The sequence below is a fragment of the Topomyia yanbarensis genome, chromosome 2 (assembly GCF_030247195.1).
Source record: "Topomyia yanbarensis strain Yona2022 chromosome 2, ASM3024719v1, whole genome shotgun sequence".
Lineage (NCBI taxonomy): Eukaryota > Metazoa > Arthropoda > Insecta > Diptera > Culicidae > Topomyia > Topomyia yanbarensis.
The window spans coordinates 307,349,295-307,493,473 of NC_080671.1; the positions used below are offsets into that span (position 1 = coordinate 307,349,295).

Here is a 144,179-nt window from a genome sequence, read left to right on the forward strand (position 1 = left end):
AGTCTGCCTTCTCTCGCGTTCTCGTTCCCGTCCATGTCATCATCGGTACTGCTTTCTTGCTGTTCACGATAAGAGGTTCTTATTTGTTTCTTGTTTTTACGGGTCGCTGTTGTAAATCCGTCTTCATCGATATTTTCTTCTTTATTGGTGGTGTTAGTCGTTGGTTTGGGAGCGGTTGTCGTGGTCGTTGTACCTGCATTACTGGTTAATTGGATCGTTGTTTTTACTTTATCTGAAGGTGTCGGTGGCTGCTTGTTAGAATTGGCTGTAGTAGACGACTTTTGACTAGTTGCTTCGGCGCATGTTTTCCGTATTGGGCTGTATGGTTACAGAATTAGCATGTCTGCCCGGGATATGTGATTGGCGTTGTTTGCTTATAGGTCACTCCATCCTTCGGAGATTTGCATTTGATAGTCATGTAAGAAGGTATTGGTTTAGTCACTCGCATCCTCACAATATGAACGCCGTTGGGAATGCCAATGAAAAAATTTCTCCAGGTGTCATTCGTCATAGATTCTACCTCTCCATATTGCGACATGATTTGTTTGATGTAATCTTTCTTAGTGCGCGGAGCCAAATCATGTATACGCACGTCCACCATGTCGTTTTCCATATGCACCGGTAATACTTGATTCTGGTGTTATTAAACTCGACCTCGTGTTGCATGTTGTTCTTTTCAATGAAGTTTTCTGCTAATCTTCTAAACGTGATCAAAACACAGTTTTTAACGTGATGTAGCTGAATGTACGTAACTTCAGCTAGATTAAGCTCCATTTTAACTTTAACTAATTGCTCCACTTCCTGAACTGTGGGTCTAACACGAGTTTTACTAAAGTTGATCGAAATCGTGTTATCCCGTAGCACGGGCACTTTTGTTTCATTTGGCAAACTCATTTCACTCCGCAGCCGGTTGAAACAATACAATATTGTTTGTGCACTGATATATGGACTGCTTGTGCGATGGGCACCGATCGGCTTGTAGGTAGAATTGACTGTTTCACTTGTGCGGGACGATTTTTAGCTTCTGCTCAGGGCGAGATGTGAAGACAAACTGATCGTGAACTGGTTCATGATGGCTAGTATAATAGTAACGACTTACCATTCGTGCTCGTAATGTAGGTCACGAAACATAAAATATTGTTAATGTATACGTAAATTGCTTCATGATGCCTGGAACATCATCCACGACAGACCACTCGTGCTCGTGAAAATGTTCACAAGATCATGAAATATTATTCATGGATCCGGAAACTGGTTCATGATTTACGATCCATCTTGTGTGTTGTGATACTTTGAAGATATCCCTAATCATTTCCAATTTCATGGTAGTGAAATTTTCACGAATTATCCTATATGTCTACGAGTAGCAGAACATTATTAGAACCTCGAACATCTATATTCATTTGATAGGGTTCGGAGTGGTGTCTGGACAGAAAACATAAACTGTGCTGAGCACTAAAACAAAAGAAAACTGCTGAATGTACATCACATCTTTCCATGTGTTATATTCGAAAGAAAGCTGAAGAATAAATGATCACGATAACGTGCATGTAAATAACGAAAATCGTGAGTAAAACCCTGAAATCAAGAACATAAATCACACTACTTGACAAAAATATCAAAAATCGTTGATAAGATCCTGAAACCATGAACATGAATTACTGTACTCATGACTAAAATGACGTGAATAGGAATTACGGAAAACATAATTGAGATCCAGAACATAAATCACATTCCTCATGATTGATATTTCAAAAATCGCGACTAAGACCCTGACATCTTCAACATAAATCATGCTACTCGAATAAAAAAAATCCGACAGTAAACTCATGACGATAACGTGATGAGAAATTACAAAAATTGCGAGTAAGCTCCTGAAATCATGAGCATCGTTTAATTGTTGACTGTATTCCCAAATTATGAACCAGGATCATAACAAAGACTAAACATGTTCAGAGAACAACCACAGTGACTTAGCCAAACATTCGCATGTAACGCCATGTATATATTTGGGGCGAACGAGTTTTTTGGGAAGCACAAATAGTTTCAATAACACCTTCAAACTCATGTTGTTTGTGGACAACAACGTTTTTAAACAGCTATACTGCCCATGATCGCATATTTGACCCGTTTTCTGTCTTTATGAGAATGATTTGCGATCATGGTCAGTATAACTTTTAATTGAGGCAAGTATTGCTCACTAAAACAAGCAAGGCTAATAAATGTGACTATTGCCTTTGATTTGAGTATTAACAGTTACAAGGATCAGCTCTCGAACGGAAGTTATTGCAAATAGTCTGATTGGATTCCGATGAAGCAGTGCTGCCGGGTACATTCCATTTAAGACGAAAAGTGAATTTTTCATTTTTCAATCATGCTATATTCCATTGAAACATTATTTCCTGGCATTATTACGATTTGATGTACTTTCATTCCATTTATATACTTTAAATGAACTCCTTCACCACATCTTATTAAAATTTCAAACATAGTTCATTCTACAAACCTTCGATGCTTCGACGAGAAACTTTCAATAAACGATTATGCAACGTGACATTACAACAAGAGCTTTTATGTTGGAAACCTGTAAGTTTATGCAATGTTATGGATTTTAAATATTTGAAGTATTATGATGGTACCGGTTCATATGGAACTCTCCTATGCGACCGTATTAACCAACCTATAACTTCGGAACCTACAGTCAGATCGGAATGAAATACAATAGCAGTCAATAGGAGTATTATTTGTTTGTTCCTTTGTTTACATACATTAAGATTAAACTAATTATCTACGAAGTGGAATAAAATCATCATGTCTTTGCTTTTTTAGGCTTATTAGGCTTTACACCAACCGACATAACCCTACAAAATGAGCCGGGTGAACTGCGTTTGACAATTCACGGTGGTTTGTTTACATCGAGTTACGAGAGTTCGAATGTAATAGATGAGCACCAAGGGGTGAGTCGCTTAGCACAAATCGAATTGTGCTCACAAACCAACGGCGTGGTAGCTCGTGCCGCTATGTGCCGTGATGTGCCACGGTGTTCAGTAAAACAAAAGCAATGGTTGCTATGATTATTTAACTATACTTTGTTGACAGATTTGAGCCTCATTGAGCCACACATTGTGGTAACGAGTGAAATGATCGTGTATTACTGTGAATCTTAATCTTATTATAAGGCATGGGAAAATTCGTTCACTCGCGCGACTGCTGCTAACTGTGGATCACAAAGTAGTCAAAATTTTGTGCTCAATAACACTAGTTTACAAATTTTAGGTCAATTGCATGAAGTTAAGAAAAAAGGTGTTTTCTTAGTCAATTTTGGGTCGCTGAGCACGAAAATCATATCCATTTTCTTTTTCAAAGAGCCGTTTTTGTGATTTTTTTGAAAAAGGTGTTTTTGAGCACTTTTTGCAGTTTTTGGTCAATATCTCAGGAACAAATCTTCCGATTAACACAAACGACTCACCATTCGAAAGGTATTGATGTGCTCATTCAAAAAATATATAACATGTTAGGATAAAATACCAACAATTTAGGGTTAAGAGCAACCAAAGTCAAAAAAAATAGAGCTTGGTAAAATTACTAATTTTTACTTGATTTTTCATAAAAAAATAAACCAGCAAAAAAAATCTTTTAAAATTTTATGTGACAGACAAACTTCTCACGTGAATTTTAAGCCTAAGATCACGAAAATCCGACAAAAACTGGTGATGTTATTAAGCACCGAGTGAAAATTGTTCTGTTTTTCACATGTCTCTTTTGGTCTTAAATAAGATTACACTAGTTTACAAGAAAAAGTGTTTTCTAGATTAATTTTGGGTCGCTGAATACGAAAATAATACTATATTTCACTTTTAAAGAAGTTCGAGTTAAAAAAGAACGTTTTTCGTTTGCTTCAGATTTTTTATTTTTGCTCTATTTTTTATTACAGAAAAATAATTTTTCATATTTTCAGAATCTAATGTGACAGATTTTAACAATTTTAAGGTAACCGCGATAAGCTAAGAAGAAAAGTGTTTCCTCAGTTAATTTTGGATCGCTGAATACGAAAACCAAGTCCATTTTTTTTTTCAAAGAAGCATTTTTATGATTTCTTTGAAAATGGTGTTTTTGGACACCATTTGGATTTTAGTTATTTGTCAATATCTTGTTCAAATAGGATTCGATCGAAACAGTTCGAAAGGTATTGATGTGCCGTTTCCGAAAATGTATAATATGCGTAGATCAAATCTTGACAAACATATCATAACGGCTTAAAAGCCAACTGTCAAAATTCTCTTTGAAAGGAAATTTCAGACAAACTGTTACCCGCCAATCACAGATGTTTACAGTAAACAAAAGAAAAAAGTTTTCTCTTGCATTAACTGCTATGAACTGCATTTAGCCAGTAACGGTTTGTCCGGAAATTCTTTTCAAAGAGAATTTTGACAGTTGGCTTTCAAGCCGTAATCGTATGTTTGTCGAGAAATGTACATTTATTATGATTACAATCGACCAAAGTAAAAAAGTCTAATGTTCGACCTTTTTTAAAAAAATTAATATTTCTAGTAAATTTTTTATAATAAATCAAGGACAGAAGAAAATTCTTTTAGAATCTAATGAGATAAATAATCTTTTTGCATAAATTTTAATCCAATGGTCACAAATTTTGGATGAAAAATGTAGATGGTATGAAGCACTGAGTGAAAATTGTAACTTTTTATTTTTCGCACAATTACACTTTAGGCTGAAATAATCTTCTATACTTGATAGTTATTGTTTGTGTTAGGTACTGTTCTCTCGAGCTTGCATCCATCCATCCTGCAGCATTTGAATGGTTTAGGATATTTCATTGTTCACTAAGTGCTCTTTTGAAAATGTGGAAATATCGTTGGAAAATGTTTGGTTTTGTCTTTGGTGAGTACATATTTTACGAATTAAAAGAATTTTCGCCTTCTGCTTCAACAGGCTTCACAGCAGATTCTCAGTTCACAGAATATTACGTGGCTAGTGCTACGATCCCACTGAGACTCGAATATTTGACGACTGGCTTATGAGACCAGTGCTACACCCTCTAAACCGTCGCACCAAGGCAGGGTACGCAAAAATCATAAAATTTCCATTTCGCTCAATGTGCTATAGCATCAACATTTTTCATCCGATGTTAGTGATATTAGGCTGAAAATTAACGTGAACATATTATTTGTCATCTTAGATTCTAAAAGTTTCCAAAAAATTAAAGGGTTGTGTACAGGACACGACCACGGTGACATTAAAAATGTAGCTTTTTTCAAGAGCGTGGAAATGAATATTATCTATCACACATATCGACTCACGTTCTTGTTCACTCGCCTGTTTTCATATGTCATTTGCTATATACCCTCCCCATCAAAACATAATTTATTGAAGGTCTTTTAACGGTAATCTATTAATTATTCAAGTATCTCACTAGGTGATTGGCATTATTTGGCTGATCCATCTAGTAAAAATAGGCTGGTCTGTCCAGAAAATATATTCAAAAGAAAAGTTCCATATTGAGAGCTGTGATGAGGAAGCCCACGCCCGCCAACGGAAATATACAGATTCTCCATGAAATATGAAATTTCATTTTCCTTTTAAATTTTCAATAATGTACTAATGAACTTAAGTAAACAATCTTAAGTTTAAGTATTTCTTGATCGATTAGTGGTGGAAAAAATGAAATTATTTGATAAATTACATTGTTATGCAACGTTCGCACTACCAGTTAAAACGGGTTTTTATGCTATCTTGGTGACATTTTTCTTGTTGCTAATTATTAAAACGTGTTATAACTCTGTAGTGTAAACATTGTATTATTAAACCAATTCTGCAGCGTTTTATGTTATATAGGTGTTTTATGTGGTAATAGGACTGACATAATTATATCTTCAGTACAGCGGTTTGTTTCATAATTTAAAACAGATTTATTTTAAAATTTAAATTAGTATACCCAACCGTTCTATTTGTTGTATACTTTAAAACGCAATTAGAACTGTGTTTTAAATACATAGGGTAGAACAGATATTCTGACTGGATAAACTGGGAAAACAATTTTAAGTCCAGTAACGCTTAAGACATGGCTTGAATTTGAATCGAAAAAGAACACACGCTTAAACTGCTGCTGGGACGGTAAGTTCTGTTTTAAAATTTTCCGTTGTGTGCAGTACGAAACAAAAGTGTTTGAAATTAGAAAACAAAAAGTTCTGCTGGGAATGTGATTGTTTCCGATGCAATTACACTCAGATTTTTCACGCAGGGGATACAGGCCGTGTAAATGAAAATCGCGTAAATTTAAAAAAAAACGCGTTAATGAAAACCGCGTAAATTTCAAAATCCGCGTAAAAAAACCTGAGTGTACTCTCCTATATAAAATACTACGCTGCTGAACAGTGCAATAACTACAGAAGCATGTTGTCAGATGCCTTACTGATAAAAAACATACAACCGAAATATGAAACATGAAAACCAATAGGCTCTTTACCCTACGCAGCTACAAAGCGCCGTAAACATGGATTAACAAGTTACAACGCACACGCATGCATAAAAATAAATATATTTTTTCAAACGCAACACTCGTAAGCAGCACACACCGTATTGAATTAAATCCAAACCACCCCGCCCACCCACTTTGCAAATCATTCTGTGACACCGTGCTGGTACCCGAAAAATCCGCACACGGCCACCGCTGCCGAAAATGCATAGCGTGTACCGCTTATTGTAGTGCCCAGACGCTGCAGCCATGATCTTACCCGTTCGACATAAGAACAAAAATTGATTCAAACGGGTACGCGTCACTTCTATTTATAAACTAACCGTATATGATTTAGTCACTTAGGTGCGAGTGTGTGCAAATGCCAACGTTGCCGAAAATCGACAGCGCTTATTGCATCGCCCGGAGACGATGGGATAAGAGCAACAACTGATTTAAACGGACATGCGTTGCTTCTATTTATGACTTTTCGTGTTTCATTGAGCAACTAAGCTGCCCTCTCTTGACGGCTGTGTCTGAGAAATCTGCCTCACGAATGTTAATTTTCCCGTTTTTTCGTGAACTTTTTAATTTTACCAATTTCCAAAAGTCTACTTTTATTGGGGAGATATTAAATTATTACCAATATTTAAGTTAGGTGTTTCTGAATCGGTTGGTGTATGAATGATTAAAACCCAGCTAGTAATATCGGAGTTATAAGCGTGCAAACCTTACATAGTTTCGTTACATGGGAGATAGTTTAGATTTTAGAATGACACCTAGCCCCAGATAGTGGAGTAAGACATTTTTAATGTCAAAATATTTGTTTTTCGGTAAAAAAATCATTTAAAAACAAGTAATTTTTAAAAATGGTCAAAAATGCACTTTTTTTAAATTTTGGTCGCTTGCAGCACTAAAAATTTTACATATGATCGACACATATTATATGTTTTTGGAAAAGGCATCTTGGCACCTTTCAATCTGCATACTGACTAAATTAATTGAATGATTTTGACACGAAATATTGACTAAAAACTACAAAAACTGCTGAAAAACGAGTTTTTTGAGAAAATCACAAAATTGCTTCTTTGAACAAAAAAATGAATATTGTTTTCGTGTTCAGCGACCCAAAGATAGTCTAAAAAATACTTTTTGCTGAAGCTTCATTTTTCTTGTAAACTAGTGTAATTAACCATAATCAACGCACGAAGGGAGAAGTCTAATAACTTCAGAGCAAGTCACTAGATGGGCAAACTGCTAATCAGAAGTGAAGCTTAAAAAATTTAAGAGCAGCGTCAATTCATCGCTCGTGAATGTTTGTTACGTAGCTTCGCGAAGCTCACAAAGGTTTCTTCATGCATGATTAAAACATAGTACCTATTTTTGCACTGGATTTTTTGCTGACAGATCGAGTTATGGGTAGTTTTGTGATACACTACTAGCAATTTGATCTACTGAAGTTCCTTGCGGCCTATTTGTTGGCAGTGCATTGTTGCAAATTTTTAAAACCAATGATTATCAGCTAGTTTTAAAATGGTATATGGTTTTCCAAGTATTAATTATATTGTGCGAATATGAAAATGAAATAAAACTGTGTAATGAAAATCTTATGCAAACCGCGAACCGCTCGAGAAGAGCTTCGCGAACGAAGCCATCCGCGTTGGGGAAGGAAAGAATTAAAACACACTGATCACAATCGTCTGAACTCTCGATCGAAGCAGATCGTTTTCTTGTGCTGTGCATAGAGTGGATCAATATAAATATATACATTGTGAAGGCCAGTCATTGTTTGCGGCAGGCTTTGTTTGCCGGTGCCTAGGTTGGTGAAGTGAATAGTTCAATAACCGGACAAGCCGCTATATAAGCTAAGTATCTTTTTTTTCTCATTTCCCTTTCCCCCGATCTGTCGCTACTTCTTAGATCCCTTTCCCCTGAATATAAGTTTCATCTCTCGTTTACACCACGTGCTATCCTCGTGCCTAAATGGCCGAGGGCGAAGTACCATTGGATGGGAATGATATTCCCATGGATATACCGGATAAACCCGAAATTACTCCCTCCCCTGATTCCCCCAGTCCTCCTCGTATTAAAACATACCCACCCAGTTCAACTGGGCCCTGGGTGGTCTATTTCCGGCCCATTACGAAATCGCTTAATATTTTAGAGATCTCACGGGAGCTGACTGCTAACTACCCGGCCGTAGGTCAGATAACACGTGTTAGAGCTAATAAGATACGCATATTAGTGAATGACCTCGACCAGGCAAACCAGATTGCTCGCAGCGAGCGCTTTACAAAGCAATTTAAGGTGTATATACCTTGTTTGGCAGTGGAGATCGACGGGGTCGTTGCCGAACCGGGTTTGAAGTGCGAAGACGTGTTGAAGTATGGAGTTGGTTGCTTTAAGGACCCCTCACTTGAACATGTGAAGATTCTGGAATGCAAGCAATTGTATTCAGCAAAAACTGAGAATAATAAGACAACTTATTCATTGTCAGACTCGATTCGGGTGACTTTCTCCGGGTCTTCCCTCCCCAACTATGTCCTCCTGGATAAGGTTCGTCTACCGGTTCGCCTGTTTGTACCGCGGGTAATGAACTGCAGCAATTGCAAGCAGCTGGGCCACACAGCCACCTATTGTGGCAATAAGAAAAGGTGCGGCAAATGCGAGGGAGAACATGAGGATGCCGCTTGCAGTGGAGAAACTGAGAAGTGTATTTACTGCGGGGGCCTTCCGCATGATCTTAAATCATGCCCCGCGTACAAACAGCGCGGGGATAAAATTAAGCGCTCCCTTAAGGAACGCTCGAAGCGCTCTTATGCAGAAATTCTTAAGAATGCTTCGCCATCTGTCCCTTCCGAAAATTCCTTTGCTCTTTTGGCTGGCGTTGAGCAAGAATCTGACGACCCACAAGAGGGAACATCTTTGGTTAACCCAGGGGAGTCCAGGAAGAGGAAAAATCAAGCTTCCCCTAGATTGCCTCGTAAGGGTGCCAAGGTGTCGTCCACTCAGAGTGCGCCAACTACAATCAATAAATCCAACGGAAGTGATGCACTAAAGCCGAAGCAATTTGCTCCAGGACTTGGAAATTTTAATTCTAACAAGGAGTATCCACCACTTCCAGGGACGCCAAAAACCCCAAGTGTTCCCTTTTTTCAAACAAATACTCAGTCCAGTAGCGGACTAATGAAATTTTCTGACATAGTGGACTTAATTTTCACAGCTTTCAATGTTACTGATCCTCTTAAAAGCATTCTGTTACATTTTCTCCCTATGGTGCAAACATTTTTGAAACAGTTGACTGCTAAATGGCCCCTCCTTGCAGCGATCGTATCCTTCGATGGCTAAGTCATCAAACGAGGTCACTGATTCGATCACTGTCCTACAGTGGAATTGCAGAAGTATCCTCCCGAAAATCGATTCCTTCAAATTCTTACTAAACAGTTTAAAATGTGATGTTTTCGCATTATGTGAAACTTGGTTAACTTCCGATATAAATCTCAACTTCCACGACTTTAATATAATCCGTCTGGATCGAGAAAACCCTTATGGAGGAGTACTTTTGGGGATCAAAAAGTGCTATTCTTTCAACCGAATTAACCTCCCTTCGTCACCAGGCATTGAAATTGTCGCTTGTCAAGTTTTAATCAAAGGTAAAGACCTTTGCATTGCTTCCATCTACATTCCTCCTAGAGTCTCGGTAGGGCAACGAACGCTTTGTAATATCACGGAATCCTTACCGGCACCGCGGCTAGTTCTGGGAGACTTTAACTCGCACGGTACGGTATGGGGCTGTCTTCATGATGATAATAGATCAACATTAATCCAAGATCTTTGCGACAATTTCAACATGACCATCTTAAACACGGGAGAAATGACGCGGATTCCTACACCACCAACACGCGCAAGCGCGTTGGATTTATCGCTATGCTCGACATCGCTACAGTTAGATTGCAGGTGGAAGGTGATCCCTGATCCCCACGGTAGCGATCATTTGCCTATCGTGATTTCAATTGCTAACGGTTCAAGACCATCGGAAACAATCAATGTCTCGTATGACCTCACACGGAACATTGATTGGAAGAGTTACGCGACCGCGATATCCGTTAAAATCGAATCCACTCAAGAACTTCCTCCGGAGGAAGAGTACAGGTTTATGGCTGGCTTGATTCTCGACAGTGCGAATCAAGCTCAGACTAAACCAGTACCCAGCGCGAATACCCATGGACGGTCTCCCACCCTGTGGTGGGATAAAGAGTGCTCAGAGCTGTACGCGGAAAAGTCCACTGCATATAAGGCCTTCCGGGAAGACGGGTTACCCGCTAGCTATCTACAGTACGCGTCGTTAGAAAGGCGAATGAAGAGTCTAATGAAAGCCAAAAAACGCAGTTATTGGCGCCGGTTCGTCGACGGGTTAACGAGAGAAACAGCGATGAGCACTCTTTGGGGTACGGCTCGACGTATGCGTAATCATAATAGTACCAACGAGAACGTGGAATATTCAAACCGTTGGATATTCGCTTTCGCCAAGAAGATCTGTCCGGACTCTGTCCCGGTACAGAAAACGTACCGCGCCGCGTCTTCTCACGATACCGCGAACGAAACACCGTTTTCGATGGTGGAGTTCTCACTTGCTCTCTTATCGTGCAACAATAACGCCCCAGGGTTAGACAGAATCAAATTCAACTTGCTGAAGAAGCTGCCTGACACTGCAAAAAGGCGCCTGTTGAATTTATTTAACAAGTTTCTTGAGGGTAACATTGTCCCTTATGAATGGAGGCAAGCGAAGGTCATCGCCATCCAAAAACCAGGAAAACCAGCCTCCGACCACAACTCGTATCGGCCGATTGCAATGCTGTCCTGTATTCGGAAGTTGTTCGAGAAAATGATCATGTTTCGCCTCGACAATTGGGTTGAAGCAAATGGCTTACTGTCAGATACACAATTTGGCTTCCGCAAAGGCAAAGGGACGAACGATTGCCTTGCGTTGCTTTCTACAGAAATCCAAATGACCTATGCTAACAGAGAGCAGATGGCATCAGTCTTCTTGGATATTAAGGGGGCTTTTGACTCAGTTTCTATCAACATTCTGTCAGAGAAGCTGCACCAGCATGGTCTTTCGCCAATTTTAAATAACTTTTTGCTAAACCTGTTGTCTGAAAAGCACATGCACTTTTCGCATGGCGATTTAACAACATTGCGATTTAGCTACATGGGTCTTCCCCAGGGCTCATGTCTAAGTCCCCTGCTCTACAATTTCTACGTGAATGACATTGACGATTGTCTTGCCAATTCATGCACGCTAAGGCAACTTGCAGACGACGGCGTGGTCTCTGTCACAGGGCCCAAAGCTGCCGACTTGCAAGGACCATTACAAAATACCTTGGACAATTTGTCTGCTTGGGCTCTTCAGCTGGGTATTGAGTTCTCCACGGAGAAAACTGAGTTGGTTGTTTTTTCTAGGAAGCGTGAGCCGGCGCAACTCCAGCTTCTATTAATGGGTGTAACGATCAATCAGGTTTTCACATTTAAATATCTCGGGGTATGGTTCGACTCTAAAGGTACCTGGGGATGTCACATTAGGTATCTGAAACAGAAATGCCAACAAAGGATCAATTTTCTCCGAACAATAACTGGAACATGGTGGGGTGCCCACCCAGGAGACCTGATCAGGCTATACCAAACAACGATATTGTCGGTGATGGAGTACGGGTGTTTCAGTTTCCGCTCCGCTGCGAACATACACTTCATCAAACTGGAGAGAATCCAGTATCGTTGCTTGCGCATTGCCTTGGGTTGCATGCACTCGACCCATACGATGAGTCTCGAAGTGCTGGCGGGCGTTCTTCCGCTAAAAAATCGATTTTGGGAACTCTCATATCGATTGCTCATCCGATGCGACATTCTGAAAACGTTGGTGATTGAAAACTTCGAGAGGCTCGTCGAGCTTAATTCTCAAACCCGATTTATGGCCTTGTACTTCGACTACATGGCACAGAGCATTAATCCTTCTTCATATACTCCCAACCGTGTTCGTTTCCTAGATACTTCTGATTCTACTGTGTTCTTTGACACATCCATGAAGGAAGAGATTCGTGGAATCCCGGACCATATACGCCCGCAAGTGATCCCCAACATATTTTATAATAAATTCCGAGAAGTCGACTGTGACAAAATGTTCTACACTGACGGATCAAATCTCGATGGGTCCACTGGCTTCGGTATCTTCAACAATACTATCACCGCTTCATTCAAGCTCAATGATCCCGCTTCAGTTTACGTCGCAGAGTTAGCTGCAATTCAGTACACCCTTGGGATCATCGACACTCTGCCCACAGATCACTACTTCATCATTTCGGACAGCCTCAGCTCCATCGAGGCTCTTCGTGCGATGAAGCCCAAAAAGCAATTCCCATATTTCCTGGGAAAGATACGAGAGTCCTTGTGTACGTTATCTGAAAAATCTTATCAAATTACCTTTGTTTGGGTCCCCTCTCATTGCTCTATTCCGGGCAATGAAAAGGCCGACTCATTAGCAAAGGTGGGCGCATTAAATGGTGACATATACGAAAGACCAATCTGCTTCAACGAATTTTTTAGTATTTGTCGTCAGAGGACACTCAACAGTTGGCAAACCTCGTGGAGCAATGGGGAACTTGGACGATGGCTACATTCCATTATCCCAAAGGTATCAACGAAGCCTTGGTTCAGGGGGATGGATGTGGGTCGGGATTTTATTCGTGTAATGTCCCGACTTATGTCCAACCACTACACCTTGGATGCGCATTTGCGGCGTATTGGGCTTGCGGAGAGTAGTCTGTGCGCTTGTGACGAGGGCTATCACGACATCGAGCACGTTGTCTGGGTATGCGCCGGGTATTTGGACGCCAGGTCTCAGTTAAAGGATTCCCTTCGGGCCCGAGGTAGACCACCCAATGTCCCAGTCCGAGATATGCTGGCAAATCGTGATTTCCCCTATATGTCCCTTATTTATACTTTCATAAAAACGATAAATATCCCAATTTAGCCCCTATCTTTTTGTTTCTCGTTTTAGAAGTTTTCTCCTGCCTTTTGGGACCGATCAGCTCCAGACTGCAACTATGTAACCGCCGTCGCACTTACTACTACGGAAACTGAAGCGAGAGCGACTCGAGGTCCGATGACTTTTGAAGGATTCCCCGCGGGTCCGAAGAATACCATCCGCCAATCCGACCTACTAGACTGAGGCGCTAATTTGTCTCGCTGATCTCCCGTTTGCCCGAAAGTTGCAAGTTTTGCTCTTCTCTCCCGGTCACCATCTACGCTTTCTCTCCCCTGTCCTTGATACAACTGCTTCTACAGCCCCCTCTGAATATCTTGACCAAGCATAAGTCTCCGCTAAAAAAGTTCAAATTTGTATTCTGTATTCCTAGTTTTAAGATAGTTGTAATTTTACCTCTTTGTTAAAACTATTGTCCCCCATCTTGTAAATAGAATTGTATCCCTAGTTTTAAAACACCGGTGAATTTTCTCATAAACATTTGTTCCCCCTTTTGTGTACCAAACTATATTGTTAGTTTTAAGATAACTGTAAATATTTCCTAAAAAACTATTACTATTGAATTCCTTGTTTTAAAATTTTTCATAAAAAAAAATCTTTTGCTCCCTCTCTTGTATATAGAATCTTATTTCTAGTCTTAAGATAGCTGTAAAATTTTTCTTTAAAAAAAAATATTTCACCATTGTAACCTTCTAGTTTTAAAATATCCAAAATGTAAAAAAAATATATCACCATTGTAACCTCCTAGTTTTAAAATATCCAAAATGTAAAAACAAAAGAATTTGGCACCGCCAAGCTAACGCATTTGTGCCTATCAAATAAACGAAATGAATAAAAAAAAAACACACTGATGTGCTTCTTCGTTGGTTGTTATAGCTTTGAATCGCATGTGTCCGTAACGACAGGTTGCTAGGTATCATTTTCGATGCTAACAGAATGCATCACAACTGAAGAAAGCTTGCTTACGAAGCGCGAACGATCGGTTCACGATGCGATTTTTTATATCGTATTATCGTAGGTGTATACAGTGTGTATGGCACATTGTTCTAAGCGACTCATCCCTTGATGAGTACCCGTTGCACTCAAACTCACGCAGCCAGTCGTGGATCCCGGGGGAGGGTCCTGGGGGTCCCCGAAAATTTTCAACTTGTTGAGAAATCTAAAATTAGTTTCAATTTTATTTTATCTTGTATGTCATTAAATGGACCGGCACCGACACTAAGGAAATTTGCCAATTGTTTTCCGACAAATTTTCAAGCGTTTTTTCCGACGAGAACCTTTCCCCACAACAAGTCGCTGCCGCTTCAAATCTAACTCCTTCTCTAGGACGAACCATCAACCGAATTTGTGTCGATAATGCTGCCATTCTTGCAGCAAATTCCAAGCTGAAAGTATCTAGTTCCCCGGGCCCAGATGGCGTTCCCTCGATTTTTGTCAAAAAGTGCATCAGCGGGCTTCTTGAACCACTTCGGCGAGTCTTTGTGCTATCACTCAATACTGGAACATTCCTTCCTGCTGGAAAGCAGCTCACATGTTTCCAGTTCACAAAAAAGGAAACAAATCGAACATTGACAATTATCGAGGAATCTCGTGTTTAAGTGCAGTATCAAAACTATTCGAGCTGGTTGTCTTGGACCCTCTTTTCTTTCACTGCAAACACTACATTGCAGACGATCAACACAGATTTATGCCTAAACGATCGACAACGACTAACCTGCTCTCGTTCACAACCTATGCAATGGATGGATTCGCTGACGGATTGCAAACCGATGCTATTTACATGGATCTATCTGCGGCCTTCGACAAAATCAATCATGATATCGCAATAGCGAAGCTGGACAAACTCGGTATTCATGGACAACTTCTGCGCTGGTTTCGTTCCTACCTCGATGGAAGGCAACTCCAAATCAGCATTAAGGACTGTCTATCTACACCATTCTTCGCTACATCCGGCATCCCACAAGGAAGCCATCTCGGTCCAGTGATATTCCTCCTCTACTTTAATGACGTCAACATCAAATTACAAGGACCTCGCCTTTCTTTCGGCGACGACATTTTCGACAAATACGGGATAAAACCGATGCCGAGCTTCTTCAGAGGGAACTGGACAGCTTTAGTACGTGGTGTGATCTAAACAGAATGGTTTTAAACCCGAGCAAATGCTCAATCGTTACGTTCACGCGGAAACGCCATCCGATTCAGTTTAACTACCATCTCTTCGACTCGAGTATTCCAAGACACTCTAACGTCAAGGATCTCGGAGTCATCATGGATTCGGCACTAACGTTCAAACCACATACATCATCCATTGTGGATAAGGCTTCAAGACAGCTTGGGTTCATCTTCCGAACAGCGAAAAACTTTAAGGACGTATACTGTTTAAAATCTCTCTATTGTGCGCTGGTTCGCTCAACACTGGAATATTGTTCTGCTGTTTGGAACCCTTACTACCAGAACGGTGTCGACAGAATCGAGGCCGTCCAACGCCAGTTCATACGCTTTGCACTCCGACATCTTCCTTGGCAAAACAGATTTCAGCTGCCGAGCTACGAAAACCGTTGTCAGTTAATACAGCTCGATACTCTAAGCATCCGGAGGGACTGCTCTCGAGCCCTGTTCGTCTCGGACTTACTGTCTGCCAGGGTGGATTGCCCTACAATCCTCGGACGTCTCGATCTTCAAGCTCGCGTTCGAGCTCTGCGCAATAACTCTCTTCTGCGAGTCCCATTCAGGAGAACTAACTATGGGCGCCAGAGCGCTGATACCGGACTCCAGCGTGTGTTTAACAGTGTGGCGACGGCGTTTGACTTCAACCTGACAAGGAATTCGATAAAAACTAAAATAATTCGTATTCTGAAATGTAATTAGTTTAAGTAACCACCATTGGGGCCAAGGGGTCTGTTGGTGACGGTACAACAAATAAACAAATATTAGCTTCAAGCTCAAAAACTTTTCAAACCAGATTTGACTACCAATACTTATTTTTATTAAATGAGGTTTTTAAGTATTGTGAAATATTCATTTTAAAATCGAAATTTCGGACCCCACCCGAAATTTTTCTCTGGATCCGCCCCTGCACGCAGCTGACAAAGTAAACAAACCACCGAGAATTGTCAAACATGAACTTCATTCATCATGAGTTCATTCGTAATTCTGTAAACGCCACTTTGTAGAGATTTTTTAGACAAGTAATGTGGCATATCTAACTCAGTTTACACAAAAATGGCGTTTATCATAAGATAGCACAACAGCGACGAATTGTCACCATACCATTTGACCCAACGCGTTGCACAAAGATGGCAGACGTTGTTCTAACTAACGGCTTCAAACGGATAGGGTGATAATAGAAACATGGGGAAAATAGGCTCATCACCCTAGAAGGAATCCTAATTAACGGAAATAATTGTATTCTGCAAAGCTTGTACATTAAAGTTGACGTAGTTCCGGTACTCGTTAACTCTGGTACGTATCAAAGTCTAGCTACGCTAAAATGAGATGGTGTTGCGAGAGTCCAGGAAAGCAGCCGCTTTGATGGGAGAATGTTGGTTCGACATCAACTGAAATCATGTCGAATATTCTCAGCACAGATTCGAATTGCGCACGTTTTCAACTCGGCTCCGAAAAGTTGGTATTAAAATCTCCAATAAGCACAATATTGTTGTAGCGCGAGGAAAAACACATTAGTTTAGTTTCAAGGAATCATTCTCTGGAGGATTGTAAATGACCAAAACTTTTTCGTCGCCCAAACAAAATTCTACTGCTAAGCACTGGGTTTTGTCCTCTGATTCAAATGCTAACTCTGACACCACCACGTCGCACAGTGATCGCCCTCCTTACAAAAGTAGGACAAAACCTCAAAAGTGGCCCGGATTTGATGAAAACTTCCCCTTAGAATAATTGTATGACTCTGAATTCATATTTGGCGTTTTTTGGGATTGTTGGTTCAACTCAAAATTTTGGTACTTTGGGTGACTCAAAAATTCGACATTTATAAATATAAAGTGTACTATACCTGAAAAAGTGAAGTGAAGTGATTTTTTAATGGAATACACGTTTTCCCAATTGTTGATAATTCTGAGAGACTTCTATAAATTACGTTATGATCTCAAGGGTAATCAAACCACTACCATGTGTCTCCTTTAGACTTACCATGGAAAGTCACCTTGTCTTACCGGGGGAAAAAGGGGCAGAAAAAGGCATTCATTTCTTAAAATTACAATAATTTTCAAGTATCATGCATTTTCGAGCTAATTCAAAAAAAAGTTCAACCGCTTTGAACATTTCGACTTATAATTCAATGCACGAATTAGTATTCTGTGTGCATGCCTGAGAAAGAAAAAAGGTCTGCATTGACTAAATCTCACGAAAAATATAAGCTCAACAAATACCCTTTAAAATGAAATTGGTTGGACCTTAATCGCAATCTTAACTAAACAGAGACAATCATTTTAAAAATGTGGATACAGTTTGTAAAGAATTCATCATCTATTGTAGCGGTTCTCAACCTTTTTCGTACCACGGATTCCTTAGAAATTACCCTAGGTTCTTGCGGACATTGGTTAAACATCGATTTTGTTTGCTATCAATATAGGGTGAAGTGTCTATTTTCACCAGACTAAGCAAGGTGCCTCACTAATTCGTCAATTTCTTCTCCTACAACCAATGGAATGTGTAAAAATTGATATCAACAGCTTTGCTTCGTTGTTAAGAACCTATATAATAACACAAATGCGCTGAAAACAGTAAAATTCTCGTGCTTCAGCGCAACGAAGACTCGAATCGAGTGCCCCTATTATTGCGCTACCGTTTGACTCAATGCGTTGAACAAAGATGGCAGACACTGCTCTAACCAACGGCTTGAAATGGATACGATGATGATAGAAACATGGTGCAAATGGGCTCATCACCCTATTATTTTCGAACTGTTAAGAAACAAGAATTGAAATTTCAATATTCACTCGGAAAATGTATTTTTTTTCGAGGACACTCAGTACGGACTTCACGGCCCCCTAGGGCTCCGCGCACCCCAGATTGGGAATCACTGATCTATTGCATCACTGAATGATTGAATTTTCTTCCTCAAGATTTTTACAAATATGGAAAAATGTTAAATTATGAAAAATCTAAAAAAAATAAGTTTGGCCAGCTAGGCGACACTGTGCGTCGAAAACAACGGTCGTTGCGGAGAACTGAAAACCCTGGGATACTAATACTGCTACTACTATTTCGCGTAGAAAGCCAAGACTCAGTGAAGCACGCTACTGTGGCCATAGAGTGCCGAAGAAGGTCTCTCACTTCGTTCAGATTTGTTGATTTCCTCGCACATAAACTTTGAGCATTCCCGTGACAGATATTCAACTTGCCAGAAGAGAAAGCGGCTTTCATCACTGCACTGGGAATAATCGTTGAGGTGTAGTTATTTAACGGAGGTATCAGGTAAACTAGGGAAAGCAGTTTTTAGAGGCCTGATAATAAATTACGGACTTTTTTTTCACACAATTCTTCACAAATTTAAAAACTTTCAATTGAAGCATTTTGACAAATTACGATTAGTGGACAATAACATAAAGTAAGACTATTGAGCAGGTTGCTCCTCGGTATGTAAGAATGTAGGTTGCCGATCTGAAGAATGATTCTCAAAGACGGTCACCATCTTAGTATATACGGATGTTAATTTCCCAGCTTTTTCAGCTGCAGAGCTTCTGCCTATATCTTGCGTTTGGGGACAGTCAGATTCTCATTTACATAATTTCGTCTTGGAGCCAAGGTGGCACAGTTGTAGATCATGTTTCTTTAGATAGTAGCTGTAGAAATTATGACGGTTATTTTTCTGCGCGAACTACCGACATTCTGAATAACCGCTTTTAATCACCTGATGTTGGCTATTGGGACACAGTTTTCGTGCATACCCTATAGACATGAAATGAACCATCAGATTCTCATTTCATCATTCAAGTGTGGAATTCCACTTACGATCAACTCATTCCTATTCTCCAGACTGCCGATTTCTTGTGAAAACACCTCGATTTTTCCATTTTGTGTACACAAAGCATATTCGTTATACTTGAACTTTGCAGAACACTCCGTTTTAAAACTACTAATATCACACGAAACTACGTTCAATTTTTCGTCGACTTCAGCTTTCACCATGTCAATTTTCACACTGATATTGGTGTTCATTTCCGAAATCCGTGCTAGCGTTTGCTCGAAATAGGAGCGCATCACTTTAATTTCGGCCTCCAGTGTCAGGAGCAGCGAGTTTTCATCACCAGTGTCATCTGATCGCACTCGCTTTAAGACGTTTGTTTTCGATGTGTTGCACGGTGGGATTCGACGGAGAGATGACATTTCGGCATCAGAGGTTGTGCAAAAAAAAACAAACTACAATGAAATGAGCTGACACTTATCGTTGCTGCCAGTCGATGAGCAGGGATGCATGGAACACAGAAGCGATAAGCACTGGCACCGCACGTACTAGGCAGTATTCGTGCTCGAGCTGTAGGATTCTAACACAACGAGTTAGCACGATGAACCAGTTCCATGAGTAAGCACGGTGCAGTAGGGTAAACTATTGATCGGAGCAATAGAATAGGACAAAGTAATCAATACGCAGCGGTAAATGTGCGATAAGTTGCTGAAAAAACGATGCTTATCTCAAGCTCACTGCGATATTTCATTTAAACCACTGCGATGGGATATTGTTTTGAACATAACACTCGGGGAGAATCGCGTCGGCTAACAATCGGGCGACTATATAAAAGTAAAAAGCTAGTACTTTCAGTATGTTATGATGTTGTTTGCTCCTTAACGAGTTATTTAAGGTGGAAGATACCCCAAAAATATCGTAAAATTTAGAATATCTTTTTAAATTCAACAGATAGGAAGTAACTATGTTCGGCAAAAATATGTGTTTCGATACCCCAAACAACTTTGTGGAAGATTTCAAGAAGATAGGAGAATGTCTAAAAAGTAATCATGAAAAAACTAATTTTAAGGCGTCTTCCATATAATATGTTCCATAACTTGTAAATTATTAAAGCTAGATATATGAGGTCTTCAGCAATTTCTTTTGTAGTAACATTTGCTACAATTTTGCCGAAGACACAAAGTCTCTATCTTAATTAGTTCGGAAAATAAATTTCATATATCACTTACAGGTGAATTAATCACTGAACGGTATACTTCTGTGGATGCGCAATCATAATAACAACAACTTCTCCGAAGAAACTATACTTCTAAAGTCAACGGTTAGACGCAATTAATTTTGAGCACGAAAACGACGTTTTAAAACACTGTGCGATGCAAGCCTTGTTACTCAAACTAACGCGCTGTATTTTTTCTACTTTTCTATAGCTGAGCTATAGCTCAGTACTGCGTGCTAGTTATCACCGTGCTAGCGAGAGCTCTCGCTCATCGGTGCTCGTGCTACTTGCTAACTCTAATTCATCGAAAACCAGTACAAGCACAAGTTCAATGAACTTAGCTCTGACACATTATAAGCAAGTGTGCAGGAATAGGACACGGTTTAGCACCGTTCTTACGCATGCCTGGTTTTAAACCATTTTCTCCTAAAGTGAAGAAAATTAATCGCTGTTAGTCACTTGCTATTCTATATACCGAATAAAGTCAAATTCTTACAAAAATATGAATTTCCTGCTAATTCAAATTCTAGGGATTAGTTAGTTATGGAAAAATTTGAAATTGAGTTAAGAAAGCAAAACTGTATGAAACGAAAGGTACTATCGAGTTTTTGGTCCATATTTATTTATTCCAAGACTACGAACGAAGAACTTGAGAAATATCTGCTTACCATATTATTAAAAAAAAATATAATTTTTAATATTATGCCAATTTACGATGCTGACAGTTAACGCTCAGTGAAATGGCGAGCAAAACCTTTCTCTGACAAACGCATGTATCAAACTTCTGTCACTTTGCCAAACCTACATATTTTGTATTGAAAATTTGACATCAATCCAAAAAGATCGACTGCAAAATAGGTAGAAATATGAAAACTTTTGTTCAGTGTACGAAAAAGGAAACCTGCGACTAACGAAATCGTTTAATGTGGCTTTTTCCAAAATTTCAAAATTTTCAATATATATGCAAAAACTTAGTAAAAGAAGGAATCATTTCGTCTCCTTCACGAAAAATAGTTGGTGGTCAGTTGTTTTCGTTCGCATTCCTTTCCATTTATTTGTATAAAGTGATTCATCAACAATGCTATCTTTGAAAATGAACCACGTCGGTTATGCAACTAGTTTTTCCGATCTAATTTTAATGCAAATACATAATTTGCAGTCTTCATATTCATATTCATATTCTAAATTGCACATATTTTGTCGTATGTAATTTAAAATGTTCTTTGATTTGATGGCATTGTAAGGAAACGTGCATCCGCCAGTTGATACCAATCGACCTGACATTTCTTTAGACTGTACAAACTAATTTCTATTTATTTGACTCGGTATTTAATGCGCGTGGGGAATACGCATGGTCTTATCTGAGTCAATGATGACTATTGAATTATTATGTATGAGGGTTGAGAATTGAATATTCGCAAGAAGAATTCAGAAGTAGTTGCCAGTTTTCGGCAGTCATATCAGCACGAAGAACAAATGTTTTATTCTCGTATTTATTGTTTTACTTTTAGCCCATTAAATCATCAATAAATTATTTTAGTTGTTTTTATTGTATTAAGTACTTGCATAGGCTTTGGAGTAGTAAAAGCGCTATATTTCTGTCACGTTAACCATATTTCTTCATGAATATAAAAATATTGTAGCTTGATCATTGACGCAAAAGGTGACAAGTGAGTTTATTTTCGTTCTTATTGTTTTTTTTTCTTATTCTAATATATAGCGCATATGTCATCGGTTGTATACCTGACATACAAAGTTAGTCGTTTCAGGTATTTCGATAGGGCTTCTTTTATACCGTTTAAAATGTGCCTTAGATAGCATAATAATACGCGCAAATTATTATAACATAAGAACTAATCTTGCGCAGAGAAAGAAGCCAACACATAATTGTCATTAATAGTAGTGCCAAAATTTATACTCGATAAATAATGCGTGTATTAGGGACGATCCATAAATGACGTAGCATTTTTGAGTGATTTTCAACCCCTCCCTCCCCCATCGTAGCATTTCGTCACAAACCTGTAAATACCCCCCTCCCCCTCCCCTGGTAATTACGTAGCTTGACGGAAATTCTCTCCCCCCCCCCTTGTCAACGCAAAATTAAAAAAAAAATAAAAAACGATGTTAGTTATTCCCATTTAAAAAAGCTACGTAGCATGACATGAACCCCTACCCCCTGTCGTCACATATCATCACAAAATGCAATACTCCCCCCTCCCCCATATAATGCCACGTCATTTATCGATGATCCCTTACTAAAACTTACTTAATTACGTAAATATATCAACAAATCTCTAGACACTAAAAGTAATCGCATTTCATTATATTGTATTGTTTGTGGAATGCCGAGATTCGACGGAATGAAGGAGCAAGAAACAATAAAATCTTTCACCTGCCATTTGATTATATTAAACATAACATTCCCAACTGTAGGCTGTCCGGAGCTGAAGTTGCTTTTTTTACAAACCGACCGTTTCACTCATTTCAAACCTTCGGGGAAAACGGATTACAACATAACATCCGGCCACATTAACTAATGTTTCTGTCATCCTGTAAGAAAAAAATAGAAAAACCCTGTGCGAATGCACCTGGCTTTACGTTTGGATACTTCATATATCAAACTTAACGCGGGCTGACGAAGAATGTTATACACACCAATTTATTTTTTTTAATCTTGCTTTGAAGCTCCTTCTGATTTTCTGGTTTATGTTTCACGACCACTGCGGTTTTTCATATCTTTTTACCCAACCCGCTTATTTCACTTGCAGAAAATTGGCTTCAACAGCCACCAAACAAATCAATGCCTTTAGCCAAGATTGGTGCACTAGATGGTGAAATATATGAAAGACCCATCGCTTACAATGAATTTTATAGCGCTTCTCGACAGAGGACACTTGCTAGTTGGCAAACATCTTGGGACAATGGAGATATGGGACGATGGCTACACTCAATTACCCCTAAAGTATCAACGAAGGCATGGTTCAAAGGATTGGATGTAAGTCGGGACTTCATCCGTGTGATGTCTAGGCTCATGTCCAATCATTATACTTTAGATGCGCATCTCCGTCGTATTGGGCTCGCTGAGGGTAATCATTGTGCTTGTGGAGAAGGTTACCATGACATTGAGCATGTTGTTTGGTCCTGCACTGAATATCGTGAAGCCAGATCACAATTAGTAGATTCTTTACAAGTCCGAGGAAGACCAATCCATGTTCCTGTTAGAGACATCCTGGCGTATCGCGATCCTCTATACATGGAACTTATCTATCATTTTCTAAAAACAGCGTCTGTCAAAATTTAATTAAATTCATCTCCTCATACTCTCATCCAAGGCTAATCATTCACCAATTAAAGGAACCTAGAATATTTAGTTTTTAAATTTAGACAATAACAGAAAAAAAAGTAAATAAATACACCCGAAAATACTAGATCAGTATGAAATACAACAATGTAAGGAAAAAAGCAAACAATAAAGTGATTTCAGTGTTAGTTTTAGACAAAGTACTAGTATAGTTAAAATTAGTGTTAAGGATTTTTGTAACGTGCTATGTAAAAAAAGAAACTGGCGTAAAAAGCTATTGCAAATGCCGTGTCAAATAAACGTATGAAAAAAAAAAAAAATCAATGCCTTCCTAGAACCATCCACTCAACGGGTTATACACGACTACTGGCGAATGATATCCACTACCGAATATAATTCAATTTGACTCAATTAAGTTACTGAATTGAACTCCTTCCAATTTGTGTATTCAAGGTAAAATATCCACTCCGATGATTTTTATATCGCCAAATCAAAATAAAATAGACCGAGTTATCTTGCTCTCCTGTAGCTCGATTGCGTGCAACTGTGCTATCTGTTTGGCGACTGCCACGAGATGGGCTATAAAATATGTAAAAAAAAAACGAAAACCTTTGTTCAATGAACGAAAAATAAATCCTGCGACTATCGAAATCATTTAATGTACGACGAAAAAATCCGCCTCTTCCAAAAATTTGTCATTTATACAAATACTTAGTCGAAGAATTTGTATATATCGAATTTATTAAAAACATTCAATTTTTGCATCCACAAATGTTTCTATCGACAAGTGCAATTTTAAATTCTTCCTGTATATTTGAAGCATTTCATACATGGCACAATGTTTTAAAACGTCGTTTTCGTGCTCAAAATTAATAGCGTCTAAACCGTTAACTTTAGAAGTATAGTTTGTTCGGATAAGTTGTTGTTCTTATGATTGCGCATCTACAGGAATATACCGTTCAGTGATTAATTCACCTATAAGCAGTGATGTACCAAATCGGGTTTTTATAATTTTGGGGAAATAACCCAAGGTTTTTTCCCGGTTAAAACGGTTTTTTCGCGGGAAGATTGGGTTTTTTGCAATTTTGTGATATATTAGTAATTGAACATTAATGTATTGTTATCCAAACACTTCTATTTTATTTATGAGCATTGTTGTCATAAAGTTTTGCATGTATATGAATTCTGAATGGTTTTCCTCGATTGAATCATTGCTATAGCGGTGATCCAACATTTCTTTCCAAATATTGTGGTTGAATAAGTGATAAAACTTTTCAACATGTTTTGGGCTAAGTCGATTGCGTTTCTTACTGTGAATTCACCTAAACGTACTAAACATTTTTTCTACTATTGCTGATGTAGTTGATGACGAAAGAATTCGGATTACGATTTGTGAGAGTTCTGATTACGGTTCATACTAATGACGAACGTCAAGGCCACTCGCTTTCTGCATATTACTCACTTTTACTTTTCACCGAACTAAATAGGTATTTTCTAAATTTTGTATGAATACCTACCTCATTTCGCAAAAAGTATAGCAACCCCTAAAATGAGTAACAATTTATCGAAAAGCGTGTGGCATCCTCCTGTGGTATTTTGTGGAGAGTTAAAGCGTTTGTTCCCCAGTGAGCTCTATTGAACTACTACTTTGCATACATTCATTCACAACTTAACTACTTAGTATCGGTATGGGGGCGAGCAGCGAGCTCTCACCTTAAAAAGCTACAAACACTACAAAACAGATCCCTGAAAATTATATTTAATAAACCACTTTTATATTCGACTTTGTTGTTATACTCTGAAAGTGCCCACAATATTTTACCCATAGCCCACTTATGTGACGTACAAACATTATTATTCATACACGACAATCTACATAACTCCATCGCACAGCATAATATACATTTTACAATTTTAACACATTCTCTCATACATTTTACAATTTTAACATTTACAACACGTCGAAATAGTAACTTGCAACGCATTCGAGCAGCCACAAACCTTGGCCAAAAGCGCATTCTTTTTATTGGCCCTACCAAATTTAATGCACTTCCACTTGACATGCAGAGAATCGACAATCGTACCATCTTCAAGGCTAGATTGAAACAGTACTTTAAACATAGGCTTAACGAAATATTTAATTAATGATATTGTTTTGTAATTTAATGTAAACATCCGTCAGCAGTATTTAACTTTAATTTAATTTATAATGTGGATCCCTTAACAGGAAATCTATTTCCACTGGGATTCCACCTTAGTTAATTATCTTAAACTAATTGCACATCAATAAATGTCTGTCTCAGCTCAGTTTGTTTTATTCGTTTTGTTTGTTTTTGTTGCCATTGTTCATGGGCTGAGACAAGTTGCGTCCACTACCAGGGGGCTCTTGTATGAGTTCTTTGGTGTGGGGGAGTGTGGTGGGCAATTAAAAAAAAAAAGCAGAATAAAAGTAGTTTGGGCATCACATGATTATTCTAATTTTCACTAGTTTGAGTTACAATGACTATTGTTTCCAGTATTATATGAAACAACTTGAAATATGGAATGGACCGAAATTAAAGTAGCAGGAACAGAAAATGCTTCGTAAAACCTGTTATAAATTTATTAGAATTTGAAAATTCTCTCAAATGTAAATGCAAGATTCTTTAACCTTCCGGAAGTCGCGCAAATGGCCCACTGAACGAGCAGTCGCTAGATTTTCAGAGCAGCGTGTACTCAGTGCACTAGCGCGACTGCCGAAAGGTTAAAAACATTAAATGAACATCATATATTCGATAAAGCGAAAAAACCCATATTTCGTCCGGGTTAAAATGATTTGGGAAAAAACCCGGTTAAAACCCAAAGATAAAAACCCGGGAAGATGGAATTTTTCCCATCGGTACATCACTGCCTATAAGTGATATACGAAATTTATTTTCCGAATTAATTGAGATAGAGACTTGGTGTCTTCGACAAAGTTGTTGAAAATGTTACTACCAATGAAATTGCTGAAGACCATATATCTAGCTTCAATAGTTTACGAGTTATGGAACATATTATATGTTAAGAATCAATGCTAATATGTAGTATGATCCGCTTCAGTGAGAGAATATGTGTATCGTATCTAATACTTAAAGCAACATCATTTATCTTCGTTTTTTAGCTAGATTATGTTCAGGATCCAAAGACTTTCTTATATTTATTTTTGGTACGCACAGCAAGATGAATAAACGAATAATTTTCGTGGTACAAGTTAATTTCTGATAAAAATTTTATAAGTATTTTTGTGTAAGATAAAAAAGATAACGGGAAAGATATGACTAATCGAAGAAATAGGGCCGTGACGAGACATTGAGGCTCGGTGAGTCCCACTAATAGGTATTGGGGTTATAGCGGTAACTACGAAACTATTGGGAATTTGTAATAAGATCATGAAAGTTTCTCGATGGTTGAGTGGTAAACGCACCCAACTCGAGCTTTGCAGAAAAAAACTCGTTGTGGATCGACACCTCCTGGAATTGCACAGAAAATCGACAGACGATAACGACGAAAGACACAAGTCATCCTTCAATGTACGACTCCTGGTAAGCTCACGGTGTTCATTTATCAGTATTGTTAAACAAACATTGCGAGCCGGTCATGACTTAATGTTGATTGAGGAAGGACACAGGAGCGATGTTAGTCCGACACAAGTTGTGATTAGATTCTTTATATGTTACTGCGTACTCAACAAAAGGAGAAAAGATAGGGGTTCAAAAAACTTGAACTGGCATTTGTGTGCGATTCAAGATGTTCAAAGATTCTGCGTAGTAGTCCCCCAGGAGTTATATTATTTACCATAATAAATGTTTAAATAGAAATTTAGATAATAAATCCAAAAAATGAAAATAAGACTACCGTTTTTACCGCCGGAGGGCAGTGGATCAACTTTTGGCTTCAGCCATCAAATACTACGCGGTTTCTAGAGCGGCGTTGTCAGCAAATTTGCAAACTGATATTTCAGCAAAACGACATCTGTTTTCAGATTTTCAGCGAAATATTTTCCGAGTCTCAGCTATCAAATGTGTCTTTCACTAAGATTTCAGCAAAAAAATATGTTGGCTGAGATCTCAGCTGCTGAGATCTCATTTAGTTATGAATATATGGATCTATGTCACTGTTAGGTGGATTCAATCAGTAATATCCTTGCAAATATTTCGAGCGATAAATAAAATAATAATTCTGTTCGAAAACATACATTTCTTTTATGTTTCGATTTAACATAAAATTCGATTTAACCTACATGTTTTGTAGTAATATTTGCTACAACTTTGTCGAAGACACAAAGTCTCTATCTTGATTAATCTACAAAATAAATTTCGTATATTACTTATAGGTGAATTAATCATTGAACGGTATACTTCTGTGGATGCGCAATCATAAGAACAACAACTTCTCCGAACAAACTATACCTCTAAAGTCAACGGTTTAGACGCTATTAATTTTGAGCACGAAAACGACGTTTTAAAACACTGTGCATGGTGAGAGTCTCAAAACAAACAAAAGAAGAAACGAAGTACGTGAAAAAAAGTCAAAAGAAGAACCAAAGAGAATGAAACGGATTTCTAGTTTATTTTTAACAAAAATTTAGCATATTTAAAAAAATAATCGAGAGAAGAATCGAAGAACGCATTCAGTGAGGTTGAATGTTTGTCCGATCAAGAATGTGGAACTAATCTACTCACAAAACCCGATTGTTACTGTTAGACTTATTATGTTTTCAATAGGAAACTACAACAGCGTCAGAAAGTTAGACAAATCAAAAGAAGAACCGAGATATGCGCAATATACGAAAAATTGTTCCGAAAAATTTGTGGAAGACAAACAAACAGACAATTTTGCGTTTAGACAGTCACGCTGTGAGTGATTTCAGCTTTCCGAAAATGGCCATTTATACCAAATTGATTCTACATGTAAGCTTTCTAGGAATAAAACACAGCAATAAATGGAAAATACGTTTGATTTAGGTGGAGGACTGTGTGCCCTAGAGCAGTGTTTCTCAAACTGGGGTCCGCGGACCTCAGAGGTCCGTGAATACGTTGCTGGGGTTCATCGAAGAAAAATATATTTTCCGATAGCATATTGAAATTTCAAGTTTTGATTCCTAACAAGCTGAAAATAACATATTAATAGCATACAAAATCGATGTTCATCCATGAGGGTCCGCAGCAACCCAGGCTAATTTCTAAAGGGTCCGTGGTACGAAAAAGGCTGAGAACCGCTACCCTAGGAAAACAAGTGTAATGTATCAATAATAATGTGAATCATTTCGTCTCATTCACGAAAAATAGGTTCATCATCGACGATCACTTTTATGAAACGTACACTAAATAGTGCTTAGTGTTTTCCTACAGAATATTTTCCTGCCAAATATAACATCTGTAAAAAATAGTAATCTTTGAACTCAAAAACTCAGGACATATTCTCTGTTACTATGCTGCATTCTTTCTTCCTAGGTAGCTTTAATTCGGATGGTATTGTTCGACACAAAGCGGTGTATGACATAACTGTCTTAAACGAATCATCAGCTACATTAGTGAATTAATACTCGGTTGGGAGGACACATGTGCGCAAATAAACAACTCACTATATCTGTAATGAATGAGGGCAATTTGAAACACGCAGCGTAAAGAGGAGTAGCCACAAAAGGTAACCTGAAAAATTAGCAATAGAAATTGTAAAGTTTCCCCGAATGAAAAAAAAATTACTGCAGCACACCAACAGCCTATCCAAATCGGCCAAAAATGAGGATTGAAGTTCAGAATGATTGTTCTAAATTGTTGTGCTGAGTTACTTGGTATAAGGCCTTAGAAAGCCTCGAGGCCTTAGAAATTGATATTCAAAGTTTGTTGTTAGTAAAAAATACTAAAAAGGCTGACAAAAGGTATGCTAACGGATATATTTCGTACGTGTCGCTAGTCGAGTGCGTGACTTACAGTACCATCGAGCTATTGGGATGACGGTATCACAAATTTCTAGCAGTTTTGCAAGTACATACCTACCACTCTATCTATCCACAATAATTTTAGAGCTGGCTTGAAGTGGGGGCCAATGCTCGATAGAGGCATCACAGTTGCTCGATAGTGGAGTGGTTACAACACATAATCAGAGACTGGGAGAACGTAAGTTAGAATTCTGCTCGAACTCACATCATCTTAATAATAAAATCAATGTATCCTCCTTATACGGTATGGTTCTATCTTTATTCTGGGAAAATCTTTCTAACTACAGGCAAAGCGCTGGAATCCATTCCTACCCAACCGGGCGGAGCCACCATGCTACACCTTCGGAACACTTTAACATAAAACTATGCTTCAAAGCACCGAGTGAAATATAATGATGAGCTCACCTGAATACTTTGATGTCAACTTTCTTCCTGGTTGTAGACTCCTGGCGTATCTCAGATGGAAAACAAATAAGAACAATTGAAAATGAATCTCTGGCAGCAGCCGCAGTATGGAAATGCTTTGAACATGTGTTGTATCTGATTTGCATTATTCGAACGCATCGCAACACATTTCCAACATTTCCCAAGATGATTTTCCGGTAGAGTTGTAACGATTCAGCAAGATTAATTCTACAGCCTTTTCAACTTACAATAGTTAGTGTCATCAGCCGAAATGATTTCATGTGATTTTATTTAAAAAAAATGTTTATTGAACAATTTTAACACTTTTACATACTGTTTTGTTATTTTTGTTCACATACGAGAAATGTGCATAATGTTATTCACTTATTTACAGCTTGCAATTTTGGACAGATTTTGTTTTTATTTGCTAGAGTAAAATTCATGTTATTTCGAGCTGAGAAGTTTCGCTTTCGTCAGGTTCCAATGTTCACCATGGATGGAAAACTGACGAAAGAAATATGTTCGCATAGCTTTCTCGACGAACATATTAAACAGACTGAAAGTATGCAATATACTGTTCCAGAATTTCAATGAAAAACTCTATATGATAGAGTGACTTTTCCGTTACTTGACATGCATATCTATATAGTAGTACAATTTGACTGAAAAATTCGCTCGGCTTTCTTTATTTATCTATCTTTCTCTCGGTGGTGAGGATGCACAGTTCTGAGCACGTACATTGACACGCCCGTGGTTCTTGTTTTCATCCTGCCTCAGAAGTATACTCATATGCGGTCTTTGTCGTATCGGTTTCTAGTTACAAACTTTTAATTGCTTTCTCATCTTATAGTAAGCATACTTGTTGTGAATGGGTAAAACTGCCAAGAGAACTACGTCCGATGGTGTTAAACTAAGCTAAGAGCATGTCCATCATGCAAAGGTTACTGGTCCAGTGATGATGCATGGTCCGATGGAGATGAACCCTAGCAAGTGCTCGAATCAATCTTGACAGCTTTACCCTACAAGTTTACATCACCCCGACCCTCAAGCCCAGCCATAAAAAAGAATTGTGTTGGCAGAGTTCACGCTCGCTTGCCGGCATCTTGAATGATTGATTGTAGCGAAAGGCAGATTTTTGCTCGACCGCATCCATTGCGGCCCCGGCCTGCCAACCTAGCAGATTGCATTGAACACAGTTGTTCGCCGCACACGGATACGGCTCAACGCCGCTACTGGCAGCAACTGCTACATCTGTCAAAGCCAGGCTCAGATTTTCCTTTTCCGTTTGACCTGTAGAGATTTTTTGGCTGCTTCGCAAACTGGACTCACTAACTATATAATTCGGCAGGATGAACATTGTGGTCGATATCTGGGGTAGAGCATCGGGGTGATTAAAAACTTTAAACGTTGGCAGAAACGTGTTGGACGTTGATGGATGCTCGAGGTTTGGTTGCTGGAATGGAACAGAAACAAAAAAAAACACGATTCGTGTCAGATAAGAAATTGTTAGCCAAGAAAGTAGGCAAAAAAGTTTCAATCAGAAAAATATCTCTTTCAAACGAAGACAGCGTGATGAACTTTTCGCGTAGTTTGGGGAAAATACTGCTTTCGAGTGAAGGCTGACAAACAAAATAAAAATCAGTGTCATGAAATTTGTCAGTTTTTGGTATTATTCCAACTCTTGAAAAGTTTTCGGAGAACATTTTACTTGGATTGGCTTTATGATTGGGTTACATCCGCATGAATCATTTTACAACTCTCTGTGAGAAATGAAAAAGTTTTTTTTTTACTAAAATGAGAAGAAGAAAAACTCATCCGGGGTAAAATTTGAACAAAACCTCGGGGTTGTTTGAGCAATTTTCTGTTCCGTACTAATAACGGATTCTGTTCCCGTATAGATACTCTGTGAAGTTACTTCGAAATTCCCATACCCGTATCTTGTAAAAGTTTCTTCCGCGCAGAACTTAAATTTCAAGTACTTATTTCATCGATGAAAACGAAAGTTGTTTTTTGTCTAAGGCGTCTAACATTTGTATAAAAAGACGTGTGCGACGATCATATGCAGATGGCTTTGTCCAGGATTCAACAACACCAACACTCGCCTTATCGTTTCTGTCAGAATAGGCAACCTTTTGCAAATTAGCCAATGAGAGGCTGACTAGACTTGGCAGCGAACGAGCTTCGGGCATACATTGTTAGTTTGGCGCGAAGCCAGTGAAGATGCCACAATCTAATAGCACAAAATTTACTTTATTATTCGATGACTTTTAGAATATTAATATATAGTTGTAAAATTTAATGAACCGAATTATTTATGTTACGTTTAAATAAATAAGTTCAAGTGTACGGAATGTAACGATTATGTACTGTTTTTAATGTGCCCAGCGTGTGAGTTTGCCACTAACCTTTTGCTAGAACACGGCAAATAGCCAATACAGATGAAGGTGGTCAATTCATTCCGCATCCCGTCAAGAGATCCTGATAGTCTGAGCTACTGACAAGATTGGATTTGGATTTCGGAAAGCTTATTAAAATACTGTGCACGGTGCCGCTTCAAATGCTTATCGGCCTTATCTCCTTATTTTTTGGTTGGGTATTCTATCTAAACGATCTAATCTCCGATACAAAAAGTAATTAGTATGTTTGTTGATGCCACCATAAACCGGGGTGACATTGATCTCTTTTCGAAGCAATCATCGCATATTTTTAGACGTAACACATTTTTTTTTTCAAGTTAAATATTTTTAAACCATGTACTGTTGTATGAATAACAAGACTGGACGGATTTTTCTGAAATTTTCCGCTTGCTACTATTTTTTCAAAAATGATTTCAATTTGAAGTCAGTTTTCGTGGCTTTGATAACCTGCATATTCTCCCACATTAAGTTCTTCATATCAATGTTTCTCATTGAAATGTTTGTATAAACTAACTCTGAAAAGATACTCATTGTTAAATAGCTTGGTATTGTAAAAAGTATTGTCATCTACTGTAATGTTTGAGTGACCATAATTTGTATAGTTCGACTCCAACTAGAATAAAATAATCTGAAAACATTTCTTAATTTTACCATTGAAATTGAATATAAGTAAATAATTTGAATTTAAGCTTGAAATAATTTGAAATAATTGTGAACTGGTTTCCCAAAAATAAAATAAGCAAGCTCTTAAAAATCAATCCCTTGGAATTTATACTCTTGCTAAAATCTAAGATTTATTTGTTATGAAGATTCGTAAGAATAAGATAAAGTAAGATTTCGGCTTTTTTGGAGTTTTTGTACCCAAAAATCGAACAATATATTCAACAAAAATATCGCTTCAAATTTAAATTATCCGGTAGACTATGCTGGCTAAATAAGCAATCTACGTTAAAAATTTCGAGTGATCAAAGTTACCTCGGTTTACGGTACATTTATTTACCACTCCTAACCCCAAGCCACGAATTAGTCGTAACACTGTTTTGAGTTGTCTCCATTGTTCTGTAGCAGAGCAGTGGAGTTATAACAATTCAAAACAGCATTACGAGTAATTCTGCGGTTTTGTGCTCCACATGACCTGCAACTCCGGAACCAAAAGTCAGAACAGAATGAAATCAAATAGCAGCCAATGGAATTACTGCATCTTTCATTTGAAATCAAGTGTGTAAAACGGTCAAGAATTCGCAAGGAAATACCTTGGAAACTTGGCGAGTTCCCTGGGCGCATCAAGAGCCGCCATAGGTGGCGGTCAAAGCTACTCTGATCACTGGTGATCTAGACCCGCAAATCCAAGTCATAGTGCACCCATTTTAAAACAGTGTGTCCCACATTTATTCGTTCACCCCAATTTTTCAGAATAACATTTTTTCTATTCACACAAACTGCACCAGATTTTCGGTGTTTGTTTTGCAGTGATGTTTCTAGAAGTTTGGAAACTCGAGTGCATCTTGAAAAATGTGTCCCATATTACCTATTCACCTATTCACCCTATTATTCACCCTATTGTCTCAGAATAACTTTTTTTTTCATTCAAACATAGTGTACCAAATTTTCTTAGTTTATTTTAAAGCCTAATCAACGATGTTTCTTAAAATTTGGAAACCTTAGTTAGTTTTGTTTGTTTCTTATGGCAGTTTAAGTGAAAAAAGTTGGTCCCATATTTATACGCTCGCTAAGAAAAAATATAGGTTTTTCTAAAAAAAAGCTTCGTTCAAGTAATAATTAACACAGCAGGAACTAGATGACAGAAGTTCAGCAGCTTAACTACCCCCGCCTGGACCTATTACGAATTGGGAAGTCTAGCTAGAATATGGCAGGACAAGGCAGTGTTGGGCGCTGCTAAACCTCTATAAAAAGTCATATAAATTCGAAAGCAGCTCCATCGAAGTAAGTCGGTGCCGCTTCGTTCAAGTTGTATTCAAGATTTTTGCATGAAACACCCCAATCCAACTGGAGTACCAACCGGCACATTAGGATCGATACTAGTAAGATGCTAATTACGGCATACTGGCGCCAAAACACGGATCTGAATAAGGATTTCATCGAAATTTATCCACGAACCGACAGTCACGCCATTCTACTACCCTAGTAAGGATGGGTGACACTTTCTCGAAACGGCTTATCGTATTGGCTGTTCCTCGTCCCAATAAAATTTTGGTAGGTCTCCAAGTACGTTCGAAAGCCGGCAGTTGAACGCTACTAATTAGCACCGATCCGACTCTGAACACGGTACCCCATGAAGGACCGCGTCAACCCTCGCATGTGACCTCACTGTTCGCAAAGGTAACCATGGGATCAAATAGAGGCGACTGCTTATCACGGCCGTAGATAGCGGCTTGGAGTTGGGTCCCAAAAAGCATAGAAGAAGACAAAATCAACAAAAATAAAGAATCCTAACGGAGCAAGTGTGGTGAACCCGTTCGCCAAAGGTGGGCTAGCGAAGTCGCCGACCCAGCGAACAAATGCAAGAGCAAGTGCAATCGCAACAGCAGCAGCAGCGAGAGCAGCCCAGGGAGGCTATACCGAGCACGAGCGGCGATAAACCAATTGGACGCCAAGGAAAAGTAGGGTTACATGTACGCACGCCAAAACTAAATATTGTCAAGTAAGACCAACGATCTGGGTTACCTAAAGTAACGAAGTTGACGCAAAAAATCGAACTCTACGAATTCGTGAAAAACAAGGGCAACGCGCACGGACAGATCTAGGATCTAGTGATTAGCAACAAATCCACCGTAGCAGCAGCCGAATACGAACACATGGCGTTACTAGAGAGAGTTGAAAACGCCAAAAAGACACTGAAGACCACGGATTTAGCGAAAGCGCCTATGAGACGCTGAAGGGTAACCGGTATTCTCGTTCTGGGAAAAGAGTAAGGGAAATACTAAGAGAGGAAGAGGAACCGAAGAAGCCCAATCAGATCGGTGAAAAACAGCGAAACAGTCGATAATTTCAGATTGAATGGCGAAATAAAGAAGACCTTCGGCCACGCCAGCAGAAGCATAGGGGAGACGCTCTAGTCGTCAAAGCAAACAACGCACAGTGGTTCCATTCCTTAAGAGAGGCGGTCATAAATATATTTAATGCAAATTTTGATACAAAACTGCATTTCTATAGTAAATTTGGGTCGCAGAATTCAGTATAGTAAATTTGGGTCGCAGAATTTCGCAGATACCGCAATAAAAAATCGGCTATATCCACCTAACAGTGTAATACGGCTTTTCTTATTACACTAAGATTCACATTTACTTTTTTTTGCTCCAGATTTTTTTTTAGTATCGAATAGTACAAGTTGTGCTGCGCTGGTAAAAAAAGGAATAGTTATTCATTGAAAGTTCTCTAAATTGTAGCTTCTGCACCTGAACGCAAATATTATGATATCGTCTTCGGTGAGCATAATATCTTGAATTTTAAATAAATAGTGTATTTTTTTCCTTTAAAATGATGCTTTTTGTGAACAACCAATGTGTTTTCCTACAATAAAAATTATCCCATAATAAAAAAACTCCGAGTACCAGCTATTTTAAAATGGAGAAATACTACTTGTACTTGAGAACGTAGTTGTAATACGAAGTGGAGTGAGACATTTGCCTCGTACATCAAATATTCCGTAGTGACATGTGTTTCAAAGAGAAGCGTCAAATAAAACGATATAACTCAAGTTCTAATGATTCGATCGGTAAGAAAATTTGGGAAAATAAGAAAGAAGCTATATAGTTTCGAAATCAGTAGTAATTATTATCGTAATATAATTTGACAACCTGATATAAAGTTTTTCATCTTGCATTATCCCGTTAAACATGTACAACATCTTAGATTTTCTAGGCATTCTGGGCGCAGAGATGCGCAGCTGAAACGTAGTTTAAGTGGAAGTGGAACGTCTGACGACCATTTTGAAAAGAAGTTCGGGAAGGATATCGAGGGACAAAGTTAGTTAAAGTCATATTGAAAATTTTTAGGTTAATTTTTCTATTACATATACAAATAAACTCATATTTCTGCTCTCCTTACACTCCAAAAACTGAAAATTATCATTCAATACAAAGCTAATAGTGGTGTTATCTGAAAAAAAAATTATTATCGATATTATTTACATTATCGGTAAATAACGAGCCACCCTATGCATTCTTCTATATACTAAGAAAACCAGTTTAGTATTGACAAAATTAATTATGAAACTATAAAATATACATACAGAACGATGTAATCGCAAGATAAAAACGCGCCTTCGCCGAAATATTTTTTTTGTATTATTGGCCTATGGGGGGACCACTGTGCAACGGCGTGACGTACGCAGCGATCGTCAAAAGGGTGAGAGAGGATCACAAGCTGAAAGAGCTGGGGGAGAACGTTAGCGAAATGTTGTTCGAGCTGAAGAAATATCCATTGATCAAGAGCTCGGTCTATCGGGAACTACTGGCAGAAGGAGAAGAGAATGTGAGAGTTTTATTTCAGGAAGCAGTGGTCGAGTGCAGGAATCTGGACGAGATAACAACGGAGATGAAGTAAGGAGCGTGCTAATAGAGCAATGTAACCTGGAAAAAGAGTAGATATCAATCTGGTTGTAGGAGGCAGTGCTACGTCTATCGCCAACTGCAGCCAACAAGCTTATGTCGATGGTAAGATAAAAATCGGATGGTCGCCGTGCTCGATACATACTAAACAAATAAATATGTTTTTCAGGTGCCTGGGTTTCGGCCATCTGTAGAGGCCCGGTAGATCTGTTCAGAGTGGAAAATGTGGGGAGAAAGGACACATTTTTAGAAACTGCACAATGCAACCAAAGTGCTTGATCTGCACAAATGATGGCGGAAAAGACCACATGACATGAAGGCCAATGATCATGTATATAACCCAGCTTAAACATAATCATTGTGCATTTCACATTGACATTGCAACTTTTATGGCAGTCAACAACAGAAACGAAGTATGACGTTGCAATTATTGCATAGCAATATCGTGTCACTTCCGATAATGGTAATCCAAGTGATGGGTCCGATACACCGTTGGTCGACGAAATTGAACGGTAACGCCGAGAGTGAGGACTTGCCAGCAGAAGTTGAAAATAAAGGACTTCGACAAAGACCATTTTATGGAAACACTTCGTGCTGACAGCGTCATTCCAATTCTGAGTGCCGCTGAGCTATCGAAAACAGTAGCTAGGGCATGTAATATAGCAATTCCGAGGAAAATGGAGCCGGCGTACTGGTGGATCGAAAGGCTCAGCATTCTCTGGGCTGCCTGCCTAAAAGCCAGAAGACGCGTTCAAAGAGCAAGATCTGAGGCAGTCAGAGAAGAGTGAAAGGTAACATTCTGGGCAGCCAGGGCCGCTTTTAAACGCAAAATAGTGCTAAGCAAGTCCACCTGCTACAAGGAGCTGTGCAGAGAATGGCTACTTTCCGGATAGATGGAAAATCCAGAAGCTGGTGTTGCTGCCAAAACCAGGGAAACCACCAGGAGGTACAGCATCGTATCGGCCTATATCCTGCTGGATACTCTTGGTAAATTTCTGGATAGGGTCATCCTCAACAGGCTGACGACCTACGCCGAAAATGAGAACGGACTATGGCAAAGACAGTTCGGGTTCCGGAAAGGGATATCGATAGTGGACGCTATCCGCACAGTCATCGCGAGCGCGGTGAGAGCATTGAAGCAAAAGAGAAGGGGTAACGATAGAACGCTCTGGAATGTAATGTACAACGGAGTGTTAACATTGGAACTGCCCAGGGGAGTTGAGATCGTCTGCTTTGCAGATGACGTTTTTCTGACGATAACCGGCGAGACCCTTGAGGAGGTGGAGATGTTGACGGCAGAGATAATAGGCATCGTGGAAACCTGGATGGGCTACTGTTCTGAACTCAAAGCGGTATGCATAATTGCCGGGATGATTCCCATCTGCATCACTCTGGCTGAGTACGTGGGATGCTACCAGCGGAGAAATGCACGCAATGCAAGGAGACTGGTCCGAGCGGACTCGTTGGCTAAGTGGCAGCAAGAGTGGGACAACGCAGAGAAAGGAAGGTGGACCCACCGATTCAACCCAAATGTGTCTGCTTGGGTACATAGGAGGCATGGAGAGGTGAACTTCTATTTGACGCAGTTTTTGTCCGGGCATGTATGTTTCGGGAAGTACCTGCATCGGTTTGGACACGCTTTGTCATCCCTTTGCCTTGAATGTGTGCAAGAGACACCGGAACATGTGGTCTTCGAATGCCCTAGGTTCGAAGAAGGCCTAAGGGGTATGCCTGGTACAACAGTGGACAATATCGTCGAAAAGATGTACCACGAGCATATCTGGGACGCTGTCAACAGAGTGGTTACGAGCATACTCTCCGAGCTGCAGCGGAAGTGGCGAAGCGATCAACTAAGTAGCGCCATCGGCTAGAACGTCTCCGTGGAACCACAAAACGGGTTTCAGGAGAAATTCCGCCGCCGGGGAACTCTCCGTCGGTGTAAACTGGGTCCACCGCCGGGGATAATTTGAGTAACGTAGCACCGGGTTCGGGTCGTCGGGGCGCGAGTTAACCAGACGTCAGGCTTCACCGCAAGCACCGGACCCACTTTGACACCCTGTCGGGTAGATTCGACACCGCCACAGAATCGTGACGAAAAGAAGGGCTAATTGGCTCACGAAACAAACACCGGTAACGAAAGAAATACCGTTGTCGGGCAACTCTAGCTCGGAGTAGGATAATATGGATCAAAGTTGTTTGAGATCCTAGTAGGAAATATGCTCTTTCGTGAGACCAAAGCATACATATCGAAGGACCAACATGGTTTTTTTGCAGGCAGGTCAACAACCACTAATTTAGCCCAATTTACATCGTACTGTATTAAAAACATCGAAGATGGATCACAAGTAGACACTATATACACTGATCTTAAAGCTGCCTTCGATCGTGTAGACCACTCTCTTCTTCTGGCAAAGATCGAGCGACTGGGTGCTCCATCAAATTTTACAGGATGGCTTAAATCATATCTCGTAGATCGTATTCTGTCTGTGAAATTAGGAAGTAACGTGTCATATCGTCGCTGTTGTGCTATCTTATGACAAACGCCATTTTGGGGTAAACTGAGTTAGATATGCCACATTACTTGTTTGAAAAATCTCTACAAAGTGGCGTTTTCAGAATTTCGAATTTCTACTTGGTTACTTAGATATAGCTAGAAACATGATGAGAAATTGCGGGTTTTTTGATTCAAATCACTATATCTAGGGATTGGCTCAAGTTATATTGAAGTTTTAGACGGTTTTATGTGTGACAATGTCTGAGGAACACAATGGCATAAACATTTTCGAAAAAAAATTATACGAGTTGTGAGAAAAACACAGTTTTAGTTTTGAACTGGAAATAAAAGATATTTGGCAACACTGTAATCAAGAATAACAATTTTTCTAGATTATCTGATTCATTTCCTTTAAAATGCATTGCACCGAATGTTTATAGACCATATGAACCCAAAGATATGAATAAAAGATAAAAAGTGATGATTTTTTTCTATGGAAAATTTTCCATGCACGATTATGACACGTCATACAAATTTTGTCATCAATACACGCCTATGACACGTGGGAGTGCGATTTTTGTTTACATTCATTGTAAAAACTCGCAACATAGTCAACCGATCTTCGTAATATTTGAGAGATTAATGCAGAATAGATAGAAGCATCAATTGTCTTCATTGGATTGTTTATACCATTTATAAGTTTCAAGATATTCAATCTCAAACTTTAAAAATCGTTTTTCTCGAAATGTGCTAAATGGCGCTTGTCATAAGATAGCACAACAGCGACGATATAGCTTCATCAACTTGTCGGGTGTACCTCAAGGGAGCAATCTCGGACCGTTGCTTTTTTTCTTTATTCTTCAACGACGTCTGCTATGTTATACCCCCAGGGTGCAAACTCATATATGCTGATGATCTCAAACTCTTTCTCATTGTGCAGTCAATAGAGGACTGCATCGAACTTCAGCGACATCTAGATGCTTTCTGTAACTGGTGTAATCGCAACTTGTTGGCTCTCAGTGTGTCCAAATGCTCTATCATATCTTTCACGCGCAGAAAAAAACCAATTCTCTGGAGCTACAACATCGCCGGCCAATTGCTAGAGAGAGCGTCAGTTATCAGAGACCTTGGTGTACTCCTGGACTCGCAACTGACATTCAGAAACCATTACTCTCACGTTATAGCACAGTGACATAGAAACCTTGGCTTCATAATAAGAATCGCCAACGAGTTTACTGATCCATATTGTCTGCGGGCATTGTATTTTTCACTTGTTCGATCTGTCCTGGAAGCTTCCGCGCAGCCATTTGGTGTCCTTATACGAGCATTTGGACTAACAGAGTTGAACCAGTACAAGCAAGATTCCTCCGCTTTGCTCTTAGAACTTTGCCGTGGCGTAACCCAACAGAGCTACCACCATACATTGATCGCTGTCGTCTGCTCGATATGGAAACTCTGGCAAAAAGGCGAAATACATCCAGAGCGATATTTGTTGGGAAAATATTGACTGGCCAAATGGATGCCCCAGATATTCTCTCACAAATCAACATTAACGTACCCCCCAGAAACCTTAGATCACGTAACTTTTTAAGACTAGACTTTCAGCGCACCGAGTACGGTCAGAACAAACCCATAAGGGCGATGTGTAATGTTTTCAATAGTGTGTATGACCATTTCGATTTTTATGTTTCTAGTGATGTTTTCAAGAATAGACCTAGGAGATTGACTTAGCTTATAAGATTATGTGAAAATATTTCTGTAATATTATTGAAATGCTGTATACCTTGTATGTAATTTTGTTAATTTGTAATTGAAGAAAAAACGTGCGAAAAGATTATGGGTTTTTACGCGCATTCGAGGTCTGCTTCTAAAGTGAACTTTGAAATGGGCTTTTCCCATACAACAACATTAAATTTCATGTAGACCAACATGGGTCAGATGAAAAATGGAAATAAATAAATAAATAAATAAATATCTGAGTAGATTTCGATAGAGCTGGGAGCTAAATGGCTCAAGGAAGCGGGTATCGGCGTCGGAGGAAATTTATCCGTCGGAGAGCTATCAGTCGTAGTAGGGTGAGTTCACCGTTGGGGACTGTCCAAGTAGATCGTGATAAGGCTGAGAGCTGAATGATTCACGGAAATGTTTCCGAGCTAAATGGCTCAATGAATCAGCACCTAAATGGCTCACGGGGACGAGAGCTAAACGGCGACGTAATTGATGGAGACAAGTAGTAAGAGAAGAATCGAGAGTTAAATCAAAGCTCATAGGTCGAGTCATTCCATAAACCAAGTGAGGCTCCGAGATAGGGCAGAAGAAAGAGGTGCGACGAAAGCACGATTCCCTCTACGAAGTAATACCTTGATGTAGTTCCGTGGGGAAGAAGGACGTAAAAATTAAGGATTGTTCTGGTGGTTAGGTACGAACGTGAGTCGTAAGTTCCACACAGTGCCAATACACTACAAGCCAAGCTGTTGAAACTTTTTATAACTTAATATAAGAAACACACACACATTTACAGAACTCGACGAACTGAGTCGAATGGTATAAAAGACTCAACCCTCGGGGTTCTGATAACAATTTGATTTTCAGAGTGATTACATAACCTTTCTATGGGAGAAAGACAAAAACGTTTATATGGGAAATTCACGTGTGATCGGATTCTTTTGTTCACAAGTCTGGAATGAACACTTCAATCAAATGACATTCGGTAGCAATCAATGCTAATACTATACCCTTCATTAATGACTAAGATTTCGAAAAACGAGTCAGCAGTATATGAGAAACAAATATGAATCCAATTTCGGGACTTGGCCATATCCTCTGATCATCCGAAATCCTCAACGGTTGTCAATGAGGTCAAAGAGACTAATTTTCAATTAATGTTCAGGACCAATGACTTCAAGCAATTTGGAAGTCATTTCAATTAGTTTTGCATCGTTTTGATATAATGATACCGGTTTATTATTATTATTATTATTATTATTATTATTATTATTATTATTATTATTATTATTATTATTATTATCATTATTATTATTATTATTATTATTATTATTATTATTATTATTATTATTATTATTATTATTATTATTATTATTATTATTATTATTATTATTATTATTATTATTATTATTATTATTATTATTATTATTATTATTATTATTATTATTATTATTATTATATTTATTTCACAAGTAACATAAGATATACATCTTTTTGACGTTACAATGATATTTTCTAAGGTACAAGTGCGTCGCGAACACAAAACAAAAGAAAGAATAAAAACTTACAAATATTAACAACAAAATGACTTCAACATTGTTCAATGACTGTTTGTATGGGTATTACGCATGTGACCGCATACTTCGACCCGTAATACAGGAACCAGGTTTCCGATTCCAAAGGAATTTAATAGAAGTCACTAGGGATGCTGAAGGTTTTATTTGAAACAAAATTAGAGAAAATCGAGTCAGAAATTTCTAAGAAGCAAATGTGAATCCAAAGCTTCCGATTCTGTCGAAAGTAGTCTATATGGGTTCGATTGGGCATCAGTTAGCTGAAACTATAAATCCAAGCAACACATTTCATGAAGTTTTAAATATTTTAGATAATATACTGATACCGATTTATGTGGGAATTTTATACGAGACCGCGGTTTTCGGATCCCTTGAAAAAAAATTGTGATCTCCCTAGAATTTTTTTTTAGAATCATCTCTTCAAAAATATTAAGATCTGGTGTCTTCAGTAAAGTTTTTGTGAATGATAATAGAAACAACTTTGTTCCCAAGTATATCGAAATTAACTTCTTTCTACTCTTTCTTTTCTTATTCTCACAAGCCGCCTACGTCTCAGGCACGGAACCATACAAATCATACAAACCATCCAACTCTGGCTGTAGATCTACATTTGTACTTGAGAGATTCCATGAGAAACCGGCCGACCGCAAAATATGACCATCGTCGATTCGAACGAAACTTTGCAGGTGTGTTCGCTGTATGAATCTCCATGATATTCTCTGGCAATTGGAATATTTTGATACAAGAGTAATTTTTCAAAAGGGCGTAAACGTTTCTACGTGCATGAATTTCAAAATTTTTTTGTTCGATTACTGTATTTTATACAGCAAAACTATCTGAGAACAAGTTACAGGGAATGAATACTTCTATCCGAAAAATACAAATATACACTGAAAAAAATGTTGTGTCATTTTTCAAAAAAACAAAAATTTATGATAAAAATTTAAATTGCGAAAAAACTCATTTTTTTAAATTTTTTATATTTTGTTACCAAAAACCTAAAGAGAAAAGAAACATTTTGATTGTGATTGCATGATGGAGAAAAAATCGGTAAAAAAGTTTTTCTAACAATAACTTCGTACATGTTTTTAAATTTCATACTAATTGACATACAAAATTGTAATCTTATTGCAGAATATAATTCTAAGCACCTTTTAAAATCAAAATGCATTTAACAAAAATCTTCCAAAATGCGATAGTTTTCGAGATATTTGAAATTTTGCTACTTTAAAAACAATTAATTCGTGTAATTATGCTCTTTTTAAATGTTATTCGCGTTACCCCATCAAAAAATGTCAAAAATTTAATGTTTATCGTTTTAAAGACGTAAAAGGAACCTTTTTAGTGTATCTGGATCATGGAGAAGCTTTCAATAAAAAAGTTTTCTTAACAACAACTTTTGTCATTTTTTTGTAATTCTTACTATTTGCAGTCAAAAATACAATTTTCTTTTTGAATATGTTTCTAAACGCCATTTTAAACCGAAATGGTTTTGACAAAAATTTTCTAAAATGTAGTAGTTCTCGAGATATTTTAACTTTTGTTTTAACAACACAATTATTTTGTCTTATTATGACCTTTTCATAAGTTAGTTGCGTTTCTCCTTTAACAATAATAGGTTTTTCAAAAGGCCCGTAAACTTTCGTGCAACTTTCTCTTTGACATCAAGGCGATATTGTAAACCATTTGAAAGTTACATGAAAGCAAACTTTAAAATGTTTCACAATATCGCCTTGATGTAAAAGAGAAAGTTGCAGGAAAGTTTACGGGCCTTTTGAAAAACCTATTATTGTTGATGGAGAAACGCGACTAACTTATGAAAAGGTCGCAATAAAACAAAATAATTGTGTTGTTAAAACAAAAGTTAAAATATCTCGAGAACTACTACATTTCAGAAAATTTTTGTTGAAAGCATTTCGATTTAAAATGGCGTTTAGAATACTATTCAAAAAGAAAATTGTATTTTTGACTGCAAATAATAAGAATTATAAAAAAATGTTAAAAGTTGTTGTTAGGAAAACTCCAGGATCCAAATTCACTAAAAAAGTTGCTTTTACGTCTTTAAAACGATAAACATTAAATTTTTGACATTGTTTGATGGGGTAATGCAAATAACTTTTAAAAAGGGCATAATTACACGAATTAATTGTTTTTGAAGGAGCAAAATTTCAAATATCTCGAAAACTATCGCATTTTGGAAGATTTTTGTTAAATGCATTTTGATTTTAAATGGTGCTTAGAATTATATTCTGTAATAGAATTAAAATTTTGTATGTCTATTAGTATGAAATTTAAAAACATGTACGAAGTTATTGTTAGGAAAACTTTTTTACCGATTTTTTCTCCATCATCCAATCACAATCAAAATGTTTCTTTTCTCTTTAGGTTTTTGGTAACAAAATATAAAAAATTTAAAAAATGGGTTTTTTCGCAATTTAAATTTTTATTATAAATTTTTGTTTTTTTGAAAAATGATACAACATTTTTTTCAGTGTATATTTTTTCAGACAGAAGTATTCATTCCCTGTAACTCGTTCTCAGATAGTTTTGCTGTATAAAATACAGTAATCGAACAAAAAAAATTGAAATTCATACACATGGAAACGTTTACGCCCTTTTGAAAAGTTGCTCTTGAGTCAAAATAATCTTATTACCTGTGGAAAATATTTAGTCTTGCATTATGGTGAAACGTGTAAAGTTTCATTGGAATCTAAGATGGTCGGTCACGATTTTAAAGATTTTCGGACGGATCTTCGTGGAATTCTTCACTTATTTGAATATGAACCCTTCTTTACGAAACTCCTGTTACCTTATGGGCGCACAAAACTTTATAGTACATAGCATCTTCGTACAAACCAACTAGCTTGAGTCCTACATCATCATCAGCAAACCAATAAAACGGGTAATATAATAATCCGGAAACATAAATACGCCTCAAAATACTGTAAACAGGATGCAATCGCTGGTTATAGCCAGGTTTTTGTTGTTACAATTTCCGATTCCCAATTGAAATATGAACTCTACAGTGAATGCTCGAGTTTAATTTTTCTTATATCTAAATATGATTTGCCTATGGAAATTAATCTATTGGAATAATAATGAAACTTTTTCATGCGAAGTGGTTTTATAGATTTTCAAAAAATGTAGGAAATTGAAAGTCGACACGTTTTTATAAGCACTTCTGTAGATATTCTGAGATTCATCTATGTACTTATGCAAATGATAGCAATTTTATTGGGTTGAAAGAGTCGAAATCAAAAATTCACGTATAATCCTGGAAAATTTAAATCACAAAACCAAATTATTTGTTAGTCAGTTTCGCTCGGTGCGTCGTCATGCACTAAAAAATTTTCAATTTACTAACACGCATACATGCTCATTAGGAAGTAGGGTAAATCATGGAATCCATATTTCATATTTCCAATTATTCAAAGCAGTGCAATGAAGCAGATAGTCGATACACGTATGCACACAATTTGCACTGCTAAAATAAACACACCGCTATGCTGCCCATGATCGCATATCAGTCCCATAAAGATAGGAAATCCCATAGAAAACGGGACAACTATGCGATCATGGGTAGTATGGCATACTGAAATATGAATTGCACATTGGCCGTATAGGCCCGCAGAAAGGCTCGGGGATGGACATCCGAAAGTTGCAGTAATAGCGCAGTGAGCGAACAATGGCTGTTTTGTATCAACAGGACTGGAGATACGTACCTTCATCTTAACCGCAACGGGAATGGTTTCCGCAACGCATTCGACCAGGCTGAAGTCCTCGTTCTGCGGATTACTGTTCGTGCTGGACTGTTGCGGGTCACTTGATTCAGTATATTTAATGCAGGCGTGGTCTGTCGATGATAGCAATCTCATTCGGTATGCCACCAAAGCTCCAATCGATAGACAACATCCGAAGAAAATTACTGCCACGACGGTAACTAGAATACGATTATCGAACTGGCTGTTCGTTTTACCTGACGGTAATAGAGAGAGAGAGAGATACGGGACGTAAATTGAAACAAATATTGATAGCAATGATCAGTAATTACGCTTACCATCCTTGCTTTGAGTGAGAATATTCTCAGCCTTCACTGTTGCTTCGAGCTCATCGGACAATTTATGGCTCATTTGACCACTGCTAGATGAATCATCCACTTGATTAGGGGCGGGCGTGAATTCATCATCGTATAGCTCATTGAGTTCGAATTGTTCGTCCAATTCATCATCCTCCAATGGCGTAATATAGCGATCTCGGAATACTTTGCGAGATACTGATTGTGATAACGACGCAGGATGTGAGGAAGAGAGAATACAGGGAAAATAGCATGCTGTAGATAGGAAACCAAACTTTTTCGCTTATTATACAATGATAGGCCATTGTGGCAACGATAAGTATTATGGGAGTATTACCACATGCGTAAACAACTTTCAGCGAGACCCGAACGTTGGCAGGACAAGGTTGACCGAAGGTTGATTCTTCCACGGCTACCGTACATTTTCGTCGCCCCTGGCAAATCTCTGTCAGTGTGAGACTGGTGTGGGGCGACAGACAGGCTGCAAAGTCAAGACCAATTTTAGTATAAACGGATGATAGTCCAATTACCCCTTGTTTACTTACTTTCCTCATTGGAGGCCGCCGTTTGTGTACAGTGCGAAGTTTCGTAGGCCGTGCGACCGTAGCTGGCACCATAGATGGCAACTCTTGTGTAACGACCGCAGGCCAATCGAATCACATCCTTCTCGCAAGCAATCAGGCTCCGAAACTCGACTACGTTTCCATCGTGATGTCATTTGGACGGCGTGGGAACAGTATAACAAAATGTAGGGATGAGAAGGGAAAACATTCTTTTAATGAACGAATCAATTTGCCTGATTTGGAGGAAAGAAGCTTACACGGTCTGCATATGTGGCTGACTTCCACTAACTTGTGTATGCCGGGACACGGAGCGCTATCGAAATCTTTCGGCGTCGCTCGGAACGTACATTTGCGCTTCTTCTGGCATGCTTCGACCACGATTTGCAGGATTGAGTACTGAAATTAATTGGATTAGGAATTCAGAAGATGTGAAATTTTCACCGACTCATGTTTATTTTATCTTATCGCGTTGATTTGATTTGGTTTGAAAACATCAAACGCTTATATAATGGAGATATTTGAAAATAATTTTTTTATCAGACAACTTCAAAGTTCAAAGTTCACTAATAGTATATCAACTTTCGTGATGTGATAAGCTGTCCATAAAAGCATAAGAGTCCCATATTGAAAAAGAGCAACTGTTCAAGATTAACACATTCATTGAGTCAAATGGATGGAACAACCATGTTTTGGTATTTTTTGGATATTTTCCAAACAAACCTGGTAAACTTCTTTGTGCATTGTGATTCAGTGGTGATACAGAATACAATCCAACAAAAAACTAATTTTCTACAAAAATCCGTATGGGACTCTTATGCTTTTATGGGAAGTAAAGGTCCATCAAGTACTAGCTATTGGCCAATCTGTTCGTGTTTCCAGCTAGTTTGAAACATTCGGTAAGCGTTAGAGCAGTTTACTATGTTTACATTAGAGCTACATTGATTTTCGATGGTATGCTTGATTTCTCATACGGCTCAATGTCATCTCATATCATCATTTTTGTGTGATATCGGGGAGGAAAATCAAGTCGAATTGAGAAAAGTAGCTCCTAGCAAAATTGATAACAGCATTGAATTCACTCATCTATGAACGTCAGTTTGAAAATGTAGTTGATCTATATGTTTTGCTTACAATAAATAGTAAATTATATAGAATGGTAATAGTAAACAAGTAGAGTCCACTGAATGGTACAACAGTGAAGAGGTAGACTTCGCTAAAAATCCAGCAAAAACTTCACCCAACTTCGAGTGAATAATCAACGATCTTTGAAGGACGAACTCAATGAGCAATGCAATAGAATGCTACTCCGGTCTGAACAATCTACGAATCTCGGTCAGGTAATTCTTCTAGTAATAGGCTGGCTGAGTGATTTTATGGATGAAGATGGAATCTATTATTTGAAGCTGCAAGGGTTGCTATATTCGTACTAGTATACACTGCCAATTAAATAAAGACAGTCCCATATTTGTCAAAAATGAGTTCTATGGTGGATTATAATGTGGATCACAAAATTACAATGTACGAAATGTATGAAATTAATCAACTAACACGCACGACCAGGGCTGACTGTCTTTTCCCGGGGGGTAGTAGAGTTCGAAGTGATTTCTATTTGTATTGACGAATGTTCAGACATGGCGTGTGTAAGTGAAAATGAATATTCCCTGATAATAGCTGGTGGCCCTTTGGAAACACCCTCTGTTAACGGGCTGTATGGCCGATGGCTCAGCCAAAATGTGTTTGTTGATTACTGATACTACAAATGTTCTACAGCTAAGTACCAATTACTGCGATAAAACCTTTTTTTCACGGGTACTGAAGCCCGCGTAATAGTGGTGACTAATGGCAAGGGATCTCCGACGACTGACATCCTTTCAGGCTTAGTAGAGGTCGATTTGAATGTTTCTCCTATGGCAAAATTAATACCGATAAGTCTACTATTCAATACAAATTATATCCATCTGATAAAACCGGCCCCTGTAGGTTCACACCAAACATAAGCCAGTTAACATCATCGCAAAATGACGTGATCTAACTAAACAACACTCGGGCATATACGAAGAACTCTTTTGTCTACGTATCCGCCCGGGAAGTAGAGATTAATGGTGTGGTCTCCGAGAGGGGACGAAATATGGGACTGGCTCCTTCCATTTGTCTCAGTCAGTGAAAATTTTAGCATGCAATCAATTGCGTTTTGCAAAAATTGAGAATTTTTTTTTCCTATGAACCACTTATTTTCCTTGGGCCTCATTTCCAACTATTCGCCAGATCTTTTCTTCCAAATTTTGTTCATTTGAACGAGGCTCGTCTATCTGTACGCCATTTTGTGCAGCGGGGTATGAATTGCCGTCGTTGCAAACAACGGGACCATTGAGTTACCCATTGCAGAAACAAGGAACCACATAAACTATCGATATATCCCGCATAGAAATTATACGGGAAAAAATATAGCTTTCTTTTAACCTTTTGTGACGCAGTTGGACGTATACGCCCACCTACTTTTAGTTTTTATTGGATTTCTAGTTAGCGTTGACATATAAATATGAATTCTTTCTTTTTATCAACTCTTAGTCATGTTCAATCGGCTAAAGGTTAAAGCCCCTCCTGAAATTTTTCAAAAATACATTTTGAAAACCGGCGACTTTTAACAAAATTTGTTGCTCATTTGGTTTGAGCAAATTATTGAGAAAAAGTTTAAGAAGGCTAATTCTAATCTCCAAAGGCAATTGTCACGAAATTCAGTGTGCTTTATGCTTTTGCCTGAGCCAGTGCGAAGCGAACGACAAATATAGTAGCTTTTTTATTGTGTGCCTTGTCTGAAGAATAAAAGAAACGGTTACCATAATTGTTGCTGTAGTAATCTGTCGAGATCAGTGAGTAGCAGAAGCAAGAAGTGGTGTTCCAGCCATTATAAAATTATTGATGATTCGCATTGGACCGAGCATTCATAATATGGAACATTTCCTGAAGGTGTAAATGGAGGTTAGACTTTCGGAAGCCGCCTTTATCGAGTTCTATCATGTCAGGCATTTAGCGCTCAACAAATTAGCCCAGACGATACCATTCATTTCAAACTACTTAAAACACATGGTTGTGTGTGACAATGCTATGATTAAGATCTTCCTATGAATGGACGATGAGAAAATCAATGTTCCGGTACAAGATCGGATACCGCTTACTCGCAGATTAATGTCACATTTGGGAGAAATGGAATCCATTCGGGAGGGCAATTATTGAGAGCGAGGAAGAAATCAGATATTTGCGAACATAAAGGCAGCAACTACGATGATGACACGGAAATGTACAATAGCGAGATAGAAATGAACATCAAAAGATATAGACACCTCTAAAAGAAAGCCTCTTCAGCAAATTAGATGTAAGTGCGATGTGTTCTCTTCCATGTGTCGGAAGCAAGTGATGCTGAAATTATTAAGCTCACCTATTTTTATAGTTTCCAGTTATTTTGGTGGTATCATCAATGTTATATTTACCAAATTTGACGTAAATTAGAAGCATTCACTAACCAGTGCTAAGTAATTTTCTTTCGATTAGTGAACAAGTTCTGAGCAGTTTCGCTTAGTAGATTAAATTCTAGGTAATTTCCATTAGTAGATTAAACCATTGAAATATATATTTTACATGGTCTAAAAACCCATGAATTCCGAAATAAAACCTACAAATGTTCAAATATAATATTTACTTAATCTAGGTAATCTTCACAAGTTCCAACGGTTTTGCAATATTGCTGAAAGTCAATAGAGCTAAGGTTTTTATTCTTACTTTGTAGTGAAAGAGGTATTTTTTTGCACTCACTTTACATTTTTACTTTTACTATAGTTGCAGGGATCTGGGAAAATCAGTCTGCGATATTTTTAATTCGTAAGTCCAATGATATAAAAAGTATCTAAAAATAATCTACATAAATAGAGAAATAGATAGTTATTCTCAGTTGCCTGATAATATTGTCGATAATAGTCTTTAATCCATTCCCCACGAGAGTCAAATGAAAAAAACACGTGTTTTTCTTAGAATTGTTATGATTACGACATGATCAGTATCATTTAAATTGAAAATTTCATAAAGTTGAGTTAACGCAAACTTCGGATGAAGTCACAGAATTAGTAATAGTAGCGAGACGCCTGATCATGGAAATAGGAAGTTGAACCTATTTTCTGCATCTTTAAATCGCTTGCCGTATCAGAAGATTTGAAGCAAATTTCGACACTGATATATTCCTATCCATGGAGACAACCTTGACGTTGGTTTCGTTCTCCTGATTAGCAAATGCGTGTTAAGTTTCGTGAGACGGGTTTTTGGATATTTTTCTACTCATTCCAATTTAGCGTCTTCTACACCTTGTAAACGTGTAGTCTAGAATGCGTAGCATTTACAAGCAGCCCTAAATACTTTGAACTATTGAACATTCATTTTTGTAATTAGAGGAATTTCTAACTTGTAAATTAATAATAATCAATTTTAATTCGTCGATGCACTATAGCATTTCTTGTAACAGACAACATATTTTTAAGGTTCTTTAGTGTCCATTGTCCTAGTTTTGGAATTGTTTTCACTAAGAACTATTCATAATTACGTTCTGTTTCCAGTGACTATCTCAAGTCATCAGAATTGATACATTTATGCAATAATTTTTAATTCCTTCCCAAAATAAAATCGTGTCTACGGGTCAGAGGTGGGAAAATACCGGTTTAGTACCGGTACGGTAAACCAAATCTCCACACGTGTTTGTGTTTCCTTTACATTGTGTGCGGTTTTACCGCTGGTTGTGTTTCAACGAAACGCGAAAACCAAACCGAGTTTTGTTTACACAGCACCGCGGTTTGGTTTTGATCAAAGGCGTTGTTTATGTTATATAAAGGCGCGCACACAATGAAGCCAAATCTACCTATCGAACAGTCAGATGGCTACCTATCGTGCAAAATAAACAAACATTCTTCTTTCGGAGAACATGCAAGAAAAGTATTAGTGTTGAGAGAAATAATATCATGGCGAAATATTTCAATCGCCGAAACAAGACACTGTATTCAGTTTATTATACTTTTTTGTAACAATGTAAAATAAATCACATGAAACAGTATTATGAATAATGTGCTATAAGCCACGAAACAGTAGATTTTCAATTCACTCCACTGTTAAACTCGGGTGAAGTCACTCAAAGTTACAGCAAAAACTGTGGGTGCCAGGAACAAAGAAGAGGGGATCATTTTAGGTAGTGTTGCGCATTTCTCTGTACGGGACTATATAATACCACAGACTCTAGTTTTGATTTTCGTTTACCGGTGCACGAGTATGGGAAGGAAACACGAGAATAACGAAACCAAATTTCGGTTGTGTGACGGTTGTGTATTCGGGTTGATGTTTATCGGCTATACTGGTGTTGCTAATATTTTTATTAAGAATTCTAAACACTAAGGGTCCGCCGATGTGTCAAAATTGCATTTTTTTTCAACTTTTTAGTAATGAGTTTTATATTGAAGGAGAAGTTGTTGGCTATTCAAAATCAATAGTTTTGGACATTTATAATGCGCAGGAGGGTTTGCTAATGCGTCAAAATGGATTTTTTTCAGCATTTAAGTAATGAGTTTTAAATTGAAGGGAAAATTGTGTGCCGTTGAAAATATATAATTGTGGAGATTAATTATGCACACGGGAATCCGCCAATGTGATAGAATGAAAGCTTTTTCATGCGGTAACGGCGCAATCAAGTTACAGAATGATAGTATTGTAAGACAAAATTTTCACAGTTTTTCTCCTTTATTCAGGAAAATCAAACAGTTACTATTATTGTTTCATTAATAATTTGGTGCCAATATATATGAAACAAATTTTTATTGAAGGGGTCATTAACACACGGAATAACAAGGGGGTAAAAAAAATGGGAACGCTTACTTTAACCGGTCATATCTCAGCCGTTACATAATCGATTTTAAATCTGTCTTCACCAATAGAAAGATATGTCTTTTGTAAATACGTCAAATTAAAAAAAAGTTGTCTACCGTAAGTTACAGTAAAAAGAGTATAACAAAGTCAGTGAGAAAAAAATGGGAACGCTTCTTTGACTTGCCATATCTTAGCTGTTTGCTCACCAATTTTAATTCTTTCTTCACCATTGGATAGGTAAATCTTTTATAAAAACAGTGAACAAAGAATGATGGAAAACAAATTTGTGTATCTGAAGTAATTATAAAAACAGTAATTGAGAGTCAGTACAGACGAAATTACTTTTTCTGTTCAAACAATCGTATCACGACCGTTTGTCAACCAATTTCAATTTTCCTTACACCAATGCAATCCTTAGAGCTTCTAGACTTGTAATATATGCAATAAATAGTAGATTTTCAAAAATTACTATACTTTTTCGAGTTTTTAGGAGATAGGATTTTTACAATGTACGTAGCATACGGTTGATTGAAATTCTTTGCGACTTGTTAGATTTACGGTTTGAAAATTACCTCTTTACTCAATAGTTCTACATATTATACATGGATATTATTATATCAAAATGATTGCACGAACGTGGAGAAACACATTATTGTATGTAAGTTACTAAATAATAGAGTGTGTTAGGACGATTCAGTAAATACGAAGAAGTTCAGAATTTTGAAATATTCGTCATATAACTTTAAATTTGAAGCGATGACCTATACATTTTAATACACCAGTCGATTGTAATTGGTGGGGGCTACAATTTCTGAAAAAACACATTTTTATATTTTCTCAAAAAATAGCCAAAAGTACGTAGAAGTACAGAAATTTCATTTAGTTGGCAAAAAACGTCGAATTCAAAGCGATGGCCTATACCTTTTTATATACCAATCGATTATAATTGATTTTGGTTACAATTTCTGGAAGAACAATTTGTATATTTTCTCAAAAAATAGACTAAAGTACGTAGAACTACAGTAATTTCATTTAGTTGACAAATAGCTTCAAGTATTCAAAGCTATCACCTATTCCATTTATACACCAATCGATTGTAATTGATTATGGCTACAATTTCTTAAAGAACAAATTTTTATATATTCTCAAAAAATAGCCAAAAATACGTACAAGTACAGAAATTTCATTTATTGGGCAAATAACGACGAATTCTAAGGGATGATTTATACTTTTTTATACACCAATCGATTGTAATTGATTTCGGCTACAATTGTTGCAAGATAAACTTTTCATATTTTCCCAAAAAAACGACAAAAATACGTAGAAGTACAGAAATTTCGTCTGATTGGCACATAACTACAAATTTCCGTACTTCTACGTATTTTTGGCTAATTTTTGAGAAAATATAAACAATTGTTCTACCAGAAATTGTAGCCGCCATCAATTACAATAGATTGGTGTATAAATAGTGTAGGTCATCCCTTTTAATTTGCAGTTATTTGTCAATCAAACGAAATTTCTGTACTTCTACGTATTTTTGTCGTTTTTTTAAGAAAATATAAAAAGTTTATCTTGCAACAATTGTAGCCGAAATCAATTACAATCGATTGGTATATATAAAAGTGTAATCATCACTTTGAATTTGACCTTACTTGCCAACTAAATCAAATTTCCGTACTTCTACGTATTTTGTCTATTTTTTGAGAAAATATAAAAATGTGTTCTTTCAGAAATTGTAGCCACCATTAATTACAATCGATTGGTGTATAAAAAAGTATAAATCATCCCTTAAAATTCGACGTTATTTACCCACTAAATGAAATTTCTGTGCTTATACGTAGTTTTGGCTATTTTTTTTAGAAAATATGTTCTTTCAGAAATTGTAGCCAAAATCAATTACAATCGATTGGTATATAAAAAGGTATAGGCCATCACTTTGAACTCGACGTTATTTGCCAACTAAATGGAATTTCTGTACTTCTACGTACTTTTGGATATTTTTTGAGAAAATATAAAAATGTGTTTTTTTTAGAAATTATAGCCGCCATCAATTACAATCGACTGGTGTATTAAAATGTATAGGTCATCGCTTCAAATTTAAAGTTATATGACGAATATTTCAAAATTCTGAACTTCTTCGTATTTACTGAATCGTCCTAACACACTCTATTATTTAGTAACTTACATACAATAATGTGTTTCTCCACGTTCGTGCAATCATTTTTATATAATAATATCCATGTATAATATGTAGAACTATTGAGTAAACAGGTAATTTTCAAACCGTAAATCTAACAAGTCGCAAGGAATTTCAATCAACCGTATGCTACGAACATTGTAAAAATCCTATCTCCTAAAAACTCGAAAAAGTATAGTAATTTTTGAAAATCTACTATTTATTGCATATATTACAAGTCTAGAAGCTCTAAGGATTGCATTCGTGTAAGGAAAATTGAAATTGGTTGACAAACGGTCGTGATACGATTGTTTGAACAGAAAAAGTAATTTCGTCTGTACTGACTCTCAATTACTGTTTTTACAATTACTTCAGATACACAAATTTGTTTTCCATCATTCTTTGTTCACTGTTTTTATAAAAGATTTGCCTATCCAATGGTGAAGAAAGAATTAAAATTGGTGAGCAAACAGTTAAGATATGGCAAGTCAAAGAAGCGTTCCCATTTTTTTTCTCACTGACTTTGTTATACTCTTTTTACTGTAACTTACGGTAGACAACTCTATTCTTCTATTTTTTAATTTGACGTATTCACAAAAAACATATCTTTCTATTGGTGAAGACAGATTTAAAATCGATTATGTAACGGCTGAGATATGACCGGTCAAAGTAAGCGTTCCCATTTTTTTAGACCCCCTTGGTAGTCCGCGTAACTTTTTACCCCCTTGTTATTCCGAGTGTTAAACGAACAAAAATATTATTTGTTCATAATTCGCCATTGCATTTTAGCACACTTCCCAAAGATAGTGAAACCTCAAAAGGAAATGTGTTCAATCATTTGGAAGTCATCCTATAGAGCAGTTTTGCTTTCAAGATATGAATACGTATGTCTGGGTTTTTCCACAAAAAACTCTCAAATATTGCTTTGATTTTCCGTCGAATCCAGGAGAAGGTTTTCTTAAAAACTCGGCCGCTTGCTCCTTAACTCTTAGCATAATATGCTAATAGAAATTAAGAGTCTTTCGGTACTAATACAATATTGGAAAGTTTTATGATGACGCCGTAATTAACAAAAGAGAAAGTAGATAGAGGCTCTCATTTGCATCCAGGATCTTTTGGCATGTTTGTCTAGATATGATTGCAAGAACACCTCACCGAGAGGATCTGCCTCATAAGTCGACACAGATCTTTCATTAGGACCTTAATCGAAATTTACACAAATGGAGAAAAATCTTGCTTTTCTAAATGTAGTTTCTATTGTAGATATATATTATTTTATGAAAATGTTTTTCCTAAAGCATTTATGGCTAAACCTTATAACAATATTCTCGTGTTTTTTCAAAGGAAACGCGACGATTATTTTTCCTCGCAGCAGAATTCATAGCGCTATTCGGCGCAAGATTCATCGCAATTTGTTTCTTATGGGATGAATGACACTTTAAAAAACCTGTTTTAATCCACCTAGTGGTCCAATTGTGCCTCTCCCATTTCGCCAAACTATGACTCCATGGCTGATTATGTTCAATATAATTGTGGAACTGCGTATTACATTCTTAAAAAACTTTGCACTTAGACACAATGGCTCGCCAGCCACGAACTTGATCGGCTACGTGTTGACGGTGAAACACTTGAAACAAAAAATTATAATCTTTAATTCGCACACATTTTAATAAATTTTCCATCATTTTGATATTATAATTATTGATTTTCAATGGCCAACAACTTCTCTTTCAATATAAAACTCATTACTAAAAAGTTGAATAAATTCAATTCGATGACGCATCGGCGGACCCCCCAACGCATTGTACATGCCCAAAACTATTGATTTTCAATGACACACAACTTGTCCTTTAATATAAAACTCATTACTAAAAAGTTGAAAAAAAGTCAATTCCGACGCATCTGCGAAAATGTCCAAAACTATTTATTTTCAATGGCCAATAACTTCTCCTGCAATATAAAACTCATTACCAAAGTTTCTATTTTGACGCATCGGCGGACCTCCTGCACATTGTAAATGTCCAAAACTATTGATTTTCAATGGCCAACAACTTCTTCATAAATAAAACTCATTACTAAAAAGTTGAAAAAAATCCATTTTGAAGCATCGGCGGACCCTCCTGCGCATTGTAAATGTCCAAAACGATTGATTTTCAATGGCCAACAGCTTCCCCTTCAAAATAAAACTAATTACTAAAAAGTTGAAAAAAATTCCATCTTGTCTTGCTGAGTGACTCGGTATGGTTTTAGAAACTGAGACTCGGTAAAGGTTTTGAATTCGTTTACCGTTTCAACGAAATCAAAACCAAATACGATGTGTATCACTCGTTTACACGTATTGAGATTTTGAGAACCGTACCGGTGAATGTACGTACCGGTTGGTTTTCTTACCCACCTCTGCTACGGGCCTGTATCGCGACATTAAACATGTTGTCTGGCCGTCACCTTGTGTTCTAGCGGCAGATCTCCGTTGAACAAATCTCTTCGGCCTCGTTCCAGTTCAAGATGTGCTGGCTATCCTCAATCTCCTCTGTATGTCTCACATATAGATATTTTTAGACACGATAGATATCCAAATTTAGTTACTTCTTCACTTTTGGTACAGCCTGTCTTCACTTTCCTGATACGATCTCTGCTACTCTTATGTTGAAATCAATCCTTTTTGTGTATGTATTTTACCTTCCTTATAAAAAGCCTAATAATGTTTCTCATTGTTTCAAATTTGTATTTCTATCTGCATCCTTTAGTCTGAATAAAATTGCATAAATATTTTTTTGTATATCGATCTGGATTCCTTGTTTTAAGACGTAGATGTGTCAAGATGTATTCGCTTTAGTATTAATGTAAAACATAATCTTGAATTTCAAACAAATCCTGATTATCATTCTATGTTTTCAAGAAATTTAAATTGAAGAGCAAAGAAATTTGTATCTTAATAAAAATTTGATATTGTTATCCATCGAGATATCCAGACGCATGCATTTTGAGCGCTAGACATATACGTGGTTAATCTCAGGTTTTAGTTTGCTCCAAACTTTCGAGTGGGTTATTCTCCCCTCGAAAATTTTCAAGTGGGTGGTACTACCCATACTACCCACGTGTTCCGCCGAAGTTTTAACAGGAATCAATCAACGTGATTCTCTTGAAATTTAGAGATTCACTCAAATAATATTTTATGTGGGAATATGCGCTGTATATCAAAAACTCCTTAGAAAGTAACCATGAGAATCAACAGAAAAGATGAAAAAATCTACAATTGCAAAATTGAATAATGTTTCCATGCTTATAAAACTGCATTGCTTCAAATATCAAGATAAAAATCGCATGAATGATCTTCACTATACAAAAGCCGGGGATATTCTTTAACCCAAGTCAAAGGCTAGATTGACGCTTAAGTAACTAAGTCTATATAATAGTTTGATTAGACAAAGAATATATTATCAATAATTAGTGGAATAAACACTTTGTTCTATTTCAAATCCCGAAACTAAATAAAACATACCACAAATAGAACGAAACACAGGTTATTTAATTTAAAGCACAAAACTGTTTCGTTGGCATAGCGAACGTATTCATGCACGAATGTGGTTTGTTTCCTGTAAGAGCTATTAATTTCCAAAGCAAATGATAAATTCTGTTGTTTATTTGTCCAGCAAAACATCGTGTTCCGCTTTGTAATCGTAACAAGAGTAATCAAATATATCGATGGCGAGCTTTTAAATGTGTTATACTTCTATGAACCGATGCCTAATATTTCATTCCATTTCCTTTTTGGTCCGACAAATCAAACTGTCGAACAGAAAATAATAGCAGGGATATTATGCAGGATGACTGCTATTCATCACAGCTAATGAACTATGTAGAGACAAATTGAGGTTAATTCAATTCTGTCCCTTGCACTATAGGATAAAAATCGGAATTTATGTCGAAAAATAACTTCTGTTGTACGATTTGTTTATGGAAATTATAATTAGTACAGCAACAGTAACTATTCACAATGATATTTGAATCTAAAATTAAATGTTAGTGATTTTACTTTATGACTAGAGGATAGAGTCTGGCAATTAAGTCTAAAAGTAGCATTGATCGGAGTATCTTTTCCAATCCTAACTATTTATTTTTATTATGTACGCGCTTTTCAAGCATATTAGGAGAGTTGCCTCTCAACCAATTATTTTCGAAGTAATCACAAGTGCAACTTGTGCGGCTATATTGAGAGCTAATGTTGTCAATACAAGAAGTCTAAGGCATTGTCGCCATACTTTGCTGAAGATAAACACAAATTCCCGGAGATAAAATTTTTGTTATACTAAATAGCTTTACTACACCACTGTGCCTTGGGCTGATATATTAGCTTAACCTGATATTTATCCAACTCGAATTGAATATATGATCCCCGCGAGAATTTGAATATCTGACATATTGTATTACAACTGCCTTCTTCTTTTCCTGTTTGTAGGTATCCTAATATTCCGAATCCATGCTCGCACAGATAACGGAATAACAAAAACTACTAGCAGCAGATTGCGAAACAAGGTTGAAACGGCCACTGCAAGATAGGAACAGGTGAATCCGAATGAAACCTTGGAATAAATCAGTCGAGGAAATATTTATCGTCCCAGGTACATTTCTGCTTCGGAAGAAATGGTTCTTTCTTTTGCATAAAAAATCGTTTCCAGCTAATATGCCTCACTGATGATAGGAGAGTTGGTATTTTATCAGTGTCTCTGCAACTTGTGACCTAAGAAGGATAAAGTTCAACATCGTTTATGGGTAATTTACATGTTTCGCTGCCTCCTGAAAGCACCCAAAAATCCCAACAAAATGGCACGTACCTAAACCCTTGCCGTATGAATGTAAGTATGTATCATCTGGTGTCAAATGTTCTAACACGCTCTCGGGAAACATGCTAAGGATGAAAGTTTAGACATCAGTCAGCCGGGTTCAAATTACTAAATATAGAATACAATCAATACGATATCTTGATAATTCTAATTTTTTGTTGTGCGATGATGTCGTATTTCACACAAAGCTCACCTGTAGCACGTAATGCTGCGTACATTTGCTTTTCACTTTATCAGGCAGGACAGTGTCGTTGAGGCTGGGTTCCATTAGCGCAAATGACACGTTGCCTAAGATGAAAGGACTGTCCGATGCCAGCGTGGTCGACTCTACGGAGTAGCGGCTTTCACGGTTGCTGTCAGTGAAAGAGCATGACAGCGAAGAATTTTCTTCTACAAAATTTGTATACGGAAACGAAAATAATATAAACGTTAAACCCTCTCTCGAAAAGATCCGATAAGTTTTTGTTCAAAAGGCGAAAGGAACAAGAATTTAATAATCTAAATATTTTGACTTTGCTCGACAATGGAGCAAGAAATTGCAAACCTACCTGTTCTTCCGTACTGCACCAGCTCTACGCTGATGCTGGTGCCAATCGGGCAGGAAAGATTCATCAGCTCGTCTTCACAATTTGTTCGTCGAAATGCACGTAGAGTGCTGGAGAGCAGCCCTGCAAAGAGAAAGCAAGAATGATTTGTTTTCGGATGTTGTTGGATTGCTTCCATTTTTAAAGTAAGGCACCGAAACAATTGAAAACATTAACTGCAGGGGATAGAAGAGAAATTGCCTACATCTTTTTTCAGAATGCTCAACACAAACCATTATTTCAGATCTCTTTATTCAAAGTGGCATTTAAGATGGCGAATTTCCAAAGAAATGAATGTTTTGGTGGACTAGTATTTGTTGATGAATCACTTATGTAGATGCAATATCTATTCAGAAATTCGTTTATTAAACATAAAAATGCACTAGGCGTTCCTAAACGCTCTTGCGTTATAGTGGCTAAAGATTGTTTCAGGTTCTTGAAAAAAAGATATGCCAAAAATGAAAGTCGATATAAAATCTTGGTTCTCGACATCATTTTAAAAGTGGTGGAAGAAAAAGGCGCCACGGTAAAAAAATTGTCCAACCGCCATTTTGTGATAAATATTGCTCGGTAATGACCATTAATATTACGAATCTCATTAGACGAATTTCGCGCCAAATCGTATTCAGAGTTGGCAGCACTCTCTCAGATTCTAATGAAACTTTCTGCACCTGAAGACTTTGTCACAAAAAGCCACTTTGCATATTTTGTTTTTTTTTCAAAAATGATCTAGACTGTCTTTTGAAAAGGGCCAAACTTTTTTACCAATTTTTTTCAAATGGCTCTAAAAATGACAAATCCCACAAAAAAATGTTGTAGGAGTGGTTTTCACAAAATTAGTCAAATTTTCGAATGAAAATATTGAAAAAATTCTTCATTGACTCCTACACTGAAAAAATCGATTTTAAAAATTTAAAGTAGATTTTCAAAAAAAAACCATTTTTCATTTGAATTTTGTTCCAAGATAGATAATTATGTTCCCTACCTACCGTCAAAAATTCAAGTTGGGCGCTTTTGAGGTAAAAAAGTTATTTGAAAAAAAATTTCCCTTGTCCGAACTGAATTTTTTTTCTTCAGTGTATTTTTATCGAAAACTAAACCAATGACAGTCATAATCATCTCAGAATCCAATAAAATTCAGTCTGTGAGAAGATATTGTCTAATTTGGCAACTAAGCATATTTTTATTAAGGGGTTAACTACTTTTTAATTTTTCATGAAACCGATTTTTTTTTATTACTTTATGTGAAAGTACAACTCCTTGCGAATGGTTTCCCAAATTTTTATAAAGATCCAAGAAATAGATCGAAAGGTACAGCGCTTCCAAGCTCGCTTCGTCTACCAAAAGCAGTGGTAATTTGAAATTTTAAACTCGATTTTCTAGAAATGTCGTTTTACTAAAAATGGTTTTTCCGTAAACACAATTGCCGAAAAACTACTCAATTTTCCTATTTTTTTTTTTTCAATTGATCGTAATTGATTCCTTTTTGACGTAGGACTACGTCTTTGTTTTCGATATGGGGGTGCACTCTGCAAATTCTACAAAAATGGCATGTAACGAAAAGTGGTCCAATTTTAAACGCATATAATTCAGCCATCTCACGATAAATTTCCAATTTTTTTGCACAAATCGCCCCGAAATACTTCTAAGAATAGATTTCAATAGATAAACCCGAAGATTTTTGGTATCATAGCATTAAAAAATTAAATAATATGCAACCATGTCAAAATATCGCGCATTAACACACAGAAGATAGCGCTTCCCAAGCCCAGTACGACGGAATGGTGAACCTAGCGCGCAACGCTTCTATGAATGACGTCATCATCGACTATTTAAAGAACGGACTTGGCCAGACACGCTTAGTTCCCTGTTGACCGGCTGGCAAAGCAGATCACTGCGCTGTGTTTTTACAGCCAGCGGAGCTGAGCTAGTAGTCCGTTACACTGGCTGTGGAGGGACGCTACCCTGTTTCGTCCAACAGGCGACCGCTCCAACTGCTTCCTAAATGCCGCTGTAATGTTGCCAGTAAATTTTTGGTTTAACTAGCACATGTATTTGCTATTTGCGCTTGAAATTAAGTAATGTAGTGGTAGTAATAAGCTTCCCATTTTGGTTTAAACGCAAGGACAGTTTTAAAAACAGGTTTTGATTAATTAGTTTAGCTCATCTAAGCAATTTTATCAATTCTGTAATTTAAAAGGAATTTTACCGAACTTGGTGAATTTGGCCCCACTTGCAGCTGGTATAATCAACCTGCACAAAGTGTTGCATAACGCAGGGCTGTTTTTTGGAACAAAATCATTCAGCCCTTCGCTATGCAAAATCACGATATTATGATAGAAGGGCTAAGCGCGGTCGTTCCTTTCAATCGGGAATGGCCGCGTAGAATTTTGGTGAAACGCGCTAATAGTGTCGTGGTGGTACTAGTTGTCTCTTTCGCTCTACCCATCATCATCAGCGTTGACTCATTTTGCATTGTGCGCTTGGTTTCAATGTTTGGGGCGAATGTAGGTAGGTAGGGGAACTGGCGGTAAAATGAACACGTTGAGCAAAGTCATTATTTTCTAACTAAAAAGTGAATGAGATATTACAATCACCTTATATGTTTCTTGTTAGACATGTTTTGTATATATCTGGTAAAAATGCTTCGTCATAAACACATTTTTTCAAACATGATTCTTGATTTCTAAACATGTCCAAAAATGAGACATGTTTATAGCGAGTGGGTAAAATGAACATGTGGTGGTGGTAAAATGAACAGCTTCTGGTGACCTGCAACATGTCCTGTATGTATGCAATGCGCAGCGTTGGAAAGCATTTTCCGATCAATGCTAATATCCCAAATCCCACCAAATCATGAGCTTTGCATACACACAGGGCATTTTGCAGGCAAAAAAATTGTTACGGAAGAATTGAATTTTCATGACGTAACATAAACCATTTTACAATCCTGTGGCATCGAAACACATCTACAAACTTGGGGTTATCCATGGATGTTTGAAGTTTTAGGATCTGTTTGAGACCAACTAGAAAGCTTGTTTTATACATGAGATGTGATTATATTGTCTAAAATTTTATTTTTCTTCACCGGTCCGGGTGTTTTTTTCTACAAACTAAGTACTAAGAAAATAAATATTTTACATTAAGTAGTATAGTCCTACGTCTACAGTTCGTGCAACCCCATAGGGCTGCCCCTTATAGTTTTTTATTCATAAATTTTTGTTTCATGGATAAGAATTTTTAATACAATTTTTAGAGCTTAAAACAGCGATGTTTTACTTAAAACGTTCTCGAATGCAGAAAAAAATTATCATTTATTCAACTAATCGTTAAGGTACGAGGAATATCCATATACTAATAAAAAAATTTAGTTTTTAGATGATCTATTGGTCTCCATTCGTGATCACCCCAAACCTCTTAAATAATATATAATATATTTTTATAAACTTATGCTTGTTTATTTTACTGAAAAATTCACCACCAAATTTTTCAAGCTTGATGTAATGAAAACATTTCTTTATTTCTTTACGTAAATTCAAACTTTTGTGACTTTTTTATCACAAAAAGGTATGTAACCCCTTAATCAAGAATCCCATTTAAAAGAGTTTATGTCGTTAAACAAATATTCCATTATTACTTTTTTATTTTTACATTTCTTATAAAAGAAATGTATAGAATTCGCTCAAACTTTCAAGATTTTTTAAGAGGCCCGGAGGGCCGAGTCTTATATACCAATCGACTCAGCTCGACGATTTGGGACAATGTCTGTGTGTGTGTGTGTGTCTGTGTGTGTGTGTGTATGTAACGGACAAATTCTCATTCGTGTTTCTCAGCAATGGCTGAACCGATCTTATCCAAACCAATTTTAAATGAAAGAACTAAAAAACAGTATGAACGCTATTAATTTGTTTTTGATTCTGATGTTTAGTTTCCAAGATATGAATGTTTGAATGCGTAAAAATGGCGTTTTTTGCAGTTTTTTTTAATTATCTGCCGAAATTGACAATATAGATTAACAATTTATATGTTTTTAGACAGCTTTAACGAATACCTTTCGAACAAGCTATAGATTATTGAAATCGGACTATTATCAAAAGAGATATTTAACATTAAATGCGGACGAAAGATTTTTATCATTTCCCATTGCCAGAAATATGACCAAAAACATGTAATCTATTTTTAACGCCAAAACGGCTTATTTTAGGACAATAGTATCTTCGGTGAATTTAATGGAGGCAATATGCCCTTTCTTTTGGTATTGTGCTTTTGCTGATTAATCCCCCTATGAGTGAGATATTTTCACAAATTTTCTTGGAAGTGATTATATCGAAATGATGCCTTCAGCAAATTTGTAGCTCTTACTTTTGCGAATAACTTTACTGAAGACTTCAAATATCTATTTTGAATATTTCAAAAGTTATGGCTTGTTGTTTGTGGATTACTCTTTGTCGCCTATTTATTGTTCAATATTGTAATAATCTATTGAAATAAGCCAAACATTATTTCGATAAAACGAATTTTGTATTTCATTTTTCTATCTACAACCGCTAGAAATAATCACCGAACACTTCCAAGTTCTCTGGAAGGAACTTGATAACTTATCAGTGCAAAAATGTTCATTTGTGCGAACCTTCTGACTGCAATTTTTCTAACTTATAACCATCGGATCGATCTGAAACATATCGGAAAATAAAAAGCGAAATAAATAACTCCAAGCAACAGCGTTGCCAAGAGAAGGTTTTGGGGTTTAACACCATACAACCCCCCCTTCCCCCCACCACGCCCAAAAAAAATTGGATTGAAGCTGAAAATTTATTGATGCAGACTGATTTAATCCAATATTACAATAACAATTATCTGATCCGTACATTGATATCCTGTTGTTGTAAACATCATGAGGACTTTTGATAAATTGTCGAAATGGGGTCCTGATATGTAACTGATCTATTGGTCTTGATTTCACAGTTGTCTAATAGCATCAATATCAAATTCCTGCCTGAAAACATTCCAATAGAAAATTCCAGAGTTCTGTAATCAATCATAATCCTCAGATTTCTTTTCAAATTGAGCTCGTTTTTGTAGAGATGTACTGTAATAAGAGTCTTTATTTAATAGGAAGCGACGTTAAAATTGATTTAATGTCTATGAAACATAGAACTGCGCACCAAAAAAAAAATGCACAACTTTCAACATTTGCTAAAAATGTTTTTGCCTTTCTCATTCACTCTAAAATTCGTCAATCTAATCCCGACCGGGAGGGCCGAGTGTCATATGCCAATCGACTCAGTTCGTCGGGATCGGAAAATGTCTGTGTGTATATGTATGTGTGTATGTGGAAAAAAATGTGACCTCTGTTAATCAGAGATGGCTGGATCGATTTGTTGAAAGTTAGTCTTAAATGAATGGTACAACCTTCCCATCGGCTGCAGTTGATTTTTTTTATTGATTGGACTTCCGGTTCCAGAGTTACGAGTTGAAGAGTGCAATCACACAGCAAATTCCCATATAAACTGAAATGAAAAATTTTCAAAATCAAATTTGTATTTTTGATGCCAAATGACTTTAAAATGCATGAAACATTGAGATTTGATGTAAACTCGAAAAAAATAATGTTTGACAAAAATTGATTTTTTTTTGACTTTAGGTTATGCAATCACTCTAAAAATCGTCAATCATACCGGCCCGGAGGGAGTATGCATTGAGTGGTTGCTACTTTAAAATTAAAACTAGTTTAAAATTTCTTAACAAGTTGAAAATTTTCGGCAAGACCCGGACCTCCCGGATCTTACTATGTGATACTGAAACATCGCTTGAAACCAGCGGCGGTCAAGCGATGTTTCAGTATCACATAGTATCTCAAGATCGTGGCTGTCGATCCGTTGTACGTATGTGCAAATCGTACTGAACATGTAATATTCATTTTCACCATTTTATTGAACATAACCATCGTAGTCTGGACAAATGAGAAAAGCACAATTGCACCAATAGGTGGATTAAAACAGGTTTTTATTTTGGGAATGCGTTGAGTTGAGACGAAAACGTAATATGATTAATAACGAGGATAACACTTTCCGAATGTAGAGAGAAATTTATGAAAAATTACGATTTCCATTCGATTCTAGCAGGTTCTGATCGACTTTGATGAAAATTTGACTTTTGTTGTATGACCAATTATATGTATAGGTCACATATTCAAAAACAGTAATTTAAGGTCAAGATGACATCATTTTGAAACCGCAAATTTCGGAGGTTTAGTATCTTCGATGAGTTTTACAAACGTTAAACAGCGCATCATTTGATAAAATAATTTTGGCGGTATATCGTCCAAGAAGTATTTATGGTGATTTTTCTCAGGTTAATATTCATGACTACAATAAAGACTCAACAAATTCGCTAAAAACACGAACTCTGTTACTATTTTCTGAAAAATTATTTCTGCATAATTTTAAAACTTCAAAAATTACGGTTTCGGAATTATGCCGTTTGGACTGTAAGATCGATTTTCACCAAACCCCCACCAATTGTAAAATTGGTATTGTAAAAAAAACGTAAGGGCGATACTTCAATGCTGATAGGTGGGACCGAAAAAGTAAACAATCGTCAAAGGGGCGATACTATCATTTTGTCAATTTCAATAGCAAACACAAATTTTAATTTAATAATTTCAAATACTTCATGAAGTTTTGGGTTTCGATCACTGAATCATGCAATCTAGGATGTAAAAAAACACAATAGTTCTTAAATAGAAAATAAAACCATGTCTGGAAATATTCACTGTTGATTTTCTTTGAATGGTGTCACTGCTAGTATCGCTTTTTTCCAGAAAAAGCGTTGATTTTTAGGTCTCAGTCGCGTTGGAAATTTGAGTAAAGTATAAACTTCATTTCGATTAAAAAAAAATCGATTTTTTGGCTCAGTACAATATACATAACCCCTTTAGGAAAATTCAGTTTTCCCACCACCATGCATTGATTGAGGAATTTAGATATTTTATTAACAGAGCATTAGCAATAATTCGTTTGTATGTCTATTTTATGGGCCATTTTTTCGCTTTCCCATTGATTTGGTTTGAGATTTCTAGCACTGATGTTGTCCTATGCTGATTTGAGCGATTCTCTGTGTACTGCCACAATCCCATGTAGTATGTGTTATCAAAAACATCGCGAAGCATCAAGTTCTAAATGTTCTCAAACGATATAATATCCGAAGAGAGTGATAAGAGTTATAAGAAATGTCTCATCACACTGTTAGGTGGATTAAAAGCGTTTTTTGTTTAGGGCTGAGGAAGAATTAGAGAAAGAAACAACCACCACAACATTATGTATTGAATTTTACATAATTATTTATTTACTTTTATATTTTTAAGACAAAAAACTATCTTCATGCATGCTATTTTGTATTATTTCTATACAAGGAAAATATTTTTGGTTCATCTTCTAAATTACAATACCTTTTCGTCGCTGCTTTGCCCCCAGGAATAGGCACAAAACTGTGGAATTTTTGAGTACCAGATATTGTTTTTGCGTTATTATACAGCTATTGGAGTTCTTCTGACATTTTGTTGTGCCGTTCAGTGAATATGTAGAAGAAAATTAATTTTGTGATATTTTTATCAGTTGTTATGGTATTTCCATAGTTGCGAGCAAGACTTCGCTTTGCCATTCGCTAGAGTGCCAGCAATAGCATCACAGGGTCCTTTTCCATGAGATGCTGCAACAAAATGCCATTCTGCGCTTAAGGTTGGAGAGAGAATCGGCAAAAATCAAAAATGAAAAAAGCAGTTTTTTCCACACCGAGTGTTAGATCTTCACAAAAATCAATCAGCAGCACTGTAACAACATTTTACATAAGCTGATTAAGCTGATTGATTTTTGTGAAGATCTAACACTCGGTGTGGAAAAAAACTGCTTTTTTCGTTTTCGATTTTGTCCCATTCTCTCTCCAACCTTAACTCATACTTTGACTGGAATCTACACAAGCTTGCAAAGTTTTTCTTATTTTTGTATTGTGCTGCTGCTCCATCAGACATAAAATAAATTTTAGAAAAGTTTGTCAATTGTTTATAAAATTTATCAGTTTTGAGAGGAATAAATGAACTGCAGTCTTCAAGTCTTCCAGTTTTCTTGTCTTCCAATCTTCCAGTCTTACAGTCTTCCAGTCTTTTAGTTTGCGAAACTTTTCGAAATTTATAAAAATTCAATTAATTTTAGAGGCGTCTACCTGTTCCTTGGTTAAATAGATTTTACACAAAAGTTATAACAATTTATTTATTGAAAGGTGAACCGATGCAGCCGGAGTTATTTTCAATTCTTAAAGACGACTTGCGTTGACTGGTCAGATTCCGATAACTGATCGGAGCAACGATTTACCTGATATGTCATGCGCATGGTGCACTAATGAAAAAATTATTCAAAGCTTACTCATTTTTTACAATTATATCCTCCAAGCGTTAATGGACTATTCAAAGGTAATTGAGATAATACCTTTGAAAAAGGCGTTTTCGAGATTTTTGTGAAAAGCTTTCTGTAATCTTTGCATTTATTCGTCAATATTTCATAAAAAAATCCGATAAAATAGACTCTCAGTTCGAAAGGTAATGAAAAGGTATCCTTTCCAAAAATGTGTAACATGGGTAGATCAAATATAAATTTATTAAGGTTTCAAGCTGTAACAAGTATAATATTTGATAAGTCTTATTATTTTTATTTCGACTGTGGTCGCTTGTAACTCTTTATGGGATTTTTATTATTGGGAAAATAACATGCTTTGAACAGTTTATTGATTGTATTAATCGGGCAATTTTCACACGAGATAATGACCGAAAACCAAAAGTAGAATGAAATTGGATATTGCGAAAGAATTTTGTTTTAGTGTTCAGTGACCTAAAATGGGCCTAGGACAGACTAGTATATTGAATGATACATATTAGCTGTTTTCGGAAAATATGAATAACACATGATGAAATAATTTCTTGGAATCCTCTTTTTCTAGTTCTTGCAACTGTAATAGAAGTTCCAGTAAAAATTTTGCACAACATGCCCTTCAAATCTAATCTTTTTATGCTAAGAAATTTTATTTTGCGCATTTGGAGTTATTATGTGTGGAAAATGTAGATTTTTCGAGTTTATGTATCAGAACTTAACAAATGTTACCCAAAAACGAATGCTTGTCCCGTCATTAAATTTAGATTGACGAGCATACGTTTTAAAAAAAATGAACCTTGAGCCTCAATCAAGGCTTAGATCGGGGCGGGCATAGCGTAGTTGGCCTTGTACGCAACTCACCTGTGTTCCTGTCCCAACCCCGCACATAGGGTTAGAACTTTTTCGAACCCGTAAAAGAGGCAAATGACTAAGATTAAAACCTCTATAATTGAAACAAAAAAGGCTTAGATGTAACAGTTCAGAATTCGCTTGAACGCAAACTTAATGAGTTAAAGTTTGCTTCTGTGGCCCAGTAAGCCTTGGGCTAAATAGAAAAGAGATAATTGCTCCAATAATGTATATGGATTTTCCTGACTATTTTTACAAATATGCAGTCACACATTTTTGAGAAATGTGTGTAATCTCCGATTGCTTACCATAAGTTAAAAACATTTTTCATAATTGGACACATTATATTTTTCGTTTGCTTCACCTTCTATTATTTCGAAATCTAGGCCACTTTGAATTCAATGCTAAGCGGTGCGACTTTTGTCGACTTCAACAGATGGTAAATGTAAGAAACACTATTAACAACAGTAAATCAAAGCGAGAATGGCAGTAAATCCGAGCAGGTTGCTCGCATTTCCTCTCTTGATTTTCTGTAAATTGATTTCGACCTGCATACCAGGGCTCCTTGCTTTCCTGTAAAGTATGGAGTTTTGCTGAATTTTCCGATTACCAATAATTACAAATCGCCCCATTTGGAGTAGTTCATCAAGTCTAAAATTGTTAGCTATTAAATCGCTGTTCGTTCTTTTATAAATAAAGGTTTAAGAGCAAACCAAAGACCATAGTCTTATTACGCGCCACTCAGTGAATAATGGAAACCAATCAGAATGTCGCTAATAAAAAAATGTGAATATTTAAAAATTTAGTGCAAGATGGCAAAAAATTTAATTTCGACAAAATAAAGCAGGAATTACAACATACCGTTCAGTACAACGGGAGCTAGTAATGAAAGGTAATTAATAATTAATAATAATCAAATGTCATCTTGCAGACCGATATTTTGAAACAGGTCCCCTAGAGAGTCCACATATTTTTCATAAAAAATTGTATGTACCGAAAATATCGGTACTAGCTTTTGTTCAGTACCGGTATTACGGTACCAAAAATGGGTCGTTATTCCCGGGATTTTCGGTACCGGTATTACCGGTACCACAACCCTATTTGTAGTAGGTGATCGAATCCGATTAAACTTTTTTAAGAAGATCTGAAGAAAGAAGACAGAAAACAGTGACCGATCTAATATCTGGAATTAAATCTTTATAGCACAAGATCAGCTTTTAAAAATTGTAAAAACTTTTCGATTGTGTATGGTAAAAAACTCGGACCGGTGAAAATCAAATTTTAGACAATATAATTCCATTTCATGTATATAGCAAGCTTTCTAATTATATTTTTACATCATTGTAGCTTTCCTAAAGTACGCATACAAATGTAGCGAATGCACTGGTCCTAATCATATATCAAAACTATAAATATACAAGAATCGAAAACAATTTTAAATATGGACTTAGATGCGTTCTTGCAAACGGTTTTTCGAGTGGCAGTGTATTCATTCATAAATAGGCTTTGTAGTATGCACCTTTTAGCAGAATCAATCCAGGGTAGGCTGAGTGAAAATGAATCACGTGAAGTGGAAATGAATCAATAATTGATCGAACGTAAATAATAAACTTTTGTTGTGCTTTTCATCGATCCGCGTAAATTTGTTGCTAAGAAAGTTTTCGTCTTTGCGCAACGAAAGCACAGATTGCTATCATGCAACCGCTAAGAAACAAGAATGCCACATTGAAATCTGTGTTTCGGTCAAAAATATCTTTTTACCATCTGTTATAACTGAAACAAGAAAAAAAATCTTTTATAAATTTCCGAAAAATCTATAAAAAATCACAATATTTCCAAAAATCTGTCAAATTTTCATCAAAATGCCAAAAATCTGCCATCTGTCAAAAAGCATCTGTGATCAAAAATTGTGAAAAAAAATCTGTGACTTTACAGAAAAATCTGTGAATATGGTAACCCTGCTAATAAATTAGGTATACCTACATTTTCCTCAAACATTGAACCCAAGCGCACAAAGCAAAATCAGTCAACGCTGATGATGATGGGTAGAGCTAAAGAGACAACTAGTACCACGACACTATGTTAACCGTCTTTGCAAATGAAGCTCGAATGTACAAGCGATTTTGTGTACGAATAATTGTGTTCGATATTGTACATAATAGTGTGCTGGAAATGAGCACAACGCAAAAGAAAGAATAGTGTTTGAACGAACAAGCTCAGTCGCGTGTTGGACGGAACTGAGCTTGTCCGACGGAATCCGTTCTTTAAATAATCGATTATGATGTCATTAATAGAAGCGTAGTGCGCTAGGTACACAAATCTGTCGTGCCGGAAGCGCTATCTTCTGTATATAAATGCGCGATATTTTGACTAGGTTGCACATTATTTAAATGTTTAACGCCATGATTTAAAAAACCTTTGGGTTTATCTATTGGAATCTATTCTTAGAGGTATTTAGGGGTGATATGTGCCAAAAAATTTACAATTTCTTGTGAGATGGCTGAATTACATGCGTTTAAAATTGGACCACTTTTCGTTACATGCCATTTTTGTAGAATTTGCAAAGTGCACCCCCATATCGAAAACAAAGACGTAGTCCTACGTCAAAATAATCTATTTGCTGTTAATCAATCAGTCGAAAAGATGTCATTATTTGAGTAATCCACCTATAAAAATTGTCTGTACTGGTTAGTAAGCATATTCAAAATTCGCAGCTGTATTTTGAGGGCTGCGGTATGGAAACACACGCTCGCCTAAGGAAATATTCAGTCCATTCATTCATTTTCAAGTAAGGGTTACACCAGTGTAGAATACTTTAAACATAAAAACATGCTTTAGAGTCTTAAAGATGATAGGTCAAAATATGGAAGGCGACAGTTATATAAATTTTCAAGTTTTCAATTCGGCTGCAATGCCTCTCATGTATAGTTATGCGTACAAAAACTTGTCGCATTTTTTCTCGAGACCAGTTTTTGAGCTGTAACTAAAATGTAACTCGAAATGCTGATTTTTTATCGTTGTGAAAGTAGATACAACTTTTTTCAGCGACGTATGTAGGATTTTATTTTAGCATCGCATAATTTTTCGAATAAGCAAGTTTGAGTCGCTTTTAATCATCCTATTTTTCATTAAAAAGTGTTTAATTTTTCGAATATTAAAAATAGCGAAAATATACTACGTACATCGCTTGCTATCGTTCTAAGGAATTGTAAAAAATCTGGTTTTGGTTCCAGGTCAAAAATTACGAGCGATAGATTTCCGAGCATAGATCCTGTTACTATTCTATTCTAACCCTTACACAGCCACTATTGAAAATCATCCTGTAAAACACTGCAGTTATTCTTTTATTTGAAGCATGTCTCAAATACTAAAAGGGTTAGGCCTATTGTGCAGAGTGAAGTTTCCAATTATACGGCAATTAAATTATTAATTTACTGAATAATCTAACTAAAGAATCGTTTTTAATCTTGAAGGAAGAAGAGACGTGGACAACCGTACCGTGTCAGTTTAAGTAGGACATGATAAATCGTTGGGAGGGACTTGGCTATGTCGACAAATGTGATTCATTTGGTCACTTGGGATGGGACAGAATTATATACATCTTGCTCTGGCTATTAAGCCTAGATTAAAGCGTCTTTACTGGCTCTTTGAACAAGAATTAAATTTACCGAAGACTTAACTTTCGAAATTGGAGCTTCGATGATATTTTATTGATCCTTATGCCATGGACCACTGTGTTCTAGAAAAGCAAAAGAATCAATGCTTCATACAGAAATCACATAGTTCAATTACCGATAAATTGAAAACATCAACATTTGAAATGATTCCAAAATCAAGTTATGACTTATTAGAGTTATTTCTCCATTGTAATCAGACAATTTATTCATTGGGTTGGAAAACTATTAGCATACGAGATAAAATTACGAAACCGCGAAGCTGCGGATGTAGAAATAAGTTTTTCAGTGAACATTACAAAATATTGAAAGAGATTTGATCACCACCAAAAAAAATATAAATCGTTCGTCCAACAATTCAAGATTCATATAATAATAACCAAAGCATAATTTTGCAGACAATATTTTGTGATATATTGTTACTTGTTTTTCGTAGTCCACGGTGTATTTGGTAGAACAACTTTATTAGGAAAAAATGGCATCTCTTAAACTTCAGCATCTGATAGAATGGACTTACTCATTTAGCTAGCAACCAACATTAAAATAGTCAGTCGAACGCTCCAGAAGAACCTTTTATTTCAAAGTTTTTTTGATTTAAAACTTAGGTTTTACAATGAAATTAATTCACATTTTAGTCACTACGTGGTACTATAGATATTCAAATATTACCAAAAGTGAGAATCCTATGGACAACTTCATTGTCTACAACTTTGAAGTAAACTACAAATCAATTTAAAATCACCCGAGAGAGCTATAAAAATATTATTGAAGTTTTTTAGATTCGTGCGGGGTCAGCTGGTTAAAAAGTTGATTTCCAAAGACATCTTCATTTGTGAAAACCCATTCAATCCACCTAACAGGAAATGAGGTATTTCTTACCCATGTCACTATTGGATCATTCAGTAATTTGCAGAACTCATGCGAAGTTAGCACCCAATTAGAAGTAAGATGAACACAGATTTGAAACATGCACGAATAGACCCTCGAATAAACTAAATAAATTATGGAAAATCATTAAAACAAAAAAAATTAAAAAATAATGACGCAGAAAAAAATAGTTTTGAAATTCATGGTATGAGTAGAATGATTAATACAAATCAAATTAATAAAATAAATGAATAAAATTAGTTCAGTTCAAATAAAAATTGGACGATATTCAAAAGTTATAAAATAAATAGAATAAATTGAATTGATTCCAACTAACGAATTGGATGAAATGAATAAAAAGAATGGCTGGAGAGAATTAATAAAATTAATAAAATGAAGAAACGGAATAAAATATATGAACTGGAGAATATAGAAAAATAATACAAACAATAAAACAAATGAAATTAATCAAACGAATGAAATCAATAATAGAAATAAACAAAATAAATAAATAAAAATAATAAAACTAATAAAACAAATAAAATGAATAATATGGATGAAACTAACTCTTTCATGCCCAGCTGTTTTCTTGCGCATATAGAGTTTTTTATTACAGAGGTTTTAACCTTAAGGTCATTCGCCTCTTTTCGGGTTAGGGATCATCCATAAATGACGTAGCATTATATGGAGGAGGGGAGAGTTTTGTATTTTGTGATGATGTGTGACGACGGGGGGGTAGAGGGTCATGTCATGCTACGTAGCTTTTTTAAAGGGGAATAGAAAATTTTTTTTAAAAAATTTCGCTGTGACAAGAGGGGCAGGGTTACCGTTAAGCTACGTAATTACCAGGGGGTATTTAGAGGTTTGTGACGAAATGCTACGATGGGGGAAGGGGGTGATTAAAATCACTCCAAAAATGCTACGTCATCATATGATGATCCCTTAGAGAAATCTCTTTTGGAAAAATCGATTTACCAACTACGCTATGCCTGTCCCCCGTATATAAAATTCCAAGACTGTTTTTCTTTAAAAATGCTGGAGTAAAGAAACGCGAAAAATCTGCTTTGAACAAGATAGGTGCTTCTCTAGCAGCGCTAGAGGTTGCTCAATTTATAGCTTTCGATCCTCAGTACACATATCGTGCAAAATTTTCAATAGTTCAACTGGACGGAAAAGATAGCCCTAGACAGTTTATCAGTTTCCAAAAAAACTAACGAAAATATATCAAAATTAAATTTTTCACCGATAACTGAAAATGTTTTTGGCAGCATGTGGAATTCAATCCGAACAGTCGCAATAACTTCAGTTCTGCGGTTAATTCTTGTAGCTATTAGCGCTCAAATAAAAGGTGTTATTAAACAGTAATTAGCCTTACTTGTTTTTGTGAGGGAATTTGTCGCTTGAAATCATTGTTGTTAATAAAATAAATAAAACGAATAGAATGCATAAAGAAAAATAAAATGAAAAAATTAATCACTTAAACAAAAAGAAAAAAATGAGCAGAATAAAATAATCATTATGAAAAAAATAAAAATTAAAAAAAAAATTATAAAAGAATGTATAAATTGAATTAAATTGTGTATTCGGGATGAAATGAATTAAATGATACCACTTATGGTCATAAGTAGTATTATTGATTATTTCAACAATTTTAATCAATTGATAATGTTCTTGGAGAAGTTGTTGAAAAATAATACATAACAAAACCAATGAAAAAAGGATATTTTACAGTTCTAGTTTACCAGTGTTTAGGAAAAGTATCTTATCTTGCAGGGTTGTTAATCGATAGTTCATCGTCATCGTCGACAACGTTAACCACCCGTCAACTTCATCGGAAACTCCATTACCGAGAATGTATCGTGGTATTCATCGTCATCGGTGGTAATCGCGATACATTTTGCGTTACTTTTCCGTTTATTGGAGTTGAAGCTGTCAACTTTCAATTGTTTAGAAATAAATACCTATTGAAGGACATGTTGTTGGCAGTCGAAAATCAATAGTTTTGAACATTTCCAATGCACAAGGCGGTCCGACGATGTGTCAAAATTGATTTTATTTTTCAACTTTTCGGGAAAGTGTTTTACATAGAAGGGAAAGTTATTGGTAATAGTGGATATCAATAGTTTTGAACATTTTCAATGTACTGTCGGGTCGGTGAGTCAAAATAGAAATTTTTTCAACTTTTCGGGAAAGTTTTTATATTGAAGGGCAGGTTGTTGGCAGATGAAAATCAATAGTTTTGGACGTTTTCAATTTTCAGGGGGATCCACTAGTGCACAGTGTTTCAAAAGTGGCAAAAACGTGATAGGAATTGTTTTGACCACGAAAAAACAAATTTTAGGCTGTGTTCAGCAAAGTTTATTTATAAAATGTTTCGCATTTAAAAAATGAAAGGGTTGTGTACAGGACACGACCACGGTGACATTAAAAATGTAGCTTTTTTCAAGAGCGTGCAAATGAATTTTATGTATCACACATATCGACTCACGTTTTTGCTCACTCGACTGTTTTCATATGTTACAATTTGCTATATATCCTCCCCATTAAAACATAATTTATTGAAGGTAATTTAACAGTAATCTACTATTACAATTAATCAAGTATCTCTCTAGGCGATTGGCATTATTTGGCTGATCCATCTAGTAAAAATAGGCTTGTCTGTCCAGAAAATATATTCAAAAGAAATGTTTCATATTGAGAACTGTGATGTGGAAGCCAACGCCCGCCAATGGAAATATACAGATTCTCCATGAAATATGAAATTTCATTTTCCATTTAAATTTTCAATAATGTACTAATGAACTTAAGTAAACAACCTTAAGGTTAAGTATTTCTTGATCGATTAGTGGTTGAACAAATGAAATTATTTGATAAATTACATTGCTATACAACGTTCGCACTACCAGTTAAAACGGGTTTTTATGCTATCTTGGTGACATTTTTCTTGTTGCTAATTATTATAACGTGTTATAATAGACTACCCAGAAAAATAATGATGAATTTTTGAAAACGCAATCGGCCCACGCCTGATTCGATTCCTAGTTCCACCACTTGAAGTACTTGCACCAAATTTGAAGCAACTCGGACAAGTCTAGCAACCGGACCAACGTGTCTGAAGTTTGAATGGGATTTTTCGACAATTTACACGGAGAAACTCTACTAACTCGCATTTTTGTCGCTAGGTGACACTGCATGTATCGTATTATCACTGTAAGTGGAAATAAGAAAGATAATTTAATTGTCTACAACTTTGTCGAAGACTGCTAGTAAATCCGGCTTTGCTATAAGAAGTTATTAAACTTTTAGTGAAGTGATGTTTGAGTCAGTTTTGCATGGGGCCTAGCAGTGCATGGTTGTGTATCAGTACTCGATTCGCGCGAACTAGACATTTTTGTGAAATAACCATAAGATTTAGCTCTATGGTATGTTCAGAAGAATTGTAGTAAATAATACGGTCATGTTTTGGTTAGATAATTTTAGTTCCACATTTTACTGGACAGGACAGATACTCTGACTGAATAAACTGGGAAAACAATTTTAAGTCCAGTAACGCATAAGACATGGCTTGAATTTTAATCGAAAAAGAACACCCGCTTAAACTGCTGCTGGGACGGTAAGTTCTGTTTTAAAATTTTCCGTTTTGTGCAGTACGGAACAAAAGTGTTTGAAATTAGAAAAAAAAATTCTGCTGGGAATGTGATTGTTTCCGATGCAATTACACTCAGGTTTTTTACACGGGGGATACAGGCCGCGTAAATGAAAACCGCGTAAATTTCAAAATCCCCGTAAAAAAATACCGCGCAAAAAAACCGCGTAAAAAACCTGAGTGTACTCTCCTATATAAAATACTACGCTGCTGAACAGTGCAATAACTACAGAAGCACGTTGTCAAATGCCTTATTGATAAAAAAAAACATATAACCGAAATATATCACATATAACCGAAATATGAAACATATGAAAACCAATATGCTCTTTACCCTACGCAGCTACAAAGCGCCGCAAACATGGATTAACAAGTTATAACGCACACGCATGCATAAAAATAAATATATTTTTTCTACGCAACACTCAAGCAGCACACATAAGTCGCATTCTGCCGTATTGAATTAAATCCAAACCACCCAACCCACCCACTTTGCAAATCATTCTGTGACACCGTGCTGGTACCCGAAAAATCCGCACACGGCCACCGCTGCCGAAAATGCATAGCGTCTACCGCTTAGTGACGCTGCAGCCATGATCTTAACCGTTCGACATAAGAACAAAAACTGATTCAAACGTGTACGCGTCACCTCTGTTTGTAAACTAACCGTATATGGTTTAGTCACTTAGGTGCGAGTGTGTGCAAATGCCAACGTTGCCGAAAATCGATAGCACTTATTAATCGGTTGGTGAATGAATGATTAAAATCCATCTAGTAATATCGGAGTTATAAGCGTGCAAACCTTACATAGTTTCGTTACATGGGAGATAGTTTAGTTTTTAGAATGACACCTAGCCCCAGATAGTGCAGTAAGACATTTTTAATGTCAAAAAATTTTGTGATACCAAAATAAGACAAAACAAAAACATCCTTCTGCTGTACAAGCCCGCGGAATGTGCCATTGGATTCGGAAAAGTTGTAACATGTAGAGCAAACAAGGGCAGCCACAAAAGATAACCTGTACAGCAGTCGCAGTAGCAAAGTTTCCCCTAACAAAAAAAACTCGTCGCTGTTGTGCTATCTTATGACAAACGCGATTTTGGGGTAAATTGAGTTTAATATGTCATGTTTCTAAATTTAAAATCTCTACAAAATAGTGCTTTCAAATTTTTTAAATTCTGGTGGGTTGCCGACACATAGCGAAAAACGATTATGAGAAGCGCCAATTTCTCGATTGATCAAATTGAGTATCTTGTGGCGACAAAAACAAACAACAATCTTCGTATCAAGTGCATATTGAAGCCAAAAACCCAAAAGATTTCTCTAATGACATACATAATTCCTATGCAGATCTACCATAATCATTAGATACGTTCTTGTCTTGGGAGTAAAACTTTTCCCATCATAGTTTTCCCCGCGCTTAGTTGACTTGCATTTTCATGATTATTGAAAAAAATTCCTGTTGAGATTTTCACCCGTTTTGGAAATCATGCCGTAATGTAATAATGGATTATGCAAGAAAGACATTTGTTTCGTCTAGTCGTCTGTCAACAAAAGCATGGTTTGATATAAAACGTCTTTAAATTGTTAATGAAACCAACTTTTAGCTATTGTTTTTCTCGAGTAATGCAGGAAAACTACGTGTCCCAATACCATTAGGTAACCTGATATTGCTGCTACCGCATGGAAAAGTATAATGTTGGGCAAAGTGATCTATAGCGCATAATTCACGAATCATTTATGATTCTTTTTATTCTGTGCATATTTGTGACACGCAAAAATTCGGTAATAGGGAGATGAGATGAATAAAGGGAATGAGCGTCTACCCTAAGACATTATTGTAGAGAAAATTACCGATAGTGTTTCAGTACTTTGCAGTATTTTTGTCTTATCATTGCTATGACCAATTTGATTTAAAACAAAGTCAATGCATTGTAAAATTGCGGTAAAGCATTCTATGCTTTCACAAGCAAATTCAAACAATGGCTTCAAAAACGGGAAACTTTTAGTAATTAGTTTTCCGTTTTCAGCGATTCGAAACCACAATAGTTTCCGAACCATGGGCCAACACTTTGCGGGAATGTTATTTTGCGCACTCGCACGTGGGCTGGAATTTTCCCACGACAAAACTCAACGTCGCCCTTTTTTCGTTTTTCTGACGTTTATGTTCTTTCCACAACATAAACAACCCTCGCATTCCACCTTCGCTGTCGCCATCGCTCGTTGGATGGTGAATTCAACATGTATTTTCGGTAGCAAAAGGAGTGAAGTGTCTATATAAGCCCTATTTTAATTATACACAAAAATGCTACACATATCTGGATTAATAATAACGCTCATATATAGCATTCTGAACAAAATGTACCTCATAAACAAGAACGAGTATATCAAAAAGTGGCGATTTATGTTGCATAAACAAATACTCTCTATGGAGTGCATAAGGTATTTTTAACCCAGTCTCAAATAGTTACTCTGACGGGCCTTGCAATAAGTAATCATTATAATAAACTGAAATTCGCCAAAGAAGCATCAATAGAAGCATTACGTTGGCCCCAAAGCTCTTATGTATGCTATAATTCGAAATAGAAGTCAAGTTTAAAACCTCAAAATATTATAAAAATTATGTATTATACTGCACCGACAAACACTTATTCTAGAAATATATGCTGTTTGCTGTACAGTATGTAGACTCCGGTGTAAGAAACAACTGTGCTATTATATTCACAATACTATTATCGATCATGCTAATATCAGTTATTCTAGTTAAAATTATTGGATATCATTTCATTCGTTATCGATAAACGGTTGAAAGCCCACCGATACAACATTTAATGAAACGATTTAACGTGTGTCTTCGAATAACAAAAAAAAATCGGTCGATTCGAATTTAAGCAAATCACATTCGACCAATTGACGTTCGATTAAATGGCATTCGGCCAAATAGACCTTTTAGTTAGATAGTATTCGGCGAAATTACCCTTTCAGTCCAATAGATTCCGGCCAATCAAACTATGTTTGGCTTCCAAATATTATTCATATCGGCCTAACGCCGCTCGGTAAAGCAGCATTCAGCCAAATGACTTTCGGTCATTTAACTTTGAACCGATTGTAATATCTAGTATTTAATCTACTTTTCGTGTACAGGTATACTACGATAGTACGTGCACCTTCGCTTCGTTTAGTTTTCGTACTATCGAATCACAAAAATAAACTTCAAAATATTACTTTTTATTTTTAATATTGAATGAAACCTTACAAAAATAAGATTTATTACTTAATTAATCACCATATTAGTGATAATTTAAAATAATTAATTTTAAATATATTTTATGGCAAAATATGAGCTCAAAGATATATAAAGCATAGTTCCGTGCCGTACCTTAATCCTTGAACCACGCCAATATGTTGAATACCTCTTTTAATCACTCGCACATGATTCACAAAAGATGTGTGAAAGAAAAAAGCTCGTTTAGCTGCGTTTGTCCATCTGTAGGTCATATGAGCCTCCATCAAAACCGCTATCCCACCCATTCCATTCAAAACATTGTATCTCCTAGAATGCAATGAATTCAGCACTCACATTTTGTATGCATAATATTTTAAAATCAATTATCAAAAATCGTTTTATCATTGCACTAGATAGTTCACCTTCAAAGCTGTTAAAATCTTTTTTGATCTTCAGAAAAATTCTCTAAATTGTTGCTGTTACTACGAAGTTAGTAACACTTCTCTGATACTTATGGGAAATCCCGCACATAAAACATGCAAAAGTTTTTAGTCAGACTTTCCTAAATTTGTAAAGTTAGCTGTGAGTTTCAGGATTTTACTTGAAGTTGGCAGTAATTTCTTTGAAGTTTGTAAAAATTTTGTAAAACTTGTAGACCCCCCCCCCCTGATGCTTGAAATTTTTTTTTTAAAACTTTGTGAACTTTCTAGAGGTTCTAAAAATTTCGATAAAAATTGTAGCATTGTTTGAAGTTCGCAGAATTACCCCGAGTTTGATAAACTATGCGCGAATATCGTGAACACTCTGGTGTTTATAGAAATTGTTTTAGTCCATAATAATTTTCTGAAGTTTGAAGTATTTTCCCAAATTTTATGCAACCGTCGACGTGTCATCCTTAAATTTCATTGAGATTTTCTGATGTTTGACAAAAACCTATAAGTGATCACAATATCGTACAAATTGTCTGAAGTTCTAAGATTTTCCTTGTAAGTAAGTAAGCTATCAAAATTTATAAAACTTTCAAAATACTTGTAGGACGTTGTTGATTGCGCCACACCGACCAACGAACACCACGGTACCCTTTTGCGACGGCTGCTTGCTAAGCCAAACCTGTAGATCGCAGAGAGGATCGACTCGAATAGGAAGGTCAACTAGAGATCAATGTCGCTTGGTCACACCGTCATTTAAGGCATTTATACATCGCGAGTTGCTGCGACTTTCAACGAAATAGGAGAAAAAACACAGTTTGTTCCGAAGCGCCATCCGGCGGGGAGATAATCCCCAACCAATAGCATATAAACACGCTCCTATGTATACATTATGACGGCAATCGGTTAAGCCGTTTGGAAGTCCTTAAGGTTGGAGAGAGAATCGGCAAAAATCGAAAACGAAAAAGCAGTTTTTTTTTCCACAACGAGTGTCTAACTCTTCATAAAAACCAATTAGCAGAACTGTAACAACATTTTATATAAGCTGATTGATTTTTATGAAGATCTAACACTCGTTGTAGAAAAAAACTGCTTTTTTCGTTTTCGATTTTTGCCGATTCTCTCATACATACAAACATATATATATATATATATATATATATATATATATATATATATATATATATATATATATATATATATATATATATATATATATATATATATATATATATATATATATATATATATATATATATATATATATATATATATATATATATATATATATATATATATATATATATATATATATATATATATATATATATATATATATATATATATATATATATATATATATATATATATATATATATATATATATATATATATATATATATATATATATATATATATATATATATATATATATATATATATATATATATATATATATATATATATATATATATATATATATATATAGTGGAAGTGTGGTTAACGAAAGTTATCGTTCACCTGATTTTTGCAAGTATATCACCATCCATATTATACTCCGCATAACCTATAATAATTATTCTCATATAGAATTACGATAAACGTATAAGAGCGAACGCTTGTCGTGAGACAAACGTTGTATGTGATAGGTGAGAAACATAAATTATTATGAGCCGTTCAGATTACTCATAAATGCTACCCATTCTTACTTAGGCGCCCTTTGTTCATTATACAACGGTACTGGTTGTCCATAGAATTCAGTGGAGGAACTATTAAACGTAAGCTAGATACAATTCACCTACATCAATATGTATTTAACAATATCTCCTCTTTGTATTATGAATTTGTAACCGTATTTTCGAAATAAACTACTAGAATAAAGTTCACAAAATCGGAACGATGTCTTCGATGCTTATGCTATTGCGTCGCTGTTGTGCTATCTTATGACAAGCGCCATTTAGCACATTTCGAGAAAAACGATTTTTAAAGTTTGAGATTGAATATCTTGAGACTTGTAAATGCTATAAACAATCCAAAGAAGACAATTGATGCTTCTATCTATTCTGCATTAATCTCTCAAATATTACGAAGATCGGTTGACTATGTTGCGAGTTTTTACTATGAATGTAAACAAAAGTCGCACTCACACGTGTCATAGGCGTGTATTGATGACAAAAATTGTATGACGTGTCATAATCGTGCATAGAAAATTTTCCATAGAAAAAAATCATCAATTTTTAAACTTTTATTCATATCTTTGCGTTTATATGGTCTATAAACAATCGGTGAAATGCATTTTGAAGGAAATGAGTCAGGGAATCTAGAAAAAATTGTTATTTTTGGTTACAGTGTTGCCAAACATCCTTTATTTCCAATTTAAAACTAAAACTGTGTTTTTCTCACAACTCTTGTAATTTTCTTTTGAAAATGTTTATGCCATTGTGTTCCTCAGACATTTTCACACATAAAAACATCTAAAACTTCAATATAACTTGAGCAAATCCCTAGATACAGTGCACAGTGGTCCGAATCCAGAATTTAGGATGACAAAGTCATTTGTGACTAAACTACTGGCTCTAGAGATTTCATGTCTTCGGAACAAATAATCTATGTTAATTGGGGCATCTTTTGAGATGGGTGACATTAGGGTGGTCCTTATTGTTTGTACGATCTGAAAATTATTTTCGAAATAAGAAGAGATAGAACAATGAAGTGTTCCGCAAAATTGTAGTACAACTTTTTTCAAGCAACTTTGCTGAGGACGTCATATTTGTAACTTTAATGGTTTTAATTTTACAGCTATTAAAATGTTGTGTGATAGGGTATCCCTAACAAAATCAGTTTTTTTCGTTATAACTTTTTAAATAATTTTTTTCCGTCAATAGCGTCTTCACAAAACTTTTAGAGCTTATTGAGACGAATATTATTTATATCGACATATTTGAGATAGCTCATTTAGTTCAAAAGTTATGAGCATTTTTAGCAAAAAAAAACACAACCTTTTCAAATGTTGATATCTTAAAATGGAGCAAGTGAAATTGATCTCTTCTTTTTGCATTCGAAAGATCACAATTGATAGTGTGTTTTATGAAAAAATCTCAGTCATTTTTGTTTAACTCATTTTATTTTAGTTTGAATATTGAGAATATTACTACTATTTGTAGCATTAAAAGTGAAACGGTCAGTGTAACCTAGCAACTATTTTGAAAATAAGATATTTAAACAAAATCTCAAATAAAACTGCCCAAGTTTGGCAAAGGGCCCACTGAGTTGTTATTTCTCATGTAGTCGTGTATCAATCCATCTGAACAGCGGAGAACGTAGTGTGATGTTTGGCTAGCCATCCTAGTCACACATATTTTAATTTACAGTATCAACTTTGTTATCTATTTTCGGAAAATTTATGAATAAGAGAAACGAAAGATGTTAAAATCGAAAAACAGATAGGTATTCTAAAGTTAATCATTCCTAAACTTAGAACGGAAAGCTAGAGCTAGGCAGGATCATATGGGCATGATCGAAAGGAAATGTTAAGAATCGGTGGTCGATGACGACGTTTTGAGAAGGAAACACCAAAGTGGCGTGTTGGAAAGACGACAAATCGTTAAAGAAAAGATAGAGCCTTCGAATTAATGAGCCATTACCTAGTGGAGGCAATTCCAATGATGGCAACGCGACAAGAAAAGTTTTTGATGAATGGAGTTTGTGAGATCACGGGTTTGAATGCAGATTTATTGGAACGATTGGGTATCATTCTCGCCGTTATCAATAGCAAAGCAAAAATAAACTCCCAAGTTTTTGCAGGCTATTTGGAAGCAACGAGAATGATTTACGATCACGAGTACGGTTGGTTCCTCTATCTCCAACCCTTCATAAACTTTTGGTACTTGGTTCGTCTATCGTCAAGCATGCTTTTCTTCCTGTTGGTAGCGTAAATATGTTCCATGTTGATGTCCGAATCTTTTTCAAAAACGAAAATATCAAAAAACCAACACAATACTCTTGTTCAACATCAATTTTTACGTAAGAAACCTCACTTGATGTTTTTTACGTTAATTAAATGTAATGTACTGAGGACGAAAGACAATTCGTTTCCGCAGAACAACACGCGAAAACATAAACGACGTCGGAACTAATACAGCTGCTTCACGGTAACAGCCGAAATGATAGTCGTCAACGATGCTCTCTACCGTGTGTCTAATTCACGCAACACGAGCTACCTCTGCAATAACATTGCAAAGATACTGCCCTATACTTATTGTACACCCGTACCTGTTTGACCCCATTCTACTCTATGTATTTCTATGGTTTTCTCGAAACTTGTGGATAGACTTATTCCTCGTTTCTAAAGCCTTTTGACTGAGGCATTAGAAACGAGGAATAAGTCTATCGGCAAGTTTCGAGAAAACCATTCAAGAAAATTTAGCAGCGTTGCCAATATTAAAGATGTATTAAAAAAATTGCTCCTTACTTCGGACCCTATGATATTGTTGAGAAATAGGTCAAATAATGTTCCAGATTTCTAGATCTTCCGGATGCTACCCGGATCTTGATTACTCGTGACAAATTAACAGCATACATGGACCTTTCACCGCACTTAAGCAGGGTGCTGGGTGCTTTCCCGATTCCCAAATGGATTCTACCAAGGCTGTGACTAAAATAATAATTCAGCGGACTCTTCGCCACATTATGACGTAGTGCTGGAAAGGTTTTCCGCGGCTCAGGCGGAACGAAATACATCGGAAACAACTCAGCGAGCCCTTCGCCACACTCGAGAGGTTTTATTTGAGATGTTGTTCAAATATCTGATCTTATTTTCAAAATAGTTGCTAGGTTACACTGACCGTTTCACTTTTAATGCTACAAATAGTAGTAATATTCTCAATATTCAAACTAAAATAAAATGAGTTAAACAAAAATGACCTCTGAGATTTTTTTATAAAATATACTATCAATTGTGATCTTTCGAATGCAAAAAGAAGAAATCAATTTCACTTGCTCCATTTTAAGATATCAACATTTGAAAAGGTTGTGTTTTTTTGCTAAAAATGCTCATAACTTTTGAACTAAATGAGCTACCTCAAATATGTCGATATAAATAATATTCGTCTCAATAAGTTCTAAAAGTTTTGTGAAGACGCTATTGACGGAAAAAAATTATTTAAAAAGTTATAACGAAAAAACTGATTTTGTTAGGGATACCCTATCACACAACATTTTAATAGCTGTAAAATTAAAACCATTAAAGTTACAAATATGAAGTCCTCAGCAAAGTTGCTTGAAAAGGTTGTACTACAATTTTGCGGAACACTTCATTGTTCTATCTCTTCTTATTTCGAAAATAATTTTCAGATCGTACAAACAATAAGGACCACCCTAATGTCACCCATCTCAAAAGATGCCCCAATTGACACAGATTATTTGTTCCGAAGACATGAAATCTCTAGAACCAGTAGTTTAGTCACAAATGTTTTTGTCATCCTAAATTCTGGATTCGGACCACTGTGCAGTGATTTGAAGCAAAAAACTCACAATTTCTCATTATGTTTCTCGCAATATCTAAGTAACCAAGTAGAATTTCAAAATTCTGAAATCGCCACTTTGTGGAGATTTTTCAAACAAGTAATGTGGCATATCTAACTCAGTTTACCCCAAAATGGCGTTTGTCATAAGATAGCACAACAGCGACGATTGGACAACAGATGTCCTTAACACTTAAATGCGCAATGGTGTTTTAAAACAATATTGCGAAAACCATCTCAAAATTGTCATAGTAATGTATTAAAGCTGTGAGACAATTTTAAGAAAATTTAAAAAAAATTGATTTGCGCCTTTAAGGGTTAAAGCTTGCAAGATTCTTTTCATGGCAGATAGATTTTCATGATGCATTTATGGTTTACTTAAACTTTGGAATACTTTGCTGGAGTTTGCAAAACTATTCTGAGTAGCACAGAACGCTTGACATAACCTCTCTAAAGCATGCAGAAAAGAATACGAAACCCGTTAAACTTCTATAAAGTGTGTCGTATTTTGATGAAGTTTTCAAAATCAAACGAAAAAATAATTGTTGGTAGGTGTACGTACTATCGAGGCAAAATGTACGTATTATAGAGGTATACCTGTATTTTTCGCTTGGTAGCTAATGGTAAAAATTTCAATCGAAAATTTAATGCTCAGCGATGCAAAAAGTTAAATTTAAAGTGCCAACATCCAGTTAAATCCGTCCCAACCAATCATTCATTTCCAAATTTCAGGCGAAAATGAACATCTTCATTTCAAAGCAATACTACTCCATTAAATGTCTGCATGTTCTCGGAAGAGGCCAGAGTAAGTTAAATGTTGACAAGTTTAGCATTTCCTAGCATACATGAATATCGCAAAGTTTGTTCGATAAACCAAGTCAGCATTCTAGAGCAGAAATATTTACATAGCCAATGAAGTTGAAATAGAATGGGGACGTACACAAATGATGTAGCTTTTTTCGGCGATTTTCGACCCATCCCTCCCCCTTCGTAGCATTTTGTGGCCCCTTCCCGTACCCCTTCCCGCATGCAGCGCGGCCAATCGATGAAAAAATAAATATTTTTTACAGTTGTTATAAATAGGGGAGAGTGAGGACACTAGATCCTTGGGCATATTTGATTCCCTGGCCATATCTCATAATCTATACGCATAGCATGCAGTATGAATGAGTGACGCAATAAATAACTCCAGATTGAGCATAGTGGAGCACGATTTAGTATTCGTTTCTCCTTCAAGTTGAAATAACTTATTACCATTTAGAAGCTCTGACAATGCCACAATATATAAAAAGAGAATCGAAACTTTTTGTGTGCTGAATTGTCACGGAAGGGAAGTTAAACCGTTGACACCGTTGGGTCGAAATCTATGATCTATGTTGGTAGAATCACCTCCCTGGTGTCGGTGATAGGCACTCACTACGAACAGAGACCGACGGAAAATAAATCTGAATAAAACAACTAACATTTTCGAGCCTTTGAAATCGCAATAATTAATATGTTGATTTATGTTGACTGCAGTAAACTAGCAATACCGATAAAATGTGTTATTATTTTTATCAAAAACGTCGGAAGCCACTTTCAATATGCATAAGAAAAATGCACTAGTCTTTATTCATTAATTTGGTTCAAAATATCTATAAATAATGACATATACAGTAGTATGTCAGTTTCGAAGATCTCACATGAATGTACTGTAACATATGACAGCATCTCCACAAGCTTCACGAAAAATGGATTATTTTAATAAAGAAGTTAAAAAAATCCATAAACAAATATGTAGGCGGGCAAGACTACTAGAAAGAAAACGCATCAAAGCATTTATAACAATACTCTAAAAATAATTTTGAGGTAATTGCACAATGCATGACAGTTACATATCAAATGATATGAAGTTTCGTAATCGTATTTGCAAAGATCAAACACGATTCTTTGTAATCAATTGAGTTTTCCATGCACAATTTATGACCTGACTAGAATTCTGCATTTGTGCGTGAACAAATCAATCAAATACCTCTACATGTATAGCATGTGAAATGCTGAATACTTTGATTTGAGTTCGACAGGCAATTATTAATTGCAATCTTGCAATCTGTTGTAGTTACGATCTTGCACCACCCAGAATCGTGAAGATTTCTGCTTGAAATACGGTGTAGGTAGTACCATAAAACGGGGTATCTTTGACCACCGGGGTAAGTTTGATCAAATGAGACTTTCTTCAGTAACGTACGATAAGATGATTCAAAACCAAAAAAAAGCTACATTCAGCATATATCGGCAACAATTATTTCGTCATTTAATATACCTTTTGTGAACACAAATTCAAATTAAAAATTATATGACTCTAATGTATCGTTTCAATCTGTTCAAACAATTTCTTGTATATTGAATTGATCGCATTTTTAGAAACCGTACATATTTTTGTCCAATAATTCATTTTAAAGATCCAAAATTTTTGTTGTAAACTATTTAATTTCGACTATTTTTTGAAAAAGTTCGATAAAAGTCGGCTGTATTCTTCTAGGCAATTTTGTTTTCGTACAAGACGACACAATATCGGGCCGTAAAATTACCTACGAATATGCAATTAGGCAATACATTAGACGTTTGTTTGACAATTCAACGGTGGGTTCGCGAGGAGAAATTCTCACAGTGAAAGTTTTGAAAGGAAAGCAGAATGTGAGTTTTAAAAAACAAAAACGACTTAGTGAAATTATATCGTCCGTTTTATTCTGCGATATCATATCATAGCAAATATCCTGTTCTCACTGTAATAAAGTTTAGATTGAACAAACCCAGAGAACGCTAGAAATTCGGTCCAAAGATCCAAAGACCATCTTAACAAAAAAGCACCCTAGCCCAGCCAAAATGCCAACCGGAACATCAGGTTTGTCGCAAGTAACATTATTGAATTGGTCATGGTGAACGTCAACGGACAGGACACGGATGATGAATTTGACGGCGAATTTGGGCTGACAGGCATGCTGTTCTACTCCCTGAGCAAAAAAGAACTTGAAATTGCGAGTGGGTTAACAGTACGGCTGCCTTCGTTCCGTTAAAACCTTGGCAGATTTCGGTTACGTTCAAAACTCGTCACCAAAAGTTGGTGATACTAGGCTCGGATGAACGATTTACGCCGATCGGGTTCTAAGCACTGCTCCCCATGAAGGATAGTGTCAACCTTGGCATTGGCCACCCTGCGTGTGTAGATAACTATGGGATCATAAGAGGTGACTATGTATACCGAGTGGAGAGAGCAATCCAGAGTTGGGACCCAATAAATGGAGAAAGATCAAGAAAATCACCCATATGAAGTAGGTGCGGCGAATCCCTTCGGCAGAAGTGGTTTAACGCGGTCACCATATCGGCAAAACCAACTAGCGCAACAAGAGCATGACCAGAAAAAAAACAGCAGCCACAGCTTCAACAACAGTAGCAGTAGCCTCAACAGCTGATTCTGGAATTGAAGAAGGATCTTAAGTCAAACATGCTTACAAAGAGCTCACCAAGAAAGCCATGAGCGACACGGTAGACGCGAGAGCCTTATGCCCGGAGGCAACAATTCCTTCCCTTTCCTCCGCGATCTACGTTCGGGCCTGGCCGGCGCCGGTATTGATCAATACTTTAGGATTACCAGAAGTTGCACATTGAAAGATGTTTCGCTATTCCCAAGTATAATTATCTACTTATTCTCTGTGCAATTTCAGCTAGTCCAGATCGATAACGGAGTAGCAGCCAGGAGTGGTCGCACAAGCTCAAGCTCAAGCTGACAGTTCTTTGATGGAGGGCGAGCCGGTACTGGTATCTATTGTCGTACATTGAGATTAGACTAATCCCATGGCAATCCTAATGATAGATACTGTACCGTATTTCAAGCCTAAATATTTGCAATTTTATGTGGTGTGCAATCGGCACATCAACTGAGAATTTGCGGTTAAAAAATAATGTTTGCTTTGACAATCAGGCTGCCCTAGCTCGACTGATTCGAGATCGAACAGATTAATCGCATATTGATCTCAAATCGAAGAACTTAGCATTTCAAATGCTACCTACCTTTTACGAATACTCAGCCATTCCGCTATTACAGTAAATGAACGGGCGGACGAATTGGCTAGTCACGGGCGCTACGACTGATTTCGTTGGTCCAGAATCAGTTCTACCATTGCCGATAAGTTGCACAATTGCAATATTCTAGTCAAGGATAGAGGTGCGCCGCGCCGCCGATTTCAGGTAAAGGTCGGCGGCGCGCCGGTGTCACGCCGATGTGCTTACTATTTTTACATGCAATCGTCGGCGCGGTGCGGCGGCGTGGCGCACACCTCTAGTTATGGAACTGACTGGACATTGCAAAAACGATTATCACACTCAGCGTGCTGAGTATTATTCGTGTGATCTTTGTGAATTCGATTACGGATTCTCATATTATTTGATATGTAACTGCCCTGCAGTAATGCAATAACGCATCCGAATTTTTGGTTTTACATGCATAGTTGAACCTACGTGCAGGGAACTCATACTATTGTTTCCAACACAGTGTGGTAAAGAGCTATAGGCTTCATCAGAAGGATTGATTATTCATTTAGAAGTAAAGAATCCAGGCTGATTATTAATTTTTGCTGCGTTGATATTATATCATTTTCCATTTTCCTACCTTTTTTCTTTTACTCCCCTTTCCCTTCCTATCAGAAAAGTGATGAGACGACATGTCAAGGCACAAATCTCCAAATAATACGGGAAACGCGCCAATCGAGCCAATGCAAAGTGGTCCTGAGTGTGAATTTAGCAAGAATTTTAACGTTTTTGCTAAAATTAAATGACTTTGCCTTACAATATGTTTGGCACAGTTGTTGTACTTTGCAAAGCCCTTCTTTTTGTTCAAATATATGCTAGAGTGGTTCTAATTTTAGCAATATTTAAAATTGAATTTTTCAACGGGTCGAGATACAGCTTTACTGTCTTCAATTAAGTTGTAGATCAACACATTTTAGACAAATTTGCTGAAGACATACAAGCTCTATCTTTTATACTTTTCATTTCACGAGAAATCCAAATGTAAGCTTTAGAGTGTGAATGTTTCTTAAAAATTGGTTTTATTTCTATAACTTTTGTAGTTTTTACGTTACACTAAAGTACCCTTTAAGACAACTTAAAGATTATTTTAAAGAGCATAATTTGCTTTAAAACACCAGCTATTAAACTTTTTTCGTTTCAAAGTTATAAGAACTTTTTATAAATAATATAACTTTTTGAGCATTATCGACTTGACATTAAATACCGTTTCTGTCATTTGAAACAGCATGCTTTGTAGTATCGGTGTCCAAAAAATGATAAATACGACATTTTTTAATTCTTGCAATATTTACTCAAAAAATAGTTTATTTTTAGTATATATATGTGTATATATATATATATATATATATATATATATATATATATATATATATATATATATATATATATATATATATATATATATATATATATATATATATATATATATATATATATATATATATATATATATATATATATATATATATATATATATATATATATATATATATATATATATATATATATATATATATATATATATATATATATATATATATATATATATATATATCTAACTGGAGAAGCTAGAGATTCGGTATATTAAGACAAATCATTCTTCTTCAAAATATCTGAAAGTATTTCTAAAATACTAAATAAAAAATCAAAATTTTAAAAGTTATACATAGAAAACCATTTTTTAAGATGCGCCCTTATTTTTTAGTAAATTAATTGTAAAATGTACACGACATAAAGTGTCAGTGTTTTCGACAAAGTTTTTTAAAATTTTATTTTCTTCAATTTTATGGAAAACAACAAAATTCTATCTCGAACCATTTAAAAATGTTAATTTTCTGATTTTTAAAAATTTAGAACCACCCTACCCTCTATTTAAAATGATTGAAAATTGTATTGCAAAGTGCAATATTTTATCATGAAAACGAAACTATATTTTATATTGTCCACCATGAAAGTAATTTGAACATATTACAAAGGGTTATTTCACGAAAAAACAAATTTTTAAAAATAACTTTTTCAGTTTTCATTTTTTCCAACCTATCCTTCTGATGTTTTTCAGAGCTTTTGAATACGAACATTTTCTTCTAACGCATCAAAACTCTAGTTTCTATAATTCTCTTAATATATCAACATAGATTTATTTAAATCAATGTTATGAAATTTTAAAAAAATATCGTTTTCGCCATTTTTTGCTCTATCATAACTCTAATAATAGTATAGCATAGCATAACACGAACACCTGCACAAATCGTAGATGGAGTTGCAGAATTGAGCATATCCATAGTCATATCATACTTCGCAACGATCTACAATGACGTAGACACGCTCAACTCCACACACCTGGCCACGTTCTTACAAGCGTTTTTATTTCATAATAGTGTTATTTGAAAAGAAAATGCAAAGAAAATATTAAGAGCGATCTCACCGGTATCCAAAACTTGAAATTCGTCCCTGCTTAAAGGCTTTTGATGCCACTTCGTAGGGATGAACGTTGTCGAATCTTCATGAAATCCGGTCGCTTGAGACAATATTGTTCTGGCTAGACTGTCCATTTTTTTCTGCTTTTGTATAAACTTGTTCCAGCGACAGTGATTGTATTTTTCGAATGGAATGATATATTTCTTGGACAAATTATTTAAGATTCGGTGATGTCATATTATTTAATAAAACGGATAAACAACAAAATTTACTTATTTCCATTAATTGCGCATAAATCAACTAAGACTTTTTCAAATGCCAGCAGCATCACACGCAGGAAAATTAAATATCTATCGATTATTGACACTGCTTTCGATGATATTTCTCCGTCACAATTCCGTTCAACACTCAACGACAAAAAAATTATCGAATGATTTTTCTCGTTGATAAAATCTTGCTCAATTATAACTCTTATCATGACATCATTTATAGTTGAAAAAGAATTATCTTTTGTTTGCCCCAATGAGTTATATTGTTATTCAAAAAAAAAAAAACATTTTTGGCGAAAAAGTGCTCATAACTTTTCAATCAAAATAGTTAGATAGGGGAGACCGGGGCTAGTTGGCGGTGTTTTCAATTTTCATTTTTTACTGCTTTGATGTAGGTAGATCTTGCAAAATAGAACACGCGGCATGAAAGAGCAGACTGTTGGCTCTGATTTTTTTTTAAAGTGTTTGATGCTTTGTCTCCATTTTTAGAGACAAAAATATGTGACGCGGAAAACCTGCCAACTTGCCCCGGCCCCGGGGTAAGTTGGCGGTATGTGAGGATATACCAAAAACTAAGCAATCAAATGGAGATTAAATTACTGCAAGGGTCCTTTTGAAACGTGCTGAATGTCTTTTTGAGAAAACTGTATATTAACCGACATTTGCTATTAAATTTCAGTTTCAATACCCCGGCATTTAAAGTCAAAGTCAGTCGCTTACTCCCTATTCAAAAGCAAATTTTCGAAATTCTTCGCACAATTGGCCGGAATAAATGTCCCCAACATTGGCGAGATACACAAGGAAAAGATTTTCTTACTTTGGAGTGAATTCCAGAAATAAATTTTTTTGATGACTTTTTTGCACCGCCAACTTGCCCCGCGTGCAACACCACCTACTTACTCCAACCGCATATTTTATTAAAAACTATTTAAAAAATAACTCTTGTTTGTCGATATAAGTAATATCTATACGGATACTGAAAGCTCTTTTCACGCTCTATCGAAAAATATGATCATTCGGGAAATTGATTGAAAATCATCCTAAATACCGCAAAGTATTTAGAATTTAGAAAATTTACTTTGTATGCTCGAAAACACAATATCGCCCACAATTGCAACAAAACAAAATGTTTTGCAATAAAAACACATCGGATAATGTGTTTCACATTACTTGAGGTACCCAACGAGAGGCAACGCTTTATGTCTAATAGAAACTGAGAAAAGGGGCTTCCGCCAACTTACCCCAACCGCCAACTAGCCCCGGACTCTCCTATGTGATGCCATGAAACAAATTATTCGCCTTAAAACAATTTTAAAGTTGTCTGACTACTTAGATTTTAAATTCATACCAAAAAAGTGATTTGAATAAAACAGTTTTTCCAAGAAACACTAAGAAACACCCTAACCTTCGATTTAAGATTTGTTGTAAAATGAAAAGCACGACAGCTAGAGCTTACATATTATAAGCAAACTTTTCCTAAATTTGTCATTCTAAAACTTTGTTGAAGGTTGTTTGGCTCTAGCTGGAACGATCAAAAAGTTAATTTTTAGATCTTCATAAAATTAAAACCACCCTAACTGTAGTTTAAAAAAAGTGGCTCGCGAACTGCGAAAACTTCTCCAAAGACTTAATGAACCTGAGTTGTTTAGTTTTAGTGAAATTTCAAAACTCCTGCTAAATTTGCATTCTGGACCACTGATTCCTGATTGCCGATAGTACCATTCAAAGATTTGTGCCCTTTTTTCAAAAAACACTCTTCTTTTAGAACGATTTTTAAGATTTTTTGGCGAATCGTGGTGGAATTCCTCAGATTACAAATCACGTACAATTCGAAACAAGGCTGAAACGTTGTTTGGAAAGCAAAGTCAGATAATTTTTAATATAGACATAGTTGTTCCCCAAAAAGTTTTTTATGTGCATTGTGCTAATAATTATAATCAAGTTTAGAAACAAATATTTACTTTCCGAATCTCTTATAAATATTACAGCGGGCCCCTTAAAGAAACATCGTTCCACTGGGTGCTAGATAAAGTTTTTTTATATTCTAGCTCTTAATTTTTATTGTGCCAGTTACTTTCGCGTATTTTTGTGTCTTTTTTGTTCGAAGCGTCTTTATGAAAAATGTTGTCTTCTTGTGATTGTCCACTGACGTGTCCACTGCCCGGGGGCTCTTTGTGCGAGTTTTTTGGTGTTGGGGTGAGAGACGGGCTATTAAAAAATGTCTCTTTCTGTCGATTTTCTGTTCTAGAAGCAACATTAAAATTTCATGGATTCAAATCTGAAAAGGTGCCCGGAGCCCGTGTTGTACACATTACGACTAAATTGATTATTGGGTTTGTTGCCAAAAATCTATATAAAATATAAAAGATATATAATGACATCTTCCCTAGAAATAATCAACTTTGCAGTTTCAGCTTGGCAGGAAGGGATTTATCACGATCGATTGACAAGCCTTCGTTGTATGTATGGAATGGGATTATAAAATATCACACTAATGCAACAAATCAATGGATTTAAAAACTCGCCACGAGCAAAACACATTTTGATGGAAGTCTAATAATATCTTAATACTACTGAACCATCGTGGTTACATGCACGAGTAAACATATATCGAAAGTTTTCTTTCATTTGTGTGTTTTTCATGACGTCCACTATCTTCGACAAAACCTTTTCGTTCCAATTTACTTTCAGATTCCTAAGATTTTCCGAAGACGTGATGACAAAACACAAAATGGGTTCTCATTAACACAGAAAACTCTGGGAAACTTTTAATCTGATGGAAACTTTTCATAGCTGGGAATAAAAGAGGATCCGTTTTGGATACGGTGTACGAATAAGTTTACGATGCGTGGTTTGAATACATTGATTTGCACTAAAACTATTCAGAATAGATAATCATGATGGATGCGGTCATTAAATCGAACAAGTAAATAAAAAATTAGCATTTAGAGTTGATGAATAATGCATGCATGCTGGCTCAGCCAATTAGTATATTGTATAACCAAATAAAAGCTGTTTAATTTACCTAAATCATCCCCACAAATGTAGGGTAAAATGATTAATAATCCGCAAAATCCGCTGATAATCCGTGGTTCCATTTTTCCGGTCACGCACAATATCCTTCTAAAAGTATGGCCATTTCAACCAACGCCTGGTCGTTAATCCAACGATCGTAACAAAGCGCACTATCTCACTCTAAGCTTTCAATTATTCAATTTATCATTTTCCCTGAACACCACCATCGTTGTTATTCTCGTTAATAAATGTATATGCAAACATACATATTGATTATACAAAAAACAAGAACACCACACCATGAATCATCGGTTAGCAATTATTCTTCTCATTTTTCCACAATTTTTCGCACTATGAATCACGTTATACCCCATCCACGCTTCTCTTTGTGTGCGACTCGCCGAAAATGGCTTTATCAATTTTTTTATTGCAATGCACTTCCTCTGCACATGTTCCCCACTAGCGCTGAGGTCGTGGCGACATAGCTCACCAACTGCAAATGATCCATTACCGCAATTTGTAGTTGCACACGGTAGCTGACGACAAGCTGCATTCCTTACCCTCTCATGACAATAGGTAAGGTCGGAATATCTCGCACATCAAAAGCTCATCAATCACTTTGAACTTTATCACTCACGCCACACTGCAAATGCGCTGCACCACATAATGCGAAAGCAGATGTTGCTCGAGTGGAAATGGGGATAACACACTAAATCCTCTCTTCATCGTCCCAAAAAAACACACGTCGATGAAATATGTAGAAGCGAAAGTATAATAACAATAGCGCCTTAATCCCCGTCACTCCAGAACGGGCTTTGAACATGGAGTATATCACTCAGTAGCATAATCGTACGTTATGCGGCGGGTAACAAAAACACCACAAGCACTTAGTCCCCGTTTCTGTTGATTTACCGCGATTGGTCCAGAACGATGCGCTCGCGACGAATCCTGTGATGTAACTGAGCCCAAAGTATCATTGCAGCTGGAATCTTCACACGCTACTGTGGGCTACTGGTGCCATTCTAACTACGGAAAATCAAGCAGGTCACTCAGAGAAAAGCTGTACTCAACCGGCCGGAGACAGGAAGCTCGGAAAATGAGTGCTCTCTCTCAGAACGCGGTACCGGGCTCGTAATCGGCAGCTGTTTTCAGTCACGCGAGGCAATCCCTTTTCCCTCTGTTTTGGTTGAGGATTCAAGCGGAAAACAGCTATAAGGGACTCTATGTGCGCTTAATTTGCCACAAACCTGAACTTCCGGTTTATTTTGCAATATGAAGAGAAGCGAAATTTATATTTCCGAGATGATTGCAGATTCCGGCGTTTGCTGAATGATTGGCATAATTCGCGCGTGGTTTGGCGAACAATTTTCTCTCGCTCTCTAGCAGATGTGGCGTTCGTGTTATTTTCAATGTGAGGATAAATAGCACTGTGTACCCTTATCCACCCAATGGGATAATTAGGATTTTCTAATATATGCAACTTTGTGGATATCTAAATTAATATAACTAATCGATAACGAAAAAATGTTGGTCTAATTCAGGATCAAATAAACAATTTCTTAAGTTATAAGTAAAAATCAAAATTGCGAAAAACGATATAGAGTAACACGGTGCAACAAATTAAAAAAAATGAATGTGCTTTAAAGTTATCATTACAGGTTGAGGGTCTGGTCAAATACAACACAAAACCACGTTTGATTAGTATTTGTATTTGTATTTCTTTGCTTATTCAACGGACTAACGCAGTCTTATTGAAATCAGTTTGATCAATTTAATATACCCTCAAAATCTTGATTTATAGCAAAAAATCTATTTTTCAGAATTTTCGGCACGAAAATTCTATGCGGTCATTTTTCAATCGATTTTCAATTCTCTAAGTGTTTTAGAAAGGAGAAGAATCTCTATAACCTCATTCGCTTCTCTTCGGGTTAGGAAAATCTCTTTAGAAAAATTCTAGCCCAATGTGCGGGGTTGGGAATCGAACCCAGGTGAGCTGCGTACAAGGCAATCGATTTTCCACCTACGCTTCGACCGCCCCTAGGAGAACAAAATGAAGTAACCACTATTTTGCAATTTCTTTATTAACAATATTAAAATTGCTCAACTTTTTTTTATCAGGGAGCGTCTTTCTTTTAATAGAAATTTTGAGAGAACATTTAATTCCGCATCCAACGGTCTATTTATGATCAAAATTGTTTGAAAATGGCTGAGATATTATTTATTTACAAATTATTAACTTGCTCCTTTGAACTTTTAAGGGGACGGTCTCATTTTTTTCAATATATCTATTTTTGCTAGATTACGCATACATTCGCCGTGGCAATCCGCTGAGTTACGGCGACTCAAAACAGTAAAGCGAGCCGCCTTAAGAAAATTTACAAAATATCGCACTATGCCACTCAGGAACTATTATGTGAGGCTTAACATCGAGTACAAAAAAGTAAGCAAACGTTGTTACTCGCATCATAAACGCAATGTTCAACGCAAATTCAAATCGAATCCAAATTCGTTTTGGAAATACATCAACGAGCAACGCAAAGAGTCTGGTCTCCCGTCGACGATGACTTTGAACGGAGAAATGGGTACCGATAACAATGAAATCTGTCGTCTCTTCTCCATTAAGTTCGCCAGTGTTTTCAATGCTGAAGTTTTACCTCCTGAGCATATTTCCGCCGCCGCCAGAAACATCCCTTTGCAAACACAGACTTTTAGTCAAATGGATGTAGACGATGCAATGATTACCCGAGCAGCCCACCAATTGAAGTCAACTCATAAACCGGGACCTGATGGAATACCGTCCGTTCTTTTGAAACATCATGTCGATCGTTTGCTGTCTCCACTTCGTCACATTTTCCAACTGTCTTTATCTAAGGGAATTTTCCCCTCATGCTGGAAATACGCACATATGTTTCCTGTATATAAAAAAGGTAAAAGGAATGACATCGACAACTACCGTGGCATCACATCTCTTTGCGCCGTTTCAAAGCTGTTTGAACTTATCGTCATGGAGCCTCTTTTCAGTCACTGCAAACAATACCTGAGCGATGACCAACACGGTTTCATGCCCGGACGCTCGACTACAACGAATTTGCTGTGTCTTACCTCATTCATCACTACGACTATGGCGGAACGGAATCAAACGGATGTTATTTACACTGATCTGTCGGCAGCTTTCGACAGGATTAATCACTCTATAGTCGTTGCCAAGTTGCAAAGACTAGGATTACATGGTTCACTGCTTAAATGGTTAAATTGTTATCTTACCGACCGGTGGATGAATGTCACTATAGGTGATTCACAGTCAGATAAGTTTAAAGCTACTTCCGGTATTCCACAGGGAAGTCATCTTGGACCGATAATTTTTTTATTGTATTTCAACGATGTAAACCATGTTTTGGAAGGACCTCGTCTGTCCTTTGCGGATGACTTGAAAATGTATGCACAGATTCATTCGATTGCTGATGCCCATTTCCTACAAAAACAACTGGACAGTTTCGCAGCTTGGTGTGATTTAAATGGAATGATCGTTAACCCTAGTAAATGCTCTGTGATCTCCTTTACAAGGAAAAACCAACCTATTGGCTTCAAATACACCTTGGGGGAAGTTGAAATTGATCGCGTCACCCACGTTAAAGATCTTGGAGTTATCCTGGATGCCCAACTGACTTTCAAACAGCACGTCTCGTTCATCGTCGGTAAAGCATCACAAACGCTGGGCCTCATCATGCGAATAGCTAGAGACTTCACCGATGTACATTGTTTGAAGTCATTGTACTGTGCATTGGTCCGCCCAACTATTGAGTTCAGCTCCGCAGTGTGGAGTCCTTTCTACTTGAACAGTGCGGAAAGAATAGAATCTATACAACGAAGATTTATTAGATTCGCTTTGCGCAGGCTACCGTGGCTAGATCCGTATCGGTTACCCAGCTACGAAAGTCGTTGTCTACTTATTGACCTGGACACCCTGCGAACCCGGCGGGATCTCTCCAAAGCGCTTTTAGTAGCAGACATTCTACAGAATAGGATCGACTGCACTGCCCTTTTGCAAGATATCTCGCTCAACGTCCTCCCCAGAGCTCTAAGGAACAGACTCATGCTACGGTTGCCATTTCGTCGAACCAACTACGGGATGAACACAGCGATCAACGGTATCCAGAGGACCTTCAATAGAGTCGCTTCGGTCTTCGACTACCATCTTCCACGCGCAACGCTCCGTCGTCGGTTTGCGAGTATGCTGTCAGAATCAGAACCATACTGACTAATAGTGTTGTCCATACTCGTTAATATGTTTAACTATGTTATTTGTATGGTATAATGTGTCTTAATTGTGTATTGTAATGACAATCTTTTAATTTGTATTTTATGTTAATTAATTAATTATTTTATCATTGGGGCATAACAACATAGCCTGTTGATATACATAAACAATAAACAATAAACAATAAAAGTATGACTGTGAACTCGAAATTGGAAAAAAAATATAATGTAAGATATAATTATAGAGGCATATAGTGCGAGACATTACCTCACTAACCCCTTAAGAGTTCAGACAAACATTTTTCTAATTTGGAAAAAAAAATTAGGACCTCTACCATTGTCCAACCGATTCTGATGATAAATAGATCTTTGAATGCGAAATTGAATTCTCTCAAAATGAAATGAATTTTAATGAAAAAAAGGCGCTTCTCTAGATGAGTGTTGAGCAATTTTCATAATTTTCACGGAAAAAAGGCATAATAATGGATGTTTTCATATTGTAGTCCCAAAACCGCAAAGTATTTTTGACAAGTTAACATAAAGCAGCATACCGTCTTCATTCCAGAACACCAAAAAAAATTATGAGAAATGGCTGCGTAGAAAATTTTAGTGAAAAATCTTTTTTTTTTTGCTTTAAATCAAGATTTTGAGAAGTTACAACATTTTTCATTATTTATTTTGTGTTGCGTTTGATGAGATCTACAACCTTTATTAGGCCATTTGAAAAGTACAAAATCACTTCAGAATCGTGTAATCAATGTCAAAAGGACAATTTAATTAGAAAACGCTAGCCCGACTACCAAAAAATGGGGGAAAATTGGTCATATTTACTAAAGTTTTCCCAAAAACTTTCATCAATTCAAGTAGGTGTACCTGTTTGCATTTTTAAAACAAGTGCTGGTTCCCCTAGATTGGAAACGTCCAAATTGTTAGCCAATTTATTTCGTTCTATTATTAAAAAAAAAATTCATTCATTGTAATCGGGATAAACCAGAAGACTCACCTCCGATCACAACTCGAATCGACCGATTGCCATGCTATCCTATACTTGAAAATTGTTCTAGACAATGAGCCTGGTACACCTCGCCAATTGAGTCGAAGCAAAAGAATTTTTGTCAAATTCGATTTCCGCAAACTTTATTGAGCGTTATTAACTACAACCATCTTTCAACTATATTCCTAAATTTAAAATTACATTGGTTCCCTTAGTTTTGATCTAAGACAAAATTCAAATAGCCAACCTTACTCAAACATACATTACCAAATAAACAATAATAAGCAAGCATAATATTTTGATTTGAAGTTTTAATTAGAATACGCATAAACATTTGAAATGTGTTTGAATAAGAACTGTACGCTGCAAGCATTCAATTTCTCCAATACAACATTGATAATATTATATAAAAAGCAATGCATTTAAGGGTTATTGAAATGGGAAATAGGAAATGGGAAATGAGAAATCGGAAATGGGACTAGGGAAATGGAAAATGGGTAATGCGAAATTTCCTATTTCCTATTTCCTATTTCCTATTTCCTATTTCCTATTTCCTATTTCCTATTTCCTATTTCCTATTTCCTATCTCCTATTTCCTATTTCCTATTTCCTATTTCCTATTTCCTATTTCCTATTTCCTATTTCCTATTTCCTATTTCCTATTTCCTATTTCCTATTTCCTATTTCCTATTTCCTATTTCCTATTTCCTATTTCCTATTTCCAATTTCCTATTTCCTTTTTCCTATTTCCTATTTCCTATTTCCTATTTCCTATTTCCTATTTCCTATTTCCTATTTCCTATTTCCTATTTCCTATTTCCTATTTCCTATTTTCTATTTCCTATTTCCTATTTCCTATTTCCTATTTCCTATTTCCTATTTCCTATTTCCTATTTCCTATTTCCTATTTCCTATTTCCTATTTCCTATTTCCTATTTCCTATTTCCTATTTCCTATTTCCTATTTCCTATTTCCTATTTCCTATTTCCTATTTCCTATTTCCTATTTCCTATTTCCTATTTCCTATTTCCTATTTCCTATTTCCTATTTCCTATTTCCTATTTCCTATTTCCTATTTCCTATTTCCTATTTCCTATTTCCTATTTCCTATTTCCTATTTCCTATTTCCTATTTCCTATTTCCTATTTCCTATTTCCTATTTCCTATTTCCTATTTCCTATTTCCTATTTCCTATTTCCTATTTCCTATTTCCTATTTCCTATTTCCTATTTCCTATTTCCTATTTCCTATTTCCTATTTCCTATTTCCTATTTCCTATTTCCTATTTCCTATTTCCTATTTCCTATTTCCTATTTCCTATTTCCTATTTCCTATTTCCTATTTCCTATTTCCTATTTCCTATTTCCTATTTCCTATTTCCTATTTCCTATTTCCTATTTCCTATTTCCTATTTCCTATTTCCTATTTCCTATTTCCTATTTCCTATTTCCTATTTCCTATTTCCTATTTCCTATTTCCTATTTCCTATTTCCTATTTCCTATTTCCTATTTCCTATTTCCTATTTCCTATTTCCTATTTCCTATTTCCTATTTCCTATTTCCTATTTCCTATTTCCTATTTCCTATTTCCTATTTCCTATTTCCTATTTCCTATTTCCTATTTCCTATTTCCTATTTCCTATTTCCTATTTCCTATTTCCTATTTCCTATTTCCTATTTCCTATTTCCTATTTCCTATTTCCTATTTCCTATTTCCTATTTCCTATTTCCTATTTCCTATTTCCTATTTCCTATTTCCTATTTCCTATTTCCTATTTCCTATTTCCTATTTCCTATTTCCTATTTCCTATTTCCTATTTCCTATTTCCTATTTCCTATTTCCTATTTCCTATTTCCTATTTCCTATTTCCTATTTCCTATTTCCTATTTCCTATTTCCTATTTCCTATTTCCTATTTCCTATTTCCTATTTCCTATTTCCTATTTCCTATTTCCTATTTCCTATTTCCTATTTCCTATTTCCTATTTCCTATTTCCTATTTCCTATTTCCTATTTCCTATTTCCTATTTCCTATTTCCTATTTCCTATTTCCTATTTCCTATTTCCTATTTCCTATTTCCTATTTCCTATTTCCTATTTCCTATTTCCTATTTCCTATTTCCTATTTCCTATTTCCTATTTCCTATTTCCTATTTCCTATTTCCTATTTCCTATTTCCTATTTCCTATTTCCTATTTCCTATTTCCTATTTCCTATTTCCTATTTCCTATTTCCTATTTCCTATTTCCTATTTCCTATTTCCTATTTCCTATTTCCTATTTCCTATTTCCTATTTCCTATTTCCTATTTCCTATTTCCTATTTCCTATTTCCTATTTCCTATTTCCTATTTCCTATTTCCTATTTCCTATTTCCTATTTCCTATTTCCTATTTCCTATTTCCTATTTCCTATTTCCTATTTCCTATTTCCTATTTCCTATTTCCTATTTCCTATTTCCTATTTCCTATTTCCTATTTCCTATTTCCTATTTCCTATTTCCTATTTCCTATTTCCTATTTCCTATTTCCTATTTCCTATTTCCTATTTCCTATTTCCTATTTCCTATTTCCTATTTCCTATTTCCTATTTCCTATTTCCTATTTCCTATTTCCTATTTCCTATTTCCTATTTCCTATTTCCTATTTCCTATTTCCTATTTCCTATTTCCTATTTCCTATTTCCTATTTCCTATTTCCTATTTCCTATTTCCTATTTCCTATTTCCTATTTCCTATTTCCTATTTCCTATTTCCTATTTCCTATTTCCTATTTCCTATTTCCTATTTCCTATTTCCTATTTCCTATTTCCTATTTCCTATTTCCTATTTCCTATTTCCTATTTCCTATTTCCTATTTCCTATTTCCTATTTCCTATTTCCTATTTCCTATTTCCTATTTCCTATTTCCTATTTCCTATTTCCTATTTCCTATTTCCTATTTCCTATTTCCTATTTCCTATTTCCTATTTCCTATTTCCTATTTCCTATTTCCTATTTCCTATTTCCTATTTCCTATTTCCTATTTCCTATTTCCTATTTCCTATTTCCTATTTCCTATTTCCTATTTCCTATTTCCTATTTCCTATTTCCTATTTCCTATTTCCTATTTCCTATTTCCTATTTCCTATTTCCTATTTCCTATTTCCTATTTCCTATTTCCTATTTCCTATTTCCTATTTCCTATTTCCTATTTCCTATTTCCTATTTCCTATTTCCTATTTCCTATTTCCTATTTCCTATTTCCTATTTCCTATTTCCTATTTCCTATTTCCTATTTCCTATTTCCTATTTCCTATTTCCTATTTCCTATTTCCTATTTCCTATTTCCTATTTCCTATTTCCTATTTCCTATTTCCTATTTCCTATTTCCTATTTCCTATTTCCTATTTCCTATTTCCTATTTCCTATTTCCTATTTCCTATTTCCTATTTCCTATTTCCTATTTCCTATTTCCTATTTCCTATTTCCTATTTCCTATTTCCTATTTCCTATTTCCTATTTCCTATTTCCTATTTCCTATTTCCTATTTCCTATTTCCTATTTCCTATTTCCTATTTCCTATTTCCTATTTCCTATTTCCTATTTCCTATTTCCTATTTCCTATTTCCTATTTCCTATTTCCTATTTCCTATTTCCTATTTCCTATTTCCTATTTCCTATTTCCTATTTCCTATTTCCTATTTCCTATTTCCTATTTCCTATTTCCTATTTCCTATTTCCTATTTCCCATTTCCTATTTCCTATTTCCTATTTCCTATTTCGTATTTCCTTTTCCTATTTCCTGTTTCCTATTTTCTATTTCCTATTTGCTATTTCCTATTTCCTATTTCCTGTTTCCTATTTCCTATTTCCCATTTCCTTGTTTCATTTTATATTTGCTATTTTCTGATTATTATGTCAAATTTCTTATTTCTTATTTAAGACATGTAGCAAATTGTACCTATCGTATATGATTTCAAAAGCTTTAGTCAAACGCACAGTGGCACAGCAAAGTACTCACTAATCAACTGTTGAATCCAATTTATTTGTTACTCAGCATACCTTACAACTTTCTGTTCAGTTTCATGCTGATCAAAATTTATGAAAACTTTCACTCGAATATTCACATGTTTCCTTTACGCTTGCGTTGAATTTCACACTCCGGGGTGCTATTCTCCCGTCTGGTTTAATATTCAGCGGAAGCTCGGAAACTTTTCATAACATGAGTAAAATTAAATTATAATATTTGCATACTTTCTGGGTGCAGCCGTAACTCTCAACTGAAACGCTTGCGATGGAAGAAAAGCAAGATGAACGTGGAAAATGTTTCACTTCCTATACACATGCAGTCAACGGCTGAGCAGCTGGTTGGACATATTTTTATCACTAAAAGCATGCCCGTGTTTTTATGATCAATCAGTCTTTATCTATTTTTGACCTTTTGCTAAACATTTAGTTGGACATTATTTTCTGGCTTCTATTATTACCAATGTAAAGGTGTTTCGAAAATCTTAAGGTAAGGTTGGTGCTTTCACCAAGATTGTCGCAAGATTCTAGTTTACGTAAAATACAAAGCATTTAATAAATGGTGATAAATGCCAACAACTTGACTGTGTATCATTCGGTTAACAGCTTAAGACACATTGCTTAAAAAACCTTTCTGCCAACGGATACACTAGCGGCAAGAAGAAAGAAGGTAAGGTCGTAACACGTCAATCCAACAAAGCGGCCAATAGTTACCAGTAATAATTAAAGAATCCATTAACTATGAAAGCATAGACGTCACCAAATGTATTAAATTCAATCAACCGATTTAAACCAACCTATGACTTTAAAAAAACCTGTTTTAATCCACCTAGCGGTGCAATTGTGCCTTTCTCATTTCTCTAAACTATGGCACGGAGACTTTTTATGTTCAACATAATCGTGGAAATGTCCATTACATTCTTAGTACACTTTGCACTTATACACAATGGCATGCCAGCCACGAACTTGCTAAGCTACGTGTCGACGGTGAAACATTTGAAACAAAAAAATATCATACTTCATTAGCCTAATCAGCATTAGATCAATGTTATCTGCTTGCTAACTCATTTTGTCATGCGGGGGTGGGTATGTGAGGAGGGCGAAAGTCCCATGAACGAACGACTCCCCAGCTTAAATTGGTATGCTTTGTGATATAGTGGTGGTTTAAAGATGATGGGGTTGAAAGGTAGGGGTATGAGGGCTGGATGGGGTGGTGGTCTGAGGGGTGATTTAAGGAGATTTTTAAAGGAGGGGAGTGAATAGTAGAGGGGGGGGGGTGTAACCCCTCTCCGTAAACCATCAACTACGCCCCTGTTAAAATCCAGAAACCTTATGCGAGTCGAAACAAAAATTAGGGATTAGGTTGACGTTTTTCAGAGTGATTGCATAACCTTTCTATATGAGAAAGGCAAAAATGTGCCAAAATCCAAAAAAGTGAATAGTAGTCAAATTTTTTTTTTCGAGTTTGCATTAAATCTCGACGTTTCATGCACCTTGAACACATTTAGCATCAAAAATAAAAATTCAGTTTTTAATTTTTCCTATAGTTTATATGAGAAATTTCTGTGTGGCCGCACTCTGAAACCCGTAATTCCGGAACCAGAATTCCGATCGATCCAAAATTCAATAGCAGCCGATGGGAAGGTTGCACCTTTCATTTGAGACTAAGTTTGGGCAAATCGGTCCAGCCATCTCTGAGAAAAATGAGTGACATTATTTGACACATACGCACATACATACACACACATACACACACACATACACACACATACATACACACACATACAGACTTTTTCCGATCTCGACGAACTGAGTCGAATGGGATATGACACTCGGCCCTCCGGGCCGGGATTAGGTTGACGTTTTTCAGAGTGATTGCATAACCTTTCTATATGAGAAAGGCAAAAAATATTTCAGGAGTAATACCACGGATTCGTAATGGTCTCACGACAAACCGTAGTAATAAAATGAATAATACTAATACTAACGGAATATTTCTGAGAAACACGTATCACTCGTCAAACGGATAACTACACATATAACCTACCGATTCGCGAAACTTCTCCCCAATTGATACCGATGCCGGCATTAGTGTCTGACTAATTATGGTACATAATCAACAGTGTATTGAAAACGAATCTCGAGCAGAGCCTGTAAATGATAGGGTTCTAATAGCATGCGCTATTGTTATACGATCTGGCCTGATAGGTTCAGCATTCGGTAGCTATCTTTCGACCTTCCGAACAGAAGACGATCAGGATGGCTATCGATTTTAGTTCGAGTTGTAGATAAAATGATTAAAACCAACATGCCCTTGCCTGATAGGGCGATAGATGCTGTCGACGAACACGATATGGGTGTGCAATTAAAAATCATCGTTCGTAGCAATAGCAGTTTTTCTTTGTCCAACCGAATCTGATTTATCGCGTATCACATTTGACAGATGCTGGATTCAATCGAAACAGTTCACTTTTTCCGATTTCCTACAACTGATGAAATCAATTCTAGCTCGTTTCGGACGGCTAACACAAAAGAAACGAATCTTGCACAAAAAAATGGCTAGGAGGCTTATTTGGGGACCGATTATCTTGGCAGACTGCCGATACTAGAAGCTACTTAATTATTGGACATTGCTATTATTGCCGCGATGGCGGCATGTTACACATCTTTTGTGTTGATCTATGGCAGATAATTGCACATACTTGTGTCGCACAAAGTAATCGGCGAATAATGGCTGAATGATGTTATTTTAAAAAGCAGTGTCGTAGTCACCAAACTTTTATTGAATGGAATGTTAATAAGAGATCCTGATGAAAGAAATTTATATTCTTACAAGGATGTTTCCTGTTGACAAAAATGTTATTAATTTTTTATAACTTGGTTCCAATTGTTTAGATTAGACAATCCAGATTTCATCGCTCTAAAAATAAGAATTTATACATTTATATATCACACGTTCACGTTTAATTTTGAAACACATATTGTCAGAGTCAATTCAGCATTGAGTGATGGGTTTGCCAACAAGGATATTTTCTTATCGCAATCGACAACTTTCGATACTTGACGATTGAATCAAATACCATTCGTTACGCTTTTTTGAGTCGAAAAATGAGAATAATTAGACTCCAACAGTGCTAGCCGAGGATCTAGTTCGATAAGCTTCCGTAATTATAACTTTAAAACGCTACTCATAAGTATAGCTTCAACTGTCTCTATAACTTTGATTGATCGTGCCAAAAATTATGAAGCGCGTGCCTGCATTCTGAATGTATCAAAATCGAAAATAAAGTAGCATACTCAGAATCAAAATGTATCACGCGGTATGAATAAATGGAACGAATGCAAACAGTCGAACTTGGCTACATTTTTCATCCATTTAAATTTGTTTGAAACTTGAAATGGGCTACCATAATGGAAACTTTTCGTCGGTTCACATGGTCGTGCATCGAAACCATGGATTGCTATCAGGTTTGGTTTGGTGATGGTGATGGATTTCGTTTCTCTACGTACAGTATATAAATTTTCGAAAAATACATTTTGAAAAAAGGTAGTACAACCTTCGAAACATGTTTTGAGCGGATTTAAGTTACCTATAATCAGTGCAATGAACACCGCTTGCAGCCAGCAAAGTATTTATAGAAACATAATTTAACTGCACAGATTAGGGTAGGGGAACCCGGGGCCAGTTGGCAGTTGGGGTAAGCCAGCGGAGACCACTTTACGCCGTTTCCTTTAGATATAGCGTGCTGTTTCTCGTTGTGTGTCTCAAGTAATGCGAAATGCATTCTATCACGTGTTTATGATGCATTACATTTTGTTTTGTAGAATTTTTAGTGGCTGATATGTATTTTCGAGCATGGTATATTATTTGATATCAATATACAGTGGCTCAAATTTGAATGCATACACCTACAGTCTATTTATTTAATAACTACTTGTGCTATCGACTATGGGTATTGTTTTGAAAATATGATGGTGTAATCACTATTTCACAGGAACCCAGAATGTAAATCTAACAGGAAGTTTTAATGTTTTCTAAAAGTAAATAACATATCCTTATAATATGTTTAACCCTTTTATGACTAACTTTTTATAGTGCATGTAGGGTTGCAAAACTTGTTTTCCTTACACACTGTGGAATCAAGAAACAAGAAAAGCCTTTTGACGTAGGACTACGTCTTTGTTTTCGATATGGGGGTGCACTCTGCAAATTCTACAAAAATGGCATGTAACGAAAAGTGGTCCAATTTTAAACGCATATAATTCAGCCATCTCACGATTAATTTTCAATTTTTTTGCACAAATCGCCCTGAAATACTTCTAAGAAGAGATTTCAATAGATAAACCCGAAGATTTTTGGTATCATAGCATTAAAAAATTAAATAATATGCAACCATGTCAAAATATCGCGCATTAACACACAGAAGATAGCGCTTCCCAAGCCCAGTACGACGGAATGGTGTACCTAGCGCGCAACGCTTCTATGAATGACGTCATCATCGACTATTTAAAGAACGGACTTGGCCAGACACGCTCAGTTCCCTGTTGACCGGCTGGCGAAGCAGATCACTGCGCTGTGTTTTTACAGCCAGCGGAGCTGAGCTAGTAGTCCGTTACACTGGCTGTGGAGGGACGCTACCCTGTGTCGTCCAACAGGCGACCGCTCCAACTGCTTCCTAAATGCCGCTGTAATGTTGCCAGTAAACTTTTGGTTTAACTAGCACATGTATTTGCTATTTGCGCTTGAAATTAAGTAATGTAGTGGTAGTAATAAGCTTCCCATTTTGGTTTAAACGCAAGGACAGTTTTAAAAACAGGTTTTGATTAATTAGTTTAGCTCATCTAAGCAATTTTATCAATTCTGTAATTTAAAAGGAATTTTACCGAACTTGGTGAATTTGGCCCCACTTGCAGCTGGTATAATCAACCTGCACAAAGTGTTGCATAACGCAGGGCTGTTTTTTGGAACAAAATCATTCAGCCCTTCGCTATGCAAAATCACGATTTTATGATAGAAGGGCTAAGCGCGGTCGTTCCTTTCAATCGGGAATGGCCGCGTAGAATTTTGGTGAAACGCGCTAATAGTGTCGTGTGGTACTAGTTGTCTCTTTCGCTCTACCCATCATCATCAGCGTTGACTCATTTTGCATTGTGCGCTTGGTTTCAATGTTTGGGGCGAATGTAGGTAGGTAGGGGAACTGGCGGTAAAATGAACACGTTGAGCAAAGTCATTATTTTCTAACTAATAAGTGAATGAGATATTACAATCACCTTATATGTTTCTTGTTAGACACGTTTTGTATATATCTGGTAAAAATGCTTCGTCATAAACACATTTTTTCAAACATGATTCTTGATTTCTAAACATGTCCAAAAATGAGACATGTTTATAGCGAGTAGGTAAAATGAACATGGTAAAATGAACAGCTTCTGGTGACCTGCAAAATGTCCTGTATGTATGCAATGCGCAGCTTTTGAAAGCTTTTTCCGATCAATGCTAATATCCCAAATCCCACCAAATCATGAGCTTTGCATACACACAGGGCATTTTGCAGGCAAAAAAATTGTTTCGGAAGAATTGAATTTTCATGACGTAACATTAACCATTTTACAATCCTGTGGCATCGAAACACATCTACAAACTTGGGGTTATCCATGGATGTTTGAAGTTTTAGGATCTGTTTGAGACCAACTAGAAAGCTTGTTTTATACATGAGATGTGATTATATTGTCTAAAATTTTATTTTTCTTCACCGGTCCGGGTGTTTTTTCCCACACACTAAGTACTAAGAAAATAAATATTTTACATTAAGTAGTATAGTCCTACGTCTACAGTTCGTGCAACCCCATAGGGCTGCCCCTTATAGTTTTTTCATACAGATAGGTGCTGTCCTCACAGTGCTAGAAGCTGCTCATTTTTTACATTTCAATGCTCAATACAATTCTCCTAGAATATTCACAATATTCCAAATGCGTGGAAAACATAGCCAAAGATAGTCTATATTGATAAGTTTTATCAGTTTTCAATAATTTTGCAACATAACGAAGATATATGAAAAAATCATTTTCCGTCGTCTACGTAAACGTTCCTTGGCAGCACTTCTTCATCGGAATCCAATCAATGTAATTACAATAGCTTCAGTCCTAGAGCTGATCATTGTAACTGTTAATACTCAAATGAAAGGCGATAGTCACATTTAGTAGCGTTACCTATTTCTGTGAACACATCTTGCCTCAATCAAAAGTTATTTATTTATTTGTTTATTTATTTATTTATAGTTTTTTTCATCTGACCTTCATAGTATACATGAAACACTGGATAAGGAAAAGCCCATTTGAAGATTAAATCTATCAAATGCGCGTGAAAACCTTATTATCTTATGGCATAAACACTTTATACAATATTGCACATTACATTACATTACATTACATTACATTTCATTACATTTCATTACATTACATTACATTACATTACATTACATTACATTACATTACATTACATTACATTACATTACATTACATTACATTACATTACATTACATTACATTACATTACATTACATTACATTACATTACATTACATTACATTACATTACATTACATTACATTACATTACATTACATTACATTACATTACATTACATTACATTACATTACATTACATTACATTACATTACATTACATTACATTACATTACATTACATTACATTACATTACATTACATTACATTACATTACATTACATTACATTACATTACATTACATTACATTACATTACATTACATTACATTACATTACATTACATTACATTTATTTATTTATTCATTGTCGTCAAACAAGAGTAGACCGTTTTGTTACAACGATAAAATATAGTATACACTTAAAAAATAAAATACTAATAACTTAACTAAACACTATCTGGTTTACATAGCACTACTGTTCTTTATAAGCGAATAGAATTGAAATATTTTTTTTTAATTTGCTTTTTGTCATTGTTTAGTCAATAGCTTCGCAGTGCTTCACGCAGAAAAAAGATTTATAGGTTCAATAAAATTATGCATTAAATTCAATAAATTAAATTATTGGTCGGGAAACAATAAAATTATTTATTGAATTCAATAAAATTTATTTATTGTTTCAATAAAACAAAATTATCGTTCCGTTTTTCAATAATTATTTTATTGAAATTAAAAGAAAATTATTGATACTAAAAATGTATTTATTGAAAGCAAAAATTTGTTGTTGTTCTAATAAAAAAATATTTTCAAACCAATAAGTTTGTTTGTTAAAGTGATAAACAATAAAGGATTGGATTCAATAACACATATTTTTGGTTTAAATATGCTATTTTTTTCTGCGTGTTGTTGTAAGTTGCCATCATCTGATTTAATGGTCCAAACTTGGCATAATTTGTACGATAATTGTTTGTTATAAATGTATTTCGGATTCGTAACTGCCGGGAAGGTATATAAAAATTAAGTTTAGATAGAAGTTTGACTGAATCAATACGACACGAAATGATATCGTTTAGAAATGAAACCATTGCATATTCTCGGCGCTCTTTTAGTGTTTGGATGTGAATGAGCATACAGCGAGCTTTATAAGATGGGAGAGGAAATCGTTTTCTAACCTATTTTGCGAAGTGCAAACAATAAAAATTGCCTTCGTACTGATTCTATTCTTTCTTTATGTGTGATTGAGAAAGGTGACCAAACTATGCTACAATATTCCAGTATTGACCTTACATACGAGATGTATAATGTTTTAATTGTATATGGATCATTAAAATTGTAACTAAAACGCTTTATAAATCCAAGCATGTTATTTGCTCTATTGATGATTGCGTTGTAATGTTCAATGAATGTTAATTTTGAATCTAGGATGACACCCAATTCTTTAACTCTTTCGCGCTTTTTTACCACTTGGTTTCCTAGAGTGATTGAAATGTCAGGTGTATTTCGTTTCCTACTAAAAGTTATTGCATTACATTTTTTTACGTTTAGTTGCAGAAGGCTTTTGTTACACCAGAGGTAAAACATATTTCTTCCTGTAATATCTTTATGTCTTGTTCGTTCCTAATTTCTAAAAAGAGCTTCATGTCGTCGGCATAGATAAGAACTTTTATGTTTTAGAGAATGAATGATATGTCGTTTACGAATAAAATGAACAAAAGAGGGCCTAGATATGAGCCTTGAGGAAATCCTGATGTGACTTGAATGGGATTCGATTTCTTCCCGCAATCTAACTATTTATTGACGGCTATTTAAATATGATTCGAGCCATTAGAGAAGACCTGGTTCAATTCCTAATTTTTTCAGTTTGAATAATAGCTAGGGTGTGTCAATACGATCAAATGTCTTGCTAAAGTCTGTGTAAAGAGCTTCAATGTAGTTTCCATTCTCCATTGCAATCAATGAGTAGTTGACGAATTCTAGTAAATTTGTATTAGTTGAACGTCCTTTGAAGAACCCATGCTGCATGTTAGTAATTCTGTTTTTGATTTGATTGAATAGTTTTTCGTTAACGATTGCTTCAAAGAGTTTAGGCATACATGACATAATGGCAATTCCACGGTAGTTACATATGTCAGATTTTTTGCCACTTTTAAAAATGGGTACCAGGTACGAGCTTTTCCATAAATTGGGGAAAATGCCAGATTCAAGCGACATGTTAAAAAACCAAAACAGAGGAGCTGTGCGTTCCAACGCTAAGTTCTTCATAAATACGGGTGGAATCCCGTCAGGTCCAGAACCTTTGGAGGCATCTAGTTTGTTTAGAGCCTCCATAATATCTTGCACACTGACATGATTGACGCCAATGTCTGTGGTGAATTCTGGGAAGAAACCGAAATATTCGCGATCACGATCTTCTTCAGAAAATGTGGTATAGATGTCTTGAAAGAAGGTTGCGAAAAGATTGCAGATTTGTTCCGAGTTGACACCGACATTTTCTTTAAGTTTCATTTTTGAAGAGAAGTTTTCCGATTTTAAATTAATTTTAACATGATTAAAGAAATTTTTTGGACAAGATTTTATTTGAAGTTCGGTTTTTGAGTAATACTCTTCAAATGCTATATTGATGGATAGGTTTAGTTAATCGCAAATGTCCAAATAGTTAAATAAAATAAGTTCCTTTCATTTCTGATTTTTTTATACTTTTTGTGGGCCTTTTGTTTACGATTTTTTAAATTTTTAATTTGCTCGTTATACCAAACTGGATATTTTGTGTTGTCTTGTCGCCTAATTTTTTTCAGTGGTACTTGTTCAACTATTATATCAAACAATTTTATGTAAAAGACGCCTACTATTCGATACTTGTTTCATTTCTAAACAACGTTTGCCTGTCTATACTGCTTAGTCTTTGTTTTATGTTGTCAAAATTTGCCAATTGAACTTGAAAGGCCTCTTCGCACTCGCAGTCATCGGGTCTTTTGTTATCTGGAAAAAACAGAAAACTCAATTGCCGTATGAAACGTTTCATTTTTCCATAGTTTCATTTTTCCATAGTTCGGTGACACAGAAGTCTTCAAGAATGTTTGTGAATAATAAATCTAAATAACAGTTTTGCTGATTTCTAACATGATTAATTTGGTTAAGTCCTAAACTTGCAAGTTTTGTCAAATATGGCCTGCAGAGTTTCGTTATCCCCAACGACTGGAAGTAGGATGCTTTCATTTTTTACACGGTCAGGCCCAAACGTAGATCGCGGAAGGAAAGGGAAGGCATGGTTAGTCCAATACTTGCTTTTGCTAGAGGCCGTATATACTACTGTGAACTCCACAAGTATCACGGGAGGAGAATATTTTTGTTAGTAAAGATTATAGAAGTTAGATCTACTTCTTCTTTACCGACGTCAGAGAGGTGATTCCATTACCTGGACTAAATATCGATCCACCAATTTCATGGACCGGGGACCAACGGCTGTACTTCCCTTCAGAAGGAAGACGTGACCATAGAGTTTTTCACCTCAGAAAAATCTCAACGACCTCGACTGGAATTGAACACCCAGGCCAGCTGGAATGAGTGGCGGTCACGCTTACCACTCAACCACCGGCGCCATCCAAAGTCCAATTGACAATTTGTCTAAATGAACTAAGCTAAGGTAAATTAAACATAATTAGACTAGTGACAATACACGATGACGAAACTGCGAAGAATTCATGACAAAGTCGAAAATTTCAGCAAACTCGTTGAAGCGACGACTCATTGCTAAAATTGGACTATTGGTAGCGTAGTTAGTGCTGCGCATTTCAGAACGCAGCTGGGCTCGAGAGCGAAGAGAACGGATAGGCGCGTAGAGGCTGATTTGCGCTAGTAGCTCCGGATCATCATATTCAGCCAGCAGAATCTTTGACACGAAGGTAGCCTGCGCTGCATGTCTCCGACGTGTTAAAGTATTAAGTCCTAAAAGACAACAACGGTCCTCGTACGGTGGCAGGTTTAACGGATCGTTCCACGGCAATTCACGTTACGCATATCGTATGAATTAACGCTGGACTGCTTCGATCCTAAGGCTCCACGTAGCTTGATAAGAACACCAAACGACGTTTGCAAATTCCAACTGCGGGCGCACCAATGAGCAATAAAGAGCCTTGAAATACAGAGCATCCCGAAATTCGTTGGAGATTTTGAAAATAAATCCCAGCAATCGATTGGCTTTGTCGATGGTCGCTGAGACGTGATGAGTATACGTTAGCTTTTCATCAAGAATAACTCCTAGATCCTTCACGTGATCAACGCGATGTAACTGAGTACCTGCGATGTTATAGTGGAAGGTTAGCATATTTCTCATTCGATAATAGCTGATGACATAACATTTTGCAACACTCAGGACCATCACGTTTTTTACACACCAGCTATAATAGGTATCGATAAGATACTGTAGCTCACGGCAATCGGCTTTATTCCATATAACAAGAAAAAATTGTAAGTCGTCGGCAAAATGTGTATTCTGTGCATCTATTCTTACTTCAATGATCCTATTTAATGCCATAATATCAAAAATCTATGGGTTTAGCCAATGGAATCTGTTCTCAGAAGTATTTCTGAGCGTTGAGGACAAACATTTCGAAAATATATCGTGAGATGGCTGAATTATAAGTGTTTAAAACTTAACTACTTTTCGGTACATTCCATTTTTGTTGAATTTGCAAAGTGCATCCCATATCAAAAACAAAGACGTAGTCATACGTCAAAAACTTCGATGCCACTTAATATATCACAACGAATAAGAAAATTGATTTCGCGACATAACTTACGACTTATCTTATATCCTTCAAATAAGAATGCTGCCTATATGGCGAATGTTTATCGGTTTAGCCTTTCTCTACTGGTAGATAAGATATGATTACGAAATATTGTCACGCTTATAATAAATAAAATTGTTGTGTAGTCGTCCCCCTCACTATGCCCTATTGCTCAACTACCTACGCCCATGAAATTGAGTTAAGGCTTTTGAATAATTTATCCAAACATACCAATTTGGTAAATCTAAAATATATAATGTTATTTTGGTATGCTGTATGAAATATCATTGGAAGATTCGCAGTGTTGGCAAAAAAATGATTTTTGGCATTTAATTCGATCCATCAAACATTGAACAGCCATAACTTGTTTTAGAGACATTCTAACACCATACATCCTTCGGAAAAGTTGTTCAGCATATCCTGGACTACACTTCTATCTATTTGTTCACATACTGCAGGAAGAATTGTAGTCCATAGAATTAAAAATGCAAAAAGTAGGTTTTCCCATAATTATTTCCATACACATTTCAAACGCAATGCGCTACGCCGGGTCAAACCGTCCCCAAATTTTTCACAGTTATTTGGGACCCCAAATGGAACCAAAAAAGTGCTGTGTTCGGTTGATGTGGTTATGATTACGTTTTTCCATTTAACAATGCCCCACCCTAATGTATATTGTTTTAAAAACCGTCAATTTCAATAGTTAAGTTCATATATCCGCCTGGTAGTGCAAAATCACGTATTATTTAGCTACAACTAGAATGTACCATCAAAAAGGCTGGGACGATCTGATGGGGATGATTTATTAATATCAATTAAAAATACCAGCTTTTCCTATGCTATCTGGTACGGTTTCACTACTGATTATTTCAACGATTAGCAGTCCAACCATTTAAAATCCACTGACCGGCACCCTTCCACCCTGTTAACCACTGAACCATTGGTTTGTTGAATGCGTCACATTTGAATCCGCTTATCGTTTAATGTACACGAGGTCAAACGCGACGGAAGTACTTAACAAACCCTAACGTACAACCGTCTATGAAAGGAAATGTACAGAATTCTAACATCACCTGATTGGAAATCATCAAAAGCGTAGATTGCTTGATACGGTTTGTATCTCAGAACATCACTGAAATAATTTGCATGTAACTATGTGCAACGTAATCAAGCTAAGCAGATTAGAAGATAACCGATACTGCGGGTGTAGGAGTAATGTTAGTTAAGCATTGCACAGAACATAATTTTATCGTGTTGGAATGATCGAAATATCGAGCGTCTGTCGGACCAACAAATAGAATAATATTAGAATTGGCATTTACCATTTTCGTCAATAATGTTTCGACCATTTTACATACTGTCCGTATCAGCATGTTCGCACCAGCATGCATCGAGTTTCACACCAGACAGGAATATACGAATAGCTGCACCATTCCGTTATCACTGAATTCAACATTTTTCAGACGATGGAAAACGCTGTAATTTCGTTCCAACTCGCGCTGATATAAAATATGGAAGGTGAATTTCGCTGACATCCGGGGATTATCATGGTACGAACGTTTCCGGAGAGGCAACATTTCTTCCATTTATTTTAACAAAATGCTCAGCGTGAATTGCGGTTCTATAGGTAGAATGGTGAACCCATTTTCACCCGATTCCTCTTATCAATCTACACCCATTCGATGTTATTGATTAGTACAGTTTCTGCTGTTGTAAATAATGGCATTAAAGGCATCATTACTAATTGATACACATTTAAATGATTGTACGGTGAGTAATTAACGGCAATATGTTGAAAACAGTTACATTAGCCTAGATTGCATGTGTGGTAGGTAGAAGTAATAGGTTTGATTGCTGATGCTGTGCTTCTTTGCTTTATTCGTAAGTTTGCAATGGATTCTCTTTGCGAATGTGCAAAAACGGTTGTGCAGTGCAATCGTTCCTAATGATAAATCACGCTGATCTGTTTTAAATAGCCAGAACACACAAAGCCATTATTATAAATATGCATATGGTTTAAAGTACATAAATCGCAAACAGCAGGGAGCATAATCGTTTCTTGTTAGATTCATTCTGCTTTTGAATTGAGTGTTCTGACTTATATTAATTCATTTGGCAGAAGTGTAAATAGCAATTATCAAGAGATTTTATTTGTTGAGCAAGTATTTTTCAATCCGGCCTTTCGATGAACAAGTAGTGCTATCTGCAGTTCTTCACTATAGTATTCTAAGCGAATTCTATTGCATATCCTTTCAAATACATAAATGCATAATAATTCAAGCCATAGTAGTCTGAACTTAATTAGAATGAGAAAACATTTCATTTTATAAAGCAATTATTCTTGAAAGAGTAAATTAATTGATAAATCATGGCAATCAAGCTTTCTTGTAGGACAAGGTGTATTAGAGTGCGTTCAGTTGAAAATTTCAGTTTACTCTCCGAATTCTCACCCGTTGGATGCGTCTAGATTACTAATCAATGCACCCATACCAAGCCGCAGGGTTTGAGGTTCTGTAACCGCCCGTAACGCAAGTGCGGTCGGAGTGGCACCGGATCCCTACTAACTCGTATATCATGCCAAACCAGACCAGATGATATACAGCTTCTTGCGAATAGTGTTTGTTTTCGGTGAGCTTCGTATGCAAGATGCGGTAGATACGCTTTGCACATAAATTCAATTGTCGGTCTTACTATTGCGGTTTAATTTGCAGTCGAACCAAGCATCCAGTGTTTGTTCCACCCTAACGGAGAAATAGGTCTTTTGGAATTGGAATGGAACCAAGATTACTTTCTGAATGAACTGTTCCTGGTTATAAATAGATTCCATATTATTTTGATCCAAGTAACGCGTAGTCTGAATATGAATTACATTGAATATAATCAAATTGCTCTTTAACCTCTTTAACCAATTGTAAGAACAACGAAAGGTGCAGTAATGTTGCTAAACTGCGGCAGTCGCACCATTGTGTACATTTAGGCGGCTGCCTGAAGACAATTTCGTTTAAATTTAAAATAAATATGCAGTGCACTCTACGATTTCCGAATGATTAAGCAAGAGAAGAGAACGGCCACTTTGAAATAAAACTTTTCACAATCCTTCTTAAAACTACTAGCGACATGTATTTTACTCTAAATATTATCCTATCCTTTAAATTGTTCGAAAACAAGGTGACAGGACTTACGCCATCGAGGGGATGATAGACCATTATCATTGGGATATTATGGGTTTTTTGGTTGCTCGGGATTCTTTTAGCGAGTAGTCTTCCTTGTCAAGAATGCTCGCTAAATGTTTTTCAGTATTTATAAAAGTAGTGGAAACTAGCTCTTGATGTTTTTCAATTTTTACTATTATAATATCTTACATTTAGCAGGTCTTGATTATTTTAAATCTTTACTATTAAAACGACTCATTTAAAAGTAAAACTTTGATTTCCCATGTCAATCGAAAATTCCTACAAGCTACATTTTCAATTTCCCTTTAACTTATATAAAATGTACAGTTTTTTGCTTGTCTCATATAAAGCAAAACTTTTCAATCACTCCAAAAATCAACTTTCCTACCCAGGCCCGGAGAGCCGAGTTACATATACTATTTAATGCAGTTCAACGAGCTCGCAAAATGTATGTGTGTGTGTCAAATACTGTCACTCAATTATCTCAGTGATGGCTGAACTGATTTGCATTACGTATAACGTTCCGATAAGCTGCCATTGCTTTTTAATGTAGGATTACGTCTTTGTTTTCGATATGGGATATCAATAGGCGACTGAGCTTGTCTGATCAAGCACCAATATTTTCCGAGATCAACAGTTTTCAGGTTTAAATCGTTATTTTCTGGTGTCAAAAAATTATATCCGTTAGCGTGCGCTCGAGAAATTTTTTTGTTTTGCTAAATATCTGATTGCGCATTAGATAATAGCAGCATCTTTCGAAATCATTTGAAATATTCTATAAATCATATAGGGTGATGAGCCTATTTGCGTCATGTTTTTATTATCACCCTACCCATTTGAAGCCGTTGGTTAGAGCAGTGTCTGCCGTCTTTGTTCAACGCATTGAGTCAAATGGTAGCGCAACAATAGGGGCACTCGATTCGAGTTTTCATTGTGCTCAAACACGAGAATTTTATTGATTCCAATGCATTTGTGTTATTCTATTGGTTCTTAACAACCAAGCAAAGCGGTTGATGTCAATTTTTACGCATTCCATTGATTGTATGGCGAGAGATTACCGAATTAGTGAGGCACCTTGCTTAGTATGGTGAAAATAGGCTCATCACCCTAGTATCATTGCCATTCAACTGAATTTTTCATTTTGTGAGAAACAAAATTTATCCAGCTTACTCACAGTGTCCGTCTTCGACGCAGTCCCCCTACAATCTCGAACGCATTAATTCGTATAAAACACGTACATAAAATCGCTTGTACAGTCGAGCTTCATGTGCACTCACACAGCTGTTGGATTCGAGTATTGTACAACTGCACACCGTTCGCTTGGGTTCAACATTTAAGGCGAATGTGTAGGTATATCCAATTTGTTTGCGGTTGCATGCGTGTATTATAGAAATTTAAGCTTTCGTTGCGCAAAGACGAAATCTTTCTTAGCAACAAATTCACGAAAAGCGCAACGCATGTTCATTATTTACGTTCGATCAATTCATTGATTCCACGTGATTCATTTCCACTCAGCCTATCCCACTTTGAATCTACTCATACATGCTGCAAAGCCAATTTATAAATCAATACACCAAGTCCACATACAAAATTATTTTCGATTGTTGTATAATTTTTGCTTCAATGATGTTTGAGACCACTGCATTTGCTACATTTATATGTGTGTATTGGGAAAGTTACAATAATGGCAAAATAAAACTATAAAGCTTGTCCTATACATGAACTGCCTATCTTGCCTAAAACATAATTTTTCAGCAATGATCGGGTATTTTAGAGCGCAACCGAAAAATTCATAATATTTTTAAAGGTTAAAAATGTACCATAAAGATCTAAAACATTTCCAGATATTAGTTCTGTTTTCGATAGCAGTTTTCTGTCTTGTTTCTTCAGATCTTCTCAAATAAGTTTAATCGGATTCGATCGCCTACTACAAATAAAATTGCCTGATAAGCAAGAAGGTGTGCTTCAATTTGTAACTTTCGATGTTGATTGGTTATACGTAAACTGTACGAAAGAAATACATTTGTTTTATGATTAATCCAAATGAAATAAGAAATAAAATATTCACATTAAGTATTGTAGTCCTTCATCTACAGTTCCTTGTAGGTTTTTGTTGGTTGGCCTTCCGGTTCCGGGATTAGGGGATGAACACACCTATTTCCCAGCGCATTTTTTTGACGTAGGACTACGTCTTTGTTTTCGATATAGGGGTGCACGTTGCAAATTCTACAAAAATGGTATGTAACGAAAAGTGGTCCAATTTTAAACGGATATAATTCAGCCATCTCACGATAAATTTTCAAATTTTTTGCGTATATCGCCCCGAAATACTTCTAAGAATAGATTCCAATATATAAACCCAAAGATTTTTGATATCATGGCATTAAAAATTTAAATAATGAACAAACTAGTCAAAATATCGCGCATTTACACACAGAAGGTAGCGCTTCCCTAGTCCAGCACGTCAGATTTGTGTACCTAGCGCGCTACGCTTCTATGAATGACGTCATCATCGACTATTTAAACGGACGGATTTCGCCAGAGCAGCTCAGTTGCCTGTTGAACAGCAGGCGAAGCAGATCACTGCGCTGTGTGTTTCCACAGCCAGTGTAGCCGAGTTAGAAGTCCGTTACACTGCCTGTGGAGGTACGTTATTCGTACACAAAATAGTTCGTGCATGCGAGCTCCATTTGCAAACACGGTTAACATAGTGTCGTGGTATTAGTTGTCTCTTTCGCTCTACCCATCAGCGTTGATTCATTTTGCTTTGTGCTAATGTATGAGGCGAATGCGTAGGTAGGTAGATCTAATTTGTTACTAAATTGCACAACGAAAGTTTATTATTTACGTTCGATCAATTCATAGATTCATTTCCCCATCACGTGATTCATTTCTACTCGGCCTATAGTATTTTGATTCTACTAATAGGTACATACTACAAAGCCTATTTATGAATGAATATACTGCCACTTGAAAAACCGTTGCGAAAACACATCTTGTCCATATATAAAATTGTTCAGTATGTCCATTTCAGTGAATGATGGTCAACCGTTGTTTGTTTGTTTGCCGCCGTTTGTTGGCGGCGGTATCATATCCAGTACAATGTTCTCGCAGGAGCAGAATAATCGACGTTACTGCAGATAAGTTTTTTTGGTTTTACTTTTCTATTTTCATTCTTTTTCTCTTAGTTTCTATCTTTCAAAATACATTCATACGTTTATTCAACGCTCTGCTCTCTGACCCACCCATTATTTGACTATCTTTAATTTAACTGCAACTGTTGGATTTGGCGAGTTCTCGAGTACTTTTTCAAATGGACGTAAGTAACAATGAGAGATTCTCTTTGGGGTCTTTCTCTTCTGTTCATTACTCGGCCATTTCAACATTTACTACTCTACTCTTTGCATAATATTCTAATAAAAACCGTCGGCTTTCGATATGTACTCGAAAATTAGTGCAAAGTGTTATAGTGACGTCGTAATAAACGAAAGAGAAAGTAAACAAAGAGAGGCTCTTAATGTTACTTACGTCCTATTGAAAATTTTCTCAAGAGTTCTTTAAAAAGGAATCGGAGTTCTTTAAAAAGGAATCACGGTTCATTCACTCCTTTTTAAGAGAGTATTCTTTTGAACGATTCACGGTTCATTCACTTCTTTTTAAGAGAGGATTCTTTTGAACGATTCGTTTCATTCGCCCATCTCTAATGAGCAGGGTTCGGCTTGACATATGCGCAATCGAAACAGTACCAACGAAAACGTGAAATATTCAAACCATTAGATATTCGCTTTCGTTAAGAAAATCGTTCCGCATTCTGTCCTGGTACTAAAATCGCGTCGCGTCGCGTCGGCTTCTCCTCACGGTACCGCAAACGAAACAACGATTTCGATGATGAAGTTCACACTCGTCAACAAAAACGTCTATAACTAAATTAGGTATATGAAATTTGCGTTTCGACTTCGTCTCATCAGAATTCGACACTAACTTAGATCTAATATTAAACATTATTTCAAAATTGTAATTTCCTAGTTTTAAGATATTTAAATGTAAAAAACAGAAATTGGCACCGTGAAGCTAACGCAAATGTACCTACCAAATTAAAGAACCATTAAAAAATTACTTCGATGTGTAGGGCTAGATCACTGATGATCAACTGATGGACAAAAGTTTCTTTAAATACAATGACAATTCCGGAACCCCCGGGTTTCGGGCATATTATAGAATAAAATTCGTTCGGATCCCCAAAATCTGCAGTTGTACTTCATCAATATAATACTTGCCCCCTTTTCACAAGTCCACAGCGATGCCGGATATACAAACATGTCTGTATTTTACAAATTTTTGATAGTCTCCTACAGACGTTTCCTATACTTGTTTCGATTCCATCAGATAATTTTAAAAAGTTGGCGTGAAACATCCTTCCTTATAGTAAACACTACGTTTTTCGTGAATTTGCATTAAATTATTTGCATCTGCATTTTTTTTTCAAACTTTGTATGGACATATCTCCTAGAATAATTAATTGTTTTATAGAACTACCATGTTATTCCTTATGGAGTAGTAGAATCATATAATTAATCAGAATACATATTGGAATAGTTGTTTATAAAATTATTACGACATTAAACGTAAGCACTAAGAGAGACTTGACTAAACTGCAAAGATACAAAATTTCTGTTGTTTACTATTCTGTGGTACCTACTGTGAATGTTGATAACATCACAAAAAATCCCACCTTAAACACCAGTCTATATCTTTATAGTGCTATTCAACCAAGTTAGCAGTGATATGGCTGATTTCGTAAGTGTGAACATGAAATGTATGTAATCGGTACAGTTGATCCCTAAGAGGAAATGCATTCAAAAATCCAAATTAATGAAATACAATCCGTTTTATTTTTTTTTACTAGTACTATGAACCTCGACCATATTGAAAAAATGATTACAGCATGTTTTATGCCATTATTTTTTGTACTGATATTTAAAAATTCTCTTTTGCTCAAGGCTCCCAGTGATCACACAACTTTTATAACTTTTGAAAAAGTAAATTAAAAATTCTGTAAATAATCATGTATACACATAATACTTTTGCACATTACATCTCAACGATTTTTGAGGGATTGGGAACTTTTTTAGAGATTTACGTAGGTTTAACTGAAAATTAATTTCATAGCGGAGTTATAATCAGACAAGCATTATAGTTTAGCTCCAAATGTTTGCTGAGACACATTGTTTTCAAAATATTCTTAACTAAAATGGTCTAATTACCTGGAACTACAGCGAAGACCCGTTTTTATTAGCCCCTTTGGTGTATTTTTGGTTGAACAAATTGGAACAATGACAAAATAATTTCAGTTATTTTCTCTATTAAACCGAAGCTGTTCAAATATATAACATCAATCCGTGAACATAGCCTCATAATCCTGACTGGTTGACGAAATCGGGTCGAAAATTTGACAAAATTGGGGGCTGATAAAAACGTGTAGTAATCTCCGTGCAGATGAAATGAAACAAATTGTCATGTACCGGAGACGGTCGGACCATTTTTTAATATTAGTATATGGATTCATTTTGGTTGGATTTGCTATAGTAGTGCTAGCGTTAAGAGTTAAAAACTAAAGCACATTTGGATGTAGCACAGGAATTTACCGTTTATTGTGCAATCCTTTTTAGAAACAGCCACTAGTTGAATATATACAAAACACTCAACTAAATATTACTGCTGTTTTAAATAAAGAGGGCCAACACCTGAACCTGCCTGTGTCGCGTTTCGTTAGCACAGCTTTAAGCTAACACATGTTGCTGATGGTGATGGATTTGGTTGATGAGTTTTTCGGTTTATAAATTTACTCGGCTGTGTATCTCCTCATGCTAACCACATCAAATTCAAATTTCCACAAATGTCCCTACTAATAACAAGAGCGTGGTGGAAAAGACCATGTTCTAGTTGGGAAGAATTACTGTGTCAAAAGCTTTTAGTTTTAACGAGTTTTCTTCTCCGTGGGCTTAAGTTGATTCATGCTCGGGATATACATGTATGTTTGTTGGCGAAGGTGAACTAGTGGCCTGCGTTGAAACGGGAGTGATGTTCAGGAGAAATTGAATAAAAACTCGTCTCACTGCCCGAAAAGAAAACATAATCTGGGATAACAGCTCGCTCAGCTGAAGCAATTTTTTGCTTTGAATCTACTAGACATACAATAATACTATGGTTTTGGGGAAATGGCACCAAATACGGTACCTGTTGTAGCATGATGGTAAGCTGAATGTTGCTTACCACTTTGATAAGCTTAGAACAATGGAACCAAAATGATGTTTTAACTATTTTAGCATGATATTTTTTTGTTCTAGAATTTCCCACAAAAATAAAGTTTAATTTATTTAGTACGCTAGGTAAAAGATGCAAAATATTCGATGTAACCAAAAGTTATCAAAATCTCAGTATGTTACAACCATACCAGTTTTCATTCGATTCTCGACCGTCTCTCGCTGTTTATCTCTGCTTGAATATCTTCTCAATGGTATGAGTAAAATAAAAAAGGACCTGAACCATTTGAACAGCGCCCTACAGAAAATGACGTTGTTTTTTCAACTCGCTTGGGAAGTTCACATTGTATGCGGTTTCACTGGGACTAATAAAAAATAACAGTAAAAACTAGTTCAAACAAAGAGTTATCACGCTACGAGTGTGCCATTTAAAGGATTCAGCTGTATTTATTTTTGTCGTTAGAATTATATGTATATTAGAGTGAGAAGTTGGTCGAAAACTGGAGATCGATCCAAACTCGTCCAATAAATTGTTAGCCCCCCCTCCCTCTCCATGATGTAACTACATGCTCATTGTTTATACTTCCTCCTCTTACCTTCTTCCTCACAACCTAAATGCGAGGTTCAATTTACGAATGGCCTCATAACAGAGTGTTATGAGTTTTAGTCGTATTTTGAATAAATGTTTTTTGCATGCAAAAGACACCATCCGACAAATGGTTATCACTGCATTTGATAGCGTTTGCTTTACAGATTCATACGAATACGACTTTGTCTGCGGAAATTTACGGGTGAAAAAGTTATTTCATATCAAAATGTTGCTTTTTGGCACTAAAATTTTCGATAACTCAACAGATTTGCGAGATAGAAATATATCTACATGATAAAATTTGTACATATTCTTTTGCTGGACAAAACCTTAAAACATTGCGAAATTTTAAAAAATCGCCAGGAAAAGTTATTTTAAAAATAGTGATTTTCAGGGGTGTACAATAGAAAACGCCACAAAGGCGCATTAAAATCAACAGATAGACACAATCTTTTCGGTAAAGTTGTTTCGTATTACATTCGCAACAACTTTACTAAATCTTTTTTTTGTATTTTCATGAACTACCAAACACAAATTTTCTTCACAACTTTGTTATTTTTTATAAAAAATTGATTGAAGAATAATAGAGATATATGCACGAGAAAATGATAAAATTTGATACGAATGACAAGAGGCCCTATAACCCCCATTTCCCGTATTCGGACAAAGGTCAAAAAGGTTCCGTTCGATTTCTGAAATTTTTTCACATTAGAAAAACTGCAAAATATGCATGATTTGCATCACGAATCAGAAATTTTTTTAAAATTGGGGTTTTTGGGGACAAACTGACCCAGTGTCCCACTTTCCCGTATTTTTCGAGAAACAGAAATATCTCCATTCAAATACTATATTTTCTTTAAAATGAGGTTTGAATTGTAATTTTCTGAGTGTCACTATAATTATGGCACTTAAGATATTTTGCCTCCATATTTTCCCATAGTACCAATTTTAAAAATTTCAAGTGATGTGGGCGGGGGTCTAGAATTGTCCAAATGCTGTTGAGAATTCAAAAAATTCAGAAAATTGTGTGCATCATACAAATATAAATGTGAATAGCAACGCTTTCTTGTGCTTCCCATGTGACCTTGAAACTCAGCCAAAAATTTACATCAACTCAATTATTATGCGACTCGAATCTTGTATGGGAAAAATCACCAAAATATATGGAGAATTACCATGGTTTCAAATTTTTGCCACTAGGTGGGGATGCAAGTTTCAAGTACCCTTAAGTCTAAAATTCTTTTACGAAATTTGAATGCCAAATGAACTGAGTTGATATAAAAAAAATAAATTAAATTTAAACCTAAATAATTTATTTTTGTGCTTGAAAGGATATGTGAATTAGTGTTTTAGCGGTCAGACATTATTTTCAAAAAAAGTAATTTATCTTCTTGGATCAACTCCGATCAACAACGATAATTAGTAGCAGAATCTATTATCATATTTTTCTTCATGTATCTTAATGATTTGTCTCATGCAAACTTCAACCCGATAATTGTTGAAATATTTGGTTCCAAATTTTAACAGAGTCTCGGAGTGACTAGAGGAATAAGTGGCTACTGCGGTGGACTATTTTATTGGTCACCCTACTATACATCTGTTCACACAAGGTCAATTAAAAGGGGCCCCATAGTTCGATAGTGCCCAGGGGCCCCAAATAGTCTTAAGACGGCCCTGTCTGTTGCGAAATCAATTCCCTTCCTGACAACAAAATCCTTTGCTATGTCAAGCAAACGATAATCTAAAGAATCTATGTTTGAACATGTTTCGTCGCTGAAAACTACATTACAAACCTATCATTGTTGGAATCCCATAAATACCAAAAAAGCCCTCAATAGTATCTGCCAAAAGCACGTTATAGTGGCTGTATACGAATTAATTTTCCTAATGAGTATTCTACTTCACTCTACGATGTTATTAAAAAAATATTCAATATCACTAAAGTTACATCAATTCATCGAAAACTTATCAAAACTCATTAGTAATGTTTGTGAACCCGCATATCAGAAACTCTTGCAGGGAAATGATCTGTCGCACTAGAGATAACTTTTCTATTTTGCATTGGTTGGGAGCCAAAAAACACGCTACATAGTTTACACGATTGTGCGATTAAACTGGAAAGTTCAAAAACTTTATTTGACTGTCTTGCAAGAGACAGGTAAAAAACACTTACGAATTCAAACGAGTAAAATCGTTTTATTCTTTACATTGTTCGTCTTTCTAGATGTCCGTTCACTTAAAAAATGAATTATTAATGATTTTAGAATAGTTGTATGTAAGTATAACTTTTTAAAGGCATCTCGAGTATGCATCAATTTAAAATTTTCTTCAGGCAGTTGTCATTTGATGAATATTCTGACGCAGCACAAACAATTCACCGAGCGCTGAAATAGGAACCTTCTGGGAAAATTTGTCAAGCGCGGCGGTTGCCCTTCCACACCACATTGCATCGGGTTCGTAATCCATTTAAGCTGTTGTTCGGAAGTAACAATGTTTGCCGTGTGTGAAATCCCTGACCTATTTGCCTTTTACGCTTGGCATGGCACCCAACACACTTTTGTTGTGTTAGCGTCAACAAAATTGAATCCAAATCTCATTAATAAACTGCACGCGATAGAAGTGAGCACCAGATATGCCAACATAGCAGTTTGGTACCGAAGGGAATAATTCAGAGCAGAATCAAATTTCATTTGTCTGTTAGTCTGGTTCAAAAATGCTGCTTCCTCGGGACTTACCAAAGAAGGAGCTCAGCAACAAAAGGAGGAAAAATTGTTTTGGAAAAATTTTCTATGCTGTCTTTTGGCTCATCTCGTTGGCATTCATACTGGTAGCTATGGGAGTTGTGAATATTTATAAATTGAAATACCAACTTCTCTTCATGTCGATTCAAATAGACATCCTTGCCTTTACACAAACGAGGTGCTGGTCGGAATTATCATCCCCAAGGTATAAGGTTATTTAATTCGAACGGTAACTATAGAAAGAAACTTTTCGGTTGAGATTTTAGAACTATTCAAAATAGTTACAATTTTCAACCGTCAAATATTAATTTATAGTTCATATGTCTCGAAAGTATTTGGGGTAAATCTCCTCAACGTCAACATAAGTGTGATTTGATTTACTTTAGAATTTTGTTCTAAAACGTGGTATGCTGATTAGTAACTTCTACGGTTTTTATAGCTCGTGGGTTCCTACAATGAGAGTATATGTTTCTAATGCCAGGACAACTAACTTAAATTCCTAGCAGGTAACATTTGAAAGTGAATATTCTCTGCACTGGTGGATCCAGGCTTGGTACGGGGGGGGGGGGGCATTTGGGTTTATAATTCCAGTGCATGGAGTCAGGCTGTACGTTAATGACAGTTCGCAATCGCATCACTCAAACATCGTTGAGGACATCTGTGTAGCAGTTCTTTCAAATCTCAAATGAAATTGATCCCAGTTCTCTTTGTTGTACTATCACTACCACCGTCCTTGTGCCCAGTGATGATGGTCACGAAAAGACGAATGGTTACGACAACAGGTAATAAAAATAGGTCGAATATTTTAACCAGGAACCGTTTCAAGGGTGTTGGATTGTTTACATTCAAAGCTCAAAAATTCTTAAATAGTGTCGTAGTTTCTGAAAGCCAAAAATTTATTAGACGTATAATTGTCAGACGTAGATTTTTCAAGATCCGTAAATCATATTTTTATTTCATGTTACAGTTTGTGACAGTGGCGTATCCAAGGAGGAAATGTTTAATTAAAAGTTCAAATAATATTTTTAGAAGTTTATTATCTGATCATTAGATTGAGAACCTAATGGCGTCAAGATACATAGTTTCGAAACCATCAGCTTTGGAGGATTAGCATCTTCGAAGAATTTTACACCATGTTTTACGTTGTAAAATTCTTCGAAGGTGCTAAACCTTGTACATTTTCTGTAAAAGTAATTTTTAATTAATCTTGATAATGGGTGCATTAACACTTCAAACGAATTTTGTTCAAGACTTGTGTCTTCAACAAAGTTTTCGAGAATGTTATTGCAAACAACCTGGTTGAAGACATGAATGCTCCATGTGTTCGGGGTATCGATCGAGATATTTTAGGGTATTTGCGAAAATGAAGCACCTTCAAACCAAGTTATTGTGATATGACTGTATACGATCAATCTCTTCTGCTGTTTATAAGAAATAACATACACATTTTCTCCAAGCCATGTGTCTGAAGTTAAGTTAGATTGAAGAAATCTGGATTTAAGAAAATTCCGTAAATATCGTTTTTTACATAGATAAAATGCAAACATATCTTCAATAAGTTACTACCTTTTTAATTGCCGCAAGGTTCTACTGTATCGATTTTGTTAGCTATATTCGGCAAATGTGAGACTAAGAGAAATGAAAGCAATGAAATTGAAAGACGGATTCTAGAGCGACTCAGTTATAAACTTAGATCGGAAAACTAGGACTAGGCAGGCTCATATGGACATGATCGAAAGGAAATCTTTTGCCTTCTGCTAAGTTGCACCCAGAAAAAAGAATGATCGCATGGTCGTTCTAGGTGATGATTTGTGAAGTTTCTTTTGCCGGCGGCGGCGGTAAAACATGATAATAAGTTATGTTCTATAAATGTCCCTGCGGTAGGCTTGGGTACAATGCCCAACTCCTACTTAGCAGAAGGCAAAAGACTCTTCATATTTCCTTTCGGTCATGTTCATATGAGCCTAGTCCTAGTTTTCCGTTCTAAGTTTATAACTGATTCGCTCAAAATACCTATCCTTTCAATTTCATTGCTTTCTCAAATTTGCCGAAAATAGCAAACAAAAAAGATACAATATCATCAATAAAGAGGTTTTAAATGACATACCCAACAACTTTGCTGAAGACACCACGTATCTCACGATTATTACTATGAGGATTTATCACAAAAATGATTATATCAGAAGATGTGCTGTTTTATGTTGGAAAACATTTCACTAAACTTTCAAATTCGCCAGCCTTGTAGGAGACGAAGACTCCTCAAATATCCTTCAACTTTGTCGATCCACCTTGCTCATTATGCACCTCTCCTCCTTGTACCTGTTGAATTAGTTTCGAGAATCATTTTACCGAGCTATCGTTCATCATTCTGACGATATGTCTACCCAACCGCAGTTGCCAAATTTTTGCTGTGTGATCGATGGGTGGCTCTTCAAACAACTGTTGCAATTCATGATTAAAACGCCATTGCTACAATCCATCTATCATATGCTCCCGATCGTAAATCGCTCGTAAGTAAGCACCATCACCTGCTTGACACGGGCTGCCCACTCACTATAACACTAAGCCGATAGAAAAAGGTGACATCGTCGTGATCGTCGACCTTAAAGACCCACAGAGCTGCTGGCCGAAGGGACGGGTTATCGCTAGCGCCTGCAGCAAAAACGGACAAGTTGGGCTACGATCCAAACTGGAAGCGGCGTGTGAACGATCAAGTTCGCGCGCGCCCTTCACGAAACAAGATCTCAACTCGACACCTGCCAACATGACAGTCCAACGAATTGTCGGTGAAAGGCCTGAAGTTTTTTGCGAGATAGTTAACCACATTTACCTCAGTTGTTTAATGCTAATCATCTTAGTCTGTACTTAATTCTACGTATATTCAAGAATACAATATACCACTAGGGACAGGTGTTGGCAATAATGAAAAATGCTTAATTTTATTCCTACATATTAAAGAAAAAAATTTCCTAATCTAGTTAACCTAAAAGTGCAAACCACTTAACTCAATTTTGTTGAAGGAAGCTAACAATACTAACCGCCCCAAATGTGACATAATGAATTCAATCATATTTATGGACATAAAACTATACATATTAATATATTAATGGCTGGCGTCCAAAAGGGGCTAACCCATATTTTGCATTTTTTTACATGAAATGGAAAAAAAAACTTCCGCAATTCCAAATTAACATTGTTTTCATTGTAAAAATACATTATTTTATTAGTAGTTCATTGACCTATGGTTTCTAGAAAAAATAAGATCATTACATGTACTACTTTTCAATTCACGAGCATTTTCGTAATTCGGGGGGCTAACCCCGGGAATACCTAGTGTCCAAAAGCGGTTAATCCACAATTCACACATCCGTTCCTCTCTTTCGTTTTAGATTTATCATGTATTTGGTAAAGTTGTTGTGTGACATCTACCGCTTTATTTGATCGTTTTATATTAGTTCGGAATTCAGTCGCTAGGGCGGCGCTGTTACCAACTTTTAATGGTACGAGATAGAAAGATGATATATACGGCAAAGTTGTATGTCAGATAATTATAAGTATATCTTCTGAAAACACCAACTTTGTAGGTCCTACAAGTTTTGAAATACCGCGCATTTTTTTAAATATAATCTATAAGTAAATGTATTAACTAAAACATTCTCTATCTCAAAACGTACAGGACCTACAAAGTTTGCATCTTCAGAAGATTTTTTCAAATTGATAGGACCTACAACTTTCTCGAAAACACAATATTTCTATCTGGCTTCATTAAAAAGTTAATAGCAGCGCCGCCCTAGCGACTGAATTCCGAACTAGCGTGATTCAACCAGATGAAGTGCTAAGTCCCATAAAGCAACTCTTCCGAAGACAGCATAACTCTATAACGAAAGAAAACAATTGGTTCCACGTTTTTTAACTTTCCGACCACAATGTACCGTTTTTCTCTTAATCCCTTATTGCTCGGTGAAGTTTCAATGTAGAGACATAACACCTTCACTGAAATTTTCAAAAAAATGTGCTATTATACATTTTTGCAAGAAATGTATATTAGATAGAAAATAGCCATACATAGCAAGTGTATGAGCGGCCCTTACCTTCCGGAACGATTGTTTGGGCCGAAACGTAAACATACAATGCAATCCAACTAAAGGGTGAACACGAAATTATTGCGACACCGAAAATGTCATGCCAATTTTCTTATAATGCTTAAAATCAAACCAAAATTTTAAGGTAGTTTTATACATATATTTATTTCAAAAATCAAAAGAAAAGTTAATCGATGGAGCCTTGAGTGAAAAATTGAACGCATTTTCGCTTGATGCCCTCCATCAAAGTCTTTACAGTGTCATCCGGTACCAGTTTCTCAGTTTTTTTTTCCATTTTCTTAACATGCCCTTCTCGTCTTTGACTGTCTTCTTGCTCTTCCGAAGTTCCCGCTTCATCATTACCTAGTACTGCTCTACCGGGCGCAGCTCCGGACAGTTTGGCGGATTCATGTCCTTTGGAACAAAATGGACAGAATTGGCCTCATACCACTCCAGGACACTTTTGGAATAGTGGCATGATGCCAAATCTGGCCAAAATAGCGGAGCTTCGTCGTGCTGCTGCAAGAACGGTAAAAGGCGCTTCTCGAGGCACTCAGATTTGTAGATCTCGCCATTTACTGTGCCCTTTGTCACGAAAGGCTCACTCCTCAGTCCGCATGAGCAGATGTCCTGCCAAATGAGATATTTGGAGGCGAACTTCGACATTTTCTTCTACTTAAATTTGTCGTCCACATAGAACTTGCTCTTGCCGGTGAAAACCTCCAACCCCGGCTTTTATATATGTTTCTATATTCATTTATATATGTCCATCACACAGCAGCCATATTTTGTCAGCATCTTCTCGTAGTGCTTCCGTGCCCGAGTTGTAGCCGTCGATTGTTGCCGCTCATCGCGGTTTGGGAAGTTCTGTACCTTGTATGTATGTAGTCCAGCTCTCTTCTTTGCATTCTGGACGTAGCTCTGCGACATGCCGATCTTTTTAGCCAAATCACGACTTGAGACGTTGGGATTTGCTTTAATCATCCGTTTCACCTTTCCCTCCGTCTTTTTGTTCTCCGGTCCCAGTTTTCTTCCAGCTCCTTTGCCGTGGTCCAACGTCAACCGCTTCTGGAACCGCTTCAACACTCTGGAGACGGTTGAATGGGGAATGTTCAACATTTTTCCCAATTGCCGGTGCAACAGGTCAGGAAATTCCAAGTGTTTGGAAAGAATTTGTTCTCTCGACTCGCGATGGTTCACCTCCATTTTCGTTGAATTGAAAAACACGACTTCGAGTTTGACAGCATGTAAACAATACACATCAATGAGAAAGTGTGCAAAATTTGGTTTATTTTTACCCAATGGTAAAAAAGTTATGCCCTGTTGAATGTGTCGCAATAATTTCGTGTTCGCCCTTTATAAACAGTATTATATCGAGTTCACCGATATGTGAGCTACAACACAAAATTTACTGATTGCAAATCGATTGACAACTTTTTCTTAAAATCTCGGAGAACGAACGAGAAAATTTGAATTTCCATAAGACTCAATATGGATTTAGCCCCTTTTGGACGCCAGCTAGTACTGGGGTTACCTCCATGGTCAATTTTGACTGCTAATAGCAAAAAAAAAAAATTTTTTTTCTAAATTCTTAAATGGAAATAAATGTGGATTACTTAGAACTATCGAAAAATGCAAAAATATCGATTTCGGAAAAAAAAATGTGGGTTAGCCCCTTTTAGACGCCAGCCATTCGTATTTAGAAAACAGTCAGATTACCCTTTCAACGACCAGCGCTACTCCTTGTCCACTTAAAAGGCATTAAATGTATGTCGCCATTTTGATTCTTTAGATTATGGGTTTATTTGTTTATTTGGAGTAGGGAAAAGCCTCCTGGAGCTGAAATTCTTGCAACCTTCCAATCTCGCTCTCCAGGCGGCATAAAACCTCCTCATCCTATCAACAGATTACACATTTCCAAAATTTGGATTTAATGATACATTTCATTGACTAACACTATACACTTAACATTAACAGAACCTCATTTATATCTAAGGACTAGTACTAGAACTATGACTATCGAGACATGGAGTTTAGAAATAATTGTTTTACAGCACTACGTGACAGGTGAAAATCGAAAACATTGGAGCAACGATTGAATAGACGGCACATGCTAATGAATAGCTGATTATAGCCGTAATTAGTTCTGGCTCGAGGGATTCTTAAAAATGAATAAAATCTAAGAATACGACGATGAATGTCAAAATCCAAGTCAAGTTGGAGAAGATCAGAACAATCGATTCTTGATTGAAGCAGATTTGCAATGAAAACTGCTTTAGCAACGTCTCGACGAACAGACAGCAAATCGAGGTCGATAAGTTGACAACGGTCTTGGTAACATGGTAGGTTTAGCGGGTCCCTCCATGGTAGCTTACGAAGAGCAAAGTGAACAAACTTTCGCTGAATAGCTTCAATGCGCTGGACATCGATTTGGTAATGAGGTGACCAAACCACTGCTGCATATTCGAGAGTAGAGCGAACCAGAGCACAATATAGTGCTTTCAAGCAATGTATATCGCTGAAGTTTTTAGTAACTCGAAAAATGAATCCAAGGAGCTTGGAGGCCTTTGAAATGACGTATTCCATATGATTCTTAAAATTAAGTTTGGGATCTAGAATCCTAAGTCCTTTACAGAAGATTCACGCTTAATAATATTTTTCAAAATATTGTAGTCGTATGTAATTGTCGAGCGTTTGCGGGTGAACGAGATAACAGAACACTTTGAAGCATTCAAAACCATCCTATTCACTGTGCACCAATTAGTGAATATATCTAACTGTGATTGTAAGAATTCAGTGTCGTCAGCATTTTTGATTAGATGGTATAACTTAAAGTCATCGGCGAATGACAGTTTCAGACAATTTATTGAAAGGTTCAAATCGTTGAGATAGAGTAGAAATATGAATGGCCCAAGATGACTTCCTTGAGGAACTCCAGAGCTGACAGCGAAATAAGCTGTGGTGCAGTCTCCAATTTTTACAGCCATTTCGCGACCAGTAAGGTAAAACTGAAACCAATCCAATAAAGATCCATATAATGGGTAATATGAATGTGATAATGATGGTATTCGGCAGGATTTTTATAACTCACCGACACACCGTATACAAATAAACGAGTTTATGAAACTATTATTGATGAAGTATTATTGATTTTCTATACTAGTCTTTGTGAATTGGAGTATTTTTAGATGATGAAAAGGAGCTTAGGCTTATGGAAGTTGGCTATCTTCAGTATTATCGCTTACGAGATGCGGCACTGATCTGTGGAATGGTTATACCAAACCGAAAGATTTGCTGAAACTTAAAACACGTGGTTGAAAGTGACAGCGTTGCAAGTAACATTCTCGTATACATGGAAAATGACAATATGGAGGTAAGGCTACGTGACTTATTTTGAATCAATAGAAAAAAATACATGCCGTAATTCGAAGCAGAACCCGAATACTAGGAAAAACTTCTTCCTGAGTATGTCTTTTGATGACAATGTATTGTAAGACCTATTTCTGCTTGCTTCACCATAGAACTCAATGAAAAGTACAATTCTAATCGCGAACAGGATGAATAACGACTATTTTCCAACTCATCCCACACAAATTTAAAAATGTAAACGCAGCATCCCAATGTCAACAGCCAGCACTATTAATGAGTAGTGACTAAACAAATGCTTTTCTATCACTTATTTGTATTTACTTATTTATATTTTTAGTTACACATGGTAAATATTGTAGAGTTTAGCCGCTCCGTTAAGTCATTGTATGCAAAATATATTCAAGGATGGTGCGATTTGATAGATTTGCCAAATTTTTAAATCATGTGCAACAAGTCAGAATGGTGTGTCCCCTCTTCGTCGGCTAGCTGGAGCCGCCTATGATCCTTTGCAAAGTCAACTTTTCTGAAGGGCTTAGTTTTACAATCTAATATTTTTGCTTTACTTCACCGTAAGCAACGATCGTTGTGTTAATGCTGAGATTTCGTCTAGTTGATGTTGACAGCACAATTTTTCTTCGATCTATTTTTAATCTATACTTGTCGTAAAACTCTACATTTCAACGAGCGTTGTACAGAAACCAAGCGCCTGGAGCTCTTAGGATGCTCAAAAAGAGCAATGATTCAAATAGATTATTTAACTTTCCATAGTTCGTACTAATGCTATGTTGTGGGTGGTATGTCCAAGCGTCCTTTCACCAAAGAAGTTTTCCTTCGAGCCAAATACAAATATTGTGGTTGATGTATGGTGCATAACGTATATAATAGTTATGTGCGATTTCAAGTGCTGAAACATGATTATTTTTCCATTAGCTTCCAAAAGTGCCAAGATTGTAGTCGAACATTTTCCATCATTCGAGAGCATCTCTGCATGTATGAAAAAGTTAGAAAAGTTCTTGACCGCTAGCATAGATGTTGACGATATGACTATAAATAAAAATTGCACAAGATTTTAAACATATCAAATAGAGATTTGTTATGCCCGCTAGTGTTTACAATGATGGTTGAAACCTGTTTTAATCCACCTAGTGGTGCAATTGTGCCTTTCTCGTTTATCCATTTATTCACTATGGGGTTATGTTCAATATATTTATAGTAATGTCTATTACATTCCATGCCACACCTGAAACAAAAATATAATACTTTATTTGTTTAATCAGTATAACTTTGATATTGCCTTCAAACTAACTTAATTTGCATTAAATATTTATCAAATACTGATTTTGTGAAGAGGGTGGATAAACTTATTTTATATATTGTAAACATTGCCCGCGTCAGGTTTTCCTTCAAGTTAAATAAGGAGGTCAGACCGATATCCGAAGCTCGCTCAGAGGTATTTAAAAGAAATTAGTATGCTTAAGGTGTCGAATTTACCCCCAACTTCCCGAATGCTTCTTTTTGTACCGGAACTAGATGACAGTGTCCGTACATGGATTAAGAAGAAAATAGTCGCACATAAAAGTTCTCATATAGCATGAAATTCATTGGCACACTTGCGCTTCACCGAGATCAAACTTCGTATCTTGTCGGTATGTTTCATTGACCTGAGAAGAAACAAGAAAAAAGTGAATCAATACATGTACCTACCACTAGTTTCGCAACTTCATTGTTATGTTTAGTAGAAGAAACATTGCTATTTACAACTTGAGCTATACTGTGATGTATGTACTCACATACAGGAAAGGTACCACCAAAATAATGTTTTCGGCCTTGTACCTGGAAATGTTCCCAGCTTTTCGTGAAAAACTTTTCAAACTAAATTATACACTAACGTAAGTTTTCAATCTAACTGTAGGTCCTCTGTTCTCCTACTAGCGGCGCTGTGAGGGAGCTGGACGATAGTGATATATTATTCTTCTATATATTCACAATGTTTATTCTTGGCAGCTTCCAGCATCCGAGACTGAACGATACTAACTTAAAATAATAATTAATTTATCTCCTTCTTACCCAGAAGATTCATTCCACGGAGGTAAGCAAATCATAAAACTGGTCGATAATTTTGGATATGGCTAAATCCTTGTGCAGCTTTCCTTTTTCAATATCCTAACTTCATAGAGAATCACGATTTTCCATTAGGGTGGAGCTATGTTTTTATTTATAGCTTTTATCAAAACGAACTTCTTTTTTTACTTTTGCGTAGAACAAAAATGACAGACGCTGCTCCGACCAACGGCTTCAAAAGGGTGACAATAGAAACAGGGCGAAATCAGTAATGTTCATATTTTATATCTAGAGAACGGAACCGCAAGGACAAACGATTTGTATACTAATAAACTTAATAGGTTTTCCTCTTTCTAAAGATGCTTAATTAGATTTGTGTTGACCCTATGGCGAGTTACCCCTGTACGGTTGCTTATGAAAGCCTTTCGAAGAAGCTAACTCTATACTACAGCGTCATGTAACATGCTACTTCAGCGACTGTAACACTGCTTCTGTTCAGAATCATTATCTGCTCATGACTTCCCCTATTGCTTCCTATTTCTGAAAACATCTGTGAACAATGGAATCAAATACGGAACCGGTCAGGCAAAGCGAAGGTTTTCGTTTCATCAGCTCACGCCGGTTTTCATTCCACTGTTGAGCTATGCCAGAGCTCAATTCAAGATCTTTTCATGTTCACATTGTGCTAAACAGACAATGTACACCATATGAGGATGCTGGGGCCGACGACGAGGACGATTGAAAGAAAAAATAAGAATGCACTTGTGCTTTGGAGGACGTTTTTTTGTGTAGCTGTGTCCAATCTCACGCTAGGTTGTCCTTGTTTGGCTGGTTTGGATTGTCATCTTCGTAATCACTTTCGCCTGCCCGGCGAACCAAATCACACCGAGGTCAAGCTATCACTTCACTACAGACAATGTGAATAAACTGATTTTTCCTACACTCGCAACGAGAGGAGAACTCGACAAAAGGGGATGTGCCATAGAAACCGTAGCCCATATTGTTGCATAGCAGCACAATCGATGACTATTGACTTTTGCTAGTATAGAATGACTTCAACTATGCTTTGAATCACGGTTGCGGTTAGTCCACTAAATACGAGATGAGCAGAAGTGTTGGTTATACAAAATGCTACCGACACATGTGCTGTTGATTTTGCAGTACGATAACGTGCGGCGAGCAAGAGACCATTGAATAGAAGCGTCTAATAAGAGAACGGTAATGCTTGTTCTCATATCAGCGATAGAGACACAAATGCGACTTAATATTCTTAAACATGGTGGTAGGGAGGATGTAATCTGTTGTATCATTTACAGCGAAAGGCGTTGCTCGTCTTGGTCATTTCTCTAGTAAGGCGATGCACCTGCTGGAAACCTATGTAGCAACTAACCATTTTTTCCGACATAATATAAACAAACTTGAGTTTCGAGACCCGCGTTGTTTTTCAACAGAGAATTATACTGTGGCAGGAATGCTTTCCTACTATTTTGAGGAAGTTTGATCTCTATTTAAGAGACTTAATTTAAAAACCTATTTTAATCCACCTAGTGATGCAATTGTGCCATTCTCAATCATACACACTGGAATTTCATGTTTTTTTTATAATTAATAAATTTATTTAGGCCCAAATGCGGTAGCTCGACGAGGCCGATTGTTTGTTTTTTTTTTACAATAAATAAAAAACAGCTATGTAAAATTTTTGGTCTCGTTCAGGCGCAGCTTTCTGCTGCGAGTTGAGATCCTTTTTCTAGGGGGCGAAATATTGCCAGTGTTGTCCACTGCAATTTGAGGTTCGATCCGTTTGTCTTCTTTCGCGTTGTCGTTCATGTCCATGTCCTCATCCGTACTACTTTCCTGCTGCTCGCGGTCAGATGTTCCAGTTTGTCTCTTACTCTTATCGGTCGTTATTGAATGTTCGTATTTTTCGGCATTCGTTTCGTTGTTGTTGTTACTAGTTGTTGGTGCTTGATCCGGAGATGTTGGTTTTGCAGCTGTTAGTGGTTTAGCGTAAAATGGTTGTGTGCTGATTTCAGTTGGATTTGAGTTTTCTTTAACAGTTTCTACGCAAGGTTTTCCGAGGTGCAGCTTCTTCGTGCAGAACTGGCACGTAGGAATTTGCCCTGGGTACGTGACTAGTGATGTCTGTTGAATGAGAGCATCGTCCCTTCCTAACACTGTGAAGCTTAAGTAAGAGGGAATTGGTTTGGTCACACGCATTCTCACCACACGAACACCGTTAGGGATGCCCGGGAAAAAATTCCTCCATGTATCATGTGTAACGGAGTCTACTTCTCCGTATTTTTGCAAGCATTTTTAATCGCGCCGTCAGGGGTACGCGTAGCCAAATCATGGACCCGAACTTCTACAGCGCCGTTCTCGATGTATACGGGAATGCTATATTTAACATTGCCGCATTCGGCAGTGTGCTGTATGTTGTTTCGCGAGGCGAATGACTCAGCTTGGTTAATGTTGTTGAACGAAATCAGCACGCAATGTTTGATATGATGCATTTGTAGGGTTTTCACTTCAGCCAGATTGAGTTCCATCTGCACTTTTAATAACTGTCCCACTTCCCGAATGGCTGGTCTTACGGGACATTTCGAAAAATCAACAGCAACACAGTTCGGCCGCATCTGGGTTGCTTTTTGCTGGGCACCGTCACTCATCACTAAATCGCACAGTAGGTATAGGCTATTGTTATATGGACTGCTTGTGTGATAGGCACCGATTGATTTTTAGGTAGAATTGACTTTTCCACTTGCGCGTGACGATTTTTTGCTTCTGCTCAGGGCGAGATGTGAAGACAAACTGAATTTCATGGTTTGTCATGTTCATTATAAACTTTCAAGTTTGTACATTTTGCCTTTATGCAATCACTCTAAACATCACCAAAATGTCTGTGTGTGTAGATATGAATGTGTGTATGTTTTTTTCGAGGGGGAATCTTCAGAAGAGACCACTACCGACTTGGCAGTGGTACTGTCGGATTCTTACTGCAGCAAGCCTACCGACTAAACCTCAACCACCTGTTACCGACGTCGGAACCCGTCGAGACGGGAACCGATCCAAATATACCGAAAATGTAACTCGCATCCCTTTACAGCTACCCTTGCAGGATTATTTTTAAACCAACTTGAAACTGTTTGTTGGTGTCTCCAACTTAGTTCTCGTTTCTCCGCTGCGCATGAGCTCCGACAGAATTATGTCGGTATATATTTAGCTGCCAGCTGTCCTTGGGCCCGCAGGCCCTTCTGCATACGAGGAGACCTTTGGCTCCCCTGTGTACGCTGAGTTAGCACACTACCCAACCCTCGCTGGGTAACGGGTCAACCCCAGGACCGTCGCCAACGTTGAAACCCGTGGAGACGCGAACCGATACGGAGATGCCGAAACTTGTCTCGCATTTATTCACAGCCACTTGTAGAGGCCCTAATTTCCTCCGGTTTCAATCCCGGGAAATTTTCAATCATTTTTCAACACCATGGATGCTCGCTTCCATGAGTTAATTGTAGCATAAATACTCAGCCTTAAGCAGAGTAAATTTTCATTGGTAAAGGTGATGTTTACAAAAAAAAACTTTGTTTTAATGATCCGCTACCCTCGCGCAGACAGGGGCGTGACATTACCCTACGCGATGGTTTATTATTTCGAAATTAAGTCGGCAATCTTCGGATACAACCGCACCAATAACTCACGCGAGAATAATAATGGTTTCGTTGTTTGGTTATCAGAGAAAAGTCTACACAGACAAAATGATAAA

The 144,179-nt window shown here is 36.3% G+C and overlaps 1 protein-coding gene across 1 annotated transcript; it reads right to left on the reverse strand.

The window, feature by feature from the left end:
• Nucleotides 1-30,656: 30,656 nt before the first annotated feature.
• Nucleotides 30,657-98,614, reverse strand: LOC131683508 (uncharacterized). Its single transcript, XM_058965541.1, has 9 exons — nucleotides 97,655-98,614; nucleotides 61,204-61,323; nucleotides 60,849-61,045; nucleotides 47,998-48,136; nucleotides 47,723-47,872; nucleotides 47,515-47,658; nucleotides 47,160-47,375; nucleotides 46,825-47,078; nucleotides 30,657-31,774 (listed from the first exon to the last, which is right to left on the reverse strand). Exons 1-9 carry the CDS (start codon nucleotides 97,725-97,727, stop codon nucleotides 31,349-31,351), a joined length of 1,719 nt encoding a protein of 572 aa, XP_058821524.1. The 5' UTR covers nucleotides 97,728-98,614; the 3' UTR covers nucleotides 30,657-31,348.
• Between the last annotated feature and the right edge of the window lie 45,565 nt (nucleotides 98,615-144,179).

Excerpts from the sequence above, each read along its gene's own strand:
- LOC131683508 (XM_058965541.1), bottom strand. The coding sequence starts at position 97,727 with ATGGAACCACGGATTATCAGCGGATTTTGCGGATTATTAATCATTTTA. Across the intron at positions 61,046-61,203 it reads GGTGCAGTACGGAAGAACAG|AAGAAAATTCTTCGCTGTCA; the intron begins GTAGGTTTGCAA and ends CAAATTTTGTAG. Across the intron at positions 47,376-47,514 it reads GAAAGTTGTTTACGCATGTG|TATCTCGCAAAGTATTCCGA; the intron begins GTAATACTCCCA and ends TATCACAATCAG.